Here is a 124688-nt window from a genome sequence, read left to right as displayed (position 1 = left end):
TAAGAAAATAATTATCCAATTATCATCCGAATCCAACTCAATCCGTATGAAAACCAATAAGATATTATCCGAATCCGTCCAAATATAATAGAATGTGGATATGATATTACAACTATCCAATCCAAATCTGATCCGTTTACACCCTGTTAATTAACACACAAAAATTTGTAAATTATCCACTTGATGCCTTTTCTACCCCGTGATTGGGTGCAACCGTGCAACACAAAATCTAGCTTCAGATCAGCATATCACAGGCACACTTTAGGTAGAGAAGGTAGTAATCATAGGGAGAAGCAATAAAATGCTTCTCAAGCACTCCTGTTCCTCAAGGCATACCTCTGCGAGTTCAATTTTGTCCATAAGTAGGTCTTACCTCTTCAACTTTGATATAGACCAATTCAGATCATTGGAATCAGTATAACTGAAAAGGAAATTTCTTATGCTACCCAAATGTCAAGTTCTTAGTATAATGCACATAATTAAATAAAATTTCACATTCACCAACCACCCCAATACCCCTCCGGTAGTTCTGATGCTTCTTCTATGGTCTAGGTATGTAGTAGTTCCTTTTATGTCTTTCCCAGTTTCTTGGCTACCTGTGTAGCTCTGTTACATCTTTCTCTGTCTTCCTGGCCAGGGTTAATTGTAGAGAGCTAAGTTATTTACATTTCTTCATAACTAGAATGGAACCACCATTGCCCAGAACCCATGGTGCTGTGCCCTACCTTGCCCTGTCCTGCCAAGAAGGTAACAAGAATAAATAACTAATCAACATAGACAGGCCTGAATTAGACAAACAGAGCCAGCCTGACCTTGAATGGCAAAATAGTGTTAAAATCAATTAGGGTTTCCCACCCAATCAATATTGACTTGGGTTGTCAATACTTGGGTGGGTGGGTTCAGATTTTTAAGTTCTTAGCTAAGAAGACCAAGACAGACCGGGTTTTAAACCCAACCTTGCTTCTCTCTATGTTCAAAACTGCACATCACTACATGAATTCTCTTTCCCTTTCCAAGGAGTAGAAGAATAAAACTTTAAAGATCTCAAAGATTATAAAGTCTTTGTTCTTTCACTTTAAACTAGTGCTTTTTGTTCTTTTTAGGACTTCTGATGTGGGTGAACCTGATCCCTCCTAGGAATAGGAGTCCCTTTAATATACTTCTTTCTTGCGTGCAGTCAGTTTAAATCAAATTGCTAAGTTTACCCCCTCAAAGCTGCTAGTAACTTTCCCCAGAATCCCCCAAAATATTATCAACAGTAAAAGAAGAAGCTACCCAATTAAGATCGAACACTCTGCTTTATCTTTCCAGTTTTTCCATTTGTACTTTCTGTCGTTTTCTTGGGTTTGTCTGGGGAGTGTTGTCCGGGCAAGACATGCATTTTGCTTCAGTCCTACACATTTAATGCACAGGACTATTTTGCGACTATTAGGTTAGAATCTAATCAATATTTGATCGAAATCTCAATCTCAACCATTAACTTTTAATGATCGACGATCTCACTGAATGCGTCCTGCGCATTATTGGACACAAGCAAGGTCCGGCAAGACATATCCCTTTTTTTTCATTTAATTCTTTCTTTTCAACTCCAGTTATTTCTTTCTACAATGAGGGAAAAGTTGTAGAAAGCCATCAATCTTATTACATGCTAGACATGGGAAAGTTGTATAACATAAATTTTTTTGGAATTCCTTTGGAATGGTTTGAACACATTCACACTAGAAACTTTTTTGAAGTTCACTTTACTTTAAATGGAAGTAATAGCGTTTAAATGCTCAATCAACTCTCACCATCAATCCAAATCAAGCAATTTTGTAGCACAAAATACTCATGCCAATATCATCAAATTATATGTTACAAACTAGACAATCTTCTAATTCAAACAGTTAATAAGGTGTTATCAGTCCTATCATTCCTTTTTGCCCAATACCCACTGCTAAAATAATATGAGAGGAGACAAAGATACTAGGAGAATTACATTGTAATTATAGATTAACCATAAAATTTGTTTTCATGCTGTTTTTGGTAAAGCACCGACACCCTCACTTTATGTTTAAAAAACACAGAGACTCCAAAATTGAATTTTCATTTTATATATTTGTCAAATTCATCACTGAAAACAATTAAATTACTGTTTATTTTCAAAAATATCGCCATAATAATCAGTGTTTAAAAGGTTTTCAGTGATAAATTGGACAAATATACTCAATAAAATCTAATTTTAGGGTCTATGTGCTTTTTAAATATAAAGTTAGATGTCAGTACTTTAAGACCTCCATTTTGGGGTACCAATGCAATTTGCTCTAAAATGTTTAAAAAAATAAATTCCATCATCCTAACCCTATGGGCCCCTGTGATTCATAGTTAACAGCCATCGGAAGAGACGATCCGAACTTTATTTTCTGTGACCTCAAAAGTTCTGTTATTTGTAGTTGTTGCATAGTTGATTTTCTAACTCACCTGCTTCTGAAAATACCAAATAATATCACCATTTACGAATAACAGGAGGAAAAAAATTACAAATTTAAAAAATTGCCCTCTTTTCCATCCTTCAACCTGAATTCTACTATGTTCTGATATCAACATGTTACCCAACCATCAAGAGTTGGTCAGTGTTTGATTAATCAATCACACGACCAAAGAAAGGCACAAATATATGTGTAAAAATGGTATAGCTAAAACATTATGGAACTAATCTCCTCACAACTTCCTTTCTAGAATTCTCTAATTTCAGATTTCAGGCTAGAGTTTTATACCTTGAACCAGATTGACTAAAAAACAATTTTATGTAACAAACCTTATTTTTCTCTCATAAAAATATGAATAATTAATTTTGATGAAAGCCAGTTTTTCTCTTGTTTTGGTAGAAAGGATTTGTCACAGTGAATGTAGGTAATTGATCAATCGACTTCATCGTATCTCTAGTCAGATACTCGATCAATCCTAGACCCACAATCCACATCAAACCTCAAAAACAGTTTTGACTATTTCTTGGGTCATGATCAATAATGGGCCAAGTGGGAAAACAAAATCTCAAGAGCTCGTTTGGTTGCAAGGGAAATATTTTTGGGTAAAGGAAATATTAACATTTTGATGTAAGTAAATTTTTTTTTTTCTGGTAAAATAATCTAAGTACTTGGTTACAAGGATATTATGTTTTCCACATAGAATAGTTGTTATATTTTGAATGAAAATGTAATCTTAATTTACTTATCTAAAATACCAGTAAATTAAGAACTTTGAGAATCTCAATTCTCAACTCTCTATCTTCTCCTCAGTGAGAGTGTCAAATATATTCGCGTCTTTATCTTACACCTTGCAAACTAAAATTACAAATGTCAAAAGACAAATCCTTACGTTTTTGCAAGATGAATAGATAAATATGAATGTGCATGTCTCAAATGCAATCAACGATATGTACACTATGCAATAAAATATGTTGATTTTTAAAACTTAATAAATTGTATATTAATTTTATAATCGACCAAACAACTCGGTAAAATTAAATTTAGAGTTTTTTACATGTCATCTACTACTATAGGGGTAAAATTAATTTTAAAGTTTTTTACATGTCATCCACTATTATGGGGGAAAAACTAGGTTCCCCACTATTATGACTAAAATTATATGTCACCCACTTACAATATTACAAGTTACCACAAGTTTGGTTTTTTTTTTTTTACTCAAAATTCTCTTAAGTGAAAAGTAAAATTATCCTAATGCCTAATGCCCTTTAGGCATTAGGATACCCTCCACACCCAACTCCTAGGTAGGTGAAGGGAGAATCCCACTTTTGCTGGGAACATCATACCCCTGTCGAAAATCTCTCTTACCATTTTCTTAAGAACCCTAGTTTTCCTTAGGATTTCAGAACCCACTCATCATTCAAGTTAAAGTCTAAACCCGGAAGTTCATACTCCGAAAAGAATCGATCAAGGTAACTAACAGCTAAACAAGCAATTAGTGGTTCAAAGCTATAATGGCAATAAACCTTCACAGAAATCAAATCACCATGAAACACTTGCCCTGCAAAAACTAAGAGGCAATAAACCTTCATTAAATTAATTTATGCTTTAGGAATCCGCCATTAAAGCACTGAAGAAAACTTCCCTTGAAGAGAGACAAAAGCACGAAGAAAGAATCCTTCCGCCCACTTAGGAGTTGGGTATGGGAAGATATTAAATTAGAGTAGTTAGGTAATTTCACTGCTCAAAAGGCATTAAGGTCATTGTACTTCTCTGTTGCAAAAATCTTAGATAAAAACCTTAGTATGTGACACTTGTATCATTACAAATGGGTGATTGATAATTTTAACCATAATAGTAAAAGAACACCTAGTATCATATTGGGTGTCTGCTAAAAAAAACTCTTAATTTTATTTTACTCCATTTATAACCAAACCACCTAAAAGGAAAAACAATTCCTTTCACTTCTCTTCAGTTTCCTTCGTTCTCATTCCCCTTTAGCATATAAAAAAATTATTTCCCTCTCTAAACATCTAATTTCTGAAGGATGCCATTCCATCATTATAGGCAAGACTTGGGGAACAAAAAAGTGATGTTACACGTCCAATTTGATGGTACCCACCTTGGCTTTACCATCACACATCTACTGATCTACCCCCTCAAGCAACTTTTCACCCATAAGTTAAATCTGGATGGTTGGTTAAAGATTTAAAAATGTGATAAAATAAAATAGAACCCAGAGAACATTCTAGTATAGTTTAACATATAATCCTTTGCAAAAGCCATTGTAATTGGATCTGTTACCTCTATACTCCCTCAAAATAGACCAAAGGCTCTACACCCAAAGACCCAGATTACATTTTCTAAAAGGGAAAGATTTCAAATTCGAAACCCCTTTGTTCAAGTCTTGGCTGCATGTGAATAACTATCCCATTCCCAAGTCACAAATTCTCAAACCTAAAGAATCAATTCTGAAAGATGCTCTCACCATGAAGGGGAAAAAATGGATTCCCAAGGGAAGAAAATTTCCAGAAATGGCTGGTTTATGGTAAAATGGCAAGAGCAAGTCACACTACTAGAATTGAATACAACCCAATGGAATACATTTGTACAGTGAAGTGTGAGGCATGAATCCTACGTGACCATGCCTTACTTCACAAGCAACATCACGCAAACAAAGAGATGAAAAGAGGATGGGAAGAGGGAAGGTGAGAAAGAGACTTTTGCAGTTCAAATATCACCTCTCCCTTCTCTTCCACCCTCATAGACTGTAGAGACTAACAAGGGAACCAAATTGCAGATGGGGCGAGATGACGACCCACAGTTTTCCTTTCTTCAGAAACAACTTGAGATTTCTCTAGATAGAAACCGCTCACTGGAAAAAGAGAACGAGCAACTAAAGCAAGAGATATTCCTCCTGAGATCTGAGTTCAAATCCCTCAAAACCCAGAATTCTGAAGGTAAAGCTGCTGTCTTCAAGAAGGTACAAAGCCCAGATGGCATTAGCAGCTTCAGCACAAATGCATCAACACAGCAACACAAACCAACTTCTCGTATCAACTCAGGTGAATCTCCAGCAGGAAACCTGTTTCCAAGACCAGGTTCTCCAGAATTATCTTCAGCTACAACAGAGAGACAATCAAGAGTGCCAAAGCCACCTCCAAGGCCCAGTTCACCCACTGCACCTTCAACAGTAGTAAATGGAAAAAAAGCAACACCACCACCACTTCCCCCGCCACCTCCTCCGCCCCTACCATCAAAGTCTTTAAATGGGTCTCCTAATACTGCTAAAATCCGCAGAGTGCCTGAGGTCATGGAATTCTACCGCTCACTTACCAGAAAGTATTCAAGAACGGGTCAGAAAACCAACGTTCCAGGGTTCCCTGGAGCTGCCCAGGCACGGGAAATGATCGGAGAAATCGAGAATCGTTCTGCCTATCTCTTGGCTGTAAGTGATTATAATTGATTGTTTTCTTTCATCCAGTTACTAACCAAATCGTCTTAACTTTAAAAACCACATCGATGACAGATAAAATCAGATGTAGAAACACATGGGGAGTTCATCAGGTTCTTGGCAAGGGAGGTTGAGAATACAAAATTCAAGGAGATATCTGATGTGGAGGACTTCGTGAGATGGCTGGACGAGGAACTATCCTATCTGGTGGATGAGAGGGCTGTGCTTAAGCATTTTAATGAGTGGCCAGAGAGAAAAGCAGATACAATGAGAGAAGCAGCATTTAGTTACAGAGATCTGAAGAAACTTCAATCTGAAGTCTGGTCTTTCCAGGACAACCAGAAGCACAGCATTAGCTTAGCTCTGAAAAGAATACAGTCGTTACAAGACAGGTAAGTACCCTCTTTCATTCAATGAAAATCTCTTGAACACCTTACCCAAGGAATGCCTAACAGTCTCGAACTCACAGGTTAGAACAAAGTGTCCACAACGCAGAAAGAATGAGGGACAGTGCGTGCAAGAGATATAAGGAGTTCCAGATCCCTTGGGAATGGACCCTGGACACTGGCATGATCGGTCAGGTATGTATCAAGAACTGGATCTCACCAGGAAAAGAGTAGCTAGCTAGGAACATTAGTATGAGTAGATGCTGTGTGTTTCATACACACTGAGGACGCTTTCAGGGGAGACCAAACCATATAAGATGTGAGAATTTAGAAATCATCCAACATTTTTAAGGTTGACTAGAATGCAACAATTATTTCATCATTAAACCAGAGAGGAGTTCGTGGGAACAGGATAGAGGAGAATCATCTTCTGTACAAAGTGAAATCTAGAAAATTCCTTGCTCTCCTGTGACCCTCACACCAACTACAAGAGTAACACACTCTTCATTTTCTCATCTTGATCCTGAACCTCCCGTGACCCTACACCCACCTAAAGTTAACGGATGCCTTTATTCTTTCTTCCACAAAAGAAGACCAAAGTAGGAGAGATGGCCAACTCAACTGATCATATCAAAGAGGTTTAAAGTTATTTTGTGTGTTGACATAGACACGTTTGCAGAAGTATATTACCATAGCAACCCAATTAATTGTCATGATATTGATGGATTGGTTGGTATCTGTCGGTAACGGTGGTGTTAAAGAGTGGTGCCATCTTTGGACGTTTTGATTTTGGGAGCATAAGCCCTGTTTTAAATGAAAATAGAAGGGGCTCGTTTGAAAATTCCCAGATTGTACGTTTGCCTCAGAGGCTTCTAGTAACTAGTCTATTCGAGTTGATCGGGTTAACAGATGATATTCGTTTTGCTTTTTAAGAGTATTTGATGATTTTGATTTCGAACAGTTTCATCTTCTTGTTTTGTTCAAAGCTGAAACTTGGCTCGGTGAAACTAGCGAAGGAATACATGAAAAGGGTTGTACATGAACTACAACTGAGTGAGTCCCCAAAAGAGGACATTATGCTTCAAGCAGTTCGATTTGCCTTCCGAGTGCATCAGGTCAGTTATCTTCTTGTTCTTAATTACTTGACTCTTTTCAGGTTCTGAGTCTCACAGTTAACCACCTAACATTACAGTTTGCCGGCGGCTTCGATGGAGAGACTATGGATGCATTTGAAGAACTAAGGAAGGTGGCTACAGGTTTTGACAAACAGCAGTAAACTATGAGAAAACGAAATAGCTGAAAGTAACAGGAGATGGCTTCTGTAAATTGTTGATCAGTTGCCCACCAGAGAGTTTCAGATGCAGGCACTCAACTTGTTACACCATCTATTGTATTTGTCACATTACACTAAAAATGAAGCACGAAGGGAATTTGGTAGATCGTATCACGTAGTAACCTCACTTCCTTCAGCTGATCTTGTTCATGATACAATTAATAATATTCATGAAGGTGGCATCGTGAATGTAATGTAGGTTAGGCTACAATTTTGATTTTCGAATTCTTTCACGCCCCTCACTACATGGGTGAGGTCCACGGATCCTCAGTAATTATGATTTATGAATCTACTAGTTCCTGCAAATCACATGAGCTATCATACCCTGAATAGCCGCATGAGCATCCAATAACTTTTGAATTAATCCCATAACTTATTGAGACTGATCACTGGAAAAGCCCCTCCGAGGAGCCAAACCCAAATCCGTATATGCCCAACAAACACGAAATACTAGAACACAGCAGGGAGAGGGAACAAAGAGACCCTGATCTTGTGTCCACTGCTATTTTAAAGATCAATTTTAGACGTACAGAAAATTTGATTTCACAGTGCATGCGTGCGTTTGCAGGATTTAAATTAGTAATTCACGCAAAATATTAGACCACGTTTCCAGTTTTGCTAACATTCAATTCTGATTTCATTACTGGGAGATGCGGAGATCAATCCCAAACCAGACAACCAAAGCTCTATGCGCACACCCCGCTACAAACTACATTCAATCACAATTCTCACTACAAATTTCAACATAAAAAAGCATAGAACTTTCTCAACACTGCATGAAACTCAGAATTCAATCTCAAAATAATTGTAACTTCAAGATTCAGTGCCCAAAAAAGGTCACCAAATACCTACAGATTGATACCACCTAGGGCTGTTTCTTTTATGCCACCTAAGGCTGTTTTTTTAAACTTCATCTACGACAGTTAATGATCATTAAGAAAAGCAGATTTTATACGCCCTTGATCTAATTGAATCAATAAACAATCCAATGTCAGAGTCTAACTAGCAAATAAAATAAACCTCAATCCAATCTGATAACGATGCAAACATGAGTACCTATATGTAACATCCAACACAAAATAAAAGACACCAAAGTAAACTTAGGGGAACTTCCAACCATAAACTTACTGTCCTTCAATATTTAGTTGGAGAAGTTGGTTACCAACGGTTCAAGAGAACCCTGTTTAAAGTGGGTATCATTGACATCCGACAATTGCAGCAACCAAAACAAACTTAAACGCACTATGTTCAAGTCAATCCAGTCAACCGTAAATCACCCCCTGTTGGTAGAGGATCCATGAAGCCTTGAAACATTATTACTACATACAGACAAACTGAATACACCATCTTCATACCAAAGGACAAAAGACAACCTAATGTCTTCAGGTATGGTCTCTGATGTCTTCAGCATCATCACAAACACTGAGATCACCACAAACCCAAGTACAAATAGAACAAACCTAAAAGAATGCACAGACCAGAAGAATGACTATCTCTATACATTGTAGTCTCCGATTTTTCCCAAAAGAAATTTAGTACTTCTAAAAGTAACATTTAACAAAACTACTACTCCTAGAGCCTTTGATGCCAACCACATACCATATCATACCAAAGGTCAAAAGACAACCTCTCCAAATTTAGCCTATACATCTAACACCACCAATCAGGTTGGGTCGCTAATGTCTTTGGCATCATAAGAGCCACTGAGATCACCACAAACCCAAGTACAAATAGAACAAAGCTAAAAAGAATGCACAAGTAGGATGATGACTATTTTTACATTGTAGCCTTAGTACTTTCCCAAAAGAATCTTAGCACTTCAAAACCAACATTCGAAAACACTACTACTCCTTTCTTGCAATCCTCAACCAAAAACAAATATGATGGGAGATTCTAGGATAACCTAAGACATGAAATATGAGTTTTAAAAGCTTTATAGAACAAAACAAATTTGAAACTGCAACATAACTAACAACGATTAAGCATTTGCAGTAAATTATACAGTACGAAGACCAAATTTACCTCGAGAAGGATCTGAAAAGTATTAACAAATGCAACTAACTGGGTAAACCCTATAATTTGCCTTCCATTCTTAAGTAGAAACTATATTCATTCTCCCATTGACAGCTATTACAATGGTTCCAGGGCCAAGAACTCAAATTTTCTCTGTTTTGTACACCTGATTCAAGTTCCAGGCCGTTAGACTGGTTGATTATACTAATCAGGGCGCTATTCTTTAGCAGAAACTATATTCATTCTTCCATTGACAGATACACAATAGTTCCAGGGTTTAGAACTCAAAACTTCTTTATTTTGTACACCTGATTCAATGTTCCAGGCCATTAGACTGGTGGATTATACTACTCAGGGAGCTATCCCAGTTATATTTCCGGTAAAGATAAATCTCAGTTTAGTAGTTTCCATCGACTTAAGCCCACAAACAAAAATAATACAGACGTATACATCATCTAGACAAATGCAATATTTATTTACCCATGCACGAGTGAAATTTCGATATTAAACGCATCTAAACCCTAGAAACAGCAGATAGTCAACCAAATTCCAAAAACGCATACACTACAAATATAGTGGTAAGGCGAAGTAAATAAGGCAAATGGTGAATACGGTAACCAAATATTGCATTCTCAGTTAAAGTGTCTGGACGAAACATAATCCAAAAAAAAGCTAATACAAATAGAGTAGCCAAGAACTCGGTCCTGCCTAGCTAGGGTATCAGGAGGAAATCAACAAAAAAGAACTCCGAAGACATAAATCGCCGTGATTAGACCTTGAGTTACTTAGATCTCTGCCTCATCTTTCGGCGTTTTCTCTTCAATCTCCTCATGCGCTTCTTCTTCCACTGTACGTAAGCGTCAACATCATAAACAATACAATATGAGAATCTAACCGATCACAGTTTCTAGATTAAGGATAGAACAAAAGAAATAGAAGTATATGGGATTTTAATTCTAAACGCCAGAAAAATAGAGTTATCATAAAACTCTTAACGGCTGAGCACCAACCTTAGCTCTCATGGTTTTACAGATGAGAAAACCCTTCTGCTGCCTTCCTTCAGAATCCTGATCGATCTACAGAAGCAGCCGCAAGGCCTGAAAAACAGAAGTGTGTGATAATGTTTGGCGCTTCTCAGAGATTTATATAAAACCCTAGTTTGACACTCGGAATCAAATCTGACGGCCTGCGAGGCTCTGGCCCGTTTGGTTTGGATGTTGGCTGTTGGCTTTGGCTTTGGGCTCATCGGAGCCGGGTTCAAGGCTAAAATCTGGGCCTTGTTTACCACAGGCCAAATTGTAAGGTTTCCTGATTTATATTTGGCCCGACACCCTTTCTAATGATTTAATTAAATTAAATGACCATTATACCCTACAGGCATACCCTTGATAACCCAAAACACCCGTTCCCTTTTGTATAGCATAGCATGATTAGCATCAATTAGTAAATAAAATGACCATTATACCCTACAGGCATACCCTTGATAACTATAGATGAAAAAGACACAATGGAACTAAACAGTAAACTTCTTTTTTAATTGTCTTTTGAAGTTCATCCGAGTCAGCTTGTGCACACCTCGATTACATCTTCAGTCATCCGCAAGAGTCGAATCCATGACCTCTTCACTGAACATTATAGATCTTACCACTCTACTAACCCTACATTGATGAAAAATAAAAGTAGAGTAAACTTATTCCCACAAGACAAAGTTACATGAATTGATGATTATCAAAAAAAAATAATTTTTTGCAGGAGTTGACTAAGGAGGGGTTTGCTTCGAGTTCTTGGCAGCCCCTTCTTTTATTTTTAATATCAAAACCTTGCATATGTGGAATGATTAATCTAAATAATAATAAATATAGATTCAGATATGAGAATTTAATCTCTACGTGTGGACAATTCTCAACTCTAGAATGACGGCCAAAGCTGACAAATGTTATGGATTATTGAGAATGTTGGGGTAATTGATTTACAAATTCTTCAAACACACTAAAATGAATTGCAATACAATTGAGAGATGAAAATCTTTAGCCAATCCGGAGAGCTTGAAATTGCAACCGAACGAACCACCGATCAATGAGGTTGAAAATCTTTAGCCAATCTGGAGAGCTTGAGTGTTGTCTTTAAGGTAATTGACGCACCCTATTACTAAGGGTTATTCGCACCACCACCTCCAAGATAAAGCAACCTCTAACTAGAATATGAGATAGTTCTTCTAGTCACTTCAAAGAGACAAAAGCTATAATACAACACTTAAACAAATTCAAAGAAATAAATTAACTTTGTAACACAAATAATGTAAGAGTGAGGAGTGTCTCAATGCACACCACATGAAAGGAAAGGTTGGGTTTATATAGGCCCAAGCCTCACCTTACACCCCTAGGGATTCTCAAAGCAATGAATTGGATTTAATCCATTCAATAACCTTAACCCCACTCATGGTAATGGCCATAAATGGTCATTAAGTTGAAATGAGAATTGATGGTCAAGAGTTAGAATTTAAGTAAATTCCACCCTTCAAGTAAACCCACCACACCACCATGATCAAGACCTTTAAGACCCATGACCAATGTCATGAAGAAGCCTCATAACTAAGGGTCATGAAGGGCCTCCTTTACTCATGGTGTTTCAATACCACCTTTACCTCATGAGTCCCACACACAACAAAATAATTAAATAAAATAAATGCAAAAAACTAATTTTGAAACTTAAAATATGGATTCTCTTTTCAAAAATAATAAAAAGCTTGCCCACAACAGATTCTCTATTGCGGCATATTTTCTTTGGTATTTATGGATAGCCAAAAATGAATTAGTTTTCCAATAATTCTTCTTGGTCACTTGAGAAGGTTGTTCGGTTAGCATGCAAGGCCATGAAGAATATTATGATACTTCCATTATTTAATGTAAAAACTATTTGATTTTTAGTTGATTTTTAGTGATCATCAAAGAAGGCATATAGAGAGTATTGTTTCATGGAGCCCCTTACATCCATACTTCTTCAAATTAAATTGCAATGGTGCTTGGTTGGTGAAAAATAATATAGGAGGAATTGGATCATCATTAGGGATGAAAGAGTTTTGATTCACTTATGTAACATTGCTGTGGTAGTTGAAGCCTTGACAATAAGATCGGATTTGGTATTGACAGTTAATAAAGGACTTCGAAAATTGTAGGTCAATTCATATTGCTAGGATTTAATTTAGAAAAATTAATAGTTTCAACCCAATTGCCACCCAAATATTGACTATTGTTGATGATTTTTATAAGCTTAAAACAAACTTTAAGGCATGTATTTTTCTATATGTTCAAAGAATAATACTTTCTAGCTATGTGGACCTATAGGTGGAGCTGTCGAGAGGTAACCAACCCTTAATTTATGGAATTATATAATGCGATGCCTGGCTTTTATCAGCACTTTTGATCAGTAGATTTGTTTAATTCCCAAGAAAAGAAAAAATGACAGCCAAATCAAGCATCACAGATATGTATGAGTGGCGCATTATATAATAGTCAGACAAATAAAATAGAGCAAATTGCACTAGTAACTCATAATGGAGGTTTTAAAGCACTAACATTCCATTTTATGTTAATTAGCATGGATCTTAAAATTGGATTTTCATTGAATATCTTTGTTCAATTTGTCACTGACAATCTTTCAAACACTATTTAAAAATTAAAGTGATTTAACCGTTTTGAGTGATAAATTTGACAAATATATTCAATAAAAATCAATTTTAGGGTTCTATATCGTCTCGTGCGATCTCAAACCCCTCATAAAGTAGAGCGCTATCGCGACTAGTGCAATAAAGGATTATCCCCAGCCGATTTTAAACATAAAGTGGAGTATCAGTGCTTGAAGGCTTATATTTTGGGTGCTCAATAAAATATGCTTTAAGCCATGGTGAAGATTTGTTTTCTTACCAGGACAACCATTGGAAAATTTTCAAGCTTCTACAAAAATGGACCATCTATTTTCTTGCAAATATGTGACACGTGTCCTAATATAACATCAAATAATTGAAATTCATTTAGGTTGTTTTTGTTGCTGGAATAAAGGTGGGGTGAAAAAAAAGAGGTGGGAAAATTCTTGAAAAGAGTGCAAATTTTTTACTTTTCCCTTAAATCCCAAAATGATAGATTGTTTGGTTGCTTGGGGTGGGAAGGTGAGAGACAAGTTTCCTTAAATCAAAGAAATTTATTTGTTGATGTGGCATCTTAACTTTCCAACCCCAAGCTATTTTAAAACCCCACATATTTGGTGGGACTTTGTGGTAAAGTTGGAAAAAGTTAAAAGTTCGACCCACCACTATCTCTTTCTCACAAAATCCTTTCCTTTTCTTTTATTCTCCTTCACCCCACTACATATACGACTTACATATTTTTTTTTCTCACCCCACCTTCGCAAACAAACGCAACCCTATAAATCACATCAAAGAATTGACTTTTAAATAAATTTTCACAATTTAATGTGATGTTGGGACGCATGTCCCACATTTACAAGAGATGGTCTCCTTATAAGAAATGAACGTGATATCAGTCGGACAACCACTTCGCCGACTCATGTTAAGAATTAAGATCCCATAGCAGCAGGGCGGCACGTCCGCGAGGCCCCGCGTCGCGAATTACCTATCCTACCATTTTAGCTACTTGATCCACCAAGATTATGTTATCGTCTTCGCTCGCTGCACCTTACTTCCGCCTTCCTGTCTCAGTCGTTAAATTTTTAAATTATCACTCTTCCTCTTTGTTTGTCCACAAAAAAAGAGAGATCGAATCAAAAACACAAGTGGAAATGAAGATAAGACTTCAACGAAGCATAACCCAACTGAAAATCTGAAACAGAGACAACAAACAATCGAAATACTGAAAGTTCTCAAGATACGGATTGACTAATGGGGACTGGAGCTTCAAAGAATCCTGGTAGCTCTAATGGCAGCGAAGAGCGAGACGACAATCTAGACCATGCTGGTGGGCAACTCTATGTCTCTTTGAAAATGGAGAATTCCAAACTCAAGAACGATCTCTTTCCTCATGTTTATGGTTCAGTCCCCCTCGTCGGTTCTTGGGATTCTTCTAGAGCTGTACCCACTTTCTCTCTTTTATTTCAGTTTCAAGTTCTCTCTCCGAATTCAGAAAACTTATCCCTAAATTCAAATTTCTGTTGTGAAATTTCCAGCTCTCAATGGAGCGAGAGTCGACTTCAATGTGGGAATTAAGTTTTGTTGTTCCTCCAAACCACGGTATTCTGCTCTTCGTTATTCCTATCTATCTCTCTCTTATGGTTTTATTAATCCTATAGTATCTATCATGTATAACTGTAGAAACTCTGGATTTCAAGTTTCTGTTGAAGCCAAAGTACAGTAATGCGCCTTGTATTGTCGAGGAGGGTCCAAACCGAGTGCTAGCAGGGGGTACCTTGCAAGGAGATGGCAGGGAAGCTCTATTCAGGCTTAATGGCGATGAGGTGCTCCACTATCGTGTCTTTATAAAAGCTGACAGAGTATCTCCTTTCGATCTCGCTGCTAGTTGGAGAGCTTATCAGGAGAATCTTCAGCCTTCCACTGTCCGTGGAATCCCAGACATTAGCATCAATGCTGCACCGGAGCCAGGTGTTGAGGTAGTAGAATTAGAAGTCTATTTTTTCATTAGTACTTGTGTATTTGTGTTTACAAGCCTGGATTAATTCTATTGTCTGTGTTACTTGCTCATATGTTTGGACTTAATATATAACAGGCAGGCTGTGAACAGAGAATTTTATTTCTCGTTTACACGATTCCGAACTCTTATTTGATACAAGTAAACTTAGAGTGAAGGTACTAAACTTAGATATAATCAGTTCTCACTATGACGAAGGAAAGGGAATGATTTTGAATGTATCAAGTGCGGTAAATGAAAGTATTTTTGGATCAAAAGGCCTGATGAAACACATTATTTAAGTGGTGCCGTGGTGGAAGTTGCTTGCTGCTAACCGCCGATTCATCATGTCATTAATGTTGCTATTAACAATTATTAATACATTCTAAACTGCAGTCAGCCATGCAATACACCTGGTTTTTGCCCAGTGAGGAAGACAGTGTGGTAGGCCCTATCCTAGTATACGGATAATATCTTGAAGTTGTTTACTGCCTGAAAAATTATGTGACTTACAATTGCTGGAATTGGGAAACAATGATAAAAGGGGTTCCAGCGGATCGAACAAAGGGGAAGCCATTGCTTTATATCATTGTGTATCCTAAACAAGGCTATCTGTTTGTGTTGAGAAGAGTGCTAAAGGGGAAGCGATTGCTTTATATCATTGTATGTTAATAAAGTACAAAAGGAAAGATAGAGATTAAGAAGAAAACAAGAAGAAAGACCAGCATTGACGTGGTTCAGTTGCTCACGCTCAACACAACTTACATCCACGGTTAAATGACTTTCACTGTATTAATAATACAATCCTTATAGGATAATATATTGGTAATCAAAGAAATGGATCCTTTATTATGGAAATGAAATTTCTTCTATAGCTGGTGTCCTTATATCAACATTCCTTTGATTATGCTTTGAATTAGCCATTGCATTATTCTTGGCTTTATACCGAATCTTCTTAAGAGGCTGTTCCTTGGTAAACCTAGTTGTCATTGTAAGATTTCCTCTTATATGCCCTGTGAAACTCTAGGGAGGTGAAGACACCTTGAGGTTGGATAATAAAGCATTGAATTGGATGGTTGACAGCGTAAAGATTTCAGCCAGTTGATGTTTTGTTGAGATGAAATGAACATCAGGGAGCCCTTTTGAGACTTTGTCTTTGACAAAATAGAAGTCTATCTTTACATGTTTTGTTCAGGCATGGAAAACTGGAGTGGCAGTTCGATATGTAGCTCTGACATTGTTGCACCGCAAAATTGGAGCATTGGGTAGAAAAGTTAGCGATTCCTTTAGTAGTGACTGAAGCCACGTTATTTCAATAGTTGTATTGGCAAGAGCTATGTATTCTGATTTTGTACTTAAGCAAGGAACAATAGCTTGCTTGTGTGAGCTTGATGAGGTCAAGTTATCACCAACAAAGATTACAAAACCTCCAATTAACTTTCTATCATTTAGGCAACTTGCCCAATTTGCATCAAAATAGGCAGATAGATGCATGTTGTTATTGCGACTAAAAAGTACACCATGTGAAAGTGTACCCCTTAGATAACATAGTATTCGCTTAACAGCAAACCAATGCTCAATTGTTGGGTTCTGCATAAACTGAGAACTTGGATGTCCAATTTCGTCAAAGTTGCATATTGTAGAGCACCAACTGTGCTGCAGATAGAGTTGGATCTTTCATGGGAGTACTTGCAAATTTGCTGAATTGAGCTGACATTGAAATTGGTGTTAAAATGGGTTTGTAGTCAACATTTTAGTTTGTGATAGTAGATCAATTAGCTATTGGCGTTGGGAGAGATCTAGCCATGGCTGCAATTGTGTAATGCTAATTCCCAAAAAATAATGTAATGACCCTACCCCTTTTGTGGCAAACACATTACCAATTTTGTTAGAAAGCTAGTGAGTAAAGCATCACTGCTGGTGATGATGATGTCATCCTCATAAATGAGTGTGTGCATAGTATCCTCTTTGTGATATATTTTAGAGTGATGAAGCCTCAATGGAATGAGGGCCAGTTCTTCCAAGATCTTTAAGGGAATGAACTTATATGGGACCAAGAAAGGGTTTCTTAAATTTTTGGTTATGGGATATGGTGGTGGTGGTGGTGGTGGGGGGGGGGGGGTTCTTTGTGATATGGGCTGTGATGCGATGATACTTTTTTAAGAAGAAACGTTAAGGGATTTTGTGGTTAGTGACCATACGCTCAATGATTATATTTAGGATCTTGAGATGGGAAATTGGGATCAATAGGTTTCATAATGGGTTGAAATTTGGAGAAAATGTTGCTAGTAGTATAAAGGTATGATCGTGTAAGTTTCGATAGGCTCAGATGGCTAAATTGAAAGATCTAAGAGTTCTTGTTTTGGGGGTTGTAGGGAGTCCAAAAGCTCAAGAAAGTACTTATATCTTGGAATCTGATGATTTAAATGGGGTCAAACTAGGTTCTAAGGTCATTAGATCGGGGGATGATTTACCTAAAGTTTGGGACAGGTCTAACTATTACATTGACGTCGTTCTGACCTTGAATTTTGGGTTTTTTGAAAGTTTGAAAATTCAAGAAAATAGAAAAGAGGGTGATATGAGAAGGTGAATGGGATTAAGTGTTGACTTGTTACGGACCTGCAACACAAGCTGTGTAATGGGGTGTGATGTAGATGGAAAGAAGTGGAGACAGGTTACAAGCACTGCTGAAGGACAATCCTTCAAATAGAGACCCTAGGTTGTTCACCCGATCACATGCAAGTCCCTTACCACTGATGAGAAGCTCTACTAACCCTGCTCTTAGGCAGCAACACACTTTTTATTAATTGTATTCTCTGACCTGTAATCTATTACATGCCCAGGGCTTTATTTATAGCCCTACATAAAAGTCCTAGTGAAATCAGGAATTATAGACCGACTCTCCTTGTTGTATGTACATGCTAATCCAAATTCAAATAGGACTTTTAGAACTAAGCTTAAAACGACTCCTTATCATATTTAAGACTAACTCAAACATGAATCAAACTAAATAAAGTAGGAAAAGACTATTATGCCCTTATAACTTAAGTTGGGCAGAATTTTCATATGATTAGATCAAAATTCTTTTTCTCAAACAGGAAAAATATAAGTATATGAATTAAATCAAAATAAAAACCTATTTTCGTACTTGACCTAAATATTAAGGTTATGGGCCCATAAAATAGGCCCATGACCACATAAACCAGCTGAAGAAAGGCCCAACATCCATAACTATCAACCCTAAGTCGATTTCGAAGGGAATTTGGCCACTAAGGTGCCGGACTTGCATTATACAGAGGTATTGGTTTTGTAGTTTTGTAGTTATCACTTTGCTTCTATCAACAAAAAAATAATATAAAAAAATCATTCTCAAGTAGGAAGGAACTCAAGCATTCAAACCAAGCTCATGGTGCTTGCTTTGGCCTAAATAAATACTTATTTAATTTGTAGACATGATGAGGTAGTTGAGAATTAATGAACCCTGGGGGTTGTTTCATAAAGATTCTTCCTTAAGTATCCCATGAAGAAAAAGCATTTTGGAAGTCAAGTTGCTTAATGGGCCATGATTTATTCAGTGCAATAGAGAGTACGAGACGCATTCTTGTGGGTTTCATAGCTGGGCTGAGTGTCTCATTGTAACCAAGGTCCACTTGTTGATTGAAGCCTTTTGCGACAAGGTGAGCCTTTTATCATTCTATGTAGCCATTAGCCTTGCACTTATGTGATATACGCATGTGCAACTAACCACATTTTGGGATGGATTTGGTGGTACAAGTGTTCAAGTCCCATTCTGCACTAAGGCTGTGAATTCAGTATCCATTGCAGCTCACCATAGTGAGGATGTGTTAGCCATTGTAAAATTGGTAGGTTCATTAGTGGCTAGGGAGCCTGAGGCATTTTGAGCAATGTGTTTCTTTGGGTGTTGTGTGCCATCTTCGTTTTTGGTTATGATTGGATGGGTGTTTGTAGTAGTGGGGATTAGGAGTGTTGGAATTTATTAATTTGATTAATAAATTAAATGCCCAAGGGCAATATTGGAAACTCACTATTAGGGCGGTTACAAAATAGGGTTATATATTTTGGTAACCACCGCATTAGTGAGTAGGTAACTGAGTGATTCATTCGCACGAGCGAATCTCAGAGAAACGGCGGCTCCATCTCTCTCTCCCTCTCTCTTAGAATCGCAGGCTTAGATTTTCTTCTTTGCTAGTAATTGATCTTCATTCCATTAATTCACGGCATTTGGGTTGTGGATATTATTCCCTTTCCCTGTGATTGAGGAATCTCGCCGGTAAATCTTTGGTGGTGGAATGAGAACGTGGATCTAGACTTCCGTTGCGAATACTTCAAGTAAGGGAAAGCAAATCCAGGTAAGGAATTTTTTCCCCATCAATTAATTGAATTGAATTACTTTTGATGTATTACCAACATTGGCATCAGAGCCATTGGTTCCCACGTTTATTGTTCCTCCCCATTGTTTAATTTTATTGTATGGATCCAATGGGAGGATCAAGGGTTTAATACGAAACCCATGGGAGAATTGATAGGGTTTTTGGAAACCTTTAATTTTGATTCGGATCCGAGTGGGAGATCCTTGTGAATTTCCCTAATGAAGATTTGCATGAATTGATAATCCATGATGATAATTTTTTGTTTAAAAATTTATTGTTGGATTTTTCCATGTGTTTTTGGATTTTTTTTGAGTAAAAAAACGTGTTTTACCGTTTTTTTTCGTTCAAGAAAAATTAAAAAATCGCCGTTTTTTGGTCACTGTGGACCAGACGGACGACCGTCTGACCAGACGGTCGTCCGTCTATTATCAGAGTGGTCACAGTGACCCAGACGGAATTTCCGTCTGGGAGACGGTCATCCGTCTGGTCACAGAATGCCAGACGGTCATCCGTCTGGGCATAAAAGGCGAGACGGAATTCCGTCCGGGCGACGGCAATCCGTCCGGGAGATGGATTTTTTTGGATATTGGTCCGTCCAGTTCAGAATGTGTTTCTAACTTACTGGACACCAATGGCCCGACAATCTGTGTGATGTTTGGGCATTGAGGGCCTAATGGGGCCTAGTGGGAGCTAATGAGGTAGAAGTGTTTTGTGTGAACCACCTCATAGCTTGAACATGATTGCATGTTTTATTTTAATAAAACTATTTTTTATTTATGGGTCTATCAATCATGTTTCTTGCACAGAATGAAGCTAGTGTATAAGTCTATGTGGGTTTGCATGAGAATTTGATTGAATGTTTTTTAGCATCTCTTTTGGTTTAAGTGCTTATCCCATAGGTTGACTATGCTAGTGTGATTTGTTGTTGCATGAGTTGTGTTTTATGCTAGATTTATTGAACTCATTCTTGTATGTAATATCTCTAGAAAAAATGGCTGCTACCAAGAGCATTGTTGCTGACCTCACTAAAGGAGATAAGCTGAATGAGAGGAATTATGACCTCCGGCACCGAAAGGTGCAATATCTCTGGAAGAGCGGGATATGCTTTGGAGACCATAAACCGGACCATGAACCCACCTAAGGAAGGTACCACTGCACAACGATCGCGAGGACCTTGATATATACAATGCTTGGAAGAGGAAAGACCGGGTAGCCGGGATTACAATCCCGAGCTCCATGAGGATGACCTGATGCTTCGTTATGAGAAGCATAGGACTGCAAAGTCTTTGTGGGAGGCTGTGAAGTTCCGGTATGGAGGGACTTCCACCACAAGAGGCCGCCAGCTCGGACTCACTTTTGACGGTTATAAGATGCGCCGGGGTCACACCATGAGGCAGCATATAACCATCATGTCTAACATGATTAGTGAGTTGAGCGCATGTGGGCTCCGGAAGACCGATGAGGAGCAAGTCTCCGCGATCATCGAGTCATTGCCAAAGACTTGGGAGCATATGAAGATCTTCTTGACTCATGCCGATGAGGTCAAGACTTTCGATCAAGCTGCCAAGCACCTTGAGCTTGATGAGGATCGGATGTTGGCCGATACCCCTCAAATCGATGTATTTGCTGCTGAAGCTAGCACTAGTAAGGGTGCGGGCTTCAAGCGCAAGAGAGAGAAAGCTCAACCTCGGCGGTCCAAGCAAAGTAACCGGGGTGGGAACAAAAACAAGAGTGGGCCCAAGCGTTCAAGGGGGACTAGTGCTTGCAAGAAGAAATCAGCTTTGATTTGCTTCAAGTGCCGAAAGCTTGGTCATTTTGCTCGTGATTGCCTTGCCGAGCAAGAGGTATGTCTTGTGTGTTATACCTCATCTTGTTATGTAACAAGTTCTACTATGCTTGCTTTGAACTAAATCCTTTGTGGATTGTTGATTCGGTGTGACGGAACACATAACAAGGGAACGCTCGAGCTTCGTGGAATACCGTCGTATTCCAAGAGGAAGCAAAAGGATAACGATGGGGAACAGCTCAAGCGTGGAGGTTCATGGCATAGGCACATGCAAATTAGTTTTGCGAGGTGGCCGGTACGCTGTTACTCCATGATGTCTTGTATGCTCCGGACATTCGGCGAAATCTTGTTTACTGTTATTTATCTTTTAAGACATGGTTTTAGAATTGTATTTGAAAACAATTCTTTGGTTTTGTATCTGGGTGATACGGTTTATGGTTATGGTTTTCTTGATAATGGTTTTATTGTATTGGATACAATTGATTATTCATTTAATTCTAGTAATGTTTTTGTTTGCCAAAATACTTGTGTGTATTGATTCTAATTTGTGGCATGCTAGACTAGGACATATTGGCTTAGATAGGATGAACAGGTTGGCAAGAGAAGGTCTCTTGGGCCAAGGTTCACTATCTGATTTGCCAACTTTGTGAGTCATGTCTAGCAGGAAAAAGCAACTAGAAAACCATTTAAAAAGGCTTTGAGAGCCTCTCTTCCTTTAGAACTTATCCATTCGGATGTGTGTGGACCCATGAATGTGCATACTAGAAAAGGACAGTCATATTTCATCACATTCATAGATGACTATACAAGGTATGGTCACATTTATCTAATTTCTCATAAGTCGAAGCTCGGAATGTTTTAAGAAATTCATGAGCTTGGTTGAGAATCGGTTAGATAAAAGGATTAAAACTCTTAGAACGGATAGAGGTAGAGGTATCTCTCCGATATGTTCAAAGGGTTATGTGATGAAAAGGGGATATCTAGACAACTTACTATTCCGGGGACTCCACAACAAAATGGGGTTGCTTTGAGAGGAGGAATAGAACCTTGCTAGACATGGTGAGATCCATGATGGCGCAGAGCAAATCTACCCATCTCTTATTGGGGAGATGCTTTGTTGATTGCGGCCTATATCCTCAACAGAGTTCCAACCAAATCGGTTCCTTCCACACCATATGAGTTGTGGACCGGAAGGAAGCCAGATTTGAGTTACTTGCGCGCATGGGGATGTGCAGCATATGTTCACTCTACTTCTCACCAATATGGAAAGCTTGGACCCAGGAGGAAGAAAGTGTATCTTTGTGAGATATTCCGAACCCTCAAAGGGCCATGTCTTCATTGGACTAGATGAGAATGAGAGGAGAACGGAACTTGAGTCTAGGGATGCAACATTCTTGGAGAATGATTTTCCATCTCTTTCGGGAGTTAACAAAGAATCATCGAAATTCTTTGAGATACAAGATAGTGGTCTTGTCACTCCAAGGATTCAGATTCCGGATAATGAACCCGGGGTTCATCCGGAAGATCCTAGTGGGAGTGGGAGTGCGGATGTGATAGCTACCTTAGACGGTGAGCAATCCGACATGCACTTGCGCCGTAGTAGACGCGGGCTAGTTCCTCGTCGACGTTTCGACATAGAGGATGAAGCCTACATGGTAACTCCTGAAGAGATCGACGTGTGAGATGATTTCAGTCGATGAGCATGAACCAAAGAGCGTGCGGAAGCTCTTGCGGGGTCAAGCTCAAAGGAATGGTTAAAAGCAATAAAGGAAGAGTTGGAGTCGATGAAAGTTAATCATGTCTCGGGACTTGGTTGACTTGCCGCCGAGCCGAAAGGCGATTGGGAACAAGTGGGTTCTCAAGATCAAAAGAAAGGCGGATGGATCTATTGAGAGATTCAAGGCTCGTTTAGTGGCTAAGGGCTACACCCAACGAGAGGGCGTTGATTATGAGGAAACTTTTTCCCCCGTGGTTAGGTTTGCCTCAATTCGCCTCATACTAGCCATTGTTGCTCGGTTGGACTTGGAGCTTTATCGGATGGATGTAAAAACTGCTTTTCTCAATGGAGAACTTGAGGAAGAGATCTATATGGATCAACCTCAAGGCTTTGAAGCACATGGACTTGAGCGCAAAGTGTGCAAGCTTAAGAAGTCCATATATGGCTTAAAGCAAGCATCTAGACAGTGGAATGTGCGCTTCCACCAAGCTATGATGGAAAATGGTTTTTCCATGCTTGAGGAAGACCACCGTGTTTACACCAAGAGATCGATAATAATTATGTCATTCGACACTTTGTACGTAGATGACATACTTATGGCTAGCAATAGCAAGGAGCTATTGGAAACCATTAAGAAATGGTTGTCCTCCGTATTTGATATGAAGGACATGGGTGAAGCAAGCTATGTGCTTGGTGTCAAGATTGTCAGAAATAGGCAAAAGAGATTACTTGGTTTATCTCAAGAGACCTATATTGACAATGTCTTGACGAGATACCAGATGCACAACTGCAAACCAATTGGTACTTCAGTGGAGAAGGGTTTGATATGGGTCCTAAGACTCCAGAGGAGAAAACCAAGATGGAAAGAGTTCCATATTCCAGTGCAGTGGGTAGCCTTATATACGCTATGATGTGTACTAGGCCGGATATTTGTTATGCAGTGGGTTTGGTTAGTCGGTACCAATCAAACCCGGCATAGAGCACTGAAAGCGATCAAGAGGATATTGAGATATCTCGGAGGAACGAGTAACTACATGTTGTGTTACCAAGGATCGGATTTGCGGTTAGTTGGCTATAGTGATGCCGATCGGGCTGGAGACATCGATGAGCGCAAATCAACCTCTGGATATGCTTTCTTGCTGAATGGCGGGGCCATTTCGTGGTGTAGCAAGAAGCAGACTTGTATATCCCTCTCGACCATGGAAGCAGAGTATGTGGCATGCTCAGCTGCGGTTCAAGAGGCTGTTTGGTTAAGGAGATTCCTTCAACATACTGGGATTGTGATGACATCCAAAGAGGCTGCCCTTGTCTCTTCGTGATAGTACGGCAGCTCTTAGCTATGTCAAGGACCCCAAGTATCATGGGAAGACCAAACATATACAATTGAGATATCACTTTGTTAGAGACATTACATCAAGAAAGAAAGTTGTACTTAAGCACATATCTACTAGTTTGATGGTAGCTGACCCTCTTACCAAACCTATAGCCAAGGATGTTTTTATTTCTCATGTAAAATCCTTGGGCTTGCGTAGATTGTGACTTATTTTTGTACTGAGACTTTCTTATTAATGAGTAATATGAGTTCATTCCAGCATTTTTTTTATTCACTTTCTGTGTGATTGTGTTTTGCTAGCATAAAACAAGATATGTCAATAGGCAAGAGAATGGCTCACTCACACGAGCATTCGCCTCTGGCGCCTTGGAGGCGAGCAGAGATGAGACGGATTGTGAATGACTTTGTGTAGGTCAATTCATAATCATGATGTCGCCTTGATTTGGAATCAAGATGAGTTTCTCTATTGTGAAGAGAATCGACATGAATGTTCCCACTATTCATGTTGCCTATAGGAGCAGTGCGAGTACTTTATGTGGCGCTAGGGTGGCGACAATAAAGAAACTCGGGTTAGGCGCAAGAGGTTGCGACTAGACTAAGACCCGTATGGTGTTGAGATGGACATACGTTCTATTGTATATAGAATGCTCCACCATAGCACATATATCATACTATGTGTGCTTAGCGATCATTGGAAATGAGAGGATGGATCCTTGCTCCTCTCATTGTGTGAGTCCTGGACCTTATGGTCCATTAGTGTTCTTAATGACTTTCGACGACATCATGAAACGAAGGGTTGATGTGGCTACTTTGGGGTGTTACCTATGGTCATGATAGATTCGACCTAAAGGGGCACTACCGGGAAAGGAGTCAATCCTAAGTGTAGTGATGGTGCAGGGGCGAAAGGAAAGGTTTGATTCAACTGCACCCTAAAAAGTGTTTGTTTGGCGCCAACTGTATGTGTTACGATAGTGAACATTTTAAGGACAAGAAGGTGATCTCTCGGAGGGATCGAGATACCTTTAGTCCGGTGAGTTTGAATAAACCTAGGACACCTGTGTTATACTAATGCTTATTTGATTTGTTTCTATGAGTGATGTGCCATTACGCCTTCGGGAAGGTTTCTAGTTTGGGGCTCACGCGTGCGGGTATATCACCGGTCGCACAACCCATTTTGCCGGTATGACTTGTGGATATTAGTGTCCGGGACACGGGTGGTCTATGTATCTCGGGATACATGGTGAAGAGATCAATATATATGTATATCCGGGATATGCATGTGTGTCCTGGGACACAAGAGGTCTATGTATCTGGGATACATAGCGGAGAGATTGAATGTGTATATCCGGGATATACAAGTGTGTCTGGGACACATTGAAAGATTAACACTTGCCCTTGTGCAAGTGGGAGCTGTTGGAATTTATTAATTTGATTAATAAATTAAATGCCCAAGGGCAATATTGGAAACTCACTATTAGGGCGGTTACAAAATAGGGTTATATATTTTGGTAACCACCGCATTAGTGAGTAGGTAACTGAGTGATTCATTCGCACGAGCGAATCTCAGAGAAACGGCGGCTCCATCTCTCTCTCCCTCTCTCTTAGAATCGCAGGCTTAGATTTTCTTCTTTGCTAGTAATTGATCTTCATTCCATTAATTCACGGCATTTGGGTTGTGGATATTATTCCCTTTCCCTGTGATTGAGGAATCTCGCCGGTAAATCTTTGGTGGTGGAATGAGAACGTGGATCTAGACTTCCGTTGCGAATACTTCAAGTAAGGGAAAGCAAATCCAGGTAAGGAATTTTTTCCCCATCAATTAATTGAATTGAATTACTTTTGATGTATTACCAACAAGGAGGATCAAGACCGATAGGAACAAAATCATCTACAATGGATGGTGATGGTGGAATATCTATCTTAGATGTTGCAATGGGTGTGATGTTTGAATCAGTTGGATGTATGGAGGGTCAGGGGATATTTCAATGGGGATAGTTGGGGTTATATTAGGAGTTGAAGTTTGGGAAGGAAGGTGATGGTGGTTTTGTGGTGTAGCCTGTAGATATCCCATCTTACTGTTAAGGTGGAATCCAAGGGATAATTGGTGGAGGTCCAAGGGTTGAAGGAGTGGTTATTGGCAATTGGAAAGTGATGGGTTTGGGTTCCCTATATTGAAATCTTTCTTCATCAAAGACAACATGACGAGAAATTATAATTTTCTTGGTGGTCTCAATCTAACATTTGCATGCTATATCCCGAATATGTGGATGCTAGACCTAAAGTCCAACTTAGGGTGATTGTATAGCCGTAATAGTGGGTAGCAAGCACATCCAAAAACCTTCAAATGGTCATATGTCAGATGTCCTATAAGGCTCAAAAATTGGTGATACATTTTGGAGAGCCACTGTTGGTAACTTGTTTATAAGAAACGCCGCTATTTCAAAAGCATGATCCCAAAATTTTCGGGGATCTGAGCTTAAGCAAGAAGGGATAACCCTGTTTCTACTATATGGCAATATCATCTTTCAACCGCCCCATTTTGTTCATGGGTATGAGGACAAGAAATGCGATGCTCAATACCTGACTGTTGGCCACCCCAATCAGTGTGAAGTTGTTTAATTTTGAGGTCAAATAAATTCTCTATGAGAATTTTGAGTTTCTGAAAAATGGCAACCACCTCAGGTTTAATATTTAATGGGTGGGTTTTAAACAAACTTACTAACGTCATCCACAAATATAACCTAATAACGATAGCCTTCACTAGAGGGGATGGGGGAGGGTCCCCAAACATCTGAAAATATTGAATCCAATAGTCCAGCATATTTGAAATAGAATATAATTCTGGGAGTTTATGACTTTTTCCTTGTTGACATGCTGTACAAATTAAAAATTATTTTCTTCGCTGGAATTGGTAACTGGAAATCATGAGCTATGTGGCGAACAATTCTAAAAGCTGGACGGCTGAGTTTGTTATGCCAAGTGTGGATGGATGCCTTTTCACCCATCATGGCTTTTGGAGAATTCTTATTTGGTGATATTAATTTATTTGAATTCAGCTGATTATAAAGTATAGAAAGATCAGTGTTAACGTGGTTCAGTTGCTCAAGCTAACATACATCCACAGTTGAATGTTTTCCACTATGTTATTTTGCAATAATACAGTCCTTAAATAAGGATATCTATTGCTAATCAAAGGAATGGATCCTTTGTTTAAGGAAATAGATTTTCTTCGATAGCTGGTATGCCTATCAATATTCCTTTGATTATGATGTCAACTAGCCATTCCATTATTCTTGGCTTTATCTCAAATCTTCTCAACCGGCTGTTCTTTGGTAAAGCTAGGGGCTATTGCAGGATTTCTGCTTAGATATATCATTATATCATTGTGCTATCTTCATAGTATTTCAATATCTTCCGGCGAGATTTTGGTATTTTACCACAATTTTATGCTCTTCCCAACCAAATCTGGATTTATTTCAACCCAAAAAAAAGTGCACCAACTTAGTGAGATCTTGGTGCAACTGGTTTTTTTTGGAACAGCAAGTTGGCCTCCAAATCGAGTTCTTGAATCATGATGACAGGATCAGTCTTCTTGACTGGGACATTCATGACCTGTAATGACAAAGAGGGAAATGGCTATTTTAGTTCCTTGGACTTTGTAGTAACCTCAATTAGTGGCATCGCGTGATCCAATTGTCAACCTGGAAGTGATATTCATTATTTTGTTAGAATTACTGCCCTCGAGTAAATAATAACAAATCTCCCATCTCTCTTCGCCCCCCCGTGGATGTGGAGTTGTGGGTTTTGTTGGCTGAATTAGTCAAGGTCAACAAATCCTGACGGTCTGCATCTGGGTCCTGTGGGGGAGGAGGAAACAAAACAATCATTTGGTCAAGCGGAGGTTGTAAAAGAAAAGGCAATCGGTAATTAATCCCTCCTTATTTGATTGATAAGATAGTGATAATGTTCTGAAGGAAATTAATGTCGGTTGCAATATTTCATGGGCAAACTGACTGATGGAGTCTTTTGCAATTCATTCTTTTGTAGGAATACTCCATGAACCAAAATGGGTTCCATTACAACAAGTTGTTCCAATTCTGAAGGCGTTTTTCGGTTTAATGGAGTAATACACTTGGATCATGAGTCATCCATGTGATTCATCAAAATAGAAAATATTTGAAGCTGGAGAAAGAATAAAATGTAGTGACAACTGGGATGACATCTAAACTCAACCCAACTCAACCTTATCCCAACTATATAGGGTTGGCGATCCTTCACACTAATCGGCTCCATTCAAAGATGCACTTCTCTCAATTATGCATTTGTTTCCTTGTCATTTCTCTCAGAGTCTGTTTAGGCCTCCCCTGGCTGTCTGAACTTCTTCAATATGAATGAATATCTCCTCTGTATGTTGATGAACTTTTACTTTTTCAGTTAATAAAGCTTTATTGTTTTTGCATCCTAAATTTCCAACATAGTTGTGGTCTTCACCCTTTCTTTGTCCTCCCTTTTGGTTTTTATTTTTGTACATTTAGCACCCATTTCCTTTTGACAATTAGCCAGCCCTTCTCCAATAACCAGTTCACTGGGCACCACTCTTATAACCAGTTCACTGGGCACCACTCTTGTAACCAGTTTACTGGGCACCACTCTTATACATGGCTCTGGCTATACATATTTGGCCCTCATCAGCTTGTGAAGGATGGTTTTTCAGGACAATTATGGAGTTATTTTCCAGTTAGAAGAACAGACATAATTTGAATCAGTGGATAAAGTAATAAAATTATGGTATAAATTTATTTTTATCGTAAATTGGGCTCTTCTATGCTGGTCGAACATCTCTGTAATTTTTTTTCTTTTTTTTGGGGTTGGGGGGGGGGGGCTAAATAGATTGCTTTGCTTTTCCTTTGCAACAGAAATACTCTCTCTTTGTAGCTGTAGATGCTTCTAAAACTGCTTCTTCATATTGAACTTGTACATTTCAATTATTTCTTTTGTTTTGTATGCAGAATGGTTCCACAGCAAGTTTAGAGCTTGATCTGGAGCATTATGTTGTTCCAGCTCCAGTGACTTCTGCAACCTCAGGCCTGGTTTATGCGGCTAACATGGCAGAGACTCCACGATCGTTTACTCGTTCTGGGATCTTCTCTAACAGTGATGGCTCAAGTTCACGCTCAAGTAGGGCCAGTAGTGTTTCAGTTGATCAACCTGCCACTAGAAAGGTTTATTCTGGTAACCCTTCCTGCTAATTATTTCGTTTATCATAGATGTCTTTACAATATTCATGCAAAAGCCGTAGGGCAGATCTAATAAAATGGTAAAGCTAATTGCTATGCTATATCAGAGATATCTTTACCATGTTTACAATAAAACAATACTATTTAAAATGATGAGCAGATCTTATACAAAGTAAACGGATGAACCCCTACAAAATGTGTACAACTCAAAGGGTTATTTCTAAGCGCGTGCCTATTATATTGTAACTTGGTGTGGTAAGTTAATTTTCTTACTTTTCTAGTATGTTAAGTTTCTTATTTAACTTTATCTCCCTTAGCTATCTGGTACATGTATAAGAGGACAAGGATGTAATTTCTCTTTTCTTTTCAATGATAAATGTAGGTGAATGTGTTATGTAGAGACCCATAACACAAAATTCTTCCATTCTCTCTTCTTCTCCTCCATTTGCGACAACCTTCAACCTCCATTGTTTTTCCTTGTTCACTGTATTTGAAACTTGGTATCAAAGTTCAGACCATTGGTTCGGGAGCTGTGCTAGTGTTTTCCTTCTCCGCCTCACTCTTTGGAACCCTAAGTTTCTGTTCTTTGTATTTGATTACTTTCGAATTGGTATCAGAGCTCAGACTAATGGTTTGAGAGTCGTGCTAGCTTCTTCCTTCATCTCTTTCTCTCTCTCTCGAAAACCTAAATTTCCAAAGAAAGATTCTTAATGTAAGACGCTGGAGAAATCATTCACGGAGCATGAATGAAGACCATAAAGGTACCAAAGGAGCATTTCCATTGTGGAGTAGGTTCTTTTCAAGTTCCTAGCCATGGCCAATTTCTGCTCACCATCTCTGGTAACTTCTCTGTATCTGTTTTGTTTGTTCAGCTTTTAAGCTGATGTTTGGCTCCATACACCCTAGGGTCCATTTTTACCCCCCCCCCCATTTGATTTAGTTTCATGCTGCCATGAGTTTGTGACCCCAATTCCTTTCCCCTTTTATATCCAGTTATTGGCAGCCTCTTGCTTCTCTTTTTCTGGCCAAAAAAGAGTGCTATAGCTCTTTAGGGATATCCTCTCATTATGGCTGTTTGAGTTTCTTAACAACAACAATGAAAACCAGAACCTTATCCCAACTAAATGGGGTTGGCTTCATGGATCTGGAAGGGTTTGTTGTTTGAGCTACTTAGTGCTTGTTCAATGAAGCTTTGCATTGGGAGGATTCAGTGGAGTTGCTTTTCTCCATGTTTGCCTTGCTTGGCTGCTGGTCCTTAATTACCAGTGTTTAAAAGGTTTCAATGGCATCTGCTTTGGTTGAGACTTACACCCCATGAAAACTTGGGTATTCACCCAACAGAGTTAGCTTGTTTTTTGATCATGTTTGGAAGTACTGGATCAAATAGAGTTCCTTGTGGTGGTGGTGATGCTACTTCGATGTTTTTCTGTCAACTCCAATGCTATGATTTCTCAAGCTTGATGGTTACCAATTAGTCTTGACGCAATTGGTTGATGTAAATCACAAGCAGTCCCCTAGTAGGAGCCATAAGAAGTAAGCATCAGCCCCCTTCTCACGACCCAGTAGAGGTGCACACCACCTAGGTGTATTTTGGTTATTATTCTAAAGTTCAACCAATTTTGCGTAAGAGTTTTAGTTGGGTGGGATTTCCATTATTAAAGGAGTCCTAGTAGTTGGTAGCAGTCTTTTGTTTATTTAAACTCAGATTGTAATTAGTCAAGTGAAGTTGTAGCTCGAGTTAGAGTAGAAGTTCTATGTTTTTCTAGAATATAACTCTCCAGTATTGAGTTCTATTGAGAGTCTCCTTGTTTGGCTATAAATTCAAGGCCATGAGTAAAATTGCTGAGAATTGGGAGCCAAGGAGGATTGAGTGGTTGGAGTAGGGTCCCCAAGGAGGAAACCCTGCGGCAGCCTTTAGTTGAAGTTTTCTTCATTCACAGCAGCAGCAGTGGCAGTACTTCCTCTCATTCCCTTCGAAGATACAGCAAGTAAGTGTCGATTTCCAACCCCAAACCCCAGCCTAAGCTCTCCCTATCCCTCCCCTTCTCTTACCTTCGACACTTTTCTGGAAAGTTCTAAAGCTGTAAAACCTTAAAACCGTGCTGTCCGCTTCTTTTAAAGCCCAAACTACAGTAGAAACAGCTTATAGACCCCCTGTAGACCCTTCGCCTGTACCGTAGAAACTCATCCCCTACCTTGCGCAACCCTAACCCTTACCTGGAAATTGAAATTGCAGAAAATAACAAAATCAGAATTGAATTGAAGCATTCCCTTTTAGAAATCAAATAGACAGCACTTGTCCTTCAATTACCTACCTGTTCCAGCTAAATCTAAGACCCTAAACCTTAGCTGCAAGCTTTGAAACCCTAGCCGCAAGCTTCAAAAATGCTGGCAAGCTCTGCCGTTCATCAATTACAGTAAAATGTTCCAGCTAAATCTATGTTGGTTGAATCACGGTTTGAAATGTCGCCTGAAAAGGGGGTGTTGGTGGCTGGCGAAACCATCGACACCCCGAGATGTCGGCGATATCTCCACTGAGATATCGAGGTTTTAACTTTCATGTGTTTTATGCTTTAATAATTTATTGCCAAATAATATATAATATACTAATACAAAAACATTTATATGTTGTAAGTTGCGCACACATGAAGCCATTATAGCTGGACCCGCAATGCAATTGATTTTCAACTTTTTAACTTTTAGTGGTAAAGTGGAAGGTGCTATTGAATAAACTTGAGAAATCCTGTCGTTTCATTTTTCACCGCCCAGAGAGCAGAGAGAAGAGAAAGACGGTGACGGTGAGTGATTGAGAGAGACAGAGAGAACTGAGAAGACGAAGGGAGCGAGAGTGAGAACTGAGAAATCGGTGAGCGACTGGGAGAGCCGGAGAGATCTGAGAAGTCGGAGACTATGCTGGAGCTCGCGAGAGAGAAAGAAGACGGAGAAAGCGAGAGAGAGAGAGAGGGATCAGAGAAGGCTGCATCCTGCTAGCTGTTCGGAGTTCTCTTCTCTTCTGGCATCCAACAGCAGCCGCAGTTGCCACCGGCGGAGAAATCGTCGATTTTTTTCCGATATTTCGTTGGTTTGTCGATTTTTCGGCGAGTTTTCGCCGACTTTTAGTTGCTGTCGGTTTGACTACTGGTTTCGTGTCGCCTGTGAACGACATGGCGATTTTTCGCCGAAATGTCATTTCGGTGACATAATGTACATTGGGTTGAATCCTACTAGGAGTCCAACTCTATTAGAGTTTTCGTTCATGTAATTTTCTATTTTCTTGTTACCCAAGTAAGGGTATTTATGTAATAGTATTCTTTCCACTTTATTATAAATAGAGGGCTTGAGTTCCACTTTATTATAAATAAAGGGCTTGAGATCACATTGATTAATTCAAGCCATTCTACCACCGCTGCAACTGCTCCATCGCAAACCCGTCTGCTCCATCATAGAAACCCAACTCCACCGCCGCTTCAACTGCTATGTCGCAAACCCAACCACAAATTTCTTCTTCTGATTTTTTTATTGCTCCATCGCAAAGCCATTTGCTCCATCGTAGAAACCCATCGCAAACCCATTTGCTCCATCGTAGAAACCCATCGCAAACCCATTTGCTCCATCGTAGAAACCCATCGCAAACCCATTTGCTCCATCGTAGAAACCCATCGCAAACCCATTTGCTCCATCGTAGAAACCCATCGCAAACCCATTTGCTCCATTGCAGAAACCCATCGCAAACCCATTTACTCCATTGCAGAAACCCATCGCAAACCCATCAACCAAAATCTTCTTCTTATGATTTTTTTCTTTTTTTCTTCTTCTTCTGAAACATCGCAGAAACCCAGCTCTCGATCCATCTTTGCTCTTCTCTTCCTTCCGCCTTTTACTTTTGGTTTTTTTCTCTTTTCTTCTTCTGAAACGAGAGCTTAAAACTTTATAACCCTTGAACCATGCATTGAACCATTGAACCATTGAAAGGGTGAAGACTGAAGAACTGCATACATTTTTTAGGCATGGCAACCACCCATGATACTGTTGCCTCCACCTGCTCTGAACATTACCCCACTCTTCATCCTCTTTCGGTAAAGTTTGATGGAACAAATTATTTGATCTGGTCTCGATCTACCTACTTAACTATTGCCAGAAGAGGACTTGTTGGACACATTATGGGCGCCACTATCAAACCTACCACCACAAGTGTTTTATAGGATAAATGGATCTCAAATGGATCTCTTATTATGTCATTCCTTTTGAATTCCATGAATCCAAATATTGCTCATGGATATCTATTACTTGACATTGCAACCCAAATTTGGAAGGCTACTAATGAAACATATGGACAATTGGGGAATGATGCACATGTTTATGAGCTACGGAAGAAGCTTCATGAGACTATGCAAAAGGAATTGGATCATTATGGGGACTATCACCCCACTAATCTGGATGATGTGGCTACTTATGGGAAGCATGTTGATAAGGTTCGGGTATTGCCTCTTGTTACCTCCGAAGGTCACGACGAAAATTATTCCTATTGCAAATGGTCCGCTGCCGCCTCTTGAAGACCACATGCTGCTGAGAAATTTTGACTTCTCCAGTTTCCCTCATTGATAGCTTGAACCTTGTGACGGAATCCATCACCGTTGCCGTTGCAACTTCTCCACCGGCCAAGTCTACCGCTGCAAAAACTTACTAGAGGAAAAGGAAAAAGAAAACAAAAAATCCTGCTCCTCATGCAAGTTTCCTGACTCTGCTCCTATCTCCTCTGCACCTGACTCTTTGGTTCCCACTAACACTGCTGAAGATGCTGCCATCTCCAAAAGCTTCACCACCAGTGCCCTTATTGGTAAAGGTCTTGCTGCCTCTTGGTCGTAGAATGCTTTTGCAGGTCAGTTTAAGCTTGTTTCTCAGGTACTTTCCTCATCCACTGTTAGCCCTTTTGAGATCTCGATCTTTGACCCCCTGGAACCTTCCTTTTCTAGCTTTTCTCCCAACTTTCCCTTTGTTTCTAACCTCTATCTTCCCATTTGCTCGAAATAGCTACCCTCATCCCCTTTACACCATCTCTCTCCCCCAACTTTGAATTCTGTGAACATCCCCTTATTTGGGCCGAAACCATTGGCCGCTAACACTAAGCGCATCATTAAACCCTTTCTTAGTCTCCCTGGGCCTCTACTATCATTGGGCCCAAACTGGCTAACCCATCCTCCTTTCATAAGCCTAAAGTCCCTAAACCACCTAAACCCAAGCTATTTAAACCTTCTCACCCCCTCTAACCTCCTCGGTCCAACTACCTTGTGAACCTATCCCCCTAAACCCAGCCCACATAACCCAACCCCCGCTCCTACTTGTCACATCCCGCCCAAATACACCCAGCCTATACCCTATCTGGGTTACCCGGGGAAGTGATCCACAGCCCAAAAGATCAAGTTTAGGAACTATCATATCCATTTAGCACAATAACATAATCAAAAGCAAGAACAAATCATTGTATTCAAGTATTTTACTAATAAAAGTCAAGAAAGGATCACAGAAGGATCACTAAAGAATATCAGAGTGCGGAATAACAAGAGACCAAATCAAAAGACAACTGTAGAGTATAGCGGAAATATACCCCACAACATATGCGGAAGGTAGATCGAAATCTAAAGCAAGCTCTAAGCTAATACAAGTAAAATAAAAGTCTAGAAGAAACAAGAGAATCTAATCCACTTCTTCAGTCGACTCTTTTTCTTCTTCAGTCTTCATCCTCTTCACTTTAGGGTCATGCTCTTAAAGCTTCAGATCAGCATCTAGCGCACGATTCCATCGGCGAATAAGATGATGCCGGTTGCCATCAATAGGAGCCATCAATGCAGCCCAAATCCGAGTGTTGGCTGCCTCGCTGTTCATTACCTTGTCCAAGACTCCAAGGACATCCAGAGCTGTACCATATAAGGAAAGGTTCTCCGTGCTGGTGCACGGGTTCTCTTTCGTACCTGCAATGTCATCTAAAAACAAGTCCCTCAAAGGGTAAGCTCAAAAGAACTTAGCAAGTAATCCAAACACAATAAGCATCTTCACATGCATTCACAAGCAAACATATATGCAATGATATGAAACAATATATGCAAATATGCTTCTAACTCTATGTATGTATGCTGGTCTCTATTGGCAGACATGCTTTAAGTCATAGCACCATACTTCTTTGGGTAGGTCTCAATCACACATCATCGGTTGGCAAAGGGTCCTTCATCCATCTTGGACAATCCATGGCTGGGGGTTAAGTCACCGCTCTCTCACATAACCGTTTGGTCTAAGTATTGGCGCATGTCAGGGTAAAGCCTAGCCCAATGCAAGTCTTCTACTTAGTCATATCAACTCAGATCCAGATACGTCCATTCCTCGCCCCTGGCGATCCTTTCCGGTATCCTTCACACTAGAGTCAACATAGTCCCAGACTACGGACTCATCAACCCTATAGGTCATCCACATATAGTAAACGGGAAGCTCTCATGTCCTCTCACGGGTTGGTTACCGGTCTTCAACGCCCATGAGCCCAAGTCTATCCATATGCAACCCTACCCATAAATGGCCCCCACAATGTGATTCATGTCCCCTCACGGGTTGGTTACCGGTCTTGAGCGCCCATGAATCCCCATTGCTACCACGGGTCGTTCGGTCTCAATACCCTTCCGAATCGGGTCTGATATAACAGTGGTATAACCTAGCCAAACACTGCTAGACAAGTCCTAGGTATGACAACAAATAATCCGGGAAAGCGTTAAAGAGCAACATTGGAAATATCCCATACTATCCCCAATGATGTCCAAGGACAGAAATGTCAAAAGGACATTCCCCAATCCCCAAATCATACCTATTCAATCACAATCATAATTCAGTCATATCATCCACGACAGATATCTCATCAAATAGAAGAGTATAATAAGACAAGATTAAATGAATAAGGAACATACATGAATAAGTATTCATTCATGATCAAGTACATAAAGTAATAAGGAAATAAGATCCTAATGTACTTACAGCATTCATATCATAATGGAAACTAACATAACAGTAGCTAAATCATGCATTCATGTCATAATACATAAAGACATGTAAATAGGCATATTGTGAGTTGGAATACTCACCTCGTAATCCGAACTTATAGTCTTCAAATAAGAAATCAGAGAACAAATCCAAAATCACCTAAACAAGCTTGACAAAACATGTATAGGTCATAAGAAGTGATTCCTAAAGGTTGGAGTCGAAACGGATGAAAAACAGAGTTGCTGTTCTTGTGGGTTGATTGGCTGGGTTGAGTGCTCCAGTCGACCCAGGCAATCTGCCCAAGAGCAAATCCGGAAATAAAAAGAGAATCTTGATCCAAAACCTATGCTACACAAACCGGAATGCGACGAAACTTGGAGGGAATGTCTAACATAGTAGTCTAAGACTAAAAAGCATAATTTAGACATCAAACCACCATTAAAACCATTACTTACTAATTTAGAATCATAGTTTCTATTTTGGAAAACAAGACTTTCTAATTTGGAAAACAACATGGTTTTCATTGAAAACAAGCTTTGAATGAAAGAGATGAACTAGAGATGATGAGATCTCATTCTAGTACATGAACATAATAAATCAAGAGTAAGAATGATCATAGAGATGCATCTAATATGCTAGAAGAAATCGAAATAAGAACATGATCATAGTTTAAGAAGAAATCATGTAAAGAATGAATATGAAATCATAGCTTATAGAAAGAGATGAGATTGTAGAAGATATGATTGCAGAGATGCAATATCTTCCTTATAATCTCAGATCAGAGAAGAGAATGATCATAGTAAGAATGAATCAATAGCATAATAGATTGAATACTAACCTTTGATTGAAGAACAAGAGAGAGAAAGCTTGAGAGTTGAATGTAGATCTTCTTCCACACCAATGGAGGCTTGGAGATGAGTTTCCTTCGTTCTCTAGGTGTTTTGGAGGCTAGGGATACTAAAAACACGAAGTTATGAGGTATATATAGCAATAAGGACCTAAACAGAAGATTTTGCTCGGATTCTGTTTGCTTGGGTCGAGTGGGTGGGTAGCATGGCCCAGTCGACCCAGGCACTCGACCCAAGCTGACAGCATAGCCTAAAACAGGGATTTTAGGGCCTTTCTCTTATCGGAATCAAACGAAATTTTCTACACAACAACTATAACTTACCTAGCATAGGAAAATGGCTTTAAATCATATCTAACCATGCTCTAAGGTCATCAACCAATCTTCTCTTCATCAAGGTGCATTCTCTTTTCTAAATCAACCAAGCTCTTCAAGTAGGGAATTCCATCATTAATTTTCTATGGGTTTTCGAATCTACACTAAGGGAGAGGTCCGACTTGACTTCCTAGGACCTTCTAAACATATCAACACCATACTCAAGGTCCAACTTCAAGGTTAAACATCAAACAAGTTCTTCTTCATCCAAAACAAATAGGGTGTCTAATTTAGGTTTTGGGCTGGATTTCACACCTACCCTTGAATCCTTGAATCAGACAGGTCCTGGTCCCTTGTTGCAATCAAACCACGTTCTCTCTACTGCCCATCATACCCCCAACCTCTTGAACCCCCTTATCCCTCCCTCTCCCAACTCCCCTGACTCCCCAGTTTTAACATTCACCACCCCTCCCGCTGAACCATATCTCAATTCTGATCCCACCTCCCCATGCATTAGATCCACCATTGATCCCAATATTTTTGAAACCCCCTCCCCATTAGATTCGTATTTGTGTGAGACCCCATCCCCCTCTTCTGTCTCTTGTTTGATAATTTGCTGCATTTAAATTCCCCTCCCCATTAGCTCTTTCACTGCCCGCCCCCTCAGCAGCTCATTATTGCCCCCCCCAACCATTTTAAATGTCGAACATCCTCATCTGGAATGTCAGGGCACTCAATTCCCTTGCTAAACAAGCTGAAATTAAGCACATTCTTCGTGACTCGAAAGCTTCCTATGCTCTTTTGGAAACCCACATTCATTATGACAATGCCCGTCGGATTGCCCTCTCCATAGCCCCCTCTTGGTCTTTCCTCTCTAATTCATCTCTCTCCCCCAATGGCCGCATTTGGATTCTGTGGGACCCGGCTAAATTTCAGCCCTCCCTTCTATTATCCTCCCCTCAACTCATGCCTCTCCACTTATCCTCTCCCTTGGCCCCCTCCTTCCTCTCTATTGTTTATGGCTTTAATCGTCCCTCTGATCATTCCCCGCTTTGGGATGATCTCCGCTCTCTCTCCCCTCCTTGGTTGGGCACCCTTAAGGTATAGGAGTTGATTTTAATATTGTCCGTTTCTCGCATGAGCAAGTTGATGGTTGCCCGCCGGACCCAGTGGTGGTGGAATCCTTCAACTCCTGCATTGAGGATATGGGGCTCTTTGACCTTCTTTGGTTTGGCCACCGCCTCACTTGGCAAAACCGAAGAAGTGGAGCTGACCGTATTGCCTCCAAGCTTGATCGCTTCTTAGATAATGATTCTTGGACTTCCCAATTCCCTGCCTCCCATGCCCTCTTCTTCCCCCCTCTCCTCTTGTACCACTCCCCTTGCCATCTTCACCTTCAAGATCTTCCTTCTTTTGGTCCAAAGCCTTTTAAGTTCTTCGATATGTGGACTTCCAATCCCTTGTTTCTCCCAATTGTCCAAAATGCTTGGACCCAACCTGCCCACTGCCACTCCCTTCCTCTCGTGGCTTTTTCCTGTAAGCTTAGGAATACCAAGATAGCCCTCTGCTCCTGGAATTCCTCCACTTTTGGCAACATTCCTCTAGAGTCTCTTCTTGCCTGGTCGATCTTTCTAGAATCCAATCTCTTCTCCTCAATGACCCTTTCAACCCGTCATTGGCTGAGGAAGAAAATTTTCTTTCCCTGAACCTCTCCTCTCTTGTAAACTAGGAAGAGAGTTTTCTTCGCCAGAAATCGAGAATCAAGTGGCTTGAGCTCGGGGATGCCAATATTGCCTATTTTCACCGTAGTCTCAAAGCTTGCCTCAATTTCAATTCTTTTCCTCGTCTTCTTACTAGTAGCGGTTGGATTGATGACCCTCCTGGTATCAAGATTGAAGTTTACCCTTCTTACCTGGCCCCTCTCTTCTCTATTCCTTCCCAGGAGGAAATCCTCTTTGTTATCCCCTCTTATAAAGCTAATCGTGCCCCCGGCCTTGATGGTTTCAGCATAGGTTTCTTCCTTGCTACTTGGGACTTCCTTGAGAGCGAGCTTGTTCATACTATTCGTAGATTCTTCCTCAATCCTTCCCAACTTTCCTTCATCAACCAAACCTTTCTCTATCTCATCCCCAAAAAGCCAGGCGCCTCCTCTCTCTCTGAATTCCCCCCGACCTCTCTTTGCAATCTCCTCTACAAATTCATCTCCAAAATTCTTGCCAATCGTCTTAAGTTGGTTTTGCCCTCCCTTGTGAGTCTGATAGGACCCTCCCTAAACCCCCATTGATCCTTTACTTCTAACAAACTAATAGGAATTATCACTAGCAAGCTATTGAACTTAGAAGCATATAATAGCAAGCTACTGAACTCAGAAACATATATCAGTAGGACAATATTGAATTGACAATCAACTTCATTAAGCAACACCGATCGGTTATAACTCCTAAACTGTAATTCTACTAACTGATAAGGACTGCTGAGATTAATAAAAACCAAATAAAAACCAAATAAAAACTCAGATAAACAAGAACAACTTCACTTCCCTAATAAGAAGAACAGCTTCACACCCAGAGCTTCCCGAGAGGTCTTCCCTCTCCCACAACCACAGCTTGCTATTGTTTTTCTCCTCTCCCTTAACTTCTACCCCCTCTCCCCTTTTCATACTTCCTTTATCTCATAACAAACTCTAACCAATTCTTACTCTTCTATCCAATCTTCTTCTGCCACCTGGAATGTCTGCTCTATAGCTTTGGTTACAACAGACTCATGGGTGCTGTCTCATAGAGAATTGCCACTTGTCCCCTCCCCTGCTTCAGATGCTAGGGGTGCTATGTTCTCTTTTGTCCCTGCTGTAAGTAATGCTGCTTTCCCTTGTTTACCCCTGTGTTTGTATACCTGAATAACCAGGGGGCTTATCAGAGTCCAAACAAGTCTACCTTCATCTTTGGCGGTAGCATCTCTGATAATATCCTTCTCTCTTCGGAAATTGTTAGAGGTTTTGATAGATCCTCAAACTCTTCAGCTGGCCTCCTAAAGGTTGATCTCCATAAAGCCTTTGATTCCATCTGGTGGGATTTTATTAGCGAGGTCTTCTTTGTTATGGGCTTCCCCCCTTCCTTCATCTATTGGATCGAAATCTGTATCTCTTCCCCTCACTTCTTCATTATCACCAATGGCTCCCCGGCTGGTTACTTCTCTTCCAGAGTTGGTATCTCCCAAGGTTGCCCTCTCTCCCGATATGTCTTTACCCTGTCCCTGAAAGTCCTTTCTTATATCCTCCAATCCAAAATTGACCAACTCCTCATTTCCCCCTTACCTAAATGTAAATCTCTCAAGCTTTCCCATCTTGCTTTTACGGATGACCTCATGATTTTCTCCAAAGCTTATCACGGTTATATCTCCTCCATCCTCTCAGCTATCTCCTACTTTGAATCTCTCTCTGGCCTTCAAGTGAACCTAGAGAAATCCACCATCTTCCTCTCAGGCATCTCAGACTCGACTTGCACCTCTCTTTTGCATCTTACTGGGTTTAAGCTGGGGTCCTTCCCTGTGACTTATTTTGGTCTCCCTATTATCCCTAGTAGACTCACCCGCCACCATTGTGCCCCCATGCTAGACCACATTTGGAAAAAGCTCCAACTTTGGAAAGGTAGACTCCTTTGCTTTGCTAGTAAAGTGGTGCTCATCCGTTCAATTCTCCAATCTTCATATCTTTATTGGTGTGGTATCTTCTCCTTTCCTAAAAGCTACAATTCATGCTATGGAACCTCTCTTCTGTGCATTCCTTTGGAAAGGCCAAGAATCTTCCCGATTCCTTCACCCCATCAGTTGGGCTGCTATCTGTCGCCCTAAATCTTAAAATGGTCTTGGTATCCGTCGCATTCTTGATGTTAACTTAGCTTGTTTTCTCAAGCTTATCTGGAAAATTGCTTCCAAGCATGATTCCATCTGGGTCTCTTAGGTCTACTCCTATCTTTTAGTTATAATTTCGTTTGAGAGAGAATTCTTCCACACTCAAATTAGTGAGTGGGAGATGTATATTAATATTATATGAATTATAATTCAAATATTTGAATTTGAATTACAACTTGTTTACAATCAAACTCTACAACTTGTTGATACTTTAACTATAACTCAAAACTCTTCTTGATCGGTTGGAGATAAGATCAATCGAGGATAGAGTTAGTTACAGTGGATTTGAATTTGAATTTGAATTCAGAGACTTATCCTTTACACTTCCCCGCAAGGTCATTGGTTGAGAACAGACAGTGAGCTTGGACTTTAAAATTTTGAATCTTGGAGCAGATAAGCCTTTGGTGAGAATGTTTGCGATTTGGTCTCCTATGGGAACGAATTGGATTGAAAGATTTTTGGTGGCGACTTGTTCATGAACAAAATGATAGTCAATCTCGATGTGTTTGGTTTGTGCATGAAAGACCGGATTAGCAACAAGGTAAGTAGCTCCAATATTATCGCAGTATAGAGTTGGTGTAGAAGTGACAACCCCAAGTTCAAGCAGTAGCTGACGTAACCATATCAGCTCAGCGGTAGCATTAGCAACCCCTTTGTACTCAGAGCCTATAAAGGAGCGGCCACAGTGGGTTGTTTCTTGGAACTCCAAGAGATCAAGTAGGGCCCAAGTAGACACAGTAGACACTTGTAGATAGTCGATCATAGTTGAACCGGCCCAGTCCGCATCACTAAAGGCATTGAAAGAAAGATTAGTTGTTGGCCGAAATAGAATTCCATGGGGTGGGGTCTCTTTTAGATAATGAAGAATTCTCTTAACTGCAACCCAATCATCAATTGTAGGGCGATGCATATATTGACAAACCCTATTGACAACAAATGCTATATCAGGGCGTGTGAGAGTCAAATACTGAAGGGCACCCACTGTACTTCTATATTGGGATGGATCATCATAGAGGGGAGGTTCCTCAGTGGTTGCTTTGCTGATGGAGGTCGGGGTTGCTACTGATTTTGCTTCATGCATATTGGTCCTTCGTAAAAGATCTGAAGAATATTTTGACTGGCAAAGATGTAAACCGTGAGATGAGCGAGTGACCTCAACCCCCAAAAAGTAGTTGAAGTCACCAAGATCTTTGATGGCAAATTCCTTGCCAATGGCCATAATGACAGAATTGACCTCAGAAGAACTAGATCCAGTGAGGACAATGTCATCCACATATACAAGAAGATAGATTGTTTGATGTGCTGAAGTACGAAAATATAGTGTCGTATCAGATGAGGACTGTGAGAATCCCAGAGTGAGTAAATAACTGCCAAGCCGATGAGACCATGCTCTAGGGGCCTGTTTTAAACCATATAAAGCTTTCTGAAGGTGACATACATAAGGTCTCTCTGGATCAATGAAACCCTATGGTTGAACTACGTAAACCTCTTCAGATAATTCGCCATTTAAAAATGCATTTTGAACATCCAATTGGTGAAGAGTCCTTCCTTGGGCAACTGTTAGTGATAGAATCAAGCGTATGGTAGTAGGTTTGACAACGGCACTAAAAGTGTCAAAAGCGTATGGTAGTATGTTAGCCATCACTGTTTCGTTTGATTCTGTAAACCCATTTATTTCCAATCAAATTCATGTGGGGCTGATGAGGAATTAGACTCCAAGTACCATTACGTAAGAGAGCATCAAATTCGTCACTCATAGCAAGCCTCCACTTGGGGTCTTTACTGGCAGTGGTATATAAGGTGGGTTCCGTTTCAGGATTATCAACAAAAGAGGTGACTAGGAGGTTCAGTTTAGAGATGGGTTTAGGATGACCCGTTTTGGATCGGGTTTGCACATGGTAAGGTTGAGGTTGAGTTGGTTGGGATGGTGCAGAGTTATGGGCTAGGGTTTCGGGTGGGTTATGGGATAAGGTTTCGGGTGTAGGGAGAGGTTGAGATAGAGTTCCTGAAATTTCAAAATTTGAATTTGAATTTCAACCGGGAAAGGAGAGTTCAAGATTTGATTTGAATTCGAAGTTTGGGTGGGGTGGGAAAATTCAAAATTTGAATTTGAATTTGAATTGGAATTTCGGGTGGGATGGGAGACTTCAAAATTTGAATTTGAATTTGAAAAGAGATTATCAGCTGTAACCAAGTTCGCAGTCGCTCGGTCGCCGGGACGCCGGCGCCCGTCGCCGCTTTGTAGGTTCGAGCCCCTGGTGGGGTCTTTGCTGTTGCGGCCTTTGGGCCATAAACACTGGGGTGTTTTGACCACTCCCTACCTGTTTATATTGGCCTGTCCCTTTGCGGCACGGTTTGGTTCATATCTTGTTATGCGAGCACATCCGTGTGGTGTCTGTTTCTTCTTTCCTTGTGGTTGGCTCTGCTTCCTTTGTTGCCGCGGCGGGGTCCCGCCCCGGTGGCGCGGGGTCCGGGCCGCCCCGGCGGGGTGTGGGGCGCGCCCCGGCTTTGGGCCCCTCCTTTGGCGCGCGTCGGCGCCGTTTGGCGTGCCTCGCCGTTTTCGGCGTTCGCTTTTGCGCTTCGCCGCACGCGTTGTCGCCGCTTTGTGTCGTGTCGCGGGGGGTCGTGTCGCCCCCCCCTGGCGCGCCCGGCGGGTTGTCGCCGCCGCTGGTCTTATGGTGGGAGTGGAGTGAGAGCGGGAAGGGTGGTTAAGAGGTTGAGTTGCAAAGGGAAACTTGGTTTCCTCAAAAACTACATGTCTAGAGATGTAGGATTGGCCAACAGTTGGATCATAACATACATACCCCTTGTGTGAGGTGCTGTATCCAATAAAGATACATTGTCTGGAGCGATATTGCAGCTTGTTTTTGTTATAAGGCCGTAACCAAGGAAAACATGCACATCCGAAGATTCTGAGAAATTAAAGATTTGGATCTTTGTGATATAACACCTGAAATGGAGATTTATTCCCAAGTACCGGTTTAGGCATTTTGTTAATTAAGAAGACGGCCGTTTCAAAGGTGGCTGGCCAGAAAATAAGGGGGACTGAAGCACGAGCCATAAGAGCGAGGCCTGTTTCTACTATATGTTTATGCTTCCGTTCTGCTCTCCCATTCTGTTTAGAAGTGTGTGGGCATGAATACTGATGAGATATACCATTCTCTTTAAAAAAATGATCAAAATATTCATATTCCTTGGCACCATCAGATTGAAAACTGAAAGAAGTAATAAACCCAAAAACTGTCTACTTGTCAAAGGAAGAGCTTCAATCAACCATTAACAAGAACCACACAACATTATGAATACTCTCAAAATAATGTTAGCAAAAGACCTTGAAACACAAGAAAGAAGAATCCACAAAACTTGTCTTCATCAGGGTGGATCCCCATTTATAGTGGAAGCCTTTGTCACTTGACAAAACTAAGAGTCATCGTCAATTACTACCAAACTTAATGAATTAAGTTTAGGGAAATGAAGAGCTTTCTTGGGAAATAAAAAGTCTCATTATGACTTCACTTATGAACTATGTTAGGGAAATGAGAAGACCCTTTAATCATAACCCTCCATTCATTATCTCTCCTTGAGAAATGAACCACCAAATAGTCCATAGGTATTCCCATAACCCTTCATTTATGATCTCTCCTTGTGCAATGAATCATCAAATAATCCATAGGTATTCCATGCACTTATTTCCACAAATTCTCCATAATGAATGATTTTCATTCACATTCACTCATGCTCAAAGAGCATATTCCAACAATCCCCCACATGAATGAAAATGACAATTAATTAGAAAATAAACAAAGACCCGACTTGGTGATAGAAATCTACGGGTAAAGTTTGCTTAGGATAGGTAGGTTTTGCCTTTGAACCTTCCCTTGTGAAAGTATATTTACTTTATTGGCTAAACAGTAGACGCGATGTCCTTGAACTTTTCTGCCATTTGTGTAAATGATGCTATACTCCACACAGGCATTCCCCTGACACAATTACATTTCTCATGGTTATGTCTGTTTTGGCCGTGGACATCATCCTGGTTCTGCGAGAGTTTCTAGAGAATTAAGCCCTCACAATTCTCCTTTGAAGCGGCCCCTCTTCTCTCTCACATAGGTGGTTTCTTTCTTAAGAGTAACCCGCATTACTCCTCTTGCATCCAACATTTGTCCAATGCATAAGAATCATTAAAAGCATAAGCTTAACCTATTCCTTACGGGTATCACTGTTTTCATCTTAGGAATGGGTAGAGGATTAACCCCCACAATGATCTCACTCAGTCGTTACTGTAACAACCCCCGTATTCTGATCCTTCACAAAGCACGAACTTGGATGAAATTCCATATAAACATCATTATCACGTGTAAATTTACTCAGAGAGAGCAAATTTTTAGTAATAGAAGGAACATGTAGCACTTTAGATAAAGTAAGAATTTTGGAAGGCGTTGATAGAGAAGCACTTCCAATATTTTTTATATGCAAACCTGAACCATTACCAATGTGAAGTTGATCAATACCATGGTAAGGCATTGTTGTATCCATGTGGGTTACATTGGATGTAACATGATGAGTGGCACTTGAGTCAGGGTACCAAGAAGGATCAAATAAAGCCGTGGGTTCTGCCAAGAAAGCTTATGGAGAAGAATTCAGCTTGGAGGCATTGTCACATGGTGCATTGCAAAAATAACATTGCACAGCTGTATGATTAGTTTTGTTGCAAATCTGACAAGCAACCATAGGGGTAGAGAGGAGAGGTGGAAGATGTTTTGCATGTCGACCACGATTGGAGTAACCTCGAGCTCGTCCTGTTCCATAGCTGTGAAAGGGGCCACGATTTCGGTTAGTGGGTGGGGGGGGGTTGATCTGGTGGATAGATTAACTTCTGATGAAGGCAAGTCAAGTTGTTGTCTTGTTTGATCTTTGAAGATTTCTTGATTCAGTAAAAGGCCTATGAAACCATTAAGGGAAAGAGGGTCAAGACGGGAGGTACTTGAGGTGGCAAAAGATTCATATTCATGGCCTAGGCCACAAAGCATTGTGAGGATAATATCTGCATCAGAAATTAAGTGAGCAGCGGCGGCAAGATGATCAACAATAGATTTAATCTTCTAAAATATTCGGGCCATAGAAGAGTGGCCTTTGCGAATTTGCAAAAGTTGGTATTCCAATTGCATTATGCGGGCTTGAGATTGGGAGGCATAAGTCTGTTCAAGGGAATTCCAAGCGGCGTGGGAAGTGGTGAGACCAACGATTTGAGAAATAGCACTTTCAGAAAGGGAGGAGATGATCCAAGATAAGATCATCTGGTCTTGCTTGCGCCATTGAGAATATGCATGGTTAGGAATGGAGGTTGATGTGGTGAAGGGATTGGGTATGGTTTGAGGAGGAGCTGGATTGGTTCCCTCGACATAGCCAGAAATGTCATATGCATGAAGTAGAGGAAGAAATTGCGATTTCTAGAGATAGTTGCTTCAATCAAGCTTTACAGGTAGGAGAGAAACGATGTTGGTAGGTGAAATCAAAGAAGAAGCCATGGCAGTGGTGGAGCTGGTCCTGAGGATCATGTAGATGGCGGTTTGAGGCTGAAAAATTGATACCAAGTTATAATTTCGTTTGAGAGAGAATTCTTCCACACTCAGATTAGTGAGTGGGAGATGTATATTAATATTGTATGAATTACAATTCAAATATTTGAATTCAGAGACTTATCCTTTACACTTCTTAATCAAATTCCATTTGGACTGTCCTGATCCTCTCCACCTCTTCCTGAATTTGGAGGAAACTCTTTATTCTCTGTCCTCGTGCCCTTTCCGCCTTCTCTACCCAAATCTCCTTTGGATCCTTTACTTCCTTTTGGCTTGATCCCTGGCATCCGATGGTATTTTGTTCACTCTCCTTGGTTCCCGCGCTGTCTATGACACAAGAATCCCTAAAGCTATATCCATCTCATCCTTCGTCTCTAATGGTTCTTGGTCCCCCTCCCCCACCCCAATCTCACACAAATTTGGAACTCCCTCCCTCCCTTGTTGCCCTGTCCTTCTGACTTATCCATTTGGCTTCCCTCCCACACTAAATCCTTCACTACCACCTCCGCTTGGAACCTCCTCAGAGACCCTTTCCCCCTGTTCCTTGGGCCCCTCTTGTCTAGTTCAAAAGCCACATTCCCCACCATTCCCTTACCCTCTAGAGAGCTTTTAACCTTGCCCTTCCCACTCAAGCATTCCTTATTAGCCGCTATATCCCTGTTAACCTTAACTGTATCCTATACTGGAATGGCCTTGAGGACCTTGACCACCTATTTTTCACCTGCCCCTTTTCCCACTCCTTATGGACCCTTGCAAGTGATTCTATTTGGCCGAGATCGAGATGCTCCCTTGGGTTTAGTCATGATTGGATTTGGATCCTGAGAAGCTTTTTTGGCTCCTCGTTTTGTGACCATGTAGGTAAGCTTGTCTTTGCCGCTACCATTCATCACTTGTGATGGGAGAGTAACATGAGGAGATGGAGCTCCAAATACCGTTCCTAAGATGGGATTTGGAAAGCCATCAATTTTGATGTTTCCTCTAGATTGTTCTCCTTTCCCCATCCCCCTGTGCCTAACTCTCCAATGAATAGGTTAATTGTTAGTTCCTGGAGTCTCACTTCCCCCATTCAGCCCCACTCTTGAAGGGCTATCGCTCCCCTTATTCTCTTTGTACTTGCTTTTGCTGCTTTAATATAATTCTTTATTCACCCAAAAAAAGATTCGGGTATATGACTTCTTGGTAGGTTTGAATGTAGAATATGATTAGATCAGAGTTTTGTTTAGTGTGAGGAAAGCCGTCGATTAGCCATGCTTCATGCTTCTATTGTGGAAAAGTCAACCTTATAGTCTATTAGCACTAAATCTGATTTGGTTAAGGAAATTGTCAAGTATGTGCACTGTCACAAACCATATCATACCAAGGCCAATTGTTGGAAGTTGCATTAGAAACCTGCTGATTTTGAGAAAAAAAAGAGGAAAAACCGAAGGCTAATCTTTTTAAGACAGTTTCACACACCCTTTGCAGAACATTGGTTTTTCACGAAGGAGTTAGCTAGTCTACAACATATTCTGCAGTCGTTCTACTGCCGGTATAACTTTACCACTGCTTCCTCTATTACCCATGCTAACTCCTACCTTGCTACTTCAGGTATAACTTTTACAGTCTTCTATGTTTCTTCATTTTTTGCTCCTTGGATCATTGATACAAGAGCCACATATCATATGACAGATTTATCCTCCTTTTTCTTACATTATTCTCCAACTTCTAAAAAGGATAAAGTTCGAATTGCTGATGACGTCTTTTATTCCATTGCTGGAAAAGGGATCGTTCAGCATTCTCTATCACTTTCTTTGTCTAAAGTTTTACATGTTCCATCTTTCTTTACTAACTTGCTCTTTATCAATAGTCTTACGCATGACTTGAATTGTAAAGTGACATTTTTCCCATCTTACTGTGTCTTTCAGGAATTGGTCACGGGGAAGGAGATTGGACATGGTAAATTAGACAATGGACTTTATTTGCTAGAGCCGATTAAAGGATCTACTTCTACTCTGACTGCATCTTCTAATTAGGTCCATTTGGTAATATCATACCTTCATCAGTGGCATCGTAGGCTAGGTCACCCCCCCTCTAAGAACTTTGAAGAAAGTATTTCCTGATTTAGTTTCTTCTTATAACACGGATGAATTTTTTTGTGAAGCTTGCATTTTTGCGAAGTAGACTCGTTCTACTTATTTACCTTCTCTTTATAATAGAAAATCTATTCCTTTTGTGCTAATTCATACTGATGTGTGGGGCTTCTGCCGATGTGTGTCTATTACTAGCCATATGTACTTTGTTACTTTTACTGATTGTCACTCTTGTTCTATATGGATTTATATTTAAAAATAAAAATAAAAATGAGGTTTTCCAATATTTTTGTGATTTTCATAATATGAATGAAACTCAGTTCAATGGCACTGTGATGATCCTTCACAGTGACAATGGCACATAGTATATTAATGGTGAATTTTAGAGATATCTCTTTGACTCTGGCATAATACACCAGACCAGTTGTGTTGATACGATTGCCCGAAATGGGGTTGCCGAAAGGAAGAATCGGCATCTTTTAAAGATAGCCCATTCAATTATGATTGCTATGAATGTCCCTGACCAATACTGGAGTGATGCTATACTCACTGCCTTTTATCTTATGAATATGATGCCTTGTAGGATATTTGGTTTTAAATGTCCTAATGAAATTCTCTAGGGAGCCTCCTTTTTTGTTATTCCCCCAAAGATTTTTGGATGTGTGTGTTATGCTAGAATCACAGCCCCCCAGAGTAAGCTGGTTCCCCGCGGCCTACGTTGCATATTTCTGGGGTATTCTGCTACTCAGAAAGGGTACAACTGTTATCATCCTCCTTCCAGGAATAGCATTGTATCCATTGATGTAATTTTTAATGAGTTTTGCCCTTACTATACACCTCTCCAGGGGGAGAGTCCTAGAGGAGAGGTGTTATTTCCAACTCTAGACCTTCCTATCACACACCAACACAACTTAAGAGTTCAAGAAGAGTTTTCTAACCAGGGGGAGACTTTGGCTAGTATACCTGAGGACTCTAATTCTCCCCCTTCATTTTCTGAACCATGTGAAGAATCTGGCAGGGGGAGACCTCTCTTGTGAGGCACACTATTGAGGTATTTCAAAACCAAATTGACCAGAATAAGGAGGTGCAGACTTATCAGAGGAAGAATTACAACCGGCCAAAGTAGGTCGAAAAAGGTGACACGTTACCACTTCAGTCTCCTGTGCTAAAATCAGATTCTACTGTTCCCCCTGAGGTATCTTCTTCTGATCTTCCTATTGCTGTTAGAAAATGAGTCAGATCTTGTATTCAACATCCCATAACTAAATATGTTTCTTATGACTTTTTGTCGACTCTTGCTTGTGCTTTATATCCTCTCTATCATCTATATTTGTTCCCAAAAGTTGGCGGAAGCCTATGCTTGATAAGAGATGGAAGGCAACTATGGTAGAGGAAATGCAGGCAATGAAGAAAAATGATACTTGGGAGCTGATTACACTTCCTTCAGGAAAAAAAATCATGGGCTTCAAATGGGTGTTTGTGATTAAACAAAATATGGATGTATCAGTCAACAGGTTGAAGGCTAGACTCGTTGCAAAGGTTTACCTAGACATATAAGATTGATTATCAGGAGACTTGTCGAGTTCTGTTGTCTATAGCTGTAAACAAAGACTGGAACTTGCACCAACTAGACGTGAAGAATGCTTTCTTATATGGGGAGTTAGAGGAAGAAGTCTATATGGAAATCCCATATGGTTTCTCTAATGATAATATTGCAAGGAAAGTTTGTCGGTTGAAGGGATTAATTTATGGGTTAAAACAATCTCCTAGATGTTGGTTTGGACACCTCCTGAAGGCAATGACTTCTATTGGGTACAAACAAAGCAATGTTGATCATACACTGTTTGTCAAAAAGTCATGTACTAATATCACACTTCTTATTGTTTATGTGGACGATATTGTCATCACAGGGAATGATGGTGAGGAAATTCAAAGGTTGAAGGACTTTCTTAGCAGAGAGTTTGAGATTAAAGATCTAGGGAAGTTATAGTTCTTCTTAGGGATTGATGTGGCTCAATCAAAGAAGGGTATATACCTATCCCAAAGAAAGTATGTCTTAGATTTATTCTCAGAAGTGGTAATGTTGAGGTGTAAAGCAGTTGATACTCCTATTAAAGTTGGAGCTAAACTTAAAGAGAAAGAGGGAGAACCAATGGACAAAGGAAGATACAAAGGCTGGTAGGGAAGCTTATTCACTTGTCCCACACCAGGCCAGACATCACTTATGCCGTGGGGATAGTAAGCCAGTTCATGCATAATCCATATTTAGCTCATATGAAGGCTGTTACCACTTACCAGGATACTGCAATATTTGAAGGGAACTCCTGGAAAAGGAATACTTTTGTCACTCACTAATAATCTAAGAGTAGAAGCACACAGTGATGTAAACTGGGCTGGATCTCCTGACAGAAAGTCAATTACAAGTTACTGTACCTTTGTTGGAGGTAATCTAGTTACTTATTGAAGTAAAAAACAAAATGTGGTAGCTTTATCCAGTACTGAAGCTGAATATAGAGCTATGGTTCGTGGAATTTGTGAGCTACTATGGTTGAAAGGCTTGCTAGAAGATATTGGAGTCCAAGTTCCAAATCCTATGATGCTATATTGTGACAACAAGGCGGGCATTAATATTGCCAATAATCCTGTCATGGTGGGAGATCTCACGAGATATCTCGCTTTTTTCCAATAGCGAGACGAGATCTCTGGCAAGATCCCAATATCTCGGCAAGATCTTGCTAACCGGTCTTTTTTCCACACTTTATGGGCTTTTTAAAGCCCTTGTCTCGCTCGAGAGAGGCATATTTCACCTCTCTCGAGCCTCTCTCTCTCTCTCTCCTATCTCGCTGGAAACCCAAATTTGGCCGGAAAACTCGATTTTTGGCCGGAATTTGTTGGGGATCCAACATAGCAACATCATCAACTCATCTACAACAACAAATTCAACCATATTTCAAGTGATTCAAGCCTATTTCAAGTGATCTTCAAGAAATGTAAGATTTTCCCCCAAATTTGATTTTTTTCAAATACAAGGTTCTACAATGATTGTATGAGTGTGGTATAAATATATGTTGATGATCAAACTTTGATCTACACTTTCATGGAAAAAATTTTAATTTTCTGTTATTATTTAATTTTTTGAATTTTCGTACTTAAAAAATATATTATCTAAAAAATTAAAATTAAAGATTATAAATAAATACTTATGATATGAATGTGATTATTATTTATGTTAAACTACCTTTAGAGGGCTACAATCTCATGTATTAATATTTTGATTATCATGCTTGCTGTATTTATTTTTAATTTTTTTATTTAAATAATTAAATAAAATAATAATGAAAAATAATATTTTATTAAAAAATTATTATTATTATTATTTTTTAAAATTGTTTGAGCACTATATATATGTTATCTTAGAACAAAGTGTGTGTTTTGCTGTTTTATAAATTGTTTTTACATGTTTTTATGTATCTAAAAATTATTCTAATGATTATTTGGTAACATTCATGTATGTATTTCAGACTTTCAGTGCTGTACATTTGAATATTAAATGGCAACTAGTGGGAGTGGCGGCACTAATAGTGGGACTCAGGACATTGCTTGGCAACATGAGGATCCACCTGATTGCTGACAAGAAGAAATCCCGATGCAAGTATTGCCTCAAGACTTTGAATTCTGGTGGTTCAACTAGATTAAAGCAACATTTGTCTGGTGGTTACAAAGATGTTTCCAAGTGTCCCAAGGTTCCTTATGAAGTGCAAAAAGCAATTGCAGCAACTTTAAGGGGAGGGAAACAAAAAAGGGTCGAGATGGCACAAAAGCAAAGGGAATTTGAGGATACAGTGCTATCTAGACCTATTCTTGATGTTGATGAGGAGTCAACGACGATGAAGAGAGGAGGAGGGTTATGGGTGTTGAGTCACGAGCCGAATGGAGACAGATGAAGGCTGCAATGGAAGCTAACAGACAGTCCTTACATGCTGAGAGTGTGAGGCAATATGAACAGACAAGGGGAGCAGGTGGTTCGGGGTCAGGGGCGTCCATGCCACCTAGACATAGTTTTCAGGGAACTGAGACTGAGAGGACCGAAAGGAGGAGGAGGAAGACTAGACATTATGATTCCACATTTGACCAAGACCCCTCCCTCTTCAACCAACAAGACATCTTTCAAAGAAGCATTCCATATATGTTTGTTGGAGGTAGAGAAGGCAGTAGGGAGGAGGAAGCTAGGTTGGCGATCGGCAAATTCATGCTCTACAACAATATTGCACCCAATGTAGCCAAAACACCATACTATCAGGGGATGATCAATGCAGTTGCTAGGGCAGGTGTAGGGGTTAAAGGCCTAAGTGCTTGGGAAGTAATGAATAAATATTTACCCAAAGTAAAGCAGGAGGTGGATGAATACATTGGTTCATTAAAGGAAAAGTGGAGTACATTTGGTGTTACTGTGATGGCTGATGGATGGACTGGTCCTACTAGACAGTCCATCATTAATTTCATGGCAAGCTGCAATGGAAAGACAGCCTTCCTTAAGTCAGTGGATGCCTCAGATAAGATCAAAGATGTTGACTACCTTTGCAAGCTTCTTAGGGAGGTGGTCTTCGAGGTAGGGCCAAAGAATGTTGTCCAAATTGTCACAGATAATGGTGCTAACTTCAAAAAAGCTGTAGAAATGTTGATGAGGAAGAAGAACAACAGGATCCACCTCTTTTGGACACCATGTGCAGCTCATTCGATTGATCTTATGTTGAAGGACTTGGGGATAAGAAAGTCAATCAATATTGTGGTTGAGAGGGCTAGAAGGGTTAGTAATTTTATTTATAACCATGGTTATGTGTTGAAGACGATGAGGAACCACTGTAAGGGTGATCTAGTTAGACTTGGATTGACTAGATTCGCCACCAACTATGTAGCTCTGAAAAGCTTCCAGAAGAAAGTGGTGGGTCTTCGGCACATGTTTGCAAGTGAGGAGTGATTTGGTTGGCGTGGATCTAGCCATCCTGATGCAGTACTAGCCCAACAAACCATTGCTGATGATTCCTTTTGGAGGCAGCTGAATAGGACACTGGGCATTATAGAGCCTATTGTGTTTGTTTTAAGGATGGTGGATACGGAGAAGAAGCCCACAATGCCCCACATATATGCTGCCCTCCAGCAAATGAAAGAGTTGGTTAGAGCTGCTGCCCCTAGCACCTTCAAATCCTACGAGAGGATCATCGATAATAGATGGGAGATGCAATTGATGCATCCTTTGCACTTGGCTGGTGAGTCACTTTTAAGTCTTTTTTTTGTTGTATACTTTAATTTACATTCTTTATTTGTTATAACTTATAATTTATAAACAAGTAAACAACCAAATCACTAAGTCACTAACCAAATTTTTTATTTCCACAATGCAAGCTTACTACCTCAACCCAAAGTACCATTACAAGAATGATCTGGGGCTTGATGTACAGTTGATGACTGCGGTGCAAGAGGTGGTGGAGAAGCTTGTGTCAAATCCCGTCATGCAAGGGACAATTAATGGAGAGGTGAGAACTTATTCAATTGTTTCTTCAACGTCTTGCATTAGTGCATTAGCCATTAAGCATATACATAATACAATAATTGAAGAATTGGTGTACAGATCAGGGAGTTCAGGGATGCCTCTGGGAGTTTTGGAAAGCCTTCTGCAGTTGTAACTAGGCAAAAAACTGATCCTGGTAAATAGTCCACTACTCTATAAGTTATTAAGTCTATAAGTCTATAGACTAACTCTATAAATGATAACTGATAAGTTATATAAATATAAAGATTTACTTGCCTAATGCATTCTTATTTTTGGTTATGCAGCTGACTGGTGGGTGCTATATGGAACTAGTGCGCCAAATCTCACGGACATAGCAATTAAAGTACTCTCACAAACTTGCTCATCCTCTGGTTGCGAGAGGAACTGGAGCACCTTCTCGCTCATCCATAATAAGGTACGAAACAGATTGGGGAGTAAGAGGCTCGAGGACTTAGTGTATGTGCATTACAACATGAGATTGAGAGTAGGGCACATACAAGATGATATAGATGACGACAATCGTGAACCGATTGAGTTGATTGATGTATTCCACGAGCCCCTCGCAGAAGATGAGGAAGATGATGTCATATATCAGTGGGTTAGGGATCGAGGTGGCCCAGTGTTGGATGGGCTAGGAGGGCAGCCGGATCCTACCATTGCTGTTGCTATGGGCCCAGATGTTGTGGCTGAGCATGTATCTTCTGATAAGGGTCAGGCTGCTACAGCTGGCATCAGAAGGACGACCAATTGTACCATTTGAGGAGCCACCTGGTCGACTTAAAACAACTGAGGTGACAACTAGTAGTGGGGATTCAGATGATGCCGATGTTACCAAAGGGCCAAGTGGCCCAAGTCAGCCATCGAGTTCGAGTCATGGAGGCAGTCAGGCTGGTCGTGTTTCTGGTGGAAGTCAGCATCAACAAAGGGAGTCACCTCCACCAGGTCCGAGTCATCCGACACATGCGACCCACAGTTCCCCTATCTCTGGGACTTATGCTAGGAGTAGGAAGAGCAGATCAAACCAGGGGCAGGGGCAAGGGCAACCAAATGATGATGCAAGCATGCATGATCTTGAATTCAACATGGGAAGCATGAGCCTAGATCATGGTCAGAGTGATTCACAACAGCAGAGTTTGAACAGTTGGCAGTCATCGGGGTACCAATACGGGGATCACTCCACTGAGTCAAATTATATTGGGTATTCTTCTTATGGAGGCATACTATTCCTCAAGACCCTGCACCTGGAGAGTACACATATGGGAGTGAAGGTGGGTTATTAACTGAGTGGTTTAGAAACCCCTACCTTAGATACTCAACAACAATATGAACAACAACAACAACAATGGATCTTTCACCCACCCATGATTGATGGTTATCCCAGAGTGCTATTCCTCCAGGTATTCGACATGGAGACATATCAGTTCCATATAAACCGATATGTGACACACTTTAGTGATGGATTGACTTGGGAGTCATATGTGGCCACCGTTCAAAATCAATTGATGCAGAATGCTGAGTGATACTCATACAGTCATACTCTTAGTCTTAGTCTAGTAAGTTGTAATTTTGAGTTTTGACATTCTTAGTCTTAGACTCTTAGTCTTGTAAGTTGTAAGTTGTAATCTTCTTAATTCTTATGGTTGTAAAATTTTGAAGACATTTAAGTATTTAACAATTTATTACTTTAAATCTTTGATAGTTTGAACTTTGATCACTTGTTGACTTGAATACTTGATGTGTAATCATATTGTATTTGATACTTGATAGTTGATAGTTGATAAATGATAACTCATTAACTTGAATTACTTGATATCTTTACATTACAATATTACATGTTGTCTCTGTCTCTCTGACTCTCTAAGACTCTAAGAGACTAAGACTCTAAGTCTCTAACCTTACATTTCACAGAATTTCGGTTTTACACATAGGGTCGACTTAGGAGACATAGTTAGGGTTATTTTCTCACAAATCTAAGGCCACCAATGTGTTCAAAAGGCCTTAAATAGGCTAAATACCAAGTTTCAGCCCAACCAGAGCCCTAAAACCCACGGAGATGGGCCACCGAGACTACCGCCATTTTTTTGGTAGATCTTGACCGAGATCTCTTCATCTCGGTCGAGATCTCGCTTTTCTTGAGTGGCAAGATCTCGCCCGAGAGCGAGATCTCCCACCATGAATCCTGTACAACATAATCGAACTAAACACATTGAAATTGATAGGTTTTTTGTGGAAAGCTGGAAGAAGGGCTCATTTGTATGCCTTTTGTGAAGTCTAGAGACCAAGTGGCAGATATTTTCACTAAGGGTTTGAAGAAACGAGGTTTCCTTCCTATTATAGGCAAGTTGGACATGACTACCATTAATGCCTCAACTTGAGGGGGAGTATTGGTTGAGTCCTACTAGGAGTCCAAATCTATTAGAGTTTTTGTTCATGTAATTTTCTATTTTCTTGTTACCCAAGTAAGGGTATTTATTTAATAATGTTCTTTCTACTTTATTTTAAATAGAGGGCTTGTGATCACATTGATTAATTCAAGCCATTCTACCAACATTGTGTTTCTCAACAATCTAAGACCCTAAACCCTAGCCGTAAGCTTCCAAAATGCTGGCAAGCTCTACTATTCATCACTTATAGTAAAACTAGCCATTTCCCTCCTTGGTTTACATATTGGTACTTCTGTTGTCGTACATCATGGGGTCTTCGCTCTCCCAAAGTCCACTAGTTAATCCATTGAAGTCTTCTTTGCAGCTTATTATGGAAAGGTAAAGAAATCTCCAAGTTCCTCCATCCAATCAGCTGGACTATAGGTTGAAGGAGGTCTGGGCATCTGTAGAATAGACTATAATATTGCGGCCTCCTCAAACTCATCTAGAAAGTAGCCTCAAAACAAGATTCAGTTTGGGTCGATTGGGCCTACCCATCTTCTCATATTTGATTCTATCTAGACTGCACTAGTCCCCCACAACCCAACGTGGTTCCAGTGTAAAATACTTGGTGGTCTACATACTTTTTCCCTCCTTGCGTTCTCTTCAATGTTCTCCACTGACAATAACATCTCCTTCTGGCTTGATCCGTGGCATCCCTGGGATCCTCTATCATCTCATTAGGCCTCAAGGGTTCTATTCGTTAGGTATTCCCAAGGCAACTACCCTCTCTTCCCATCCTCCCCATGATCAACTCCTCTGGCTCTTCCTGGCTCCCCCTCTCTTGGGCAACTTCACCTCCTCATCTACTTGGCACTACATAAGGCCTCCCTCCCCTTAAACCCCTTGATCTAAACTTGTTGGTTTTAAACGTGAAAGAGGTTAGGGGTAAAAAGGGAAAATATGGTTTAAAAAAATATAGATCTCGAGTCAACACTTGGTCTTACTCGTGAACATTGGTTCCCTGTTTTACTTGGTTTCCTATTTCATTTTGAAGTTTCCTAATATGAGTTGTATTGTGATTTCAATCTATAAACAAAGGACTTGATAGTTGAGGGACTTTCAAGGGCTTAGGAACACTAAGGAAGCTCTCCGTCTCTGGAACTCTTCCACTTCTGGGAACATTTCCTCTAGGGTCTCCGATAGCCGCTCTAATCTCTTAAGAACCCAAGCCCTCCTTCAAGATGACCCCCTCAACCCTTTGTTCGCGGAAAATGAAAAGGACCTTTCATCAAGTTGTCTTCTCTTATCTCTCTCGAAGAAAGTTTCCTCCACCAAAAAGCCAGAATCAAATGGCTCCTGCTTGGGGACTCCAACACCGCTTTCTTTCCCTCAATCTCTTAAAGCTCGCCATAATCATAACTCCATTCCTGTTCTCCTCTCTAATAATTGTTCTTGGATCTTAGACCCCTCTGGCATCAAAGCTGAAGTTGTCTCTTTCTTCTCTAACCTTCTCTCACCCTCTTCCCTCTAGGTCTGGCCCCCCTTCCCTCATAATCTCATCAATAAATTCATTGACCCCCAATCTATCTCCCCTCTCTATTTTATTCCTTCCCTTAATGAGATCCTTTAGGCCATTCGTTCCCACAAATCCAACCGTGCCCCCGGCCCGGATGGATTTAGTATGGGCTTCTTCTCGAGTGCTTGGGATATTATTGAGGAGGATTTTTCTCGTGCTGTTCGCAGCTTCTTCCTCAATCCTTCCCAGCTCTCCTATATCAACCAAACTTTTCTTTGCCTCATTCCCAAAAAGGCTGGTGCCTCCTCCCTTTCCGATTTCCGTCCCATCTCCCTTTGTAACCTGCTCTAAAAGTTCATCTCCAAAATCCTTGCGAACCGGCTAAAAAAGGTCATGCCAAATTTGGTTAGTGCCAACCAAACTTCTTTCATCTCGGGTCGGAGTATTGCGGATAATATTCTTCTTTGTGTAGAGATTGTCAGGGGGTTTGAGAGATCTTCTCACTCCCCTGCTGCTCTCCTCAAAGTTGATCTCCACAAAGCTTTCGACTCTACCCACTGAGATTTTATTAGTGATGTTCTTTCTGCCATGATGTTCCCTCCTTCCTTCATCCATTGAATTTAAGTGTGTATCTCCACTCCTTTCTTCTCCATTATCACCAATGGCTCGTTGGCTGACTTCTTCCCCTCCAGTGTTGGAATTCGTCAAGGATGCCCCTATCCCCTTATCTCCTCTCTCGGCTTTGGAGGTTCTCTCCCACCTCCTCCAATCCAAGACGGATCAGCTCCTTATTTCTCCCATTCCAAATGTAAATCCTTCAATCTCCACTTATCTTGCCTTCGTTGATGACCTCATGATTTTCTCCAAAGCTGATTACAGCTCCATCTCCTCCATTATCTCTGCCCGGTCCATCTTTGAATCCATCTCTGGTCATAATGTCAATCTTGACAAATCTACTCTTTTCCTTTCGGGGGTGTCTGATCCTTTGCGCTCTAATCTCCTGAATCTCTTTGGATTCAAGCCGGATCCTTTCCTGTTTTCTCCCTTGGCTTTCCTCTTATCCTTGGCAGGCTTTCTCGCCATCACTGTTCCCTCATGTTGGATCACATCCATAAGAAAGCCGGCTCCTCTCCTTCTCTGGTAGGGAACAACCACTTGAGAGTTAAAGGGTTCATAGATGCTAATTGGGCTGTATCCATCTCTCATAGAAAATCTACATTTGGCTAGTGCACATTTATGGGTGTTAACTTAGTCTCATGGTGAAGTACGAAATACTTTGTGGGTGCCAGATCTAGTACAAAGGTAGAATTCAGGGCTATGGCCCATTGGATATGTATACTCTCATGGTTGAAGCTGATTCAAGAGTTGGGCTTTGATACTGAAGCATCCATGATGCTTTATTGTGACAACAAAGCTGCCATAGTATAGCTCATAATCTTGTGCAACATGATAGAACAAAGCATTTGAGGTAGATAAACACTTCATCAAAGAGAAGATTGATTCGGTTCAAACTCCTTATGCAAGGACTAGTGATTAGTTAGCTGACATCTTCACAAGGTTTGTATACCTCGTCTGTTCAACACTCTTTCTAGAAAGCTGAGAATGTATGGCATCTCCAGCTTAGGGGAGAGTGCTAGAGTAGTTGGAACTCTTACGGGTATTTTAGACACGTGCCTATTATATTATAACGTGGGGTGATATGTTACTTTCTTTTTTAGTTTTATCTTGTTTAGCTATATTATACTAGCATAAGGGGGCAAGGATGTAATTTTCCTTTTCTTGTTTAATGATCAGTGTGTGAATATGCTGTGTAGAGACACAAAACACAACATTCCACCATTCTCTCTTCTTCTCCTGCATCTCCTAAACCTTCAACCAACATTAATTTTCCTTGTTCATTGTATTTGATAACCGGCAACTCAAAAATTATGGTGCATCTATAAATGGTATTGCTATTCAAATGGCATCCTCATGTAAGATATCAAATCTGGTAATAGATTGATGGGTTGGTAATCTTTATTTTTCCCATTTCCATATTTTCCTTTTTCTTTCTGTGTCTTTTGCCATGTTTTATGAGTTGATTTAGTCATTATGGATTGACTGAAATTACTATTTGGTCTTTTTCTTAGGAAATGGAAGTCATCATTCCAGATCCTTCCAAATTTTATTCTCCTTCTGGTGTGGTTGAGTCAAAGTCAGTAGGAACATTTTCACCCATGCAAAAGCAGGAGGGTCACAGGGGCCTCTTTGTGGATAGGGGCGTGGGATCTCCAAGGCTAGTTAAATCAGCTAGTCAAATGACTTTCACTATGGATCTGAACTTGGGTTCCGAAACCAAGGTATGTATGATACTGCAAATTTCCTTCCTTTTCCTGCTGATTACTGTTCATGACAGTTTAATTTGGTGATGTTCCAATGTTATTTCCTGTTTCTAATTGTCAGAATGCAATGCCAGCAGCTGCTGGAGCCGTTGCAGCTGGAGCTGTTGCTGATCAGATGCTTGGATCTAAGGAGCATAGACATCTGGCGATTGTTCTGGTATGTTACAATTTGTGGATGATTATTCTTGCTGAATTTTCACCTATTTTTGGTTATTAATTAGGTGGAACTAGATTGTATGGTGTCAAGTCCCTGTTGGGGTTACTTCAATGGGTTTGAGAAACAGCTACTTTGGGTTTTATTTTTCTCATCCTTCATGGTGTATTTTCTATATTCACCGAGCTAAACATTGTGGGAACTTGGCCATGGTGACTCTTCTCTAAAAGGTGTTCCTGAGAAATTGCTAATGTTTTAGGTTGGATTACCAGCCCGAGGCAAGACATTTACTGCTGCAAAACTTACGAGGTATCTCCGCTGGTTGGGTCACGATACTAAACACTTTAATGTTGGGAAGGTGATTTTCCCTCTTCGTACCAGGCTTTTGTTTTCTCCATAGTAGTCATGTTAACCATAATGATATCTAATGAGATACAAATCTTGGTTGTGACAGTATCGTCGCCTCAAGCATGGAACAAATCAGGTATACCAAAGTATCTGAAACTGTTGGAAATATCTGTATAACTTCCATAGTTACATTTCATATGTAATTTTTAGTAGTTTGCATTCTTCTTACATTTCTTTGGGGACATCTCATAAGAAATTGACTTTTCCTATTCCTGCTAGAGAAGTTTGGGACTTTGTGGTTTTTGTTTCATAAAGCCAAGTGAAATTTCAAATACCCCTCATGGGGTTTCTTTGTCAAGCTACCGTTGCATGGGCTTTGAGTATATTAGTAAATCTGAAAAGTGTAACTTCCCCAAGTGCATAAATTTAGAGCAGGCATTGAGAAACCTGTCTTGACTGGAGGAGAGGTACTGCTGTGTGTAAGAAAATTCTTACTATGCATAAAAGAAAATGCGGTTTCTTTTTAAAAATAATATTGCCTTCTGGCTTTGGTTCATTTTTCATTTGACTAGTGTTTTTCTTTTCTTGATCAATTAAAAGAGTATTCTCATTGTATTGCCATGCTCTCTGTAGATGAGAAACTTAAAAAAACTGAACTTTTTTGGTGCAGTCTGCTGATTTTTTTCGAGCTGACAATACAGAAGGCATAGAGGCCCGCAATGAGGTGAATTTACTCCAAATTATCCTAAAGTGTATTTGTATCTGTCTATCAGTGGGCGCAAGTATTTAAAAACTCTGTTTATGTTGCTGAAAAATGAGAATAAATCTGGGCACAGGTTGCAAAATGAGGTGACATTTCTTAGCGTTTGCCAACTGAATAGAGGTTTTAGTGAAGGTCTTCTGTCTTTGGCCAAACCAAGTAAAAGTCCATTTTTATTTTTTACTTTTTTGGAATAACATATTCTAACAGTGTTATGGACCTCTCCAGACCCTGCGGTGGCTCTGATGTAGCCTTAATTTGATTGAGGGTGAAGATCTTAAAATCAGAACCACCTCTAGAAAATTATAGGTTTTGGGTTTGTGAAATCCAAAATCTAGGGCTCTAGGGTCTGCAGATGGAATTCAAGGCTGGGTTTGTAACTTTGTATTGAAATCTAATTGGCTTCTCTCTCTCTCTCTCTCTTCCCTGGGGGACGGGCTGCTCGCCAAAAATTGTCAAAACTGATGGTTGGAATGTGAGATCTGAAAATTGGATCTTCTTGGGAATAACTAGCGAAAGCCAAATTTTATGGTTTTAGCCGTTCAGAACACAATCAAATTCAAATGGTAGGAGGGTATGGGAATGATATGGTCCAAATATTGAAGGATTCTAATGGTTGCAGGCGAAGTAATTGTAGAATTGCCAAAGTTCATGGTGGTTAGATGGAGCAGCAAGGTAGACTGAGTAGAGGTTGTGATATGGAGGTGTTGTGGGTTGATTTTTAATGAATTGTAATACTGAATTTGGGCTGTAGCTGGATATCTATGAATGGAGGGCTTCCATAAATGAAAATGGAAACTAAAGGGGGAAAGAAAGGAGATGGAGGGAGGAAGCCTGTTTACACGGCCAAGAAGGGGCTTTAGATATTACTTGCTAAGTTCCCACTTTCAGCAACTTGGATATGACTTACCAAGAATCCACTTGTATGTTACTCACCAAATCAGTTTGGATGTGACACACCAAACCAGTCTCATGATGGAGAAGAAGGTAGCTATTCAACAGCTTTTGCAATCAACAAAATTTACCAATACAAATCTATTATGTTTTTCCACTGTTGGGGTGTCTAAATAGGGCTTAAAAAATAGGCTTCTATTTTATGTAGGACAGAATGGCTATTCAGTGGATGGAGGAGTCCTCTGGCGCAGGCCAATCAAAAGGAGACTATAGAAAAGGATCAGTCACCTACGTATGGAGTACAGAGGGATGACCAGTAGCCATTGATCAACTCCAGACTCCGGGAGGCAATTCATGAGATGCAGGCAACTATTATTGATCAGAGAAGTGGCAATTCAATCAGATGTCATTCCATAATGATAGGTGGGGATTTGACAAGATATTATCCTGTAATGAATTTTCTCTCTGGTTTGAACCGGGGTAAACATTCAAGGTTCTGAAGGGTCCTTGGACACTCACGCTCCTAATAAGGAGTGGAAAGGGCAGTGTTCATTGATAAACAGACCGCCTCTTCAAGAAAACCCTTTTCTTGGGAGGGACCAAGGATGGGTGCATGAGCGAGCAGCACGAAAGCTAGAAAAAGGCATTGGGACTAAGAGCAGGAGAGAGGCCAAAGCACAAGCGGTGGCTGAGATAAATGGAGAGCCAACCCAAATAGCTTCTTCAGCTGCAGCAAGGCTGAAGTATAGGCACAGTTTGGGGGTAGCAGAAACTCTTGTTCTGTTGGTTTTCTCATTTTATGTCATCACTAGTATAATTATATCACTTGTGTTGCTATGCATTTTATGTTGTATTTAGTGTAATTATGTACCCCATTTAGTTGGGATAAGGCTGAGCTACTGCTGCTGCTGTTGTTATTGTCTTATTACTAAAATATTATAGATGTTGTACACCTAGAGTGCCGCTTCAATGTCTTCGGTTGCGTAGTTGCCTTAACAACTATGGTTTTTGTTATTGGTTCCCCAGTTTTTTTTTTTTTTTCCTTCTTCTGGTGAACAAAGTTCATTACTAAAACCTCAAATATATATATATATTTTTTTTGGGGGGGGGGGGGTTGGAACCTATACTAAGGAACCATCTAAACCTGCTGTAAAAAGTTAGGCTAAGAGCCTAAAAGCACCCCCTAGGAATCAACAACATGCCTGTGCCTATGAGAGTCTAGAAGAATGCCATGGCGAAAAAAAATGAAGCTTGGAGCTGACATTGAAGAAGGTGGTTTTCCAAATCGAGTCAAAAGAGTCGGAAGTGGAAGTTTATCTACAAAGCTTATGTGAGATGGTGACCTTAAATGCCCTTGCTGGCTGCTTCATAGTTGGAGCTGCAAAAAAAAATACTAGCCAACTAAAGCCACTCTTGAGCAAAGGGTAAAGCACTCCTAACGCAGGCACAATTAAATGCAAATTTTTTCTACCAATAGGAGAGGTGAACAAGCAACTGAAGATCATGTGGATCAATTGGAGAAGGTATGTCTGATTGAGTTGGGGAGAGAGTGGTAGGCTTTGCTTGCTTCTTATTCTTCTTTCAAGTACAAGCAAAAACCTTTAGAGGGGACTGTAATGGAGCTTGATATTGCTCCCCTTGGATAATAGGCTCCTAAACTTGAGCCAATGGCTACTGCTCCAGTCAAGTCAGACTCTCTTCAAATACTGCATCATCAACTGGAATGTCTAAAGGAATCTCCATAGGAGGAATTAAAAACAGAACTTCGTTACTAGACTTGTGCTCTCCTTGAAGAGGTATGGCAGAGGAGTAAAAAGGAACATTATCCTGAAGGACCACATCCATAGTAATAAACATCTTATGAGAAGGTGGTTGATGACACTAATAGCCTTTTTGAGTAGTAGAGCACCTAAAAAATATACAGTGAAGCCTATGAGGATCAGACTTGCCAGTAACATGATTCCGAGTAGAACTAATGCACCCAAATCACCTTGGGTGGAAACTATAAAGGAAGCAGAACCCAATGAAAGATCAAGGGGGTAGCTTTGGTCTAACACATGGAAAAGTATCTGATTAATGAGATTGCTGGTAGAGGTACTGCATCACCCCAGAAGTGAGTAGGAACATTCATGGGAAACATAAGGAAGCTGGCTACCTCCAGATGTCGATTCTCGCATTCAGCTACGCCATTCTGAGCAGGTTTATCCACACAACTAGTCTGATGAATAATTCCATAAGCAGTAAGACAAGACTGTAATGTTCCCAACTTTGTGCTCCCATTGCTAGACCTAAGATTCTTAAATGTTTGCATCAAACGAAATCTTCACCATATTATCCAAAGTTTGAAAAGTGAAAACAAGTGGAAGTGTTACTCTTTTGCTGAAGTAATACACCCATGTGGTTCTAGTAAAGCATCAATAAAATTGACGAACTATCTAAACCAAGATGAGGAAACATATTGACAAGGGCTCCATATATTTGAATGGATGATAGCTTAGTTGGGGCTCTACTGAGATAAAGAGGTGGCTATGGTTGTTCGCAGTGCATTTCTCAGCAGAAAGGAGAGAGAAATGGCAGTGGCTGGTGGTGGTGTTGTTTGAACCTTATACATTCTCGACATCAGATCCTGAAATCGTTCGTTTTGGTACACCATGAAGAACTTTTCCGGAGCATGGTCAAAGATCTCACGAGACCTCCTTTTTTTGGTCAAACGAGTTAAGATATGAGTCAATGCTAGATTTTCCTCTAACTTGACCGAGATCTCGGGTGAGTTTAGATCTTGGTTTGACCTGAGATCTCAGTCCAATCCAGGCCCTTTTAACCTATTTTTCTTGAATTGAGGCTAGATCTTATCTTACCTTGACTCTCTCTCGCTCCTTCCACCCCTAAATCTCGACAATAAGCTGCAAAGGGTGATTTTGGCAAGAGTTTTCGCCTAATTCTTGCCAGATATTCACCTGCAACACTCCTAAGCAATATTTAGGACATCTGCATCAACAAAACAAGATCAATCAAGGCCATTTGAAGGAGTTCTTCAAGCAACACGGAGTCCTTATGGATCCACGGAGACTGTAACCAAGGTTTGAAATTTTGCCCATTTTGGTACTTACCAAGATGACCGAAATTCTAAAATTTCAGCGATATTTGCTGAAATTTTGGAATTTTTTTTTGTTTAAGATTTCGACTTTTAAGTTTTGGTGGGTTTTTGGGGTCCTTCTGCCCTAGTTTTCGATGTCCAACCTAATTTAAGGCCAATAAACACATTGGGGGTGTTATTTTTGTAACACTTTGTCATGCACTTTGTAAAATCTAGTTTGGAGAAGATTTCAAAATTAAAACCATACCATCCAACAACATTCTATCATGCATTGAAAAAAATATAGTTTGGAGAAGAATGGTTACCTATGAGATGAAAAACTCTTTAAGATTTGAGTGAAATGCCGCTTGATCCATGTGATGCATGCGTTTGCTGGTAGGAACCATGGAAGAACAAGTGGTAGATGTCGAAGATCGACCTAAATAGGGGCAATAATCAATCAAGAAATGCGAGAGAAGCTATGGATTAGAAGGTCAAAATTGTGCACATATGAGCAAAATTTAGACTGAAAGATGGCTTTTATAGGCGAGATTTTAGGCGAAATTAGCTATGAAATCTTGCAAGATTTCGGTTTTGTTGGTTATCGAAATGCCGGAATTTTGCTGAGTTTAACTTTGGTTGTAACTATTGTAGTAAAGTCCTAATTGGAGGCACAATGAGGTTTGAGCAACACTTGGTTGGAAATTGTAAGGATACACCTGAGTGCCCTGTTGTCCCTAATTTTGTGAGGGATGATATTCTTGATCACCTCATCAAGTTCGCTGAACGACATAGAGCCGCTGGTAGAGGATTTGCAGGGCGTGCTTCTGGTACTAGTTGAGTTGGGCCTTGATTGATTTGATCTCACCTTCTATTATGAACTTATCATGAATCCATGATTGTATTATTGTGTTCTCAAGAGTTGAGAATGATGATGTTGTATTGTACTCGTATGGATGGAATTCTAAACAAATTAAATTATTTGATGTTTCTTATCACTTGATTTTCATTCATATGTCCTAATGGTTCAATATTTCATGTTTTTTAACCTTGTATGCTCATTCCTACAGCATTTCAGTTTCAAACTTAGGTTCAAGTTAAAACGAAGACATATGATTGTTTTCTCACAAATCTAAGGCCACCAAGGTGTTTAGAAGGCCTAAAATAGGCAAAATGCTAACCTTGAGCCCTACTTGACCCTTAAAACTCCCTGAGATGGGCCCTTGAGACTTACAATATTTCTCGCGGAATCTCGGTTTTTCACTTTTTCTCAAGGCCAAGATTTCCCTCAAGAGCGAGATCTTGAACCTTGTTTCGGAGCTTGTATCAATATGACACGACCCAAATTTATTTATAATAAGAGATGAGTACAAGGAAAACATAATATCTGATGTGGATATTATAGAGTAGTATCTTATGGACAAGACTACCCTCATGATGACCCTCACACATAGATTTGTGGATTCAAGTATGAAAGAGTTCAATCCTTCATGCTTGGTGCATGCTCAAGAATGCATTCCTAAGGTGTAAATCCCTTCTAATGCACTTCTTTGATATGTTTCTGGACTTCTTTTAATGCCTCATTTTGAGGCACACTTCTAAATGTAACCCTTTGACTTGCATACACTTTCACAACGTTCTTAACATGATAGATTTTCCCCAAAGTCTTTAGTGCTTACATTGACTATGCGTTCATCTTTTCCTGAACAATTCAGGTAAACACTCTGATCATGCAAGCTGTTTAGGAAAGGGCTTGACAATGGTAGTGGTAAACTAAGAGATGGGTTAAGCTCTCTAGTATATAATTGGGGTTCTTCACTTGTAGTAGTATAGAAGCTTTAGGAAGACATTGGTTTTGTATTATGTCTCAGATGATTTATATTTCCCTAAGGTCTCCTTTCATCCTTATTTAGGTTTTAGTTTGCTAAATAGTCTTAGGTAATTGCTGTAGTTTCAATACTTTTGTGCCTAATTAATGTTTTCTGCTTTGCGCATAGTCTTAATATATCAAATGCCACTAGGTAGCAGCTTTGGCAATGGAAGATATGATATCCTGGATGCAAGAAGGTGGCCAGGTAAAGCGCTATTATGTTTAACTTTGTGATGATTATTGTAATCTTTTGTTCTTACTTACTCTGATTGGGTTGTAGGTTGGAATATTTGATGCCACAAACAGTACCAAGTCACGGAGGAATATGCTGATGAAGATGGCTGAAGGGAATTGCAAGGTAGCATATCATCTCAGAAATTTCCAAGGATGTTATGGGGCGTTGCCTTTTCTCCAGACAGATGGTTCTGTCTAAAATTCAGCAGGGTTCAAAAACATTTAACTTCTCTTTCCCTTGCTTTATAAGTTGGTTAAACTTTCAAAATAGCCAGTAATCAGATACAGAATATTTTTCAGTCTATAGACTTCAGAATCCTGAACAGCTGCACATTAAAAGTTTTTGAATTAACATGAAAAGGGGAAACAGGCTTTTATTTTTCTAACTTCAAACTAATTACATTTTTTTATTCTCTTCAAACAGATTATATTTTTGGAGACAATATGCAATGACGAGCGCATTATTGAAAGAAATATACGCCTTAAAATTCAACAAAGTCCTGACTATGCTGAAGAGTGAGTATGGTGCCATTGCCTTTGCTCTTCTGGGATATATCCATTGTTATCTTGGTTAATATCTTCATACATAGACAAAGTGTTTATTGTTTTTTGCAGGCCTGATTTTGAAGCTGGACTGCGAGACTTCAAAGCACGACTGGAAAATTATGAGAAGGTGACTATCTCACAAATTATTAGTGATACTATTGAGAAACACAATGTTGGTAGAATGGCTTGAATTGATCAGTGTGATCTCAAGCCTAATATTTATAATAAAGTGGAAAGAACCCTATTACATAAATACTAAAATACCCTTGCTTTGGTAAGAGGAAATAGAAATTTACATGAACAAAAACTCTAATAGAGTTGAACTCCTAGTAGAACTCAACCAACACTCCCCCCTCAAGTTGAGGCATAGATATTAGTCATGCTCAACTTGCCTACAATTGGAAGGAGATCTCCTTCCTTTAAACCCTTAGTGAAAATATCTGCCACTTGGTCTCCAGACCTCACAAAAGACATGCAGATGAGCCCTTGTTCCATCTTTCCTTTGACAAAAAACCTGTCCAATGTGCTTAGTTCGATCATGTTGCCCAGGATTATTGGCAATACTAATAGCAGCCTTGTTGTCACAATATAGCATTATAGGGTTTGGAACTTGGAATTTAATATCTTCTAGCAAGCCTTTCAACCATAGGAGCTCACAAACTCCACAAACCATAACTCTATATTCAACTTCGATACTGGATAAAGCTACCACATTTTGTTTCTTACTTCTCCAAGTAACTAGATTACCTCCAACAAAGGTACAATAATTTTCCCTGAATTGACCTCTTGTTAGGAGATCCAGCCTAGTCTACATCAGTGTATGCTTCTACTCTTAGATTATTAGTGGGGGACAAAAGTATTCTTTTTCCAGGAGTTCCCTTTAAATACTGCAATATTCTGGTAACAGTCTTCATATGAGCTAAATATGGATCATGCATGAACTGGTTCACTATCCCACGGTATAAGCGATGTTTGGCCTGGTGTGGGACAAGTAAATAAGCTTCCTTACCAACCTTTGGTATCTTCCTTTGTCCACAGGTTCTCCCTCTTTTTCCTTTAGTTTAGCTTCAGCTTCAATAGGGGTATCAACTGCCTTACACCCCAACATTCCCACTTCTGATAATAAATCTAGGACATACTTTCTTTGGGATAGGAATATACCCTTCTTTGATCGAGCCACCTCAATCCCTAAGAAGTATTGTAACTTCCCTATATCTTTAATCTCAAACACTCTGCCAAGAAAGTCCTTCAACCTTTGAATTTCTTCACCATCATTCCTTGTGATGACAATATCGTCCACATAAACAATGAGAAATGTGATATTAGTTCCTGACTTCTTGACAAATAGTGTATGATCAGCATTGCTTTGCTTGTACCCAATAGAAGTCATTGCCTTCAAGAAGCGTCCAAACCAACATCTAGGAGACTGTTTTAACCCATAAATTGACCTCTTCAACCGATAAACATTCCGTACAGTATTGTCTTCGGAGAAATCATGTGGGATTTCCATATAGACTTCTTCCTCTAACTCCCTATGTAAGAAGGCATTCTTTACGTCTAGTTGATGCAAGTTCCAATCTTTGTTCACAGCTATAGACAACAAAACTTTGACAGTGTTCAGTTTCGCAAAAGGGGCAAAAGTCTCCTGATAATCAATCCCATAAGGCTGAGTAAACCCCCTTGCAACTAGTCTAGCCTTCATCATGTTGACTGATCCATCCATATTTTGCTTAACCACAAACACCCATTTGCAGCCCACGGGTTTTTTTCCTGGAGGAATTGAAGAATTGTAATCAGCTCCCAAGTATCACTTTTCTTAATTGTCTGCATTTCCTCTACCATAGTTGCCTTCCCTCTTATCAGCATGGGCTTCCTGCCAACTTTTAGGAACAGATATAAATGATAGAGAGGATACAAAAGCACGGTAAGAGTCAGACAAAGAGTCATAAGAAACATATTTAGCTATGGGATGCTGAGTACAAGATCTGACTCCTTTTTTAACAGCAACACGAAGATCAGAAGAAGATACTTTAGGGGGAACAGTAGAATTTGATCCTGTAGCAAGAGACTGAAGTGGTAATGTGTCACCTTTCTCCACCTTCTTTAGTCAGTTCTAATTCTTCCTCTGATAAGTCTGCACCTCCTTATTCTGGTCAATCTGGTTTTGAAAGACCTTAATAGTGTGCCTCACAGGAGTGGTCTCCCCCTGACCGGGTTTTTCACATGGTTCAAGAAACGGAGGGGGAGAATTAGAGTCCTCAGGTATACTGGTCGAAGTCTCCCCCTGGTCGGGAAACACTTCTTGAACTCCTAAGTTGTGTTATGGTGTTGTGATAGAAAGGTCTAGAGTTGGAAAGAACACCTCTTCTCTTGAACTCTCCCCTTGGAGAGGTGTATAGTAAGGCAAGACTTATTAAAAATTACATTTGTGGAGACAATGGTTTTCCTGGAAGGAGGATGATCACATTTGTACTCTTTTTGAGTAGCAGATTACCCCAGAAAAATGCAACATAGGCCACGAGGAGCTAGCTTACTTTGGTGGGCTGTAATTTTGGCATAACACTCACGTCCAAAAACCTTTGGGAGAATAACAAAAGAAGGGGCTTCTTGGAGAAGCTTGTTAGGACATTTAAAACCAAGTATCCTATTGGGCATCCTATTCATAAGGTAAGAGGTAGTGAATATAACATCACTCCAGTATTGGTTAGGGACATTCATAGCAATCATAAGTGAATGGGCTATCTCTAAAAGATGCCGATTCTTCCTTTCGGCAACCCCATTTTAGGCAGTTGTATTAACACAACTGGTTTGACGTATTATGCCAGAGTCAAAGAGATATCTCTGAAATTCACCGTCAATATACTCTGTGCCATTGTCACTGCGAAGGATCTTCACAGTGACATTACATTGAGTTTTAATCATATTATGAAAATCACGAAAACATAAAAAAACCTCATTTTTGTATGTTAAAAGATAAATCCATGTAGAACAAGAGTGACAATCAATAAAAGTAACAAAGTACCTATGGTCAGTAATAGACACACGTTGGCAAGGGCCCCATACATCAGTATGAATTAGTCTAAAAGGAATAGATTTTCTATTATGAAGAGAAGGTAAATAAGTAGAACGAGTTTGCTTCGCAAAAATGTAGGCTTCACAAAAAAATTCATCATTTTTACAAGAAGAAACTAAATCATAATTTCTTAAGAGTTCCTAGAGGGGGGGTGATCTAGCCTACGGTGCCATTGATGAAGATCTAACATTACCGAATGGATCGATTAGAAGATGTAGTCAGAGCAGAAGTAGATCCTCCAATTGGCTCCAACAGATAAAATCCATTCTCTAGTTTACCACGTCCAATCTCCTTCCCCGTTACTAGATCCTGGAAGACATAGTAAGATGGGAAAAAAATCACTTTACAATAAAGTCATGTGTAATACTATTGATAGAGAGCAAGTTAGTAGAGAATGAGGAAACGTGTAAAACTTTAGATAAAGAAAGTGATGGAGAATGCTGAATGGTCCCTTCTCTAGCAATGAAAGAATAGGAGCCATCATCAATTTTGAACTTTATCTTTTCCGGAAGTTGGAGCATAATGTAAAAAAAATAGAGGATGAACCTGTTATATGATCTGTGGATTCTGTATCAATGATCCAGGGAGCAAAAACTGAAGAAACATGGAAGCTTGTAAAAGTTTTACTTGAAGTAGCAAGGTAGGAGTTGGTATGGATAGTGGAGGAAGCAGTAGTTAAGGTTGTATTGGTAGTAAAAGACTACAGAATACGTCGTAGAATAGCTAACTCCTGTGAAAAACCAATGTCCGTAGAGGGTGTTGTGGAAATCGTCTAAAAAAGATTAGCCTTTGGTTTTCCCCTTCTTTGTGCCCTTTTTTGCTCAAAATCAGCAGGTTTCCCATGGAGCTTCCAACAATTGGCTTTGGTATGATATGGTTTGTGATAGTGCTCACATTTGACATTGTCCTTAGCCGAATCTGATTTAGTGCTAATAGACTGTAAGGCTGATTTCTCCACAATAGGAGCATGAAGCATAGCTAATCGACAACTTTCCTCATATTGAACAATGTCATAAGATTGTTCTAGTGTAGGAAAGGGAGAACGACTTAATACTTGCACTCTGATTTGATCGTACTCCACATTCAAACCTGCCAAGAAGTCATATACCTGGATCTTATCAACGTGCTTCCTATAATTAGCCACATCATTTGGATTAGTGGGGTGATAATCTTTATAATGATCCAACTCCTGCCAAAGAGATTGCAACTCAGCATAGTATTAGGCCACAGTCAATTCCTTTTGGGTAGTCTCATGAAGCTTCTTCCGTAGCTCATAAACTTGTGCATCGTTCTCCAATTGTCCATATGTTTCAGTAGTAGTCTTCTAGATTTGGGCTACCGTATCAAGTAATAGGTATCCACAAACAATATTTGGATTCATGGAATTCAAAAGGAATGGCATAATAAGAGAGTCATTCGAGATCCATTTATCCTGTGAAACACCTGTGGTGGTAGGTTTGATAGTGGCGTCTGTAATGTGTCCAACAAGTCCTCTTCCAGCAATAGTTAGGCAAGCAGATCGAGACCAGATTAAATAATTTGTTCCATCAAATCTTACTGAAAGAGGATGAAGAGTGGGGTAATGTTCTTTAGTCTTCACTCTTTCAAAATAACTGAAACATCGCAGAATTCAATAGCCGAACCACTCAATCAAATCTAGGGAATGATAGGATTCAAAAAGTGCATATAAGGAACACCATGTATTTTTTTTTAAATGGAATTATGGAAAATTACAAATAAGCCCTTAAAATGTGAATTTGCAAATAGGTCCCTAAAAATATGCAAATTCACAAATGGGTTCCTTAAAATATGCAAATTTACAATTAGGTCCTTGTAAATATGCAAATTTACAATTAGATCCATGAAAATATGCAAATTTGCAGGCCCTAAAACATCAATATTTTTTCTTTCTTTTTTTGGGCTAATAGAACCGTAGGTTAGGAGGGAAAAAACCAAAATTTGGTTCGGTTAAAGTTGGGTTGGTCTGGTCCATATTAATTCAAGGGTTGAATAGGTTTTTTTTCTTCTAATTCAAAGAAAAAAAATCAGAAGAAGACGACGGAAGAAAGAGAAGGGCGGAGATGGGTTCAATTGTGGGCGATAGGCTTCTGTGATGACTGCGTTGGCTTTTAGGACTGGGTTCGAGTGTGGGAGATAGGAAGAGAAAGGCAGAGCAGTTGATGAAGAAGATGAGGTTGCAGCGGATGGTTTTGGCGACGGAGCAGTTGCAGTGGCGGGGAGGTAGGTCTTCGTCAGCGAGAGAGATTTTTGCTTTTTTTTTCTTTCTTTCTCTTCCCTAATCAAACTTAGGCTCTGATACCATGTTAAGAAACACAATGTTGGTAGAATGGCTTGAATTGATTAGTGTGATCTCAAGCCCTCTATTTATAATAAAATGGAAAGAACACTATTACATAAATACCCTTACTTGGGTAATAAGAAATTGAAATTTACATGAACAAAAACTCTAATAGAATTGAACTCCTAGTAGAATTCAACCAACAGATACATTGGGGTTTTTTTTTGGGGGGGGGGGGGGGTCTGCCTCCGGGCGGAGATCTCGCCACTCAGAAATACCGAGATCTCGACCGAGATGGCGAGATCTCGGTCGAGATATGCCAGAAAATTGGCGGTAGTCTCGGTAGCCCATTTCGGTGAGTTTTAGGGCTCTGGTTGGGCTGAAACTTGGTATTTAGCCTATTTAAGGCCTTTTGAACACATTGGTGGCCTTAGATTTGTGAGAAAATAACCCTAACTATGTCTCCTACGTCGACCCTATGTGTAAAACCGAAATTCTGTGTAATGCAAAGTTAGAGTCTTAGAGAATAGAGATTATAGATATAGAGTTAGAGTCTTAGAGAGTTAGAGACAACATGTAATGTAATTATGTAAAGATATCAAGTAATTCAAGACTTCAAGTTAATGAGTTATCATTTATCAACCATCAAGTATCAAATACAAATATATAATAACATTACACATCAAGTATTCAAGAATCAAGTCAACAAGTGATCAAAGTTCAAACTTCAAACTATCAAAGATTCAAAGTAATAAATTGTTAAACACTTAAATGTCTTCAAAATTTTACAACCATAACTCCATAAGAATTAAGAAGATTACAACTTACAACTTACAAGTTACAAGACTAAGAGTATCACTCAACATTCCGCATCAATTGATTCTGAACGGTGGCCACATATGACTCCCAAGTCAATTGATCACTGAAGTATGTCACATATCGGTTTATATGATCATTATATGTTTGCATGTCAGAATACTGGAGGAATAGCAGTCTGGGATAACCGTCAATCGTGGGTGGGTGAAAGAGCCATTGTTGTTGTTGTTGTTCATATAGTTGTTGAGTATTTGGGTACGGGTTTCTAAACCACTCATTTAACAACCCACCTTCACTCCCATATGCATACTCTCCAGGTGAAGGGTCTTGAGGAATAGTATGACCTCCATAAGAAGAATACCCACTGTAATCTGACCCGGTCTTTGTGATCCCCGTATTGGTACCCCGATGACAGGCTCTGCTGTTGTGAATCACTCTGATCTAGGCTCATGCTTCCCATGTTCAATTCAAGATCATGCATGCTCGCATCATCATTCGGTTGCCCCTGCCCTTGCTTTGATCTGCTCTTCCGACTCCTACTATAAGTCCGAGAGATAGGGGAACTGTGGCTCACATGTGTCGGATGACTCGGACCTGGTGGAGGTGAGTCAGGTGACTCCCTTTGTTGACGCCGACTTCCACCGAAACACGACCAGCCTCGATCGCCTCCATGACTCGAACTCGATGTCTGATTTGGGCCACTTGGCCGTCTGGTATCATCGGCATCATCATCTGAATCCCCACTACTAGTTGTCACCTCAGTTGTTTGAAGTCGACCAGGTGGCTCCACAAATGGTACAGCTGATCCTTCTGATGCCGCTACAGCAGCCTGACCCTCATCAGAAGATAGGTGCTCAGCCACAGCATTTGGGCCCACAGCAGCAGCAATGGTAGGATCAGGCTGCCCTTCTGGCCCATCCAGCATTGGGCCACCTCGATCCCTAACCCACTGATATATGACATCATCTTCCTCATCTTCTGCGGGGGGCTCGTGGAATATATCAGTCAACTCAATCGGTTCACGATTGTCGTCATCTATATTATCTTGTATGTGCCCTACTCTCAATCTCATGTTGTAATGCACATACACCAAGTTCTCGAGCCTCTTACTCCCCAATCTGTTCCGTACCTTACTATGGATGAGCGAGAAGGTGCTCCAGTTCCTCTCGCAACCAGAGGATGAGCAAGTCTGTGAGAGTACTTTAATTGCTATGTCCCTGAGATTTGGCGCACTAATTCCATATAGAAACCACCAGTCAACTGCATAACCAAAAATAAGAATGCATTAGGCAAGCAAATCTTTATATTTATATAACTTATCAGTTATCATTTATAAAGTTATAGACTTATAGTCTATAGACTTATAGACTTAATGACTTATAGAGTAGTGAACTATTTACCAGGATCAGTTTTTTTCCTAGTTGCAACTGCAGAAGGCTTTCCAAAACTCCCAGAGGCATCCCTGAACTCCCTGATCTGTACACCAATTCTTCAATTATTGTATTATACTATTATCATGTATATGCTTAATGGCTAATGCACTAATGCAAGAAGTTGAAGAAACAATTGAATAAGTTCTCACCTCTCCATTAATTGTCCCTTGCATGATGGGATTTGACACAAGCTTCTCCACCACCTCTTGCACCGCAGTCATCAATTTTACATCTAGCCCCAGATCATTCTTGTAATGGTACTTTGGGTTGAGGTAGTAAGCTTGCATTGTGGAAATAAAAAATTTGGTTAATGACTTAGTGATTTGGTTGTTTACTAACTTACTTGTTTATAAATTATAAGTTATAAGTTATAACAAATAAAGAATTTAAATTAAAGTATACAACAAAAACTTAAAGACTTAAAAGTGACTCACCAGCCAAGTGCAAAGGATGCATCAAGTGCATCTCCCATCTATTATCGATGATCCTCTCGTAGGATTTGAAGGTGCTAGGGGCAGCAGCTCTAACCAACTCTTTCATTTGCTGGAGGGCAGCATATATGTGGGGCATTGTGGGCTTCTTCTCCGAATCCACCATCCTTAAAACAAACACAATAGGCTCTATAATGCCCAGTGTCCTATTCAGCTGCCTCCAAAAGGAATCATCGGCAATGGTTTGTTGGGCTAGTCTTGCATCGGGATGGCTAGATCCACGCCAACCAAACTACTCCTCACTTGCAAACATGTGCCGAAGACCCACCACTTTCTTCTGGAAGCTTTTCAGAGCTACATAGTTGGTGGCGAATCTAGTCAATCTAGGTCTGACTAGATCACCCTTACAGTGGTTCCTCATCATCTTCAGCACATAACCATGGTTATAAATAAAATTACTTACCCTTCTAGCCCTCTCAACCACAGTACTGATTGACTTTCTTTTCCCCAAGTCCTTCAACATAAGATCAATTGAATGAGCAGCACATGGTGTCCAAAAGAGGTGGATCCTGCTGCTCTTCTTCCTCATCAACATTTCACCAGCTTTTTTGAAGTTTGCACCATTATCTGTGACAATTTGGACAACATTCTTTGGCCCTACCTCGAGTACCACCTCCCTAAGAAGCTTGTAAAGGTAGTCAGCATCTTTGATCTTATCTGAGGCATCCACTGACTTGAGGAAGGATGTCTTTCCATTGCAGCTCACCATGAAATTAATGATGGACTGTCTAGTAGGACCAGTCCATCCATCAGCCATCACAGTAACACCATATGTACTCCATTGTTCTTTTAATGATTCAATGTATTCATCCACCTCTTGCTTTACCTTGGGTAAATATTTATTCATTACTTCCCAAGCTGTTGGGCCTTTAACCCCTACACCTGCCCTAGCAACTGCATTGATCATCCCCTGATAGTATGGTGTTTTGGCTACATTGGGTGCAATGTTGTTATAGAGCATGAATTTGCTGATTGATAACCTAGCTTCCTCCTCCTCCCTACTGCCTTCTCTACCTCCAGCAAACATATAGGGAATGCTTCTTTGATAGATGTCTTGTTGGTTGAAGAGGGAGGGGTCTTGGTCAAATGTGGAATCATAATGTGTAGTCTTCCTCCTCCTCCTTTCGGTCCTCTCAGTCTTAGTTCCCTGAAAACTATGTCTAGGTGGCATGGATGCCCCTGACCCCGAACCACCTGCTCCCCTTGTTTGTTCATATTGCCTCACACTATCAGCATGTAAGGACTGTCTGCTAGCTTCCATTGCAGCCTTCATCTGTCTCCATTCGGCTCGTGACTCAACACCCATAACCCTCCTCCTCTCTTCATCATCGCTTGATTCCTCATCAACATCAAGAGTAGGTCTAGATAGCACTATATCCTCAAATTCCCTTTGCTTTTGTGCCATCTCTTCCTTTTTTTGTTTCCCTCCCCTTAAAGTTGCTGCAATTGTTTTTTGGACTTCATAAGGAACCCTGGGACACTTGGCAACATCTTTATAACCACCAGCCAAATGTTGCTTTAATCTGGTTGAACCACCAGAATTCAAAGTCTTGAGGCAATACTTGCATCGGGATTTCTTCTTGTCAGCAGTCAGTGGATCCCCATGTTGCCAAGCAATGTCCTGAGTCCCACTACCAGTGCCGCCACTCCCACTAGTTGCCATTTAAGATTCAAATGTACAGCACTGAAAGTCTGAAATACATACATGAATATTCCCAAATAATCATTAGAATAATTTTTAGATACATAAAAACATGTAAAAACAATTTATAAAACAACAAAACACACACTTTGTTCTAAGATAACATATATACACTGCTCAAACAAACATGTTAGTATTTTTAAAATAAACTACATAATATGAGCATCATTTAAAAAAAAAAACAGATAAATTTTTAATAACATATTATTTTTTATAATTTTATGTAAAAATAATTTATAAAACAACAAAACACACACTTTGTTCTAAGATAACATATATACAATGCTCAATAAGACATGTTTGTATTTTTAAAATAAACTACATAATATAAGCATCATTTTAAAAAAAAAACAAGATAATTTTTTAATAAAATATTATTTTTCATAATTATTTTATTTAATTATTTAAATAAAAAAAATACAGCAAGCATGATAATCAAAATATTAATACATGAGATTGTAGCCCTCTAAATGCAGTTTAACATAAATAATAATCACATTCATATCATAAGTATTTATTTATAATCTTTAATTTTAATTTTTTAGATAATATATTTTTTAAATACGAAAATTCAAAAAAAAAATTAATAACAGAATTAAATTTTTTTTCCATGAAAGTGTAGATCTAAGCTTGAACATCAACATATATTTATATCACACTCATACAATCATTGTAGAACCTTGTATTTGAAAAAAATCAAATTTGGGGGAAAATCTTACATTTCTTGAAGATCCCTTGAAATATGCTTGAATCACTACAAATATGCTTCAATTTGTTGTTGTAGATGAGTTGATGATGTTGCTATGTTGAATCCCCAACAAATTCCGGCCAAATTCCGGCCAAAAATGAAGTTTTCCGGCCAAATATGGGCTTCCAGCGAGATAGAGGAGAGAGAGAGGCTCGAGAGAGGCGAGAGATGCCTCTCTCGAGCGAGATAGGGGCTTTAAAAAGCCCCTAAAGTGTGGAAAATCCTCCCGTTGGCGAGATCTCGCCGAGATATTGGCAAGATCTTGCGAGATGGGCGAGATCTCGAGCAAGATCTCGCAGATCTCGCCAGAGATCTCGTCTCGCCTTTCTAAAAAGGCGAGATATCGCGCCCCGCGAAACCCCCCAACATTTTTATCTTCTTTTTTTTTTTTTTTTTTTTGAAATTTTTTATTTTTTTTTTTATTAAAGAAGTTTTTCAAAAAAAATTTTTTTTTTTTTTTTTTGTTTTTTTTTTTTTTTCTTACTAATTAGTAACAGGAAGTGGGGTTTTGGTTTTTTTTAATAAAAATTTTGGTTTCAAAAAGGTAAATGGGCTATATTGAATACAATTCATATCTTTTCTCATCTTCCAAGTTCCAATTACGACAATCATAGAATTTAGTTACCCAATCGTTCTTTGGATTAGATATTGGTGCTGCTTAGATAGTGTGGCACTTGGTTTTATGAATGCAATTGAAGCCCAATGCCCGACATTCCCACTTGTGGATGGAAGAGTAAAGGACTGACTGATATGGAGAATGATAAGCATCAGGATATCCTTCCTCATAAACGGACAATTGTAAGAGACATAATTGGGTATGACAATAAAATGAGGCACCTCCTGGCTTTATTTGGTGCCTTATCAGATGTTCTATGTGCCATTGCTGTTGCTTATCTCAGAATGAGATTCGTAGGACGGCCATGTTTTCTGATTATCATGCAGAGTCTACGGAATTCTGAGTATCCCCTGGTAATTCTGTTTCATGTGATATTGCTGCATTTCTGTGTTTTGGTTTCATATGTACTAGTTGTCTAGCTCTAATATGTATGTTTTTGCCAGGTTTATGAACCAGTGGAAGAAGGGTCATACATCAAGATGATTGATATGGCTAGTGGACAAGGGGGGCAGATACAAGTAAGTTTGGCATATCCCTACACTGAAGGAAATTCTCTCTTGTTATCTTTAAGCAGGCATGGTCAGTCTTCATGTGCTATGGCTTTAACCAGTGATGTATTTCCTAAGTATTAATTGCATTTAGTTTTTGGATTGTCGTAAGGCTTGGGATTTAATGTTTTTGTCTGTGCTATGGCCTTTACCAGTAATGTATTTTCTAAATATTTCTTGCATTTAGTTTTTGGACTGTTGTATAGGCTTAGATTTTAATGTTTTCGTCTTGTGCATTGAAGCGGGTAGAAAAAACATCATATCTGTTTTGGGTGCCCTATAAGATTCCATGTACATAACTAGTCAGGATGCTGCTGATGGGATCTTTTCCTGCTCACCCTCTATGGCTGTGAACACCTTTCATAGAAGCTACCAATTTTGAATCAGATGACATGGCACCATCTAGTCTGCCCAACTAAGGGTCTATGCACTTAATCCTACCATATTTACATCCTCCATTAAACCAAAGGCTTAAAAATGGAATCTAAGCCGTATCTCAATATGATGAATTTTTAAGTGCTGTTTTTGCTACCATGTTGTGACAGGGAGGAGCTTAACTCTGCATATTTGTTGTTAGAGAAAAACTCACGAAATGCTCCTCAAAAGTCTGAATACTTTTCCGTTTTGTTTCTTTTTCTACGTGAGAATATGAGAATGCATTTTATGTTGCAATTCTATTGACAATACTACAGTTCCTCAGCTAAGCCATAGTTGGTTCCCCTTCTCTCCACGAATCACACCACCAGAAGTTGCCTTTGTATTTGCTAGCCTGACATCACTATGTAGAGTAACCATGTTTGCATTTGGTCTGAACCAGGAGCAAGTTCTTGGAATTCTGGTAATCCCACTAGATTGCTACTATCCAATTTTCTACAACGCAGCAATTTTCTGTGTTTTGTCCATATTTGACTTTCACATCCACAACAAGTGTTGCAATCAGTTGATCATTACTCGTGGTCTTATTTCTGAAGATTCTAAGATTTCTCTCCGTCCAAAGTTGATAAATAGAAGAACACATAGCAAGCTTCCCAATTGTTCCAATATTCTCGCCCTTCTCATTTGGTGATAAACCCAACGGGAAGCCCCTCATGTATTAGCTAGATACCTCCCATCCTTTGACCAATTTATAACGAGGTGCAGCTCCAGACAGTGCCCCGAAATTGCACTTAACAAATAGGTGATCATGGCTCTCCATCCCTGCCCAGCAAAAGCTGCAATGAGGTTGCACACTCATTGTTCTTTTGATCAGTTGGTGTCTTGTCAGCAATGCTTCTGTTAGGCATCTCCAAGCAGTGAAAAGGTGTTTTGGGATACATCCTGTGAACCATATAGCTTTCCATCAGTTTTTTTTTTTTTTTTATTTTTTTTTTTTGGAGTGCTGGGGGGGGGGGGGGTTGAGACTTTCCACCAGTTTACCTTTGCTGCTTTACTTTTAATGTTCTCCGAGGCTGATTTGGTGGTGGACTGGCTGTTAGCATATCCTTTTCATACTATCATTTCTTCTTGAGGGTGGTGCAGCCTCTTAGTATGTGTAAGTTCCCTCCAAACAAAAGGGCTCTGTGACGAACCATCCCCATAACTCATAAATCTATCAATCATAGCCATCCATTGAGTGCCAACTCTATGCTTAATTTTATCCCCAAACCTTTTAATTAGAAACCCTTCATTATGTGAATTATCAATTCACATTCTGGTGTTCTTTTCCGTTGCCAATCAAATGCTGCACTAGAGGCTCCAATTAATCTCTTTATCTATTTCAACACTTCCTCCAACCCTCCTGAAGGTGGACCTCCATAAAGCTTTTGATTTTTTCCACCGGAATTTCACCAGTGAGGTTCTCTTTGCATGGGCTTCCCTCTTGCCTTTATTCATTGGATTGAGATTTGTATCTCCACCCCTTACTTCTCCATCATCACTAATGGCTCCCCAGCCGGCTACTTTCCTTCTCGGGTTGGTATCCGCCAAGGTTGTCCTCCTTCCCCTTATCTTTTCTCTTTAGCCGTGGAAGTCATCTCTCGTCTTCTCCGGTCCAAAACCGATCAGCTGCTAATCTCCCCTATTCCTAAGTGTAAATCTCTCAAGCTTACCCATATAGCTTTTGCAGACGACCTCATGATGTTTTACAAAGCTGACCACACTTTTATCTCCTCCATCCTCTCCTCTCTCTCCACTTTTTAAGTCCCTCTCCAGTCATCGTGTCAATCTTGATAAATCCACCCTCTTCCTTTTCGGCGTCTTTAATCCTGTTCGCACCTCTCTCTTGCATCTCTCTGGGGTTATGCTAGGTTCCTTCCCCGCTATCTTGGCCTCCCTCTCATCCCTGGTAGACTCACCTGCCACCACTGTTCCCTGATGCTTGACTCCATTAGGAAAAAGCTCCAGCTTTGGAAAGAGAAATTTCTCTCTTTTGTCAGTAGAGTGGTGCTCATCCGTTTTGTTCTCCAATCATCCTATCTTTATTGAAGTGGCATCTTCTCTATCCCCAAATCTACCATCCATGCTTTGGAATCTCTCTTTTGTGCCTTCCTTTGAAAAGGCCAAGAAGCCTTTCAATTCCTTCATCCCATCTCTTGAGTTGTTGTCTGCCACCCTAAGTCTAAAGGAGGTCTGGGGATCTGTCGCATCATTGACGTTAGTATGGCTTCTCCTAAAGCTCATCTAGAAGATAGCTTCAAAGCACGATTCCATCTGGGTCTCCTAGGTTCAATCATTCGTCCTCAAATCAGACTCCTTTTGGACCGCACCTATTCCCTCCAATCCCTCTTGGATTTGGAGGAAACTCTTGCTCCTACAACCGTGAGCCCTTTCTGCCATCGCTGTCCAAATCTCTTTTGGTTTCTCTACGTTATTCTGGCTTGATCCGTGGCATTTGATGGGTATTCATTTCACTCTCCTTGGCCCCCGCATTGCCTATGAGACTCGTATCCTTAAAACTACCATCCTCTCCTCTTTCATTACAAATTATTCTTGGTCCCCCCCCCCCCTTACCCTAGTATCACACATGTTTGGAATGCCCTCCCTCCTATTTTGAACTCCGCTTGAGATACCACTACTTGGCTCCCCTCTCCCTCTAAATCCTTTGTCACCTCCTCAGCTTGGAACTTTCATTGGTCCCCCCCCCCCCGATCCCTTGGGCCCTTTTGGTCTGGTTCAAAAGCCACATCCTCTGCCATACCCTCACCCATGGTTGTCAAGGCGGCAAGGACACCACAGAAATTGGGGCTCCGCCTAGGTGATTAGGTGACAAAGCGGCGCCTAGACGGCAATAAGGCAAACAAAGCAGTTGGGTAAAATTTTTTCAATACAATTACTTTTAAACTACTTTTCAATACAACTACTTTTTATAATAAGCTAAACAAATATTCAATAATCATATTCATCCAAAAAAAACAAGCATTCAAAAATCATAATTGTTAGAAAACAAGCTTTGAACAATCAAAATAGCAGTTGAACTTGAATAAAGAAAAGAGAGAAGAAGAAGAAGAGAAGAGAGATGAAGAACTAGTAGAAAAGACCTGTGATTCTTAGCTAAAGAGTCTAGAATCACAGAGCACTTTTATTTATAGCTTCTAATGAATCTAATACAACTTGAGAGACAAGCAATTGTCCTCTAGAAGAAGGAAACAAAATATTACAGCTTTAGTAACTTCCTAACTCCTAAAATAGAAAGTTCTGAAAATAGAAACTACCACCAAAATAGAAACTATGCTTTCTAAAAAAACTCCCAAAACTTATGTAGCAAGATTCCCACATTAGAAATAGAAAATATAATCAAAACAACAGCAAAATACTGTTCACGTGAACAGTAAAAGCTGTTTTTACTGTTCACGCGAACAGTAAAAACATTGTTCACGTGAACAATAACGTGAACAGTAAAACTCCAAATTTACATTTACTTCAACACTCCCCCTCAAGCTGGAGCATACAAATCTCCCATGCCCAGCTTGCAATAGATAGACTGAAAACTTGGTCTGAACAGAGCTTTGGTGAACAAATCAACTAGTTGGTCAAGAGAGCTCACAAAAGGAGTTGTTATAAGCTTCTTCTTCACTGCATCACGCACAAAGTGACAATCTACCTCTATATGCTTCGTTCTCTCATGGAACACTGGATTACTAGCAATGTAAGTGGCTGCCTGATTATCACAAAACATTTTCATAGGGGCAGAAACTGGAAATCCTATTTCTTCTAACAATGAACGCAAGCCACATCAATTCAGCAGTGGTGTGGGCCATAGCCCTATACTCAACTTCAGCACTAGATCGAGCAATGGTGGACTGTTTCTTACTCTTCCAAGTCACAAGATTTCCACCAAGAAAAGTACAATAACCTGTGGTTGACCGGCGATCAATGACGGTTCCAGCCCAATCTGCATCAGAAAAGGCAACCAAGTCCATACTCTGATTTGGTCGATAGATGAGCCCTTTTCCGAGCGCACTCTTGAGGTACCGAAGCACTCTCATCGCTGCATCCCAATGAGCCTTCCTAGGAGACTGCATAAACTGACTCAACACACCAACAGAATAAGAAATATCAAGACGAGTAACAGTAAGATAAATAAGTTTCCCAATAAGACTCCTGTAACGATGGACATCATCTAACAAGTCACCATCATCACGTCCTAACTTCAACTGAGGATTCATGGGAATGTTGCTAGGTTTAGAAGCAAGCATGCCAATCTCGGTCAAAAGATCTAACACATACTTTCTTTGTGACAAACTTACCCCTTTTTTACTGCGGATCACTTCAATCCCCAAGAAATATTGTAGATCACCTGAATCTTTGGTTTGGAAAGATTTTTGTAAGTGTGTCTTAACTGTATGGATTGCATCAACATCATTGCTTGAAAGGATAATATCATCAACATAAACTGCCATAATGGCAACACATTCACCCTGCCGTCTAACAAATATAGAGTGATCAGAATAACACTATACAAAACCAAAAGACTCCACAGTCTTGCTAAATTTCTCAAACCAAGCCCGTGGAGACTGTTTGAGTCCATAAATCGCTTTATGAAGCCTGCAAACACGAACACTGTCCTCCCCCTGAGCAACATACCCTGGAGGTTGCTCTATGTAAACTTCTTCATGAAGATCACCATATAAGAATGCATTTTTTATGTCAAGCTGAAAAAGAGTCCAATCATAATTCACAGCCAAAGATATCAAGACACGGACAGAATTAAGTCTTGCCACAGGAGAAAAAGTCTCAAAATAATCTACACCATATGTTTGTGTATAGCCCTTAGCCACCAAGCGGGCCTTAAGCCTTTCAACCGTACCATCAGAATGGTACTTAATTGTATACACCCACCGACAGCGAACCACATCTTTCCCAGGAGGTAAGTTGACTAAAGACCATGTATGACGAGAATGTAAAGCATCCATTTCCACATCCATAGCGGCTTTCCAGCCAGGAATTTTAAGAGCTTCGGTATGATGGGTTGGAATATGAACGGCAGACATAGCAAGGCAACGAAAGCTAGGAGGGAGATGAGAGGTAGAAACAAAATTGGAAACAGGATAAACAATGTTAGAGTGTAAAGTGCAAGTACTAGTACCTTTCCTTAAAGCAATTAGTAAGTCATCTGAAGGCAGAGTGGGATCTCCACTAGAAGAATCCGCCGGTGGAGAGGATGAAGAAGGAACATCCATAGGGCCAGCTTCAGGCTCCACTAAAGGAGAGCCGCTAATATTGTTAGGAGGAACTCTACTATCCTTTAAAAGATACAACCATGTAAGATGGGAGAAATCGTCCACAAAAGTAACAAAAACATCGAAAACCATGCCTATTACTAATTCTACAAGGGCCCCAAATATCGGAATGAACAAGAGAAAATAAGGACTCACTACGAGAGATAGAGCGTGGAGGATAGGTGGCACGATGATGCTTCCCTAACTCACACGCTTCACAATTTAATCTAGACACTGATTTAAAAGAAGGAAATAAAATTTTTAATCTAGGTAAAGACAGATGGCCTAAACGACAGTGCCACTGAAGAGCATCTACACAATCATCAAAAAGAGCCGCAATAGGGGTAGCATAGTCCAGATAGTAGAGTCTGTTCCTTTCACACCCTCCACCAGTCGTCTTCCTCGTGTGAAGGTCCTGGAAAACACAATAAGTGGGAGTAAAAGTCATAGAGCAATTTAGTGCTTTAGTTAATTGACTAACAGATAATAAGTTAAAAGGAAAGTTAGCAACATGAAGTACGGATGATAAAGTAAGAGAAGGTGTAGTAGAAACACTTCCAAAGCCTAGAATAGGTGTGGAAGTCCCATTAGCTATGACAACAGAATTTTTAGTGGTAGATTTAGAAAAAGAGCTAAAAAGTGATGACTTACCAGTCATATGGGAAGAGGCCCCTGAATCGATGATCCAAGGGGTGGGAGTAGAAGTGAGAAGTGCTGTATTACCTGCATGAGAAAGTGTGGCAGTAGAAGTACTAGTGGATGTGGAAGCGCCAGTTTCAATATTTTGCAATCGGCAAAGGATTTGGCTTACATCATCTCTTAGAGTCTTAGACAAGTCCCCTGAAGAAGATCTAGAACCACTATAGTTGTTTGCTACAGTATCAGTACCACCATCAGAAATGACATGATTGGCAAGGTGCTTGGCCCACTCTGGTTTTCCATGTTTGGCCCAACAAGCTTCCACTAAGTGCCCTGTTTTACCGCAATGAGTACAAAGTCGAGATGTCTTATTAAACAGTTGAACACCACGACCTCCAAAATACCTACTAACTCCCCCTGAACCACGACCACGTCCCCTTCCATAAGAGGTGGTGAAGGCTGAATTTTCTCCTTTAGAACTTTTGTTTGGAGAACTCCCTTCAGGCAAGGCAATACGTTGAAGTCTAGAATATGCTTCACTAAGATTAGGGACATGCTCACCAGCAAGTAGATGTCCTTTTAACAGATTTCAGTTTAGGGTTCAATCCTGCAAGAAACTTAGACACAAAAAATTCATTCCGTTGGGCCTTTAGCTTCTCTATATCAGTGGTGAGAGGTTGAAAGGCATTCAACTCCTCCATCATGCCTTTAAAGGAGTTGTAATAATCCTGCAGAGACTTGTCAGCTTGCTGAAATTGAAATAGCTTTTCATAAATACTAAAAATTCGAGTCATATTTCTAGTTTGGGAATAAGTCTTTTGCAAATCATCCCATATTCCCTTTGCAGTCTTATGGAACATAACATTCGTTGCAATATCAGGTGCCATACTATTCCACATCCAAATTTTGATGATTGCATCATCTTGGATCCAACTAAAATAGGATTTGTCAGTCTCAGCAGGAGGTTCATCCTCAATGAACTTAAGCTTACCTTTTGCAAGTATGTACACCCGAACCGCTTGTGACCACAACAAGTAATTAGAACTACCTTTGGGCTTGATAGATGTAATTTGAACATTTACATGATCTCCTTGAGATCCTTTTGATTCAGCCGTACTCATGATTGAGTCACGTGTAAGTGAAGACATTAAACTGAGGTAGATAGCACTCAAATCAGTTTTCCAAAACTTGAAGTAGAATGAGCAGAAAAAAAAATTCTGCAACCTTAGGATAGAATAGGAGAAAAAAAAAAGAGAGGTAACAAAGGTATCCAAGTTCTGGAACGTGTAAGAGTAAGGTAATAGGTAAAGAAGATCAGTTCACATGAATATCTGATCTAACAGTCCATAATATACAGCATTAGGTGGCTGCACACCAAGGAAACAAAAGGAAAAAAAGAATTTCAGAAGAGAATATTGAGAACAACACTATTTTGATTCAAAAAAGCTCTGATGCCATGTTAGAAAACAAGCGTTAAACAATCAAAATAGCAGTTGAACTTGAACAAAGAAAAGAGAGAAGAAGAAGAAGAGAAGAGAGATGAAGAACTAGTAGAAAAGACCTGTGATTCTTAGCTAAAGAGTCTAGAATCACAGAGCACTTTTATTTATAGCTTCTAATGAATCTAATACAACTTGAGAGACAAGTAATTGTCCTCTAGAAGAAGGAAACAAAATATTACAGCTTTAGTAACTTCCTAACTCCTAAAATAGAAAGTTCTGAAAATAGAAACTACCACCAAAATAGAAACTATGCTTTCTAAAAAAACTCCCAAAACTTATGTAGCAAGATTCCCACATTAGAAATAGAAAATATAATCAAAACAACAGCAAAATACTGTTCACGTGAACAGTAAAAGCTGTTTTTACTGTTCACGCGAACAGTAAAAACACTGTTCACGTGAACAATAACGTGAACAGTAAAACTCCAAATTTACATATACTTCAACAATAATTATAAAAAATTATTCAAAAAAAGAACGCAAACATAAGTTCATCTCATCAAACCATGGTTGTCAAAGTGTCCGCCTAGGCATTTACTGATTCATTGATTTTTAATGTTGAGTACGGCTTATGCTTCACATTCATAGGTTCTATGTCACTTTGGGCCTTGGAGTTCCTTTCCAGATTGGGCGTCAATTAAGCGGTTCAAAAAACTACTTTGCTGCCTCGGCGGATTCTTTGACAACCATACCCTCACCCTTTGGAAAGCTCTCAACCTTACCCTCCCCACCTAATCCTTCCTTATTAGACGCCACATCCCCGTTAACCCAAATTGCATCCTTTGTTGGAATGGTTTAGAGGATCTCGATCACCTTTTCTTCTATTGCCCCTTCTCCTGTTCCCTCTGGGAGAAAGCCCTTGCATCCATTTGGCCTCAGTCGAGGCATTCCTATGGTTTCACTCGAGATTGGATTTGGATTTTGAGGAATTTTCAGGCCCCTCCATTTGCAATCAAGTTGGTAAGCTAGTCCTTGGAGCCACTATCCACCACTTATGGTGGGAGAGCAATCTTAGGACATCAACCTCCAAATCTTGGCCTGTAGACTTGATTTGGAATGCCATATGTTGCGATGTTTCTTCTAGATTTCTCTTTCCTCCCCCCCCCCAACCCCCGTTACTGACAACCCTAGGAATAGGTTAATTGTTAGTTCCTAGGGTCTCAATTCCTCTTTCCGAGCTTCCTCTTGAAGTCTTGTGCTTCCCCCCCCCCTCTTTCGTCCCCCCTTCTCTCTGTGCTTTTATTGCTTCGCTGTTTATTTAATTATTTGTTCATCCAAAAAAAACACTTCCTCCAACCCAGGAGCAGCTGGTAGGGCTGGCGGGGTGAGACTTTCCTCCAGTTTACCTTTTTTGCTTTTGTTCTAATGTTCTCCGAGGCTGATTTGGTGGTGGACTGGCTGTTAGCATTTCCTTCCCACGCTGTCATTTCTTCCTGAGGGTGTGCAGCCTCTTAGTATGTGTAAGGCCCCTCCAAACAATAGGGCCCTGTAACGAACCATTCCCCAAAACTCATAAATCTATCAATCATAGCCATCATTTGAGTGCCAACTCTACGCCTAATTTTATCCCCAAACCTTTTAATTTGAAACCCTTCATTATGCGAATTATCAACTCAGATTCTGGTGTTCTTTTCTGTTGCCAATCCAATGCTGCATTAGAGGCTCAGCTTTATCTCTTTATCTATTTCAGCACTTCCTCCAACCCAGGAGCAGTTGGTAGGGCTGGCTGCTGACCAGATGAAGTCCTGTTATACACCCATTTCACCCATATACCATCTTTCTTCCAAGTAGAAGCAATCTACCAAATCTGTTTCATGATGCTAGCTGCTTTCATGTCCTTAATCCTCTTACCTATTCCTCCACTTTTTGTCGTGCATACATCATCCCAAGAGACCAATTGCATTTTTCTCTCAAGTGATGGACTATTCCATAAGAAATTAGCTAATATGGGCTCAAGTTGGTGATAACATTACCTGGCAGTCTAAAGATACCACACTAGTAAAAGTAGCTTCCAAACAAAAGAAAAAAGATTGAAGGGAAAGGTTGAAGCCACCTTGCAAAAGAAAGAAATGCATTTACCAGCCTTCCTATCTCATTTTAGTCTTCTCTAGAATGGGTGTAGAGTCCACCAAAGACGAAGTTCCTGAAATAAGAGGTAACCCAAGATACCTTATGGGTAACTTGGTTTCGTTGAAACCTGTTGATTCCAAAAGTTGCAGTCTGCTAGGTTGAGTAAGGCCCTTTAAAATAAAAGAAGACTTGCACCTGGTGCAACGACCTGTGGTGCAACAAGCAGCACCAGCTTACTTGCAGGGTGGTGATTTAGTAGCAGTAGGTGGCAAAGTCGCTGCATAAGTTTTGGTACATCTGTTCATGCATTTATGATTGAGATGCAACACAGAGTTGGTAGCAAACTCAACCAGAGCCCTCAAACTTGTCTTGATTGAGCCCCCAGTTTTTCTGGAGTGAGATCATTATATGGATGTTTGCATGGCTCATTGAATTTCCGAGTACAGATTTCGTCTAATTATATTTTTTCCGTATTATCTATGATTCAAGGTATATTGAGAATCTCATTTGTTGTTTCAGGTGAACAATATTAGCGGCTATCTTCCAGGAAGAATCGTCTTTTTCTTGGTATATTGAAGCATACAAAGCCCTAATGTCAGTCATGTCTTCTCAATTTATTTCTTTGTTGGTTAATTAGTCAAAGATGGTACAAATCATATAACTACAAAAATGCATTGGCTATTGTCATAGGATGGTCTAGGAGCATCCTTGCTTCACCTAGTTACATAATTCGCCATTATGACCCAGATATTCATTAACCAAAAAAGGATCAGCATAAGGGGTAGATTCAAAGAAGGAAATAACAAAAGATGAGGCATACCACCACATGGAATTTAAAAAGGCTTGGGGTTAATGGAGGTAACATGCTGTCAAAAAACTCAAAAACAGGACCAGCCTGAAAAGGTTTCCTCATGGACCTCACCTTCTTCTCAAATGTAGGAGACCGTGACCTCCATTAAGTGATGATTCTTCCTTTTGTCACTCCATTTTGTTGTCGAGTACCAGCACAGCAAGATCAATGAATAATTCCATGCTGAACCAAAAAAAAGTAAAGGGATCAGAAAAATATTCCTTAGCATTATTTCCATGAAGAATATGCAAAGCGGTTTTAAATTGAGTCTTATTTTCATCCACAAAAGCAACCCCAAAATAAAGAATAGCTGTGAACAATTTTTCATTGTATTAAGCCGTGTAACTCCTGGATGGTCATCACCAAAAGTGACAAAATAACAAAAAGCTAATCTAGAAACAACTAGACAAGGACTGCATACATCTGAATGAACTACAGGAAATGGTTGGTCAGTCAGTAGATTGACTCCCACTTACATGGTGAAGAGTCTCAAATTGATGGGACTCACAATCCAAACTAGAATTAGACTAAAGAAGAATCTAGGTCTTAAAATTTTGCAATGACAGATGACCCAAACAACGTTAGATTTGATGAGGTGATTCCCACTCAGAAATGCCGCAAAGGAAGAATCCTCAAGTAGGTATAGCCTCCTCCCACCCCTGATTCATGACCTCTACCAATTGTTTTCTTCATCATAAGGGCTTAAAAAAATTGAAGAATCAAAGAAAAAAGTTAGGAAAAAAATGATGAGTTTCGGCAAAATTCTTTACAGGGAGAACATTAAAAGCAAATAAAAATTAAAAGATAAAGACAAAGGAGTGGCATGAACGGTGCCTGTACCAATTACTTTAGCTACAGAACCATCAGCTAAGGTAAACTAGAGGATGCTGCATGAAAGGAAGCAGATGTACTTGAGACTCTTGTCATTATGGATTCAATGTTCTCAGGATGCTAATCTAGTCATATGCTTTTGGATTAGCTTCTTTACCTGAATTAATTCACTGTGTGAAAACCTATGCTTGCTTGTCATTAGTCACTGCATCCAGGTTCTGATGTGGCACTTCACTTACAAATTACACCATGGCATATTGTCAATAGGACAGAACTCATAAGTTAGAGAATAAGAACACTCATAATATAGGGTCCATTTAAGAGGTGATTGGTTGAAAAAAGAAAAGAAAAATAAAACTATAACTATTCAGAGAAAGAGCTAACTAAACAGATCTAGAAAAGTAGAACATCTTGCAGTTTTCAGATGAGAAAACTGACATTTGGTGAGATATAATCTTCGCTATAGGGTTTCTGCTTGAAATTGAGTATAGATAGCTGTTTTTTCATATAATGAACTACTTGGTTGGTCATAGGAACTCTTTTTTGCTTTTGCTGGTGATGTAACTGCAAAGTTGAGCTGCTATGACTACTAAGTACTCGGTTACATCTCATTACGGATACAAACTTGACAGCATAAGTTGACCATATACTTTGATATATTGATTGTTTTTCCAATTTCTGTTTTCTATGGGTAATAATTTCGGAATGTTTTCTTTTTTCAAGGTCAAACTAAATTGTTATTGATATGTTTGCAGGTAAACACCCATCTGACACCCCGCCCGATATTGCTCACTCGACATGGAGAGAGTCTGGATAATGTCAGGGGCAGAATTGGGGGCGATAATGTTTTGAGGTATTACTCTAAATTATTTTAATGATGTTATTCCTATGTGATCTTCTTAAAGCCCTTTGTTATTGATTTTGAGAAGTGTTAAAATTATTTTCAAGATGTCATTCAAGCCAGTGTCTAGTTATTCCCATCCTTTTGTCATGTCTTCTGTCTCTTTACTGTGCCCCTGGTTCTCATGCATAAGTTAGATCATTCACTCCCTTCATTGCTCGTTTCCAATTTCACTTTATTTATCATGCCAAGGCTTGTTTCCTCTACTGTAATATAGCAATTTATAATAAAGCAATGTAACTGAACAGTGAAGCTGGAGAAATTTATGCAAAAAAGCTGGCCAACTTTGTGGAAAAGCGACTCAAATCAGAAAGGGCTGCTTCTGTGAGTTTGTCCACTATTATTTAATAATTTTCTGGTATCTAGTTCTATTTAGAGTTTACAGTGTGAAGATGATACTCATTTTTATACTGTAGGTTTTGCTACTATTCTGTCTTCATATAATCGTTCCATTATTCTTATGGTTTAGATATGGACTAGTACACTGCAAAGAACAATCTTGACTGCAAGTCCAATTGTTGGATTCCCCAAGGTCAATGCTCAATTACAAAAAGAATCATACTTTGGTTCAGTCTCTTTATCAAAGTATTTTGTGAAAGTAATGTTGGTTGGCTACTAATAAATAGCTAATTTGATACTTTGCAATTCTTTGGGCAGATCCAATGGCGTGCACTTGAGGAGATAAATGCTGGAGTATGTGATGGAATGACATATGAAGAGACAAAGAAAAATATGCCAGAGGAGTATGAGTATGTTGTTACTTATCATGAGAAAGTTTCTTGGAGTAATTCTGTCTTTTTATGTAGAATTTCATTGCGCTTTTTTTTTTTGGATGAATAGTTTTTATCAAAAACATTTTTTTTTTGGGATGATAAAGAATTCATTAATCAGAGGGGAGGGGGAGGAAGGGGAGAAGAGAATACAACAGAAAAACAAACGCTTTTTTCTTGGATGAATAAAGAATTCATTAATCAAAGGGGAGGGGGAGGGAGGGGAGAAGAGAATACAACAGAAAAACAAAGGCCAAAGCCGTACCAAAGCCAACAAGGCACTACACAAAGCGAATAAAGTAGAAAAGAAGCTGTGCACAAGAAGGACCAAAGGGCTGAGACAAAACTCAAAAGGACCCAAACTACTTTTTCCCTCTATTCTTCTTCTTCTTCTTTCTTAGGGACTTGAACTCCACAATGAGGTCCCCATCGGCAGGGGAGCGCCCCTTAGAAGTACAGTTACTTCTCCTGCAACCTTCGTGCTCTGAGTCAAGCAAAGAACCAGGGTTGCGGTGTCAAGAATATCCTCATACTCCTGCCGACAATTGATATTGCCCTCCACGGCAATAAGGTTTCCACCATTCAGAATAAGACCAATAACTTCAGAAGACACAAGAGAGGAGTTTAGTGGCCCACCATTTGTAACCTCTAAAGTAGGAGAAATAACCTCCTGATCCTCAGTAGCAGTGCCCATCTCAGGGGACCTAGTGATTGGGTTGAGGATTGGAGAATGGACTAGCTAAAGTCCAAAGGAAGCTAGAGATAGCCAAATTAGAGGGGAGGGGTTTGAAGGCCGAGAAGGAAGGAGAATTAACAGTTGGACCTGGCCCAAAAGAAGGGAGAGAGGGAGTGGAAGTTTGGGCTGGGCTGGCTCAGAAGAGGAGGTGAAAAAGGGACTAGGTTGGGGAGATGAGAGGGAGAGGGAGCAATTGAACAAGATGAGACTTGTTAGTCCAAAAGGGGTTAAATCAGAGAATAATCATGAATCAGAGGGTTCAAGAAGGGAGGGGAATCAAGGTAAGAGGGAGAAGCTGAACGACTGCAAGGAGGGGAGGACTGAGGACCCGTAGGTCGGAGAGGAGAGAAAAAGATGAAGGGGAAAGAAGGGGATTAGGGCTTGGAGAAAAGGCTACCAGAGGGTCAGTGATAAACGCAGGGGGAAGGCGGATGAGCCCACTGCTGGCGCGCCGCGGCGACCAGCCACTACAAATTAGATCGGGTTAGAACCTGTGGGTTTATTGAATATTATTTTTTTTTTATTTGGTTTGGTTTGTTAATTTAACCTCCCTCCTTTGCCCGCTTTTCTTCCTTTTCCCCCGTGGTCCTCTGCGTCCGGCCATCTCTTGTTCCTGCCCGCGCCCCCTTTGGGGTTTTGTCAGCCTTGGGAGATCTGGGGTGGTGGGTCGCTTGTGCTATTGTTCCCTTTGGGCGGAGCACCGTGTTTTTGCCTCTGATGTTACCTGTGTTCTTTATGGTCTGGTTCTCGTATCACAGATCTTGAGATGCGTTGGTATTTTCGCTGTTCTCTTCCGTTCCTGTTTCGAATTAACAAGCAGGCTTTCTTCCCCTTATTTCGGATGTTGTCGGTTATGAGGACAATAGGCCAGAACAGAGGGTAGATGAAGTGGCTTTAGATCTATTTGACTTTCATGCTTTGTCTTCGTTTCTAGAACATCATTGGTTCTTGGGGTCCCCTGATTTTGGTCCTTCCCTCTGTAATTCAAATTCTGGGTGGTTCACTGTGCCCCCAGTTTCTCTTCTTCTTTTTAAGACAATTTATGTTCTGTTCCCAGCGATTTGACTGAATCTCCTGCTTCAATTCCTTATTGTTTGTTTTTTGATCTTCATTCACCGTTATGATCTCGGGTCTCTCCAACATCCCGTTGGTGGTGTGGTGGTGGCCGTGGCCGGGGTTGGAGGTGGGCGGGGGCCGGGTTTGGGTGGGCGATTTAGGATTTGAGTCTGGGGTATGATTTTGTTTTGTAATTTTAAATACTTAATGTAATGAAATAGTATGTGTTCTTGACCGTTAGATTTATTTTGATTACATGGCGTTCCGCCGTCGGCAGCAGCCGCGTGGCTGCTGCTGGGGAAGGCTAGGAAAAAAAAAAAGAAAAGGCAGAATGGTCAGCAGTAACAGTAGGGGAAGGTTTTCCAGAAGGTTTTCTCGCAAAGAAAGAAGAGGAAGAAGATGCATGGATTGGAAAGGGGGTTGATGGAGGGTCCACAGCTATGACAGCATTTGCGCAGAATGGAAGGGGCAACAGGGCAGGAGTCTGGGGCTGTGAGGACCAAATTTGAAAATGTTCAGGAGTCCCTGTCAAGACTCGACCCAGCAAACTGGACAGGATACTGTAGAGAATACTCTAGATTATTGGGATTTGACAGGGTTCCAAGAGCATTGACCACCAGAGGAGCAAATTGGTTCATTGGACCATTCGCCTGAGTCATGGGATGTCACCAGAGTTTGCGGCGATAGCACAAAAGAGACCTGCCTTTGCAAGGGGCTTGAGTTGCTATGCCAGCGATAGGGCATGAAGAACCCAGTGAAGTATGACCTGTAGGTGCTTGGCAGGTGTAGGGGCTAGGGGGATGTTCTCTTTTTGCCCAAGAGTGGTGACCAAATCTTTTTTAGGTGGGGGGTTTCAATCATACTTCACTGCTTGATTGAAGCAAAATTCAGATTCCTCCATAATAGAATTGAAGAGGGAACAAAAGCTTTTGCTGAGACCTTGACGTAGATAAAAGCAAAGGTGAGGCGATCCTTTCTCTTGGTTCTGGCATCGGAGTAAAGAGGAGTGCCCAATGCAGTGCCTACTAGACTCAAACCCTCAGTGCACCAATAATGCAGAGGAAGATTGGGAAGAGAGACCTAGAGTGGAAGAGAAGAATGGTCTTCGTGGGATAGCTTTAAGTTGTGCCATTTCTGAAGGAATAGGGGTCTTTTTCCGACATTCCATGGGCCTCCTTCAAGGGCATGACACTTGTCTTCTTTGTCAAAGAATGTGGCAAAGAAGACCAGTAGGTAAGTATCCAGGTTACCCAAGGGTTTCCATTGTTTGCCTAGTAAAGGGAGGTCGCGAGCCAAGGAAATGGTCTACACGACAGTCGCTCTAGTAAGACACTTAATCATATAGCATGCTAGACGGGCAGAAAGCAATGGTCTGGCCATAAAAAATGGTGTGTGGGATTAGCCTCAGTGAGATACGAGGGAGCAGGATGGGAGGGGGAAGGCGGAGAGGAGGTGGCCAGAGAGGAGGGTGATTGCCGAAGGCAGGGGAGGAGGGGAAAGCGTGGGGGTTCAGTCGTCGAGATCTACATTTCAGTCTTCTTCTTAGTGAAAGAAAAGATGAAGCTCCTTATTTTATTAGTCGTGTTATTGAACATCTTTTTTATTTTATTTTACCAGTAACATTTTTTTTGCTAGAGTTATAGTTAAGACTTTTGTTTTTTCAGTTTTTCCCAATTTGGGATGATGATGATCTTGGTCTACTTGTGTAGGTCACGTAAGAAGGACAAATTGAGGTATCGGTATCCTCGTGGGGAATCTTACCTTGATGTTATCCAACGGTATGTAGCTATGCCAAATGTCACTTGTCTTACACTGTACTTTTCTCTTTCACTTTATAACGTTGTCATACAATACTTGCACAGGTTAGAGCCTGTAATTATTGAGCTTGAACGACAACGTGCACCTGTTGTAGTGATCTCTCACCAGGTTATATTTTTGCAGCAATGAAGTCGTCTTCCCCCCCCCCCCCCCCCCCCAAATCCCCCAACCAACAAATGAGAAAAATAATAATAATCTGAAATGGTGATATGACAATATGAAAGCATTGCATAACCCTTTTTATCTATTTTAGGCTGTTTTGAGAGCATTATACGCATATTTTGCCGACCGGCCGTTGAAGGAAATTCCACACATTGAGGTAATCCAACATGTCTAATGAAGATGCAGAGGGTTTGCTTTTGTTGTTTTATTAGGCAAGCTAATTTTAATGTAAGCAAGAAGAATTCATTGATGTGGTTTTCTTTGCTTTTGCTCTGCTGCAATGGGTACCCTCTGTTGGGGTTCCATTTTTGACCCCTCAGCTTTGTTGGGTCATCACCCAACCACCAAAAACTGGGTGAGGGGAGCCAGGAACATTTCTGCTAACATGCCTGCTATTTGGCCTGGAGGGTATTATCAATGGGCCTTTCAAATGGTGGCTCCGAAACTTGTCTCAGTACCATTTTCTTTTTGTCCCAATCCTCAACACCCCCCCCCCCCCACCCACAAAAAAAGAAAAAAGAAACAAAAGGGAGAGTAAAAAGTTGGGAAGGGGGAGGAGTGATTTAATCTCTGCATATTACTCTAGCTGTGTTGCAATTGGAAAATTGGGCGTAACAATGATTTGCATCTGATGCATCATTTTGAGGAAGGCACCAGTTTCTTTTTCACATATAATAAAATATATTGTTAGAAAGAACAGCTGAAAATCTCAATGACATGAACGGTTTCTGTTTGACATTCTGACTAGAGCATCTTCCGATTTTCAGGTGCCGCTCCACACCATAATCGAGATCAAAATGGGGGTTACTGGAGTCCAAGAGAAAAGATACAAACTTATGGACTGAGTTTATTCATAAATGTCTCCCTCTGTACCGTGACTGCCCAGGGACCCCAACGCCTAATAGAGGCGATACCATAGCAATTTTCTATTCATTTTCTATCATTGGTAACTATTCTCTGTTCATTGAATCTTACGTTTATTGACTTGAAGGTGTAAGGTAGAGGGGATGAATTCAAATCACTGGGTTCAAAGCTACTGTTGATTTATAATGGCATTAATTCTTGATGAGAGCATCTGAGCTGCTTTCTGGTTCCTTTCATTGTTTTTTTCAGATGATTGCGTTGGACCACTTTTTTTTTTTTTTTTTAATTAAATCTATTCTAGTGCCTACGACGTATGCCAAACAGAACATAACGGTGTGGTTTGGACCTCCGAATGTTCTTTTTCAATGTTAAATGGTCTCAAAGTGAATGGAAGTTGCCCTCAGACCACATAGAACAGTTGAGCAGGTCTTAGTAGTTGCAATAGAGGAAGCAAAATTGTGGCCGACTCACACGGGATTGATAATCATTATCCCTTATCCCTTTGTGAGTCCTTTGGATCCTATATGGGTCGTATGTGCTACTAATAGGAATGATAAGAGAATTCATGCATCTCTCCCCAAAATAAAACAATTCATATGGAGAGCATGTGTGGATGGTTTACCTACCAGAGAGGCATTGGCAAAAAGGAGAGTCACATTGGACCCAAGCCGTAATGGATGTGGCATGCAAATAGAGGACATTAGTCACATTCTCCTAGATTGTAATTTTGCCAGTATGATTCTCAAAGCCCTTTAAATTTCATTTTCACCACCTCACAAACTCCAAAATTTTATAAATGGCTTTATCACATTTTCACAATGCCATTCAAATAAAAAACGGAATCGAAATGCTTTATAAGTGGGTGTCTGTTCACTTGTTGGCATATATGGTTAGTAAGAAACGCCACCATTTTTAGCAAAAGTGGCCGATCTCCAAAGCTGGTAGCATCACAAGCTTGGAAAGCACATGAAGAACTTTTTGAGATTTCAAGAAAATGAAAAGAAACCTTACCAATAAAAAATAAATAAATAAATAAATAAGATAAGAAAAGGAAAAGGAAAAGAAAAGGGAAAAGCCCAACAAAGCACCCCAAAGAAAGCCCAAAAGCTAAGTGGAGCCCGCCCCCTAATGATTGGTTTAAGCTAAATTCAGATGCTTCATTTAACGCAAAGAACCACAGACTGGGCCTAGGTTTCAAAATTAAAGGAGCCCAAAGTCAAGTAGTAAGTGCAGTTTCTGAGCTCGCGACTTTCTCTTCACCATTGATGGGTGAGGCTCTAGCCACAGAAAAACATATCCGCGAATTTTGCCGAAATTTTGCCGAAATTTGCCAAGTTTTCCAAATGGCGAAATAAATAACTAATCGAAACCGACATTTCACAACTTCGCCAGAAATCGGCGAAATTCCCAAAGTTTCGTTGATTTCGCAGGAAATTTGCCGTTTTGCCGGCGAAATACACAATTTTTCAATGGATCACACCTCAATGGGGGTTCTTAATGGCGGTGGCTCTAAAGATTGATAGAGCCCTGAGTCTTCGTCGTCACAAGAGGAAGATTTGATAGAGGCTTTCAAGGTGTTCGATGAGGACGGCGATGGCTTCATCTCTGCCATGAAATAGCAGATTTGCTTGCAACGAGAGGCGGCGAAGGTTGGAAGATGACGACTTTGTGATTGCCGTGATCGATAGGGATAAAAGTTGTGGCTAGATATTCGTTGCTGTTGGTGACGCCGATTGGGCTAGTGATGGTGAAGAAGATAGCAGGCAAAGAAGCATAGCACAACACAGAGAGAACGACGTCGAAGCTATCAATTTTCTCTTACTCTCTTTTGGAAATTCGTATGGGTTCGTCACCTATGAAGAAGAAAATGGAGAAGAAAATGGCAAAATATGGGTTACTCTCACTCTCTCAGGTGGTGCTGAGTCTGCTGACTGACTGAGAAAACTTGGAATGCCTGAACCTTGAAGGCCGAGATATGGGTTACCTCCGTAATTTTATCGCCGATTCTCCGGCAAGATGAACGATACTTCGTTCCTTGGCTCTAGCAATGCAAAGTAGGTTACTTTAAGTGATTGTGGAGTGTGTCAACAAACTATGAGTGGACAACAAGTGTCTTGATCTTGTAAAGTTTGTGACAAGTACTCATTCCTTTCCCCCTCTGGATATAGCACCCATTATTGTAGATATTATAAGTATAATGGCCCCCCTTTGAGTTCTGCATTGTTGCACATATCCTAGGCAAATCAACGTTGTGGCCGATCACCTAGTTAGGAAAGCCCAGTTGGTTGCGTGCACCACTGTTTGACCATCTTCCAACTTCTTGGTTGGTGGATATTTGTCCCCTCTCCTTGGCTTTGCCGGTTAAATTAAATTAAAAAAAATAATGAACTAGGAATTATACGGTAAACAAGGTTCTCAGGTCTTTAACAAATAGAGGAAAAAATAAAGAAAAACAGGGTTCTCAGTTTTCATTCGCGGGCGAACGTCAATTTCCTTCCTCGATCTGAAAAGAAGAAGAAAGCCAAAACAATTCCCGCTGCCCCTCCAAATCCGACAAAAAAATCCACTAAATATGAACTTCCAATCTAATTGTGAACCTCCGTTTTCAGAACTGGATGTTGGCGGTGATACTTTACTACCCGTGCAGGTTCTTTGTAAAGGTAAACCACATAAGCCTTCGTTACCTTCATAGGAGCTGGTGTAAATGTCAAAACTGATTTGCCACTGGTATCATCCTGTAAGGTTGTTCCACGAGAGGTTCAGGACCGAAAGGATGTTAGCTTTGTGAGCTCTGAGGGATATTGCTCCTAACTTGTTTCTTGACAGGTCTAGTGACTCCATTGTTTCGGTTCCCCAGGGATGTAATTCAACTGTTAGAGCATTTGTGACAAATTAGAAAATGAGAGACTGAGGTTTCCTATCACATCTGGATCTTCCTGGGAAGCTATAGTTTGACAGGTCAATCAGGGCTGCATGGGGGCATGGACCCCGGTTTTAAAAATTTGTTATAATCGTATTTTTGGCTATATGTTAATCCTTTATTTTCTTGGTTTCTTTCATGTGATACTTTACTACCCGTGCAGGTTCTTTGTAAAGGTAAACCACATAAGCCTTCGTTACCTTCATAGGAAGCTGGTGTAAATGTCAAAAACTGATTTGCCACTGGTATCATCCCTGTAAGGTTGTTCCACGAGAGGTTCAGGACCGAAAGGAATGTTAGCTTTGTGAGCTGCTGAGGGATATTCCCTCCTAACTTGTTTCTTGAGAGGTCTAGTGACTCCAGTTGTTTCAGGTTCCCCAGGGATGAAGGTATTCCACCTGTTAGAGCATTTTGTGACAAATTAAGAAAATAGAGAGCACTGAGGTTTCCTATCACATCTGGAATCTTCCCTTGGAAGCTATTGTTTGACAGGTCAATGGAGGTATAGACTGTTAGAATCTTTGTCAACTCCATCTGTTGCCCTTTGACTGTGACTGTGACTGTATCCTGATAATACATTTGAGAACTGTACTTTAGGAACCTGACTCCCAATGTTCCATGCTCAATCTCCGGCTGTGTTCCGTCCGCATCAACCATCATTGCCGTCCATTTTGCGAAGAATTGAGTGGGAAGATTGCCCGTGAATCTGTTGGAAGAGAGGTCAATAATTTGTAGCTTTGAGAAAGTAACATTTGAGACTTGACCTTGAATGGGTCCACTGAATCTATTGTAGTGCAGAACAAGGACGCTTAACTCAGTGGAGCTTCCCAACCATACTGGAAATGAACCATAAATTTGGTTACTCCCAAGATTGAGAACTTGTAGTTCTTTGCATTTGGCCAGCGCTGAAGGCAATGGTCCCTCTAAGCCATTCCAACTGAGATCCAATGTCCTTAGATTACACCCATCCGGAAATTCCTGAGGAATATTGCCAACAAACGGATGGAAATTCCTGAGGAATATTGCCAACAAACTTGTTACGCCGTAGGTTCAGTACTGTCAATGTAGCACTCATGTTAGCCAAACATGAGGGGATTGTGCCATTCAAGCTGTTATTAGACAGATCAAGAACTTGAAGGTAACCAGCATTGCACAGTGATTCAGGGATCTCACCAATGAGATTATTTCTTGAGAGAGAAAAGTAGATGGTGTACACAAGGTAAGGAATGATATTAGACGGGATGATGTGTTGGAAGCTGTTGTTCGAGAAATCCAAATAGTTGAGGTTTGATGACAGAGCTGGCATTGGTCCTTGGAGCCAGTTGGAGTGGAGGTCAAGAACAGACAAAGATGGAGCATAACTCAGATCTGACAGAGGTCGTTCCAGACTATCGAGGAAGTTCAAAGAAAGGTTCAAATAATTAAGAAACCCATTACCAATTTTCCAAACCCAAGTGGGTATTTGCCCATGGATTTGATTGTTGGACAGATCTACAGTACTCAATACTGATTGGTTTTGTAATAAGAAATCAGGGAAGCCTTGCAGCTTGCAGGAAGCCAATTTTAGTGTGCGGAGCTGGGGGAACGCATGGTTAGAATCACGAACAGCATTATCGACTAGCAAGCTATTGTAGGAAAGATCAAGATTGGCGAGGTTCTGCAGTTTCCCTATCATCTCAAGCTTTATAGTGCCATTGAAACTGTTGGAAGATAGCGTAACCACACTTAGATTTCGGAGTTCAAATATTGATAATGGTATTGGCCCCTGCAGATTATTGCTACTCAAGTCAAGAGTGTCCAGTGGTGCTGAAAACGTACCGTTTTTATCCATGAGTTGGCCTGCAAATTGGTTTTGGTTTAGTTGCAACTGTTTCAGTGCTGGCAAGGAGAATAGGGATGAGGGTATTGTTCCATTAAATGAATTGTTTCTTAAATCAAGAGTCTCAAGCTTCGAGAACCTCTCCCAACGAATTTCCATAATTGGACCAGTTAGATAATTGTGGGCAAGGTTTACCTGGGTTAGACTTCCAGGCAATGGAGGCACGAGGCCAGTGAAGCCATTAAACGACAACTCCAAAGAGTCAAGTTGGTTGAGTTCTATAATAGAGGATGGAATTGATCCATTGAAGCTGCAACTCGTAAGCTCTAATCTGGATAGAAGACTAAGATTGCCGATAGATTCTGGTAACGAACCTGAGAAGCTAGTCTCAGAGAGTATCAAGTTCCGAATACTTCCGTTGGGAGGAAATTCCGGCAAAAAACCATGCAGGCGTGGGTTCCGCGACACATCCAGGCTTCGGAGCGTAGTTCGCTGAAGAATTTTCCCCGGGAATTTTCCTTGCAACCCACAAGAAGTGAGATGCAGGGCAGTCAAGTTTCTGAAATCTTCGAAGATTCTTGGCACTTGAGTAGATATATTGTTCTGGCTGAGACGAATCTGTGAGAGAAAATTTAGCTTTGCCAGTGAAGAATCCAGCGGCCCAAATAGATTACAATTGGACAAGCTCAACTCTTGCAGTTTGGGAACTGCAGAGGACAAGGCCTGACACCATTGACTGCCATTCGCTGATATATTTACTCCATCAAGACGGAGAACCCTTAATCCTGATAGATTCCGAACAAGAGTTCTGAGATCTGGCTTTACGAGTCTCAACAAAGTCTGTCTTAAAAAATCAGCTGAGAGATCGAGAGAGACTAACCTCGTCAGGTTTGAGATCTCAGCTGGAACTTGGCCAGTAAAACCCGCATTGGACAGATTGAGGTTGATCAAATTGAAGAGTTTGCCAAGCCCAGATGGAATCGCAGAATCGAAGTAGTTGTCAGCCAAATTCAAACTCTGGAGACATCGAAGTTTGAAGAGACTGCTGTTTGAATCGTCAATTCCTCCGGATATATATTCACTGCTGAGGTCGAGACCTTTAACACGACCTGAATCCTTGTCGCAGGTAACGCCCTCCCAGCCACAGTAATCGGTGCTTGTGTTCCAAGACGCAAGCTTTGAAGCAATCGAACCTGGTGGCCGATGGAAAAAGAGGCTTTGATTTAGCTGAGTCAACAGAGATTTCTGATCCTCAGGACACTGACCACTAACCAGAATTTCATCAATGGAGAATACAACTAAAACAGAGTAGAGGAGGAGCCGTGAAAACACTGGAAATCTCATTGTGGAAGCTGAGTGTGAAGGATGAGAATACTGGAAGAAGTTATTCCACTCTTCAAAGAAAGAGATTGAGCCATTGTCTTTATCAGAATCATCACTGTTTCAGATTTCTCTGAAGTCTTCTCCAAGTCTTCCCAAGAACGTTAAAGCTTGCAAGCCGTTTATCTTCTTAAGTGGGATTATCTCATACTTAATGCATACCAATTTCTAGTTAAAATTCTGATTAGGAACCCATCACTGATATCTCCATAATCTTAACCTCAGTCTTTTCCATTTCTTTGATTTTGATCCTTCGTTGCTTTTCCAAAGATCATCCTTTCTCCACTAAATCCATCACTTCTCTGTCTACTGTTATTGCCTTCGGTACAAAATGAAACCTCTGCCTTTGGGATACTGGAGTTGTTTGTTCTATCTTCAACAGATTCAAAGAAACTGGGTAATAAGACCAAACTATTTTTCATATTTCCCATACTTCTTCGTCTTCTTCCCTCTCCTCCTTTCACATTCCTTCCCCACACGTACAATTACTATTTTTGTCTATTCTTGTGTGCTTTTCTTTTATTTGATTGGGGGAAGAGAATCCTAGCTTGAAGTTTCTGCAAAATCCTTCGAAAACAAGCATCCTTTTCAACCTGCTATTTGATGACAGTTGATGTAACTTTTATCCGTTGAACAACTGCCGAAATCCAAATATGTGAGGATTGATGACGGAGCTCGCATTGGTCCTTGGAGCAAGTTAGGAGTGAAGGTCAAGAACAAACAAAGATGGACCACTACTAAAATCCAACAAGATCGTTCTTAAAAGTCTCTGAAGTTTAAGAGAAAGGTTCAAATAATTTAAGAGACCCATTACCAACTTTCCAAACCCAACTAGGTATTTGCCCATGAATTTGATTGTTGGACGTGTAGAGTACTCGTTATTGATTGGCTGTAGTCAAGCTACCTCACCTATCCTCTTACTTATATATCGAAGTAGGAAATGTCATGACCTCTTAATTATGAGTGGATGCAAGTTATTCCCAATCTTAATTCTTATCCTTGGAAAAAGGAAAAAAAATTCGTGAGTATATAAGAAGCTTTATTCTCAAAGAAGAGTTATGTTCACTCTCCCTATGCAGCATAATGATGTCAATTGCGTATCGAAACAATTTAACTATACTGAACCATGCGTGCCGTCTAAAACCTCACCGTACCGTACTGAAACTGAATTTCTTCAGTACCGACTTGGTTTCAAGTACTCAAACAGTTGGTATGTACCGAATTGATACTATACCAAATTAAGGAATATAAATGTAATTTTACAATTAAAATACTTACCTTTAATTTATCCTTAATTAGATTTACTTGCTTTGTCCTTTATTCATTTTCTTAAATTTACTTGTTTGTCTGTATTAATTAGATTTTACTTGCTTTGTTTCTGTTAATATCAGATTCTATCGATTGTTGAATCGCAATTTCATTAGGATCTTAATGAACTAATAACATTGTATAGAACTAGATATCGTGTTTAAACCGTTTTTTCGCACCGATTTAGTACCGAAACTTTATTGTACTGTTTAAATTCAATACGGTACAATTCTGATTTTCGACATTCAAAGTTAGTATGTACCGAATTGCCGAAACTGTACCAATTGACACCCTTACCTTGTCATCCTTTTTTCATCTCTCTTTCTCAGTTTCCAGTTTGAACGTTAACGAATGATGAAAGGATTAGGAAATTGAAATTTTATATATACAGTTTACAGGCAGCTAAATCTTCTTGATTCTATTACCCCCAGTCAAACTTTACCGGTATACAAGGCCAAGTTTGGCACTAACACCCTCAAATTCTTTACAAGATTGGAATTTAGTGAACATATCAGTCAGCTGATGATGAGATGACATTTAGTGTGTTTTCTTTCAAGTTTACGAATGAAGTTTGAACTTTTGACCCAAAAAAAAAATGACAGCCACTTATTTCAATACGAAGTGATAATCAAGCCGTGTGTGTTTAGTCCGACATAAAACACCAGATCAACTATATATCATCTAAGCATATCTGGAAATGAAATCTTCATTAATTTACTTTCTGTATATGTATAGTTTCCACAGACTACACGTGGCTAAATCTCCTTTATTCTATCAGAGAGAAGCATTAATATCTGTTTAACCAAATCTCAGAAACTTACTGAAACATCGAATGCTCCTCTTACCCCTTTTGGTTTTCTTTCTCCTCTTTTAATACAACACCATTACATTTATAAGGGATTAATGAAACAGAAAAAGACATTAGAAGGAAAAATTCTTCAACCACTTCCTCTAAACTAGATATCATCGTGGAGAAACCATCTTTCATCTAAAATCATTACGGTAGCTTGTCCTATCTTCCTTCTATGAATCTACTAATCCACATTCGATTGAGAAGCCGTTGGGTAAACCTGCCAAATCATAAAGGTAATATGTGAGTTAGGTCATAAATCAGCCTATATTGCCGTGGTGACTTGAACAAGTCGTTTCATATCATTTGCCTAATAGTTTCAAATCAAGATAAGTGGTCCCACATAGAGAAATGATAAGATAAACCTTGAAAGGGTAGGCTTAAGGCTTATATCTAGTATAGCCTCAAATAGAGTTGACTGAAAGGTAAAGATCCATGTCACGAACCCCATTTAGTCGGGACAGGGCTTCTTCATGTTGCCTGTTGGCATTGAAGGTAGGAAGAAAAGTATAACCATATGCCATCGTGCATTCAAGAAAATAAGAGAATTAATGACTTAAGAGGATTATTCTTGCCTGGGAGTGCTTTTCTTCTTTGATGCTCAAAGTTCTAAGCTTAAGTTCTCCTCTATTGGTGGTTAACTGATCCAATATTTCACGGTCACAGATATCAGCAGGATAGCCCTCGTTCTCAGTTTGACTACATTCCTGCTCATGCGTTTCATATTTCACATTTTAGAAAACAACAAGAGAAGTAAAAGAAAGCAACTGGTCCATGGAAACTGATGAATGCATTACCCTGAAAGAACGACTAAGATGTGGAGTACCAACAATCTCCTCATAAGTAGAGGCATCCAATTCATGAAGGTGATGCAGTTGAATGAATTTAGGAAGGATGTGCTGTCTTATGGCTATCAAGAGGAAGAATGGCAATGGGAACAGTATGCCACCGATGGGTATCCATGTGACTCCATAGCACACCAGGAAATATATAAACTCAAAGATGGTAAATATAGCAGTGCACTTGAATGGTACTGATTCCACAAAGGAGGCATGATCACCTTCCAGGACCCTGCATCAAGACAATTCAACACCCAGAGAAGAGAAAAATGGGCCTAACCAGTGTGAGTAAGAAACAAGAAGAAATATTTTGTTTAGTGTAGTAACAAAAGAGATGGAACTATTTGATTCTGAGTAAGTTCTTTCCTTTTTTTTCTTTTGTAATTTAGTTAAAATAAAATTTTGAAGTGGTAACTTACTTAAACCGCCGGCCAGGAGTGATGAAGACCAGCAACATCCTCTCCCAGAACTGGTTTCCAGGGAGGCTGTCAATCGCCATGTAGGCAAAGTATCCCCAAAGAACTGACGTAGGTATCAACTTAATTATTGGCATGGCACAAACAGATGCACCCACAAGAAGAGACTGTAAGAGGTTGCTCATCCTCTGCTCATTAACTCGCACTGGCAAGTGGGCTTCAATATGCTTCTCAGGATCAAATTTTTTTCCAACGTCATCTTCCTCAGCCATAACTGCATCTTTCAATCCCTTCAGCTCTTCTGCTACTGAGGCAGCCTAATTGAACAAGTAAAAAAATTGTAAAAGACCACAAATGGATACCCAAAATAACGTCACTAGAATGTAGGAGAGCATCTCAGGTCGATCTACTACTTGATTTTGTGTAGTTAAAGAGGTAATAAATGAAGACTAACACTGTACTGCCATGTCAATGGCTAGTTAAGGGTGCCTTCTAGGAAAACAAGTACTTACTGATGAGTCGTTGTTCATTTCAATAAATAGCTCCTTCATTTTAACATATACTTCCGAGTTGGTACCTTGTTTATCCATACACTCTTTGGCCCCCTTTAGCATCTTCTTCCTAAGTTGCTACACATCAAAGACAAGATCATCTAAGCATTCAACCTTATTTGCGCCACCAGTAATGTAGATATGATTTCTTTCAGATTCTTCTGCCTACCTGTCTCTTCAGAACTGCCAGGCTCTTTGTATGCATAGGGGATTGTGGGAGAACACCGTTTGAAGGAGGGATTCCAATCAGTCCACAAATCAATACCTGAAAACAAGAATTGCAAGCAGCCAGTAAGCTTGACAACTACTTATGTTATAGTCCACAATTTGGTCATGCTCAGATTTAAGGCAATACAACTGAAGGAACACAACAGGGTCTGGTCATATACCATGAATCCGAGCAACAAGATGTCATGATGGTAAGCAGATGGATTCTTGAGATTAAACTCCTCCTGCTGTGCCAACTGTGAAGCAACACTGTGGTCGAAAAAGTATAGAGCTGCTATCATCAATGCTGGTATAATAGCAGCAAAAATGTAGACTGGTGGAACACTCCCCATGTCCTGAATTTTAAGAATAAGAAGCATATGATTCAGATAAAAATTATATTTCTCCACAATTTGAATAACAAGATATTACATGGCAGAACAGGACCCAACTAAGACTGTCCTTTCTACCAACATATTATACAAATCAGAATTTATGCCTAGTTTTGTATAATTGACTGAAGGTGTATTTAATTCACAAGATACAGAAAATCTTAGTCATTATCCTTCCAGAATTTTAGCTTTCTCTTTGGAATTCAAACAAGAAACATTTGGCCACTCAATGAAGAAAGAAAGAAGGATGCCTTGAATGTCAGACCTTAACTACAGTCCAATGGTACAAGGATTCTGAATCCCATAGAAGAGGACTATTAAGTCTCCTAGGAACACCTGAAGGAACCTTGCTCGGCACACTGAATGACAATGCTGTCCACACCAAGACCATTGAAGGAACTCCATAGTCCGCAATGAAACTTCTCATCCACCCTGTCAGGTGAAAATTTAGATTAATATGTACACATGTTTTTAGCAAAGCAGTCAGCTGAAGTTCTATCTCAAACCTGTGCCATAGCACCATGACCTTGCCTCCCTGCTCCTTAGAGCCGTATATAGCAGCCCAAAGGAGAATATAATTGCTAACAATCCATTTGTATACAGCCATTGAAAGTGATACTTCTCTTCTCTTGGGTTTCCATCTTTGGGAATCTCAAATTCAGCCAGTACACCCTGTGGTTCAATAATGACATTGGGTTGACCACAGGTCCATAATTGAAGTTTGATTCAGGGTTCAAATTATTGGTTTGAGTATATACCTTGATGGCCTCTTGAAAGAATAGTACAGTAATCAACATGCCAAAAATCTCCCCTGCAATTCTTGTAAATCGACTAATAACATCACAACCATTGAATATTGCAAGGAGAATCAGCAGCATAGCTGTCCAAACACAAATCCTGTAAAAAGATCATATAAGTGAGGATCAGTGACCATAGGAACCTCAGAGAACCCAAATATGAGATACGAGGAAGTTAGTTCCACTTCACCATCCGGTCCATGCCAAGAACAGGTCTGCTCCCAAATCTGCCCTATCTTTGGCAAAACTGTAAAGATAAGTGTACATTATGACAGTGGGTTCTGCGACTCCTAGTATCAGCAATGGCTGTCCACCAAGTATTGAGTGTATGATACCACAGATCGCAGTAGAAGCAAGTGTTTCTACTGTACTCAACCTTCCATCTGCACATAAGAAATTGGTAATTGTTGAACAGGAGAATAAAAAGATAAAAAATTTATTAATGGTGATCCTACTAATCTGAACTTGATTTCGCTTGCTAAAACTGATGTTTTATGGCCTATACAGAGAGAGAAAAACAGATGCCAACCTGTTTCCCTACTCAGTTGTTCCCCGAAAGCAATAACAGGAAGAGCAGACGCAAAGAAAATGTAGGCAGTTGGAGCCAATATCCTATAACAAAAGAAGAATATACAGAATTGAAATTGCAGTGACACATCTAAATTACACATAAAAGACTTCCAGGGAAGGGAAGCAGAGAAGACGAAGAGATACCCGAATGAACGAAGACCAACAATCCAATCTTGCTTGTAGCACTTTATCCTTGCTCTGAAATCATCAACGATCCCTCTGAAGGGATGCTTGACACTATTCATTTCTGAAGAAAAGAAATCTAAGTATTTGAACCGCTACCGTTTAACACAGTAAGAAACATAAAATTATACATGGAAAAGCTTCAAAGTTCAAATTCACAGAAGGCTTTACATTGAACAAAAGTATAAAACCAGAGGATTTATAGAATCTCTGTGGAACTTTAAAATGAAAATGAGGCATACAAGACCCTAAGATTACTGTCTTCAAATGGAGAAAAAGGGGATGAAGACGAATCAAAACTCGAAAAAAAAAATTTACCCTTTCCCTGATCAACTACGTACAATAACATTAATGAAGCAATCTAAAAACCAATTAATGTAACTGGAAAACAGCTGCTTTCATCTCTACAGGAAGAGTTGACGGCCTATATCCGATCCAGCTTAATGGAATTCTGTAAATCTGACTTCAAGAGCCAGTCCAGCTTAATGGAATGAGTGTTGTTCACAAAAAAAAAGAATTAGAAAATCGCTATAAATCTCGTTAAACAAGCATAGGAACTACAGTTCTCATTAATCCATCACGGTGTCAATATATTTTCGAAAATTAAAAAATAATAATAATAATAATAATAATAAATTATAGATCTTCGTTCGAGTCTGGATCAATTTATATAAGAATAACACCATTGGACCAGAAAATCCATGAAAGAAAGAGTATCTCTGACTGAAGAAACGAAAACTGATTTACCTATCGGTTTCCTCAATGCCAACCACGCCGGACGTCAATTGACAAGGAAGAGAACGAGGTACCTTGGTTAGTCCTCAGAAGAAATTAATGAGGAAAAACCATGAAAGAGAAACGAAAAAGAAGGAGCTGAGAAGAGAAGATAATAAACAGAGATATGTAATAACCGGAAACTACTTGCCGGGAAAAATGTCGCCGGTGAAGAGAAGCAAAAATGGCGGAGGAAGCGAGAGAAGACGTAGTAGTCAGGTCTTTGAGCAGACCACAGAAGCGGGAGAGAGAGTGAGGAGAGGGCGAAGTCTCCACCGCTTTGAAAAAATCCCGTGATCCCTGGACCCCACTTCAAATCACGTTTTCCAACGAAAGACGTCTGATTCTGCCGCGTGGCAAATTCATATGGGAAATCGGTCCTGACATCACGATGGTTCCGTACCTTTCGTCTCTGAAAAAGGGTTTGTGAGATCTCAAAGCGTCCCACTCCTGGATTTCAAGAAAGACTTCTTTCGTAACGTCCGAGATGACAAGGCGTTCCTTTTTTTTTTTAATTGTATTAAATGAATCATCTTCGATTGCAAAAACGAAAAATCTGATTAATTAATTTTTTTGGAGAACGAGGTGTATTTATTTATGTTTCTTCAGAAATGTAAAGCCTTTATTAGGCGTGATAAAAATAATTTTAAAAAAAATTAAAAAAAATCATCCTTATCACGCCTAATAGCCTTAGGTGATGGTTATACAATTGACATCATCTTGTTTGAGTTTAGCATCATAAATGCACTGAACTGTTTTATGAGATTTACAATCGTTAGATTGGGTATTTCGATCAAGATTTTAATATCAATTGCTTTCAATCACGATCTGACAATCCACTCCTTCTTGCTAGAAAGATCAACAAAGCAATTTTGAATCCTCCAAATCCTCTTTGTTGATGGATAATGTTGATTGATCGGCCGAGACTTTTAGACAATACATCACTGCTTGGTATCCATGCAAGCCAGATATCATCCATTCAAAAGTCTATCTGGTTGGGCAGACACTATATTTTGGTAGAGAAGATATTATTGACAACTTGATATGGCAGCTTGATAGAGATGTAAGTTTGGCTCCAATAGTCCTAAATATTTATAATTAGTTTTGAGTCCATACATGATTTAGAGACTAGAACTCAAAATTTTGACCTTCAAGGATTGATCATGTAGGGCTGAAAAATTCTAGCCCATAATCAATATTAGGTTCTTCATGCAGAAGAACAATTAAGGTTGGGTATTGGCCAGGGTTTAACATTTGTTCAACTCCAATATGGCCCCTACCTACTTGGTTGATTCTTATCTCAATCTTGATGTTAACCCTAATTTTGACAATGATTTTGATACTAATCTTGAAATTAATAATTGAAGATTATCAAGGTTTTCTTAGGTAAATGTATGCAACCCAATGTTCTATTAACTATAATCATGCGATCTACCCAACATAAATATTGTTATTATTATCATTAATATCTTTAAGAGATATTATTTTTTTTTCTTTGCTTATATGTATTTTATAACACTTAAACCTAGGGTTTTCAGCCCATTAAAGAAATTGGTCCAACAAAACTTGATTCCTATCTAAGTGGTAGGAATGTTTTTGTTACCTGCTACGAACAACCAAGTGGGACCCATATCGCTAGTTTTTAAAATGCACAAACTTTGGAAAAGGTGTCATGAGGAAGAGTGAGGTGTCAGAACACTTTACTTACCCCCGATGCAATGAATGCTGTGTATGTTGAAAATTAAGCCAAACTTTCTCGGGCACACATGACCACATGAGTACATGACGAAATCAATTACGTTGAGAACACTCACTCCGGAACACGGGGAACAAGTAATCTCATGTCATCAACGACCTTGGTTTGGAATCCGGATCATCACCTTATCAAGGGAGCACTCTATACCATCACAAATTCCGTGAGACCCAACAGGTAAAAAATAAAAAATAAAAAAAAACCATCATCTAACCCTTGGGTCTTCCTGTATTTATGGTGGTAAAGCCGTCGGAGAGTAGAGAGTGTTCCCCCGATGGATAGCTGATCCGAACTCATTGGTTTTGGTCCCCTCTCTCAAAAAATAGTACGTTTTGATGTCTGTTTCATGCCCAAGTTGGAGAACAAGTGATCTGACATCATCAATGATATTCAACATTAGGTTTAGAAGTTTGGGTCATCGAGTCGGTACCAGCTCCCCATCTATGCTCTCCCACGGCTTCCCAATCCACAAAAACACAGTAAAGCCTAAAAGTGAAAATATGAGAGTTTTTTTTTTCAACATGTATTTTTCACCTTTGGGCCCCACAGTTTTTGGTTGGGAAGCCGACAGGGAGCACTATGTGCTTCTCCAGACGGGGAGTTGATCCCGACTCTAGATCATCTTTCCTACCGAAGTGTTTTCCCATAATTTTACAATCACAAATTATGCATGGTTTACAAATAAAAAGTAATAAGAACAAGTGAACTGATGTCATCAATGACCTTCAACAGTAGGTTTAGGTCCCCTCTCCCAAAAACAGAGTATTGATTCTGTCGTTGGTTTCGTGCACAAGTTGGCTCCTGCTGAGTTAGGAATGTAAAGAGACAATACAGCTATTGACAACCCTTGGTTTCGGCTAAAATTAGATGTAGAGGAAGCTCAACTAAAATATCTGTTTGCATGGAAATGACGTTTCTCCTACGTTGCAATAATTGTGATTGGTTGATATTTCTTTACTAAAAATTTAACGAGAAATTTTTTACTTGAACATTTATAAAATTGGTCATAAATAGTAAATTAGAAGTGAACTTTACTTTCAAATATATTATAAAGAAGTGTTGAAAGAGTAAAATTCTCTACAATCAAAGGGTCCCAAAGGTTCCATGGCTCTAACAGTTCCGTTGCTTCTTCCCTTCCTTTATTCCTTTTATGTCCATGCGTTTTGTGTCCTTTATTTTATGTGCTGTTTTGATAGTTGTGTAGGTTCCTGCTCGTGAAAGAAAGTGGTAGTTCTTTATGAAAGGCTAATTGCTTGAGCTCACATTGAGTTATTGGTGTACCATTTTTCTCGGCTTTTCTCTTCTTGTCTTTCCATTTATGTCTCTTATCTACTGTCGCTTTGGGTCCTATTGGCCCATTTATGATACTTCTATTCCTTCTTTCTTTCTTCCTTTCCACTTGAAGTACTCTTTCTTTACATCTTTTGTGTTTCACTTGAATGGTCCAGTTCCCAAACGTCCCTGTTATGCTATCTACTATCTAAGTTCTTTGTTCTTAGTCGTTTTCTACTTTCGCTTTTTTGGTTCTGTTTCGACCCTATTGGTTGTTTTAGTGTACTGTCTTTTTGTTTTTCTCTGCTCATTTCATTATGCAGGGTCGGTTGGCTGCCTCTTTTTCCTCCCCTCACTCCCCTGCGAAGGGGGTTCCCCCTCCACCTGGCTCTACCCCTGTTGGGTTTGATATGGGAATTTCTGATCAAGCTGGCAAAAGAGGGCAAGCCACAGCCTGGAGGGTTGCCTGATGGCCCGTTGATGGTAGAAGATGTGATTGACTTCCCCAATGCTCTTATGTTGTGTTTGTTTACAAAGATAGGGTGGAAAAAAAAACATGTGGGCCTATGTATAGTGGGGTGAGGTAGAAGTAAAAAAAAAAAGAAAAATTTTGTGAAAAAGTGATAGTGGTGGTTCCTACTTTTTACTTTTTCAAACTTTTTTACAAAATTCCACTAAATTTGTAAGAATTTAAAAAGCCTTGGGGTGGGAAAGTTGGGCTGCCACCAAGGTTTAAAGTATCTCACGTTACCATACGATACTAGCCAATACGTATTCATATTTGACCCAGCTGATACGATACATCTCGATACGTCTTTCCATTGAATTACACTAAAATACATTAGCCAGAGCGATACAATACTCGATACATGATGATACGTCTCTTAAAATCACCTGACCAATACAATACTCGATACCGATACTTTAAACCTTGGCTGCCACCTCACATTCAGACAAGTTTCTTTGATTCAAGGAAGCTTGTCTCTCACTTTTCCACTCCAAGCAATCAAACAATCTATCAGGCAGCGTTTGTTTGTAAATGTGTGATGGGAAAAAAAGGGGTGGAAAAAAAAATGTGAGCCCCATGTATAGTGGGGCGAGGGAGAAGAAAAGGAAAAGTAAAGAAAGGATTTTGTGGAAAAATGATAGTGGTGGGTCCCACTTTTTACTTTTCCACAAAATTTGTAGGATTTTAAAAAGCCTTAGATGGAAAAGTTAGGCTATCACTTCACCACACAAGTTTCTTTTATTCAATGAAACTTGTCTTTCACTTTCCCATCCCAAGCAGCTAAACAATTTACAATTTTAGAATTTAAGGGAAAAATAAGAAATCTACACTTTGTTCAAGAATTTTCCTACTCCTTTTTTCCCACTCCACCTTTATTCTAGCAAACAAACGGAGCCTTATGGATCAATCTCTGTTTGGGTACGCTATCGGGTAGCCCCCCCGCCCCGAATCTCTTTCCACATGTCATACTGCTTATCTGAACTGTGGAGAGATTTTGGAAGCCCCGCAATTGTTATTTGTGGAAGAGAGAATATCTGAGCGACTTTTCTTTCCAGAGAACTCACAGGCAAGGTCTTATCCTTGTCACCTTGGTGGGGGTTGGGAATTATCTTGTCCACCTTTCTATTGAACCCTTCCCTGAAACCCCCAAAAAAAAACAAAAGAAAAAATCCTCCCATTGCCCTTTGGATCGAACTTTGGGATATTAGACCTAACTATTTTGCGGTGGATCAAATCTTTGGAGCTGCCTCCCTTGTTGGTTGTGCCATTGATGCACAACTCAATTATGCTGATCTTGGTTTGCCCCCCAACCCTGCTAGAGTAAAGATTCTCTTTGACATCCATAGCTCTATTAAGCTCTTTGTGATCACTAAAAACCTGTTTGGAGAATGCTTTAACCTTAAAGTTTCTCATGAAGTGTTGCTAATCTGTTCAAACTGTGGTAAAATAACCCACGAATTCCAATATTGTATGCTGCATGAGTTGGATCCTAAACCTCAGTTTGATCTTCGTCCTTCTGAAAAGAAAGTGAGTGACCAATTGGCTGGTGTAAAAGACGTTGACGCAATGGAAAAAAAGAAAGAAAGAAAAGAAAAGAAAAATCTTCCATTAATTCTCTATAACCAAAAAATACCTATGAATTCTTCTTGCAAATACATAATTCTTCAATAAGAGTCAACACGAGTGAGGTGTAAGGATATCTATTTCTCTTTTTTAAGAGAACCATAAGAGAATTGAACGCGGCAAATCTGATGTCGTAAATGATATTTATTATTAAAATTAGGTCAAACTATCTCATACACACGTAACAATGACTCTCTTATGAAGGAATCAGTGATGTTGACAAAATTTTCCGAGGAAGATGAGTTAAAGAAAACACCCAGGAACATGAAAAACAAGCAATTTGATGTCATGAATGACGTTTATGAATTCAGAGAATGTGGTGATTCCACTAAAAGGAAAGCAGTCTTTGCTGTTCGACTCCATCAGCATGTTCTCTCGACAGCTTCAGAATTGCAGTGAAGTTACTCTCTTGTCTTGAGTTAGTTCCTCCTGTAACAGAATATTCGGGAAAAGAAAAATACTAGTTTCTTTTGTCTCTTTGATGATAAGCTTTAGCTGTCTCTTGGTAGTTGGTAATAGAGGAATACAGCTCTTTGCTTCAGCATAGCTAATTGACAGCATTTGGTTTCACAGCTAGCTGGATGTGGAGGAAATCCAACTAATATTTGTCTCAAGGTCCTAGTCAAGCAAATCTATTGTAAAAGAAAACTTAGCTAAATTGAAAATGAGATGCTCAATGAATAATAAAACTTCCAAGAATCCAATTTTATTAATTTGAGGGAAAACTTCAATGTCTCCCTTCTACTTACTCTCTATTCACTCTTCCTCTCCTCTTAAAAGTTTTAATTTTAATTTATCAAAATATGTATACTTTAACTCATGGAAAAAAAATTCGGCAATATATCGCCCTGTCGGAAGGATCCGACACAATACAGAACATTGATACGATATTTACAAAAAATCGTTAAAATATCGCGATATATTTTCAAAAAATCGATATATCACGATAAATTCCGAAAATATCAAAAGTTTAAAATTTTGAAATTTGAAAATATTCAAAATATCGAAGAGAGAGAGAGAGAGTGGGGGAGAAAAACAGAGGTCCGTTATGCCTCTCTCTCACATTTGAACCACACCGCAGAAGGAAAGACTTTGAGAGAGGGAAGAAACTATGGCGGTGATGGAGAAACGACGGTGGTGACTGGTGAGTGGTGAGTGGTGACTGAAACCTTGGCGGTGACAGTGACGGAGTCGGAGATTTGAAGAGGAATTTTGTGCTTTCTTATCTCTACAATCTCTCTTCTTATCTCTCTCATCTCTGCAATCTCTCTCTCTTATCTCTCTCATCTCTGCGATCTCTCTGCCGCAGCTCTGGTCTTATCTTTGCAATCTCCTCTTTGCCGTTCTCTCTCTGTCTCTCAAACTCACACCTGCAACAAGCGATAACCGCCCTTCTAACTGGGGTTTCCTGTGGAATAACCGGTAACAATCGATGGAAATAGCAATGACGGAATGACCTAGGGTTTTATTTCAGTCGACATATCGCAATATGTCGCCGTGTCGGTGGTTTCGCCAGCCATCGACACGATGACATGAAATGTGTGGAATAACCGGTAACAATCGATGGAAATAGCAATGACGGAATGACCTAGGGTTTTATTTCAGTCGACATATCGCAATATGTCGCCGTGTCGGTGGTTTCGCCAGCCATCGACACGATGACATGAAATGATCATTCGGACCGTGCTTTTACTTTACTTTCTCCCTTGATATTTTAAAATGACTAAACTATCTTTTGTTTTTACCTCTTTAATCGGTCACGTTGATTTTTTTAAGTTGTTCTTTAATTTTTTTCCCCTTCAGTTCCTTTTTTTTTTTGTAAGAATCCATATTTTGATGTATTTTCTAATATTTTATATTTTTCTTTTTTCATCTATTATAGAAACTTTTTTTTCTTCTTTTCTGTATCTAACATTTTATATTTTTTCTTTTTCTAGTGAACAAAAGCATGAATTTCAGATTTATTGAAGATAAAGAAACACTCCCTCAAGTTAAAAAGCTATAAAACATTGAATCCAAATTAGCTACATAACAAATACATATATGTGATCAGTTTCTTGTCGGGACAATTATTTATAAGTTACCATCGACCTAACACTCATTTAAGAATAAGATGTAAAGGAAAAAAAAGGTACAAGTGGTTTTGGATGATCTTTAATCCAAAATGTGCCTTTCTTTTTTAAGTATTAAACTCAGACTCATTAAAAGTTTGCAGTTTGACCATATTAATTGTGACAACATCCATTATAATCTTCGATATAATATATACAATTAATAAAAAAAGATACATATAATAATTTAATCTAATATTTTATTCAAATAGATTAACAAGTTTAATTAACTACTATTTTCTTTTCTTTCATTAAAAATAATGAAATAATTTGAAAGAAAAAAAAAAAAAAAAAAACCAAGAAATCATTGTTTCTTATTTTCAAAATTTCTTACATGCGATACACATCAATATTAAACAGGAACATATGATACTAATTAATTATCAAAATTGTAAATCTGTAGCTGCAGAGCTAGCCAGAATCATATTTAGTAAATAATTATTCACTTTACTTAATCATATAAAGTCACAATAAATAAACAAATTTTGTAGTCATGACAATATGACATTAATAAGATAAATAAAACAAAATTATGTCAGCATTTTTTTATTTTTTTTTTTTGAAAAACCTTTGCCACATAGTAGTTTAGGCTCTTTTTGGTATCAATTCTCATTCTATGTTATGTCTATTTAGGATAAATAAGTACAATAATTCATTATTGGTCAACAATGAAAAATGGTTTGGTGACTTTTGTCAAAAATAACTTATGGAATGAAAATAAGTTTGGTGTCAAAATAAAAAAGTTAGTAAATAATAGTGAGCAAGTGACATAAGAGGGGAAAATATGGTTTTTATAAAAAATTGTGTATTGACTATTTTACCTTCATTTTAACCATAAAATTTTAAGTAAACTTGTGCATAAATGAAGAGAATGGAATTTTCACCATAATTTATAATAGACAAAAAGTTCAGTATGGATTTTCAAAGTTTTTCTATTAATTTAAATAAAAATAAAACTGATAATAGATGTCAAACAACTTAAAATAATGAAAAAACTTCATAATTGAGAATGATAATTGATACGAAAAAGAGCCTCAATGCTGAACTTTCCTTCCTAGTATTAATTGAATCTGAAAGTCAGGTTAGGTGTATCATCTCTTTAACGTTTTTGTACATGAAAAGCCTAAAAGGTGTGAATGCATCGTGAGAAAATATCACATGTTTGACAATCCCAAACCTTCTTTCCTACTATTTGTTTTCTACTATTTGTTTTTTTCCTTCCTCTTCTCTTTCCATTTAGTCAATGAAATTCTAGTCTACTTTACATCCTAAAAAAATATATATAATAATAATAATTAAATAATAATAAAAAAAGAGAGGTAGAGAGCCCATGCATTTCAAATGGAATATGTTTCAAAAAAGAATTTAGTTGTGGCCCAAATAGCAAAGATTCTAAAACTAGGTCTTCTTTATAAGATAAAACAACCATTTTTGCTCCAAACAAGCGAAATTCAGAGGAATGACGTAGTCTTTACAAGCAGCAAACATAACTCAATAAAAGTTGAATACTCTTCGATTAAGTTTTTCCTCAAACTTGAAAAAGTAATAACTATTTTAATTAAAGAGAAGAGAGAATGAATAACATACGATCCGGTTAGTTTACACCCAAAAAAGAATTTGAAGATTAGTAGTACCTCACAAACAAACTCATTAGTTATTTCTCGTGTGATCAACTTGAGGAAAACTTGTAATGTTTTAAGATTAACAGGGTTTAGGATTTAAGCATAAGATTGCTTAAAGCATTACACCTTAAGTATCTAGTTTGGAATATTCAGACCGTTGCTTTCAGCTAATATTTATAGAACAACACTAGGTTTTATAGTTAATTAGACTCTCCTACAAAGGCCCATTACACCATTGGATAGTAATTAATCCGATGGCCTATATTAGAACATAAGTTGGATATAACTCAAATATCCAAACCATATTTGAATATGATTTGAATACCTCAACAAGTACAGCCTACTGGGCCTTTATGTAACTCCACTCCTACGGTTGGGACTCCAGAAAAAATAATATGCTTGAACATGGGCCTCTAACTAATGAGTCATTATCTTCTTTGTCTGAACCTGTTGTGCATGGGCCTGTATATGGGTCTATAGAAGAACCTCATGATAATGTTGTTGGGCCTATTAATTCTAATATTCTTGGGCATACTCATTCTGATACTGATGGGTTTGCTATTTCTAATACTAATTTATATAATTTGTGTGTCATAACATTTATATTATTATAAATAGAGCGAATTGTACTGCCACCCCAAAATGGAGGCCTTAAAGCACTGATACCCCACTTTATGTTTAAAAAGCACAAAAACTCTAAAATTGGATTTTTATTTGATATAATTGTCAAATTTCTCACTGAAAATAGTTAAATTACTGTTTATTTTCAAAAGTATCTCCATAATAAATAGTGTCTGGCAAGTTTTTAGTGACAAATTGGACAAATATATCCAATGAAAATCCAATTTTAAGGTACATTATAAACATAAAGTGGGGTGTCAATGCTTTAAAGCCTCCATTTTGGGATGCAAGTGCAATTTGCTCTTATAAATATTATGACTGACCTCAACGTATGGCAGTCAAATTGCATTTCTGTTTTAGCATTTGGCCATGAAGAGGGAGAGAGACACCAAGTTCCAAAGTCCAGATACAAAAGTGATATTTTGAATCTGAGGCGTGGATCACCTCTTCCAATGTTCTCATCTTTCACACTCTTATATCTACGATGAGATTTCCAGTGTTTTCATGGGTCTTTCTCCTCTCAGTTTTAATTTTAATTTTCATCGATGAAATTTTGGTTAGTAGCCAATGAGGATTAAAAAATCTCTGTTGCATCAGCCAAATCAAAGCCTCTGTTTCCATCGGCCACCCAGTTCGTTTGCTTTCAAAGCTTGCGTCTTGGAAACACAAGCACCCATTACTGTAGCTGAGAGGGCATTACCTGCAACGAGGACTCAGGTCATGTTAAAGGTCTCCACCTCAACGGAAGTCTTCAGAACTTGATACTCTCTATGACTTGCTTCTAACTTCGATAGTCACGGTCAAAGTTGACTTGCCTAACAATAGATTCCAAGGGAAGATTCCAAATGTGATAGGAAAATGGTGGTGGCTGTGTTGTCCCCTGTTGATGAACACCAGGTTTTATTAAATTTCAGCAGCTCAAACGTCATGCCATGTACACATATAATTAATAAGTGAAAATAAAAATTAAATTTTTTAAAATGATTCAAACTTTGTTTTTGATTGAAATATCCAAGGTGGGCACTTGTCACAAATATAGTGTAAGTGTAGTTGAAAGAGGGTCGGGGGTTAAATGTTAGTAAGACATGTGTCTAGATTAGGGAATATGAGAGAATATAGAGGTAGAGAGGTCGAACGACTAGAGAGATACCCTAGTCTATAAATGTAACTAAGAAAGGTAATTGGAGTAAAGAAAATAATATTCTTAATTTCCTAACTTCCTCTCTACGTCTCTTCTTCTTCTTTCCTAGTTCCCTCTTCTAAATTGTTGTTCTCCTCCTCTAATATTCTTCTGCTTTAAGCTTCAGATATAGGATTGTGTGACAACACCACATCAGATGTATCTTCCCAAACGGATCTTAGGAAATCTCACTGCTCTGTATTTTCTCAATTTGTCACATTTTTTTTCATAACGAATCAAACTATGTTTTGATTGACTGGAATTGAATATAATATAGGTGATATGGAGTCCGGATCAGCTACCCATCAGGGTAGCACTCTGTGCTATCCGACGGTTTTACCACCATAAATAAAGGGAGACCCATAACGAATCAAACTATGTTTTGATTGACTGGAATTGAATATAATATAGGTGATATGGAGTCCGGATCAGCTACCCATCAGGGTAGCACTTTGTGCTCCCCGACGGTTTTACCACCACAAATACAGGGAGACCCAGGGGTTGGGTGATGAGATTTTTTTTAATTATTATTTTTACCTGTGGGTCCCACTGAATTTGTGGTGGTAAAGCCGTCGGGGAGCACAGAGTGCTCCCATGACCGGGTGATGATCCGAATTCCGTGATACGCACGTAAGGTGGACACCACATCAGATAAAGTGCCCAAGCAAGATCCTAGAAACCTCTTTATTTTCTTAATTTTTTCACAGAATGCTCTAACTGGTTGACTACCGTCGTCCCTCGGGAACCTGAAACCGCTGGAGTCATTAGACCTCTCTAGAAACAAGTTAGGAGGCGAGGCCCCTCAGCAAGCTCACAAAGTTCACATTCCTTTCAGTCCTGACCTCTCGTGGAACAACCTAATGGGGATGATACCTGTAGAACTCAGTTTCAGACATTTACACCAGCTTCCTATGTAGGTAATTAATGAAGGCCTATGTGGATACCCTTTACAAAGAATTTGCAGAGGCAGTGAAGTATATCTGCTAACATCCAATTCTGTAAACGAAGATTCACAATTTGATTGGAAGCTGTTCATATTTAGTCGAGTGGGTTTTGGTGGATGAATTGCAATGGTTGTTGCACCACAGATGTTCTGGAAGAAAGGAAATGGTATGACAAACAACTAGAAAGCTTTGTTTTCTTGATTATCCCCTCCACCTCTGACGGAGGGGAGACAGATGACAATAAAAAGCATCCAGAGATACAAGGAGATTCTGATGATGAGGAAGAGGAAGGAAACAAAGATGAAGAAAGATGGAGGAGATTTTATATCTTATGTTCCAAATTGGACAGTAGTAGGAAGAAGATTAGTACATAATCCCAATTGCTCATGTTGGGGGTGTCAACAGGCCGGTTGGGTTGGGCGAATCTTGAACCTTAAAAACTTACATGCAGACTAAAATTGAAACCAAGGGCCCATCCAATCCAACCTTGTAAGGGTTTGAGAATTCTCAACAAATCCGACCCTATTGGAGTGTCAGTATTTCTCTAAGCCCAACCCACCCTGATTAACCTTGATAGGGGTGGGTAAGGTCGGGTTGGCCTTAAGGTTTCAAGGGCTCTAAGACTATAAAGCTTCTCTATTTTTCTACACAGGATTAGATGGAACTATTTCTATCATTGTTTATGTGGATGACATCATCCCGTCATTGGTAGTTCCACTGGGTTGCACTAGCTCTTAATTTCTGACCTAGCTCAATAACACATTTGTAGTTAAGGATATTGGTTCCTCTCTTTTTTTTCTTCTTCATTTCTTGGCATGATTGTAACTCAAACCCCAATTGGTTTGCATCTTTATCAACAACAATACATTCTTGATCTTCTTCAAAGCCAACATGGTCGATTGCAAGCCTATATCAACCCCTATTCCCACCTTAGCCCATCTAAGCAAATTTGGTGGGGATCGTAGCATTTTTGGTGCCCTATAGCATGCCACTCTCACTCGCCCTAATATACCATATATTGTCAACAATGTGTCTCACTTCATGCACATCCCCTCCAAGGAAGACTAGCTGGTTGTTAAAAGGATTTTAGGTTACCTCAAGGGTACCTTTTCACATGATTTTCATTTTCACGAAGACCCATCTCTACATATTTTGGCCTATTCCAATGTTGATTGGGCTAGCTAACCTAATGATAGAAAGTCAACAAGTGGTTATGCTATCTTTTTGGGCTCCAATTTAATT

At 39.7% G+C, this 124688-nt stretch overlaps 4 protein-coding genes and 1 long non-coding RNA gene across 7 annotated transcripts; 2 read left to right on the top strand and 3 right to left on the bottom strand.

Moving 5' to 3' along the window:
* The first annotated feature begins 4935 nt into the window (after positions 1-4935).
* LOC149028139 (CHUP1-like protein) lies at positions 4936-8237 on the top strand. The gene is made up of 5 exons (XM_089168787.1): positions 4936-5913; positions 5995-6311; positions 6389-6500; positions 7292-7420; positions 7498-8237. Exons 1-5 carry the CDS (start codon positions 5266-5268, stop codon positions 7579-7581), a joined length of 1290 nt encoding a protein of 429 aa, XP_089024913.1. The 5' UTR covers positions 4936-5265; the 3' UTR covers positions 7582-8237.
* Positions 8238-10256: 2019 nt separating this feature from the next.
* LOC149028138 (uncharacterized) lies at positions 10257-10822 on the bottom strand. Its single transcript, XR_016175591.1, has 2 exons — positions 10662-10822; positions 10257-10498 (listed from the first exon to the last, which is right to left on the bottom strand). It is a non-coding gene; the product is annotated as an uncharacterized LOC149028138 (long non-coding RNA).
* A 3398-nt stretch (positions 10823-14220) lies between these two features.
* F2KP (fructose-2,6-bisphosphatase) lies at positions 14221-99050 on the top strand. Of its 3 annotated transcripts, XM_089168767.1 has the most exons (26): positions 14221-14734; positions 14830-14893; positions 14975-15270; positions 29524-29746; positions 54894-55024; positions 55120-55195; positions 55326-55456; positions 61053-61262; positions 61366-61461; positions 61718-61816; positions 61913-61942; positions 62477-62530; positions 68558-68611; positions 68687-68764; positions 69065-69156; positions 69256-69313; positions 80808-80882; positions 91338-91385; positions 93255-93352; positions 93649-93724; positions 93870-93932; positions 94058-94149; positions 97672-97740; positions 97825-97888; positions 98034-98099; positions 98710-99050. In XM_089168767.1, the coding sequence occupies exons 1-26, from the start codon at positions 14546-14548 to the stop codon at positions 98785-98787; spliced, it is 2610 nt and encodes an 869-aa protein (XP_089024893.1). In that variant the 5' UTR covers positions 14221-14545; the 3' UTR covers positions 98788-99050. The 3 variants fall into 3 exon arrangements, with proteins under 3 accessions (XP_089024893.1, XP_089024898.1, XP_089024905.1); XM_089168772.1 differs by lacking the exons at positions 54894-55024; positions 55120-55195; positions 55326-55456 and having other exon boundaries at positions 14226-14734; positions 29524-29736; positions 98710-99048; XM_089168779.1 differs by lacking the exons at positions 14221-14734; positions 14830-14893; positions 14975-15270; positions 29524-29746 and adding an exon at positions 54482-54757 and having other exon boundaries at positions 98710-99049.
* A 2224-nt stretch (positions 99051-101274) lies between these two features.
* LOC149028136 (receptor-like protein 49) lies at positions 101275-105359 on the bottom strand. The gene is given in 4 exon segments (XM_089147654.1): positions 101275-101367; positions 101369-101490; positions 101882-102694; positions 102729-105359. Coding segments are annotated over 4 exon segments (3189 nt in total). The 5' UTR covers positions 104890-105359.
* A 1538-nt stretch (positions 105360-106897) lies between these two features.
* On the bottom strand, positions 106898-112044 carry LOC149028135 (boron transporter 4-like). The gene is made up of 14 exons (XM_089168755.1): positions 111786-112044; positions 111000-111102; positions 110815-110897; positions 110476-110668; positions 110247-110385; positions 109995-110160; positions 109754-109920; positions 109279-109452; positions 109059-109154; positions 108851-108967; positions 108342-108655; positions 107881-108154; positions 107659-107790; positions 106898-107303 (listed from the first exon to the last, which is right to left on the bottom strand). The coding sequence occupies exons 2-14, from the start codon at positions 111098-111100 to the stop codon at positions 107268-107270; spliced, it is 1992 nt and encodes a 663-aa protein (XP_089024881.1). The 5' UTR covers positions 111101-111102; positions 111786-112044; the 3' UTR covers positions 106898-107267.
* Between the last annotated feature and the right edge of the window lie 12644 nt (positions 112045-124688).

The sequence above is a fragment of the Hakea prostrata genome, chromosome 1, assembly GCF_041222555.1.
Source record: "Hakea prostrata isolate BN-2017 chromosome 1, UWA_Hpros_2, whole genome shotgun sequence".
Classification (NCBI taxonomy): Eukaryota; Viridiplantae; Streptophyta; class Magnoliopsida; order Proteales; family Proteaceae; genus Hakea; species Hakea prostrata.
Note: the sequence above shows the minus strand (reverse complement) of the source record. Positions and strands in the feature narration are given on the sequence as shown.

Excerpts from the sequence above, each read along its gene's own strand:
- LOC149028139 (XM_089168787.1), top strand. The coding sequence starts at position 5,266 with ATGGGGCGAGATGACGACCCACAGTTTTCCTTTCTTCAGAAACAACTT. Across the intron at positions 5,914-5,994 it reads GTTCTGCCTATCTCTTGGCT|ATAAAATCAGATGTAGAAAC; the intron begins GTAAGTGATTAT and ends CATCGATGACAG. Across the intron at positions 7,421-7,497 it reads TTGCCTTCCGAGTGCATCAG|TTTGCCGGCGGCTTCGATGG; the intron begins GTCAGTTATCTT and ends CTAACATTACAG.
- F2KP (XM_089168767.1), top strand. The coding sequence starts at position 14,546 with ATGGGGACTGGAGCTTCAAAGAATCCTGGTAGCTCTAATGGCAGCGAA. Across the intron at positions 80,883-91,337 it reads GACAAGGGGGGCAGATACAA|GTGAACAATATTAGCGGCTA; the intron begins GTAAGTTTGGCA and ends TTGTTGTTTCAG. Across the intron at positions 91,386-93,254 it reads GAAGAATCGTCTTTTTCTTG|GTAAACACCCATCTGACACC; the intron begins GTATATTGAAGC and ends ATATGTTTGCAG.
- LOC149028135 (XM_089168755.1), bottom strand. The coding sequence starts at position 111,100 with ATGAATAGTGTCAAGCATCCCTTCAGAGGGATCGTTGATGATTTCAGA. Across the intron at positions 109,921-109,994 it reads GTCATGGTGCTATGGCACAG|GGTGGATGAGAAGTTTCATT; the intron begins GTTTGAGATAGA and ends TTCACCTGACAG. Across the intron at positions 107,304-107,658 it reads AAGAAGAAAAGCACTCCCAG|GTTTACCCAACGGCTTCTCA; the intron begins GCAAGAATAATC and ends ATGATTTGGCAG.